General features: G+C 39.0%; 7 protein-coding genes across 11 annotated transcripts; 4 read left to right on the forward strand and 3 right to left on the reverse strand.

Moving 5' to 3' along the window:
• The first annotated feature begins 4,026 nt into the window (after nucleotides 1-4,026).
• Nucleotides 4,027-12,397, forward strand: LOC141782907 (low choriolytic enzyme-like). 2 transcript variants are annotated; one of them, XM_074659762.1, is made up of 10 exons: nucleotides 4,027-4,191; nucleotides 5,425-5,455; nucleotides 5,551-5,616; nucleotides 6,538-6,690; nucleotides 7,510-7,630; nucleotides 8,385-8,563; nucleotides 8,868-8,949; nucleotides 10,469-10,597; nucleotides 10,888-10,944; nucleotides 12,153-12,397. In XM_074659762.1, the coding sequence occupies exons 1-9, from the start codon at nucleotides 4,126-4,128 to the stop codon at nucleotides 10,934-10,936; spliced, it is 876 nt and encodes a 291-aa protein (XP_074515863.1). In that variant the 5' UTR covers nucleotides 4,027-4,125; the 3' UTR covers nucleotides 10,937-10,944; nucleotides 12,153-12,397. The 2 variants fall into 2 exon arrangements, with proteins under 2 accessions (XP_074515863.1, XP_074515858.1); XM_074659757.1 differs by having other exon boundaries at nucleotides 10,469-10,593; nucleotides 10,881-10,944.
• Nucleotides 12,398-14,529: 2,132 nt separating this feature from the next.
• LOC141782939 (hatching enzyme 1.2-like) lies at nucleotides 14,530-18,858 on the forward strand. Its single transcript, XM_074659791.1, has 8 exons — nucleotides 14,530-14,615; nucleotides 15,184-15,247; nucleotides 15,341-15,496; nucleotides 16,486-16,606; nucleotides 16,695-16,873; nucleotides 18,305-18,386; nucleotides 18,479-18,603; nucleotides 18,723-18,858. Coding segments are annotated over exons 1-8 (807 nt in total). The 5' UTR covers nucleotides 14,530-14,537; the 3' UTR covers nucleotides 18,725-18,858.
• A 4,205-nt stretch (nucleotides 18,859-23,063) lies between these two features.
• Nucleotides 23,064-28,843, forward strand: LOC141783031 (low choriolytic enzyme-like). Its single transcript, XM_074659941.1, has 10 exons — nucleotides 23,064-23,080; nucleotides 23,349-23,421; nucleotides 24,115-24,118; nucleotides 24,318-24,395; nucleotides 24,701-24,856; nucleotides 26,519-26,639; nucleotides 27,293-27,471; nucleotides 27,844-27,925; nucleotides 28,161-28,285; nucleotides 28,535-28,843. Coding segments are annotated over exons 2-10 (807 nt in total). The 5' UTR covers nucleotides 23,064-23,080; nucleotides 23,349-23,361; the 3' UTR covers nucleotides 28,537-28,843.
• On the reverse strand, nucleotides 27,943-31,894 carry LOC141782995 (FAS-associated death domain protein-like). 2 transcript variants are annotated; one of them, XM_074659891.1, is made up of 3 exons: nucleotides 31,685-31,894; nucleotides 31,326-31,652; nucleotides 27,943-29,723 (listed from the first exon to the last, which is right to left on the reverse strand). In XM_074659891.1, the coding sequence occupies exons 2-3, from the start codon at nucleotides 31,627-31,629 to the stop codon at nucleotides 29,452-29,454; spliced, it is 576 nt and encodes a 191-aa protein (XP_074515992.1). In that variant the 5' UTR covers nucleotides 31,630-31,652; nucleotides 31,685-31,894; the 3' UTR covers nucleotides 27,943-29,451. The 2 variants fall into 2 exon arrangements, with proteins under 2 accessions (XP_074515992.1, XP_074515983.1); XM_074659882.1 differs by having other exon boundaries at nucleotides 31,326-31,893.
• An 847-nt stretch (nucleotides 31,895-32,741) lies between these two features.
• Nucleotides 32,742-40,148, reverse strand: LOC141782968 (FAS-associated death domain protein-like). Its single transcript, XM_074659823.1, has 3 exons — nucleotides 40,015-40,148; nucleotides 34,931-35,205; nucleotides 32,742-34,236 (listed from the first exon to the last, which is right to left on the reverse strand). Exons 1-3 carry the CDS (start codon nucleotides 40,119-40,121, stop codon nucleotides 33,962-33,964), a joined length of 657 nt encoding a protein of 218 aa, XP_074515924.1. The 5' UTR covers nucleotides 40,122-40,148; the 3' UTR covers nucleotides 32,742-33,961.
• On the reverse strand, nucleotides 36,635-115,670 carry LOC141782756 (anoctamin-1-like). Of its 3 annotated transcripts, none has more exons than XM_074659453.1 (26): nucleotides 115,486-115,670; nucleotides 115,062-115,122; nucleotides 97,387-97,535; nucleotides 84,158-84,505; nucleotides 80,992-81,090; nucleotides 80,065-80,216; nucleotides 74,715-74,769; nucleotides 72,884-72,935; nucleotides 71,670-71,725; nucleotides 71,378-71,419; nucleotides 64,021-64,085; nucleotides 63,346-63,480; nucleotides 60,914-61,074; nucleotides 59,489-59,574; nucleotides 55,403-55,474; nucleotides 53,959-54,033; nucleotides 52,097-52,298; nucleotides 51,828-51,939; nucleotides 51,541-51,598; nucleotides 50,726-50,826; nucleotides 48,584-48,726; nucleotides 45,344-45,496; nucleotides 45,115-45,167; nucleotides 44,781-44,965; nucleotides 43,459-43,564; nucleotides 36,635-41,196 (listed from the first exon to the last, which is right to left on the reverse strand). In XM_074659453.1, the coding sequence occupies exons 1-26, from the start codon at nucleotides 115,528-115,530 to the stop codon at nucleotides 40,900-40,902; spliced, it is 3,063 nt and encodes a 1,020-aa protein (XP_074515554.1). In that variant the 5' UTR covers nucleotides 115,531-115,670; the 3' UTR covers nucleotides 36,635-40,899. The 3 variants fall into 3 exon arrangements, with proteins under 3 accessions (XP_074515554.1, XP_074515545.1, XP_074515564.1); XM_074659444.1 differs by having other exon boundaries at nucleotides 115,477-115,670; XM_074659463.1 differs by lacking the exons at nucleotides 115,062-115,122; nucleotides 115,486-115,670 and adding an exon at nucleotides 105,368-105,793.
• Nucleotides 115,671-127,556: 11,886 nt separating this feature from the next.
• On the forward strand, nucleotides 127,557-134,274 carry LOC141782974 (apoptosis regulator BAX). Its single transcript, XM_074659837.1, has 6 exons — nucleotides 127,557-127,911; nucleotides 129,196-129,244; nucleotides 130,335-130,496; nucleotides 131,768-131,900; nucleotides 132,884-132,988; nucleotides 133,113-134,274. Exons 1-6 carry the CDS (start codon nucleotides 127,830-127,832, stop codon nucleotides 133,209-133,211), a joined length of 630 nt encoding a protein of 209 aa, XP_074515938.1. The 5' UTR covers nucleotides 127,557-127,829; the 3' UTR covers nucleotides 133,212-134,274.
• The last annotated feature ends 5,184 nt before the right edge of the window (nucleotides 134,275-139,458 follow it).

Below are 139,458 nucleotides of genomic sequence, written 5' to 3' on the forward strand. Positions count from 1 at the left end.
ATGCTTTATCTTTTTTTAAAATGTATTCATTATTTTTCTTTCTTCTTTCTCTTTTATGGACCAGTCTTTGCAACGTTATTGTATCATTGTATTGTTGTTTGTATGTTTGTTAAAAGTCGTATGAAATAAAAAGTAAAAAAAAAAAAAAAAAAAAAATTATGTGCAAGGTTATTGGTGATGTCACAGCAATTAACTAAATCATACAACCAACCTAATTAATTTCTGTCCATGCAGCTATAACAGCATGTGTATTCGCAGGAATCCATCTCATCAAATAGGAATTGTCAAATAGAAATTATGTAAACGCATCGTAAACTACCAGAAAGAATTCAGCGAGTTAGCATACAGACACTTTTGACTGAAAAAAGGAACTTTGCTGATTTCCAGATGCCCATTTATAAGGATGCTAAATTTGAGGATGTTTCAACACTTTTTGAGTGACCTCATGGTGATTTATCAGCATCATTTAGGCTCTGATGCCTGGAGGTTGGCAAGTATGCTGATCAACCATACGCAGTGCTTGAAGTGGAAAAAAAATAAGTGCCGGTACTCTCTTATTCATATGTTGGTATGTGTGTCGGCTGGTATCAGCAATCTCTTGCGACTTATTCATTTATCCATTATTTCTTTAAGCATGTTATACCGTGTCAGTCACAATTAGCTGTGGTTTTATTGCTATTATTATATTTTGCCTACTATCTTCTATAATAGGCCTATAATAGTCCAATAATATTCATACTGAAACATTATAAGGTTAAGGTGGTGTGTTTGTATGTAGTGTTAATAGTTCAAGTGCTTTCCTGTCTTATTTGTAGTATTGCGCTATAATATATTATAGGATGAAAGTATTAAAAAAAGCTACAGTACAATATGTCATGAAAAAAGTGATAAAGTCATAGTATAGTATGTGAAAAAAGTTATAAAAAAGTCATAGTATAGTATGTGAAAAAAGACAGAATATAGTTTGTCAGAAAAATTGACTAATAAGTCATAGTATAGTATGTGAAAAAGTGACAAAAAAGTCATGGTATAATATGTCGAGAAAAAGGTCATTGTCTTTTTTCAATATATTGAAAAAAGTGATGATAAATTCATAGTATAATATGTCGAAAAAATTGATTAATAAGTCATAGTATGGAAAAAAAAGTAATAAATTAAAGCTGCAAGCAGCGTTGAACGGGCACCCCTCACCTGCTGCTGTGCATTTCCATGAAAGTCGGACACCATGCAACAGTTAGAGGGTATTTTCTGTGTGGAGCGCGTGGTGCTAAAGACATGTCAAGTTTGGGACTGATTGGACAATGTATAGTCAATTTTCAACAACTTCCTGTTTCCTGTAGGTGGCGCTATGACCTTCACTCATAATGGCACATATTGTGTCTTCAGGCCTGGACTCTTATCCAGCTTGTGAAATTTGGGGCAGATTGGACTATGTAAAGTCAAGTTATATCCTCCTGTGTCATGTTAAAACATTGAAATTCAAAAAAGTGATAAATAAGTCATAGTATAGTGTGTCAAAAAAAAGTAATAGTATATAGTATGTTGAAAAAAGTGATACAAAAGTCATAGTATAGTATGTCGAAAAAAAGTCATATTATTGTATGTTGAAAAAAGTGATAAAAAGTCATAGTATATTATGTCCAAAAAAGTTATAATTTAGTATTTCGAAAAAAGTTATACAAAAATTCATAGTATACTATGTCGTAAAAATTTATAAAAAAAAGTCATACTATTGTTAAGTCCCCTTTTGTGTAAATCGAAGTAAAGAGAGAACAACACGACAATTAAAAGAAGATGGGAGTCAAAGTTGAGGTGAAAAAGAACAAGGTTGATTTATTTACACAAAAAAGGTGGGGGAGGATGGGACAAGGTGGTTGTGCCAGATAAACAGAAATTAAGAAAACAAAACTAGGCCTAACTAATGGCTATCTCATAATACAAAACTGCAAAAAGAGCACCAAAGGTGACACCAAACAGTAGCCTAGTGTTTCTATACAAAAAACTAACATCTTTCTAACATCTTTAACACGTTTTTCAAGCTCAAACAATGCAGTACAACTCAGCAGAAAGGGCATGGCCAGAATTCTGAAGGCGGGCCCTTTTTATTGAAAACCCTCGATGCTGATTGACCAACTCCACGCCTGAAGGAACCTATGGGCTACATGACCAGACTGCACAGGTGGATTTCAATCATGTAGTTGGCACCTGGAGAGAAACACAAAGGAGGGGAGGAGAAAAAATGTCAAAAAAGTCATAGTTTAGTATTTCGAATAAAGTGATGAAAAAGTCATAGTTTAGTATGTTGAAGAAAGTGACGAAAAAGTCATTGTATAGTATGTCCAAAAAAGTCAGTATAGTATGTTGGAAAAAGTGGTAAAAAAGTCATAGTATAGTATGTCAAAAATTGATTACAAAGTGAAATATCGTATATCGATAAAAAGTGGTAAAAAAGTCAGATTACAGTATGTCGAAGAAAGTGGAAAAAAAAGTCATGGTATAGTATATAAAAAAAGTGGTAAAAAAGTCATAGTATTGTATGTCGAAAAAAGTGAAAAAAAAATCATAGTATAGTATGTCGAAAAAAGACAAAGTATAGTATGTTGGAAAAAGTGGTAAAAAGGTCATAGTATAGTATGTCGAAAAAAGTCATAGTATAGTATGTCAAAAAAATTGGTAAAAAGGTCATAGTATAGTATATGGAAAGAAGTCATAGTATAGTATGTTGAAAAAAAGTCATAGTATAGTTTATCAAAAAAAGTGGTAAAAATTGAATAAAAAGTCAGATTACAGTATGTCGAAAAAAATTTATAAAAAGTCAGATTACAGTATGTTGAAAAAAGTGATGAAAAAGTCAGAGTACAGTATGTCAAAAAACGTGGTAAAAAAGTCAGAGTATAGTATTTCGAACAAAGTCATATTATAGTATGTCGAAAAAATTGGTGAAAAAGTATGTTGAAGAAATTAATTACTAAATTACAAAACTTGATTTACAATATGCTGAAAAGTTATTATGGAATTTTTCCCTTATGATGCCAAAAACGTTCTGCCTACCCTCGGAGTGAGGAGTCAGCAGTCAATGACTGTATAAAACAGTCATTAAAATATGTTTTCAATAAAATATGTTTTCAGAAAGTGTGAATTACTGCAACCACGGGAAGTCCTTGAGCATGCAGTCATAAGCGAGCACAAAAAGAAATTAGGCTGATGATTCCAGTAGTATGTGAGATTAGACGTGGACAGACACATAGATGCACACAGACGCATGCACACACATCACCGAAGACATAATCTCCTGGTGAAGATAATAACTGTGAAGTGATGCATTAAAACGTAAAATCATTGGGACCTCTTTCCTTTCCAAGCAGAAGTACTTCAATTATCAAAATGTGTGTTGATTTAGAAGACATTGTGAGCTATTGTTTTTTATGTTTATATTTAAGTTTATGTTATCCTTAACTTCTACAGTCTTTTCAGTCATGCCAGACCCCATGACTCCATCACTACTATTGTATCTTTCAACAAGGTTTCAACCCAAAGAAGTTTCTTTATAATTTGAGAGGAGATCCAGACATATCTGCCTGAATTTTGGGAACTGTATAAAATGATGCACAAAACGTGTGGAATATTTTAACTTAATGTAATACTGCAGCCATAAAAACATGACATTTCCCTTTTGTGGAAGATTTTTTGTTTTTCAGTTTAAATCTGGGATATAAAAACTAAAGAAAAGAAGTCACTTAAGAAATAATAAAAACATGGCTTTCTGCCACTTGAGATTACTAAATGAAGTGTTTTTCATGTTGGAGTCTCAAATAAGATCATGTTTTTGGTAAATTAATTGATCAATTTGACCTTTTTCTTACATATCATTGACTGCTAAAATGTGTAATCTGCTCCTGCCTGGGGTCCAAAAGCAGAAAACAGAACCCACATCTTACACAAACCATAGTTCGTTTTGAGCAATAACTGCCACTTCCAGTTGAGCTGAATTTGCCAACAAGTCCTGGGTGAGCTGTATGCCATATTAGGATGAAGGTTAGTTGGCTTTCCCACCTATATAAGATGGAGCACACACTGTTCCCCCAGGCATAGTCTTGGTCTGCCCCTGCTGTGCTATAACCAGCCATGATGCTCCTCCAGACTGCTGTGCTCAGCGTCCTCTTCTGCTCTGTCTACAGCTTCACTATACCGGTAAGCATCAGCAGACACATTAATATGGACAGACGGACACTTATTTTCTCTATAATTAGATCATTTTCTATGACACAATTTGAAATTAAATGTGATGCATTGTCAAATATTACAGTCAAATTCATTTTTTCTTCAATAATATATTATGATCAGCAGTATATTGACTGACTATTTAACTATCAAGTCAAGTCAATTTGACTGACTGCTCAACATACAGTATAGGGGAACTTTTTGGTAACTCTTCATTTTACAGGTCCGCAAATTTCACGGTCATTAGGTGATAATTAGCAAGTAACCTATTTGAAATTTCTTTGGAATTACTGCCATATTACCCCAATATTTACCTAAAAAATCATCAAAAATTACTTTATTATAAACATTATTTAATAATGATATGCTAAAATAGCATATAATGGTTCAAATAGGGCCCTTAGGCTTGAGAAGCATCTGTGCGCTGCTCTTCATCAGAGGTGGAAAACTAAAAGAAGACACTTCTGATCAGGCACAAATCTCAGCACTGAGTGATTTATTGTCGACACAAATGTAACCTGGTAGCTAATATAATGATTCAGGGAGTTTTTTAAGAAATTTCAAACAAGTTATTTGATAATTATTATCTATTTATCAGCAGACATGGAAATAAAGCATATCCATTAACTTTGTTTTCTTTTCCTGGAAATGTATTAAATAAATTGCCAGCTATTGGGAAATAGCGGAATATAATTATTAAATAATGTTTATAATAAAGTCATTTTCAACTAATTTTGAGGTAAATATTGGGTTAATTTGGCAGTAAATAGGTTACTTGCTAATTATCACCTAATTACCATGAAATTGGTGTTAGTGAACTTTTTTTTATTAATTGTGGGGATATTGACATGGAAACTGTTTCTAAAAAAAGACAATTTGGTAAATAGCAAAAAGCGAAATGGCTTTATACTTTGTTGATTGCATTACATTCTAATCCAATGCAGGAATGCACACATTTTGCTTTCTCTACCTTGAAAGTTGTATGTTACAATTTTGAAAAAGGAATAGCTTTCAAAGTTTCCACCATGCCCCCTATGCTATTTCTATGGGACCTGCACCTCCTACAGTAGTCTCAAACTGAAGTCAAATCTCTGCTGGAACTAAACTCTATCTGAACTCAGAAGCAAATTTACACATATTTAATTCAGTGGCTGCATAACCATTCAACTGTTTTTAACCAACTTTTACTCTGACTAATTACAGGCTGGTTTTGAAAAGAGCGAGGAGCACTCTGGTAAGACATGGCTACTTTTCAGACAGTAACACTCTGTAAATATATAGTCGTACATAATATAACTGATGCATGAACAAATTGTTTCTATTCAACAGGCAACAACGTTGAGGAACGTGATATGGGTATCTCCGCGCTGTTGGAGAAAGCCAATATCAATGTTGGTATGTTCATCTCAAGTGCTTTAATTATCCCTTTGGTGAAATGATCATTTCAGCAGAAATGTACAGTAGTAATAATCTAACCTTAAATATAGAATAAAAGTATTTGTAACACTTCATTTTACAGGTCCGCAAATTTTATGGTAATTAGGTGATAATTTGCAAGTAACTTATCTGAAATTTCTTTGGAATTTCTGCCAAATTACCCCAATACTTACCTCAAAATGTACCGAAAATTACTTTATTATAAACATTATTTAATAATTATATTCCGCTATTTCCCAATAGCTGGTAATTTAGAAGCTTTATTTCCATGTCTGCTGGTAAATAGATAATAATTAGCAAATAACTTTTTTTAAATTCCTTAAAAAAACTCCATGAATCATGACATTAGCTACCAGGTTACATTTGTGTAGACAATAAGTCACACAATTGTGCGATTTTTGACTGATCAGAAGTGTCTTCTATTAGTTTTCCACCTCCGATGAAGAGCAGCCGCTTCTCAAGCCTAAGGGCCCTATTTTAACCATTATATGCTTTTTTAGCATATAATTATTAAATCATGTTTATAATAAAGTAATTTTCGATACAATTTGAGGTATATATTGGAGTAATTTGGCAGTAATTCCAAAGAAATTTCAAATAGGTTACTTGCTAATTATCACCTAATTACCATGAAATTTGCGGACCTCTAACATGAAATGTTACCAAAGTATTCATTAAAACATTAGCAATTATACATAATGCTGGTGTTGGAGTACTGAAAGTAGGTTATACAGCAGAGAGATACTGCTTTCTAAACAGAACCATCAGTTTGGACAGAGAGGTTGTCGGCCTGTCAGACCCAGATTTGACCTGCTGCCTTTAACACAGTAGCTAAATCAAGAAAATGAAATGCAGCATCATCCTCGTGTCATTTTGCAGGAAAGGACTTTGATGACCCTCTGGTGCTGGATGGAGACATAGCAGTGCCAACAGGTCTACAGAACGCTGATCCCTGCACAGCACGAGGGTGCCTGTGGCCCAAAGCCACCGATGGCACCGTCTACGTACCCTACCAGATCTCCAACCAGTACAGTAAGTAGCCTACTGAAGGCAGCGCTTTTATTTTGGTTCTGTAGGCTATTAGTGCTCATAAGTTACCAATATCACATGCACACTTTATATATGTATTTTAGTAGTAGCATTACTAAACTAGTAGTAGAAGCAGTAAATAGTAGTAGGCCTAGTAGCAGTAGGCCTATAGTGGTAGTAGTAGAAGTAAAAAGGCCAGAAATAAAGGTAATAGTAGCAATAGCAGTTGTAGATCTAGTGGTAGTAGTAGTAGCATTAGCAGCAGTGGTAGTAACAGTAGTAGTAGTAGTAGGCCCAGTAGTATTAGTCGTATGTATAGTAGCAGTAGCAATAGTATAGCAATAGCAGCAGTAGTAGTAGTCATAGTAGGCCAGGTAGTAGTAGTATGTAGGCTATAGTAGCAGTAGCAATAGTATAGCAATAGCAGCAGTAGTAGTAGTAGTAGGCATAGTAGTAGTAGTGTGGCTTAATAATATATGCACTTTCTTACAAAGTTTTTAACGGTGTTTTAAACAAGTAAAAACAGCAATTTATTTGTTTTAAGAGTATGTAGGCTATAGTAGTAGTAGTAATAGTATAGTAATTGCAGCAGCAGCAGTAGTAGCTATAGGCTCATAGTAGTAGCAGTAATAGGCCTACTAGTCACTTAATAGTAATAGTAGTATAGTAGTAGTATAATAGTATACTAGCAGAGTAATTGATTTAATATGATATATTGTATAATATTTAATATTTAATATGATGGCAGACTGATGTAGAAGATGACAGCAATAAAACCAACTAAACTGATAATAAATGTTTTTTTGTTTTTTTACTGTCAAGGCAGCCGTGAGAGACAGACCATCATCCAAGGTCTGAATTCATTTGCTCAGTCCACCTGCATCCGCTTCTTCCAACGCACCAATCGGCAGCGGGACTTTGTGGATATCCAGTCGCGCTCAGGGTATGGACCACACAATACATACCACATAATGGCAAGCTGTTTCAACATTTAATCAAACCACACACATTTTAGATATCCATGATAGCATTTCTCCCAGTCAACATTGTATTCTCAATTGACAATTGTGGAGAGGAAGAATGTCATTGTGGATAACTGGAATGTTCATCCCGGACGAGCCCCCAGTGTTACCTTTCCAGCTTCTCAGCTCCGAACCGTACTTGGGAGTTTTCCTGGACTTGGCTAACTAAATTTAGCCTAGCCTGGCTCGTAATTGGTAACAGATTTCTTGAGTCAATTCTGCTGTGATGACCAGCACTTTTATTCGAATAACGGACGTAACATAAATCAGCGTCAGAACATAAATGCACCTCCTCTCTGTAACACTGCAACGGTAACTGACTTCTATACTTCACTGTGGCTCTGGCTAACTAACGCACACTTCATCTCTCGTCTCTGTCCATCACAACAACACAGACCAGCACTTCCGCTCGACTACGTCACACACAGGTTACCCACAAGGCCACACCTTAAAGAGACAGGGCTTGACTCGTAACACTAGGAAGGACTGACTTACGGATATCTGCACTAAACTTAAAGACTCATAGACCCTATTGACACAAAGGGTCTTACACCGGAACTTGCAGGCTTTTCATCAAACACAAGTTACTCAGGTCGAGGGTGAACAATGTGAGATATTCTCATGGGGCTTCTTAAGCTGTTTTACCATTTGGTTTTATTTACTGTTCTCTTTCAGATGTTTCTCATATATTGGGCGTACTGGTCGAGGCCAGATAGTGTCTTTGAGTCGCCAGGGCTGTGTTTTTCGGCAGATCATCCAACATGAGCTGCTGCACGCCCTGGGCTTCAACCATGAACAGACCAGGTCCGACAGGGACAACAATGTTCGCATCCAGCTGCAGAACGTCATTCGCGGTGGGTTGTGTTATAGACTTTCATTATGACAAATATAGATGGAACTTTGGTAATGCTTTTGCAAAAGATATAAACAACCAAAATGAGGTGTTGATATGATGATGACCTTGATAACTTTTAAGCTCTCAAGTGAAAAATGTATGGTATTTTAGTAGCTAGGGATATGAATCATGTTTATACCTATAGAATGAGCAACCATATGTACAGAAATAGTGTAGTTTCCAGCAGATATAACTATTCACTTGCTGCACTTTTCAGCCATTTTCAGTGGCAAAATTTGATTGAACTTTGTGATCACCTGCAGGACAGGAGCGCAACTTCGACAAGGTCCAGACAAACAACCTTGGCACTCCCTATGACTACAACTCTGTCATGCAGTATGGAAGGTAGCATCTCCATTCACTCAATGAACTTGATAATATTCAACTACAACAGTATCATTATGCAATCATGTAGTATCTATATAACACTACTTCTGTATGCATTTTTAAAGGAAGGGTTCATATTTTTTCAAGTCTGTGTTAAAACAATACTCACATGCCCATATGTATGTTTAAAAGGTTACTTTTTCTTTCCCTGCTGGCAATGAAGAGATCCTGCACTAATTAGGGATGTTAATAATTAACCGTTAACAATAAGCATTTTGACCGATCAGTTAAACGGTTCTCCTAATGCAATTCCAATGAAAGAGACAAAATCTACATCCTCATTCTGTGCAAAAATATATTATAATGCTAAGCTGAAGCTAATAGGACATTTGAGCAGTCGGAGTTAGACAAATCGGGTTGGTAACTTCCAACGTTACACTCTTTTTACAAAAAAGAATCCCTCTTTTTGCTACTATCCCTCCACAGCAACTAAAGGCTGGCCCACAAACAGATTTTGAAAATGTGAGAGAGCCCACACATAACAACATTTTACGTTAAATATAACAGTTTTGTTCCTATAGTGTGTGGTGAGCAACGATTCAACCAAAACAGCAACCACACACTAACAGATTAATTCATGAACATGAGTCCAGACTCAAAAAAATTTAAATCTTGCGAAACATCTCGTGATCAAAAGTGATTTTAGTGGGAACAAACATTGCGGACGACGGGCATGTTAAATAAAGACACGTTAAATAAACACCGTCCTCCATTTCTGAGGTCCATCTCACTACTTTATGCTTCAAGTTTTGCATTAGCTCATGTATTAGCGGCGGCCGCCATGACGGCGGTGGTTGTCTTTCTGCTTCAGTCAGCTTAGTTCTCAATTGGCTATCGTTCTTTCCCACGTGACTGCGTCATCTGCCGTCCTCGGGGTTCCCCACACACAAAAAGATATCCGATCGTAAATATTGAACATGTTGACATGAATATCTGGAAAGATAATCTTTAGAACCATCAAGAAATTGGGGCTTCGCTGACGATCGTCGGGAGGAGGGAATCGGGCCCAATATTGGCTTGATTCTTGCGTAGTATGTACTCAGCATAAGCAAAGAAACACTGTCCATGAAAAAATAAAGAGGGATTTTTTTACGAAAAGGACTATAACTTTGGAGGAAACTCCTTTCAGACTGTTGAAGTCTCATATTAGCTTCAGATGAACTTTAGAATGTATTTTTACAAAGAACAAGCACTCTTGACTGTGCCCCATCGCTCACAATCTCTTTACGGCCAGTATGAACAGCAGGAACGATTACAGAGTCCGATAACTTTACAATTTTATTTCAGTGTACATATTGCCACGTGAATATTGTTTTAAGACAGACTTGAAATAATGTGAACTCGTCCTTTAAATTTTTTTTTTGCCAAATGGTGGACACAAACACAACTCCTGGATGTGTGAATAGATGATGGTGTAGAGTTAAGTGATAAATGTATAGTTTAAACCTGTCATCACTGCTGTGTATTTGCACCATAGGTTTGCATTCTCCAGGAACAGGCAGCCAACCATCGTGCCCATCCCCAACCCCAATGCAGTTATTGGTGAGGCCACCGAAATGAGTGCTAATGACATCCTTCGGGTGAACCGCCTTTATCGCTGCAGTAAGTACCTTTTTAAACATGTAGCCTATTATCTCACCAACTAAACTTCCTACTTGTTTCTAATATCTATTTCTTCTGAGCTACCTACATTCTCATCTGTCTTCCTACCTGGCTACCCATCTATAGTACTCTCTCATACTATCTTTCTACTGATTAAATGGACAGACTAGGTCAGATTGAACACAGACCTACAGTTTGTATTTCCATGTGCATTGAAGCAGCACCATAAAAAAATGTGCTGTTAAATTAATTTAATTAATTTTGCTTTCTTTTTGAATTCATGTCAGATAGAAGTGCTTCCACACTTGACCCGGAACCGGTGCAAAGAAAACATTTCCACTAGAAATGAAAGTAAGTTGTGGGTTTTGCATGTTTTATTTGAACTTGCTATGTACACGCTAACATCAGTGGGATGCAATGTTTAGTTTAACATAGCTGCACATTCTGTCTTCAGATGGAAGTTTCCCTCTCTTTACATTTTAGTAGCTTTTATTTAATAATTTTTATCATAAATTTTGTATTTCTTCTGGCATTTTGCCATCCTAAGATAGTGACTATGGAGGAGGGAACCTGCTGAAATAAAAAATAAATGAATAAATAAATGACTCGATAAATATATAAATATGTCATTAAATATAACAAAAATAATGATAACAAAATAATAATAAAAAATAAATGTAGCCATTAATTAATTAATAAAATGTGAAATAAATGTATATTTCTGTTTTAATTTGCTTCTTTATTTATTTATCTTTGTATTAATTCCCTTATTTATTTACTCTTCTGTTCTGTTAAATGACAGCCCCCCTAATTTGCATAATGAGGCAGAAATGCATAAAGAAATGTGTAAAGAAAAGAATACAGAGATAAATAAGTTTGGGCAAATAAATAAGAGGTGAAATGCAAAAGGAAAATCGTGCAGAAATAAATGCATAAATACATAAATAAATTCATACATCTAAAAATAAATATAAAATAATTAAAAAATGCACAAATAAATAAATACATGTAAAAATAAATAAATACATTGAAAAATGAATAGAAATGAATACATATATAAATAAAAGGGAAAGTTAAACAAATGAATAAATAAATAAGGGAATTAATACAAAGATTAATAAATAAAGAAGCAAATTAAAACAGATATCAATTTATGTCACATTTTATTAATTAGTTAATTGCTAAAATAGCTAATTGCTTTTTATTTTGGCAGGTTCCATCTTCCATAAATGACAGATAAAGACAGGAATCATGAATGTACATTTATGTGCATCCATGTTTCCTGTTAGACGGACATCAACCTATGATATACAGGTGGTGGAAGGTGTAATAATGAATAAAAACAATTATACAAATAAGTAACATAGGAAGCGAGAGAGGGGCTCGACATTGAACCAGGGATGTTATGGTCATGTGATAGTCATCTTAACCACTAGACCATCAGGATGGATTCAAGTGTCTTGTATTATGTGCATGCCCATGTGCGCGTGTTTGTGTGCACGTGTACGCATATTCATTCAATATTTTTTTTTACAAATTCCCTTTTTTTTCCCCAACAGGAAATCAAAAGGAAATGAAGCAAACTGATGCAGCGTTTTTTCTACAAGGAAAATCTGAAATGCATCTTGTGCTTAAATTAATGCGCTTTAATTCAATATTTGATGAAATTAGCTTGTGTGCTGCCCTAATGAGGAATGCAAAGTGTCCAGTGACACCATCACAAATGTGCACTTACAATAAAAACTGCTTGTACGCTTGATTGAATACTAAAAAAGAATAAAAACATTTTTTGCATATCTCATAACCTCAGCGTGTCTGTTTGCTTCATATTTTGACCTGAAAAGACAGAAGTGTTGTACCAGCATTCACCATAACAAAAGTTTTTAGCCAAAAACAAGCTGAACATTCATCTAGAAGCAGAACTCGCAGGTGATCAGCTATATTTCTCTGTCATTCTGACGTTGGTGGCCTTCATGAACAGGGCCCGGTGAAGCTGCTTGATAAAACACACACAGGTGTTCAAACGTAGCACATTCTCTACTGGAGTTGATAAGCCTTTTTTTCTGGCTCAGCACAAACAGTATTTCCCCTCTCACTGTTACGGAAATTGTGGTATTTAAAGGTTTACATGCATGTATCTGTATGAAATCTTAATATAGTCTTATTATTTTGTAATATTTAAGATACAGATGTTGTGAGCTTTAAGATGAAATACATTTACAACATTGCAGTATAATTTAGTATAACGTTTAGTTTAACCTAGCTGTACATTGTGTCTTCAGATGGAAGTTTCCCTCTCTTTACATTTTAGTAGCTTTTATTTAATATTTTTCATCATAAATGTTGATTCTTTTCTGGCATTTTGCCATCCTAAGATAGTTATTTTGGAGGATGGAATAAAAAACAAATGAATAAATAAATAAATGACTCGATAAATAAATGACTACGTCATTAAATATAGCAACAATAATGATAATAAAATAATAATAACAAATAAATGTAGCCATTAATTAATTCCTTAATAAAATGAGACATACTGTAAATTGATATTTCTGTTTTAATTTGCTTCCTTTAGTTATTTATCTTTGTATTAATTCCCTTATTTATTTACTCCTTTGTTCATGTTGAGTGACAGCACCCCTCATTTGCATAATGAGGCAGAAATGCATAAAAAATGTAAAAAGAAATGTATAAAGAAAGGAATACAGAAATAAATAAGTTTTGGGAAATAAATAAGGGGTGAAATGCAAAGGGAAAATCGTGCAGAAATAAATTAATAAATACATAAATAAATTCATACATTTAAAATAAATATTAAATAAATAAAAAATAAATGCATAAAACCAAATAAAAAAATATATATAAATATTTAACACAGAGATGTTGTGAGCTTTAAGATACAATACACTTACAACAGTACAGAGCATGGAAAAAGAGCATGTGTTAGAACGCTGATGCGACCGGGGTGTAGTTAGTTTATAGCCTAACGTTAGCTTTTTACTTCTGGCGATTGCATTTACGCTTCAAAAATCATAAAAGTGGTATTCATTTGTGGAGATTATCTTGCTGAACAAAACGTGTCAGTATCATAAGCGTGTGTTTGACACAGAACTTATTTTCTGCAATAATCCAAAACCAAATGGAACAATCCCATTGGCTTTTTATCGAGGGAACCAGGGCGATGCTAACTTCCTGGTTGGCCTACAAAAATACGTCATCCTTGCAGCACTCTATGGCCCCCCTACTTCCAGCGACCTTGCTCGGGCCACAGCCATTGTCAAACTAACCCTTTACATAGACACAATCAATACATTAAATGTTGTGACTATTTCACAAACTGCTGTGCGACTGGGCTATTTTATAATAGACTACCTTTGATTGTAAAGAGGTGGACAAAATGACAGAGAGAGCATTTCTTTACACTGCACAGGTGCTCCTTTTATTTTGTAGGCTACACTTCTGCATGTGTGACATGTCATTCTCCAGCTTCACCTTTGTAAACTAAGTATATGGTTTCATTTATAATTTACAAAAACAGCTGAGGTCAACTTAATTAATGTAACTGACAACTCATCACACTTGCTTTACACAGTAAATGCACCAAGTGTCCTTTTTCCCAACCGTAGTGGTATTGAGATGTTTCTGTCTGCTCATGTGTCTGAACCATATGTGACTGATAAGCCTGTGAGTTTAGCTGATTCATTGGCTTTCTTAGTACCCAGATAATCCATATTTGGGCTCACCGACGCAGTCGAACATGTATATAAACCTGGAGAGAAACCTCAGCTGCATAAATCCACACAGAGGATCCAAGGTGAGTTCAGTCTGCAGCACAATGTGTGCACTTTCTTTCGGTGTGTGAAGAGTTATTTGGTTCAAACTGTACCTTTCCTCTGAGTGGAAGCTGAAGCTGATTCCTGTCCGTGTCCTGCAGGTCTGCTGTTATGGCTCGCATGTCTGTTTTCAGGTTCTCCGCTCTGGCTCTGCTGCTGTTGTCTGCCTGCTGTTGGGCCGACAATGAGGTAGGATGGATCATAGTGTGAGAGGACCGCGCAGTCTGATATCTGCTCAGTTATTAAAATGCATGTTTAACCTCGACTGTCACAACCATGAAAGGACTCCTGTCTCTCATATGAAGCCGGTCATCTTCTGTTAATTTGAGCATTTATTTACACCTCAGTTGAGTTTTAAGCCCCATTTTTCACTGTTTCGGCTCTATGTTTTAGAAGTGTTTGCATCATTTCGCACAGATGATGACACAGTTTGGGTCATAAAATATCTACAAAGCTTTATGATGCTGAACGTCTGTCTCATAATCTCTTTGTACGTCTAACAGACTTAATGTGAACGTGCTACTTTAAGACAGTATTTGGTTATTTGGCTGATTAATGATTGTTAACTTTTAGCTGTAATTTTGTGTCTATTCCTAACGTGTTTGTTCTTTCTCCTCTAATCCCTCGCTGAACCTACAGGCAGGTATGTCATCTATTCTAATGATCAGACCTACTGTAGCCTACTGACATGCACAGTGTTGTGACTGGTGTATTTCTATACAAAGTGAAATAGTGTTGTTGTTGTTGACTTCGCTGTGCAGAGGAAGACTTGGGGGAGCTTTCTGTCTCGGAGCTTCTGGAGAGAGCCAACAGAAATCTGAGTGAGTGTGAAGCTGCTGCAGTCATATTTACATTTCCTTCTTCCATTAGTAGAAGTTCAGCAGGTTTCTGAGTTTCCGTGTGATGTGTTTCAGTCCGTTCCGACAGTGACCCCATTCTGACCGGAGGAGATATCGCCATCGACAGCGAGGCCGAGAAAAACGCCGACCCTTGCACCAGCAGAGGCTGCAAGTGGGGCAAGTTCACCGACGGGAAGGTCTACATTCCTTATTACATCACCAACCACTTCTGTAAGTGTTACACGGAGGCCTGGGAGGCCCACATATGCTCTGTCCATATACAGTAGGCTTTCACCTCTAATGCATCCTGTTGTAGCAGCAACTTTAACAAAAGGTTTGAGAGTGAAACTAACCAGAGAACCAACTGATCAACCAGAATCACACAGACTGTTTGCTGCTTACTGTTAATTGTAGGGCTGTCAAAGTTAATGCGATAATAACGTGTTAACGCAAAGTCATTTTAACGCCACTAATTTCTTTAACACATTAACGCAACTTGCGATTTTTAGGTCAAGCGAGAGTGAAGATACTGGTATCATATGAAACTAAAAAAACCTAATGAATCAATTCGTATCAACCATGTCATACTAGCTTGTCACGAAGGAGATTAAATAACATTACGAACTTGCGCTAAATTTTGGTGAGGAAAAACTGGCATGGCCATTTTCAAAGGGGTCCCTTGACCTCTGACCTCCAGATATGTGAATTGGTTCTATGGGTACCCACGAGTCTCCCCTTTACAGACATGCCCACTTTATGATAATCACATGCAGTTTGGGCAAGTCATAGTCAAGTCAGCACACTGACACACTGACAGCTGTTGTTGCCTGTCAGGCTGCAGTTTGCCATGTTATGATTTGAGCATATTTTTTATGCTAAATGCAGTACCTGTGAGGGTTTCTGGATCAATATCTGTCATTGTTTTGTGTTGTTAATTGATTTCCAATAAATAAATACATTTTGCATAAAGTAGCATATTTGCCCACTCCCATGATGATAAGAGTATGAAATACTTGACAAATCTCCCTTTAAGGTACATTTTGTACAGATAAAAAAAATTGTGAATAATTTGCGATTACATATTTTAATCGATTGATGGCCCTACCTTTTTCAAATGTAATTTCCAGAAAAGAAAAGCTGTGAAATATTAGGACCAGTATGGTCCTCTGTTGTTCTTGTGATGGTGAAAAGCTAAATGTAGTGTGTTGTGGTCCTGCAAGCCTCCCGTGAGAAGGCCATCATCACCCGTGGACTGGAGTCCTTCTCCTCCTTCTCCTGCATCCGCTTCAGGCCCACCAGAAGCAGCGACCGCGACTGGCTGAGCATCGAGTCCCAGAACGGGTAAGAAAGTGACGCTGAAGGGACAGTTTGTGTTGAGAGCTTCTCTCAGACTTCAGTGTTGTGTCAACTCATCTGTGATCCTGTCCAGCTGCTACTCCTACGTCGGCCGTCGTGATGGTAAGCAGGTGGTGTCTCTGGCCCGTCAGGGATGCCTTTACCACGGCACCGTCCAGCATGAGCTGCTCCACGCTCTGGGCTTCAACCATGAACAGACCCGCTCTGACAGGGACAACCACATCAGAGTCGTGCTGCAGAACGTCCAGTCCGGTAATGGAGATGATGATTATTCACATATTAGAGAGGAGAGCCAGCAAACTGCAGACAAGTACATTCACATTAGAGACACTGATATCATCTGTTCCCCCTAAAAAACATGCAGGCCTAATGTTTAATATTTCATGTGAACAAATAGACTGAAAATACGACCTCACAGATATTAGACAGTTCTGCTTTAGTTCAGCTCATCTGCTGTTTATTCTCATTAACCACATTCTGCCTCTCTTTATATCTCTCAGTGAGTTTAAAACACTCTGTAGCTAAAGAGCACTTATAAACAGAAAACAGGTTCAGTCTGTAAGTCCTATAATCTTTGTTTGTAGTCTTCTGCTTTAGAGTGGGAGTTCTACCTAACATGGCCCTGTAGCAGTCTGTGTGCTACATGGAAGACATGATTTTCCTAAAAGAAATACATATAAAAGTTTTTTTTTTAAATATGACTTTAGATGAGAAGAATTGCTCACTTCAAAGAAAAATTGAGTCTCTTCTCATGTTGTTTTCATTATAAGTATAGTGAGTCCCTGCTGCCCCCTAATGGGCAAAAAGAGCCTGAACATCACGCTGCCAGGGGGAACAAGAGTTTAACAAATCACTGATCCTACATGAAACAGCAGCTCAGTGTGTGACGTCAGTTTTCTGAATATATAAAACCATCAGGACCAAACCACGGAGCTCTGCAGCTTATTGGGATCTTTCTCCAGCAGCTGGACTTCTTTCTGTCCAGAGTCAAAGTGAATTCAAACCAAACAAACGTAACTTTAAAGGGGCTCTATGTGTAAGAATCACAAATTGCTTGTTAACAGTGACACCTGTGGCCGTCAAGTCAACGACAGTCAGCGTCCTGTTGCTCGCGCTACCTAGACACGAACGAGCATCGGTCGAAACAGCGAGGCGACACACACAAGACTGAACGTGATTGACAGCTAAAACCACAATATCACTATATATTACACGGCTTTGTTGAATATTATTACAATCTGTTATTTCTTTATAGCATACCGTTGCTATGTATAACATACCGTTGCTATGGGCACAGTTGTGATGTCGGACAGTTTTCGTGTCGAATTATTGATTTTTTAGTAGTAAGTAGATGAGTAATAAGGGGGATAATGTACAGCTAGCGGGTCATTGCTGTGAAATAAATGTCATCGAGGCAATAAGAGACCCCTCTGCTGAAAATAAAGGCACTTCCAAGCTTGCGTGACGTCACATCTGTTAGATTTTCCCGGTAAAAACAGGCCAGCATTCTTCACATTAAACGCAGTCTACAGGCTGATAGAGGAAACCCAGAAAGTCACGGAGGGTCTCATTCTTTAGGTTAGATTACAACCTGTTCACACATTTGCAATAAAAAAATATTAAAACATTTGTAAAAACTTACATACAGTCACTTAAATGTTAACTAATGTTTGTTTTTTCTAGGAATGGAGCACAACTTCAGGAAGATCGCCACCCTCAACCAGGGCACTCCCTACGACTACAACTCTGTCATGCAGTACCACAAGTGAGAAACAACATGGCTTCACTTCAGCCCTTGCTGTGTCTTCACAGGATGTGCTGTGGTTCGGTCTAACTGCTCTGTGTCCTCTCGTATAGGTACGCCTTCTCCAAGAACAACCAGCCCACCATGGTCCCCATCCCTAACTCCAACGTGTCCTTTGGCGACGCTAAGCAGATGAGTCGCAATGACATTGCCAGGCTCAACACACTCTACAAGTGCTGTGAGTGTCACACATGAGCACATTTATGATGATATATCTACACACACACCGCCTGTCTACAGTCTGTATTCAACACTCAGTCTGGACCTAATCCACCTCTGTGCTGTTCTCTGTTACAGAAGAAGCCCTTTCAGATGTGCTGACAGACGGATCGGAGGGAAGACTGTCTCCTCGTGAGAAGCTACAGACCTGAACTCATCAGCACAACAGTCAATAATATAAAGTTACTTTGATAGAAACACAGCACTTTCTTCTCATTCTTTCATCACATCCTTGTTTGTTTTGTTTGGAAGATTGCACTGGAGTAACTGATATTGCCCCTGGACTGTTTGAAAGCCTCTGTATGAGCAGCACTCAGCACTGTGTGTCAAGTTGTTCTAGTCATTAACCAGAAAGAAAATATGAATTAATGAATTAAGTAATTATATAAAATTGATTGTAAAAGTGTATAAGGGTTCAGAACATTATGATATAAGTATATGATGGTTATCCCCAAGCTTGATTATGTCTCATAAATTGATGCAGCAATTTTGGGGTTTATAACATCTGTTACACAGATTTGTTATAAAAAAATTTTTCCACTCAAATAATAATAACAATCCCTCTAAAATACCGCATTAAGACACCAAGACCTTGAGGAACACCATAGAAAAAGCCATGCTGTGATTTGTTATCAAAAGGTTTGCAAGAGTTGCATTTTTCGGCGATTGGATGGCGAGCACTTCTGTTGTGTAAACTGCTCAGAAACCCCCTTATTGCCAATCTAGCTAGGAAAGCCATCCATCCTCTGAATGCTCTAGGTCTCTAGTTTGTGGCTGTAAAGTTTCATGAGGCTGTGATTATCCTAGAGGTCACCACAGGTCATTTTATTCAGCGAGGTCAAATTTAAAAAAAAAATGATCTCACTACAATGAAATGTCTCCTATGGGGACTAACATCATCACACATGAATACAGTTGGGCTCATTGGATTCACAAGAGTCTCAGCTTTACAGTGATACCCAATTTATGTAAATCCAAGACTGTTTAGGGACCCCAGTATACAGAAATATTCAGATACATATTTTTAGAATAGGCGAAAATAACACATAACAATGCATGTTTTTGCACCAAACTGCATGTGATTATCATAAAGTGGGCATGTCTGAAAAGAGGACACTCGTGGGTACCCATAGAACCCATTTTCATTCACATATCTTGAGGTCAGAGGTCAAGGGACCCCTTTGAAATCAGTAAACAATTATACGAAACATTCACAGTGTGCAGGAGCCCTGAGAGACACCATACTATGTTTTTATTTTTTTTTTATTTCAAAATATAAGTAACAGCAGAAAACATTAAAAACATTTACATACAAAATAAGCATAGCGAAAACATAAACAAAGAGCTGTGTCAAACATAAAAGGACAACAGAAATGAAACAAAACAAACGTAAAATAATAAAACACACAATAAAAATAAATAAATAAATTAGTAGATAATAATAAAAAAGACCACGCGAGAGTATGACAATAATTTCACTTAAAAAAATTAAAGATATTGCATACATTCATTGTTCTCATTGCTTTTTTGTTTTGTGAGGAAGAAATTGTTGACAGATATAATTCCATTTCTTTCATAAATAAAAACAAATTGTTTTTTTTTTTGGTAAATTTACTTGTGAATGTGGAACTTCACAAGAATTAAAATTACATTTATAAGAAAAAATGCATTACTGTCTTTGTCACTGTAATTATAGCAACAAAATATAATATTTCTATAGTACAGTGCAAAATCTGAAAAAAAGTTAACAAGTATAAAATTATTGACATCTTTCCACAATTCACATGTAAATTTACAGGACCAGAATAAATGAGAGCAAGTTTCAAGATGTGATTCACAGAAGGAACAATTACATCTATGTCACTCTTTAACTTCGGTAAGAAATGTTTATTTCGAATCTTATTTAGAATCTGTGGATCAACCTAGATGACACCTCTCTGACCTGATTTGGAGACACCATACTATTGTCAGGCCCCGTTAGAGCCAAAATGGCGTCACAGCGCGGACACTTTGCCAGGACGGACTGAACTTATTTTAGTCTTTTAGGCATCAAAATCAAAACAAACATTTAGAGAAACATCTCGTTAATAAAGCCTGACTTTATACCATCAATAGTGATGGTTTATTTACAGTTAACCGGTCTGTATGGAGCAGGGAGAACAGGAGCAGTGAAGACACAGTGCGTCTTGTTTACTTCCAGTTTCTGAGGAAACACCGGAAGTAGGCGCTCTGTCACCGGAACCCCGGAGCAACTGAGGTGAACACGAACGTTCCGCCTCACTACTTCTGCTCCAAAACTCTATAATCACTCCATAATGCAAGGAAAATAAATTAATGTATAAACATAAATGCACAAAAATGACCCAAAATTATTAATCAAATTATTACTCACAATTTTATCATTTAAATGTGGTCACACTGTCTAAGGTTTATTTTGTTTGTTTATTTGTTTTGCACAATTTAAGACTATACGACATAACAAAAAAATAAATGAATAATATACAGTGCAGAATGAGGCAAAAAACCCACTGGGCTTATCTGAAGCCTCCACCTAGAGACAAGATTAATATAAAGAAATAATATGAATACATAATAGTGGTGCGCCACACCAGCATATGGATTGCCTGTGGCTGTTTATATATATATATATAATATATATTATATATATATATATATATTATATATATATATATTATATATATTATATATATATATATATTATATATATATATATATATATATATATTATATATATATTATATATATATATATATATATTATATATATATATATATTATATAAGCCTTGTCCCACTGTATATCCTCAAATAAGCAAGACCAAAAACATCCAGATGAAGGGACAGAAACATAACTGAGTGTCGTGTTTTGAGGGATTATTGATCATTTTGATCAATTCTTGAGTGGTAAATAATGGTTAAATTTAGCAACAAATGTGTAACAAATGGTGACAATCCAAAAATTGCTGCAACAACTTTATGTAATAAATAATGAGACATTATATACCAGACCATCATATACTTCTATCATAATGTTCTAAACCCTTATGCACTTTCACAATTCATTTAAATAATTCATTCATTCATTCATGTTTATTTCTGATGAGCTGCATCTCAAATTAATCTCCAGGTTCCCAACTTTCAGATGATGTACACCACTTCTATGTGACATCTACTGTTGACCTGCTATCTCCCCCTAAAGACCCCCCTGTACCCACCTGAAAAAGACAAAAACTGGTCTATTTTGGGTCTCAGAGGGTTCAAATCAGCATTTTGGAAAGTGGTTAATTCCTATCGAGTCATAATGAATAGAAAGCACAATATATATCAATGGAGATATTGAGATATGTGTTGATATATCAGGCATATGAGCTGTAGACTGAATGAACAGTGCACACACTACACTACATGTCTGCTACAGTATTTGTATGCCTGGCCTTGTCACAGTTTCCAGCTGTGGGTGGGTTCATATCTACAGCAGTGTGTTGAATGTCCCACACTGATAAGAGCAGGGGAGTGTGTTTTTGTGACAGATGTTTCAAACTGTGTCAGCTCTCCAACATAACATTTCAGTGTCGGGGGAGGATACGGTGAAAATGCTGATGAGGATATTATACGTGAATCAGGACAATAACAGAACTACTGATGTCACAAGTTCCCTAAAGGTCCCAAAAAACACAGAACTTTAACCCAGGAGTCTGGTGTTCGTGTCCCGTGTGAAACCACAAGTCAAAGTTGATTTATTTGTCACGTAACTTCTGTACTTAAGTTACGGCACTTACGGTGTTATTTAATCCAAAACACAATATATTCCTAAACCTAACTAAGTAGTTTGTTGCCTAAGTCTAACCAAGTCGATCTATTTCTAAACCTAACTAAGTCGTTTGTTGCCTAAGTCTAACCAAGTCGATCTATTTCTAAACCTAACTAAGTAGTTTGTTGCCTAAGTCTAACCAAGTCGATATATTCCTAAACCTAACTAAGTAGTTTGTTGCCTAAGTCTAACCAAGTCGATCTATTTCTAAACCTAACTAAGTCGTTTTATTTTGAAAAATACGTTGCTAAAAGTTGTGCTGAGCGTCACGGAAAAAAGGTAAGTCTATGTGCGTGTTTGAGTGTCTACGTGTTTTGTTGGCTTGTCCATGGCCTTTATTGAACTGTAGAACTATTTCTGTAGTTGCTGCACAGAGAAAGGCAGTACTGTCGCCAACTCCATGCACAAACCCACCGACACACCTGGGACAGACGCAACGTTTCACACAGGTGGCATGGACTCAAGAGTTTCCATTTAGTGATAAAGGTGTGCTGTTTTGTTTGCACATTTTGATACATCATGTTGTTTATTAGTTTTTGAGAACCTGGACAGGATAAAAACTCAGTGGGTAACAGCGAGACACTCATTCTCTCTTCAGGCTTTCAGGTAAGAACCCCGTCTTCCTTTACCACGACGTCCTTCATCGTTCATACTCACATTGTCAGTGGCTGAGGTGACGTTTAAAGCATCTGGCTTGTTACATTGGTATTTTGCATGCAGAGTAATATAACCTAGATATAATATATATTTATGATGATGTGCTTTTTAGAAAAAAAAAATGTTTGTATCTTCTTTTCTTTCTATTGAATTATGTTTTCTCTTCATCTCCCTCCTCCTCATCTTCTTCATTCTTTATTCTATCTGGTTATTACAGATCTGTTGCAGCCATGTTGGTTTTCTCTTGGTCTCTCGTGAGCCTGCTGCTTGTGTCCTCTTCCTGGGCTGAGGTAAAATATTCCAGAATTTTATTTATTTATTTTATTTTACCTTTATTTAACCAGTCAATTGAGAACCAATTCTCATTTACAATGACGACCTATATATATATATATATATATATATATATATATATATATATATGCAGTGGCATTTTTCCCAATGACACTTTATTTTTTTGTCATTTTTTTATGTCATAATGTCACTTTTTTATGTAATACTGGCACTTTTATGGTACTTTTTACGTCATAATGTCCCTTTGCATGTCTTGATGTCACTTTTATGGCACATTTTACGTGATGATGTCACTTTTTACGTCATAATATCACTTTTATGGCAGTTTTTACATTTAGCGAGCTAGAGAAGCTCATGACATAAAAGTGACATTATGACATAAAAAGTGACAACAAAATAAAGTGTCATTGTGGAAAATGCCATTATGAAATAAAAACATTTTATTTTACATTTTATAACAGTGAGTTGGGTTTAAATAATACATGCAATTATAATTTTTTACATCAATAGAATTATTTCCTTCTTTATACATATCAGGGATTCATAGAAATATTTTTATTTCTTCAAAAATCGTCAGCACCAAAAACATTTCATAAAGCTGGAGGTTTCACTACTTCATTCTGTCTTTGACTGAATGAGCTTCAATAACATTTTGCTCTTCTTTTCCATGTCACTGTGGGCGACTACAGGAAGGTAAGAACGAAGTTATAGCCCCTCGTTATCCAGCTTTAAATAAAAACTCACCAGTAGAATTACGTTCTATATTTTCTATACCTGCTTTATAATCTCCTTTTCGTGCATTTGTAGTGACAGTGAATCTGATCTAACTATAAGCTCTAATATTCAAATTGATGATTGCACAGTTCATACAGTGTAATATTGTGTTGTTCAGAGGTTGCTACCATTGAGGAGGTCACAGCCAAAGAGCTTTCTGTTGGTGAGCTGTTGGAGAGAGCCAACAGGGACCGCAGTAAGTAGAGCTTTTCTTATCAAACCTAACCTTAACCATGTTGTAGTGGCCATATTGTAGGATAAGTTAATAAAAAACTGAATGCAACATTTTGTGTTGCAAGCATGGGTTGCTACACCAAAAACACATTTTAATGTACGACTAAAATGTCACATACACAACAACAGTACAGTATGTAATGTCACCATTGACCTGTAAAACTGAGTCTGAAAAACTAGCATAATGCGGGAACGGTACAAAAAATCATTAATTTCAAACCTGCTGTGTGAATCAAACTCACTCCCACACCTGTGTTGGTCGTGCAGCCCCTGACTTTGACGAGCCCGCCCTGATCGGAGGAGACATCGCTGTCAGGTCTGATGCCGACAGAAACGCTGACCCCTGCACCTCCAGAGGCTGCCTGTGGCAGAAGTATTCTGATGGGAAGGTCTACATCCCCTACTACATCACCAACAACTACTGTGAGCACTGATTCTTTTATTTAGATGTATTCTCATAGGGACAAGATTCATTTTACTTTATAGTCACTTCCCTATGAGTGTTCAGATTTCTGTACAACCACATGAGACTGCTTCTTTGTTATTAGGCCTATTTAAAGGGCCAGTATGTTGGATGTCAGGAGATCTATTAGCAGAAATTAAATATTATATGTATACTATGTTTTCATTAGTGTATAGAGTGCTACCGGAAGGAGTTCTAAAACCCAGAAATGAGTTTTAGCACTCCCTTGCCTGGAAGTCAATGGGTTTTGAGTTAGATGCCTGAAATAAGGTCTGTGGTAACACTATCTTAAGAGATTTTAAAGTTTTGTTACATACAATACAGTATTGTATGTAATACAATACATCAATAAATATCCCAGTCAGTTACTCTTTCTGTGATACACATCCATTTCCATTCACTTTTATATTCCAAAAACATCTTTAGTACTTAGAATACTTTTTCCACCCACAGCATTCAACTAGTTTAAACAGTATTAACACTATTCTCATTTAGTGCAATTCAGAAGTGGTACACAATGCCCCTTTAAATATGCCACATTTGACACATTACGCTTCTGTAATAATTACAGGCCACAGAAATGTATTAAACAAGAAAATGCTGCGTTACAGGAACATGAACATACTTTGGAGTAACTAACAAACCTACATTCAATTTACAACTTTCAGTCAATATTAATAATGAGCATATGACTCAATAAACTCATCAGTAAACAATTACCCGAGACATTCATAGTGTGCAGGAGCCCTGAGAGACACCATACTATTGTCAGGCCACATTAGACCCAAAATTAACTTATTTTGTTTACAGTTTACCGACTTGTATGAAGCAGGTAGAACAGGAGCAATGAAGACACGGTGCATCTCGTTTACTTCCGTATTGTTGCTGAGGAAACAGCGGAAGTGAACACGAACGTTCCGCCTCACTACTTCTTCTCCAAAACCGTATAATCACTCCATAATGCAGATGAATGTACAACATAAATGCACAAAATGACCCGAAATGATAAGTCAAACTATTACTCTCAATTTGATCATTTAAATGTGTTCATACTGTCTAAGGTGCGCCACATTAGCTTTTTACTTCTGGCGATTGCAATAGAAATGCTCCCAATCTCACATGTAGCACCTTTAATTATAGTAGGCCTACATTTACTGATAATACCTATAAATCTAAGTCAGAATTTGGATGCAGGAACATTTTACTTTTATTTTAATTAAAGGATCTGAATACTTTCTGCACCAAGACAATAAAACACAATTTCACTCTCGGCTCACATCAGACACTCGACTCCACTATTGTACTGATTACGCCGTTAAAGTGACACTCACACCTGTCCTACAATAAAGAGCAGCGGATAGAGAAGAAACTAAAAGATGCACAAATACAGGAACTTAAATATGACGTATAAACAGTAATAATAATAAGGCTGTAAATGATAGTGAAGTAATACAAATTAAACTTAATGCGGCAACAGTCCAAAAATAACATAGTGGAATTGTTCCTACTAAAAATATAGAACCACAGTGTAGTCTATTAGCTCAATTACACAACATAAATTAATGTCAGGTTAAAGCTCCACTGCTACAGATATTCTCAACCTGCCATATCTGTCCTGCCAGCCTCCCGTGAGAGATCCATCATCACTCGTGGACTGGAGTCTTTCTCTTCAGTTTCCTGCATCCGCTTCAGACCCTACCAGAACGGAGATCATGAGTGGCTGAGCATCGAGTCCAGGAACGGGTAAGGGTCCGGCTGCAGGTTCACAACTCAACAGCAGGGGAAGTAGTGACTACTACTATCAATTGAAAAGCCGCTAAGAGGCTGAAGTACGCTCTTCACTGTGCATCTTGTTCCAGATGGTCCTGATGCGTTTAACTGTTTATTAAATTAAAGGATTTACAAACAATAAGGCTAACTGGAATAACTAAACGTGAAGTGACGGTCAACAGAAAATATCCAAGCCTCTCTCACCATCTTTGTCTGTAACTCCTGTGGTCCAAGTGGACAGGTAAAAATAGGTGAAACCACACATCTGTCCCAACTACCGGAAGTGATGATAACCAAAAGAAGGTGTGCAGTCTTGTGCCTCAGTCGTACATGGATAAAACCTCTATCTTGTTGCCTATTGCAGCTTTAAAGCATCTCAGTCCTCCCTTTCATTTAATGAAACACAGATTCATTTACGTAAAACTGCAGGAAGTGCATATTTTTAGATGATTATCTTTGCTAGACCTGTGACTTGTAGAATAAGTAGAAAATACAGAATATTCATGTTTGAATAGAAAGATCTGAATGCACTACAAATGAAAACACTGTTGCTCTACAAGGATCAGAGCATGTGGTGATATCTTGTATGATTTCTAAAAAACTGCTCTCTGATTATGTGTCGACAGCTGCTACTCCTATGTGGGCCGTGTGGGTGGAGGTCAGACGGTGTCTCTGGCCCGTCAGGGCTGCCTGTACCACAGCACCGTGCAGCACGAGCTGCTCCACGCCCTCGGCTTCAACCACGAACAGACTCGCTCTGACAGGGACAACCACATCAGGGTGCGCTGGGAAAACATCATCGATGGTTAGACAGTTTCACTATGACTTGTATTGTGTTTTTTAAAGTAGCCTTATAGGCAGTCTCATTGTTTGAGTTAAACCTGAATGAATCAAATATTTAAGAGAGGAGGGAGCTCTGAAGCTAACTGATAAGAAAATCAAGTGTTGGAAGTGTATGATTTGACTTTTTCTCATGGTCTGGTGTTAAAAGAGTTAACAAAAATAATCGGAATAAATCGCAATATCAAATTGCAGTACTTAAAAAAACGCAATACATATCAAATCGGCACCCAAGTGTCGTGATAGTATCGAATCGGGAGATAAGGTGTATCGTCCCAGCCTTATTTAAAACGGTGAATGTCTGTGATTTTACATATATTTTCTCTCTTCTCTGCAGGCATGGCGTACAACTTCGACAAAATTGCCACTCTGAACCAGGGAACTCCTTATGACTACAACTCCGTCATGCAATATGAGAGGTATGGATAACTTCGTGTTTGTGTCATTTCATTTATTTAAAACACAACAGCATACTTGCCAACAGTGATTGTGAAGATTTTCTGACTCTCCAGTGTTTCTTTGTGAGTTTCTGACTATAATCACAGAAGCAGCGTTTGAAACAGTATCACATAAAATCATCAGAAGTTATCAGGGATTGTTTCCTTCAAACTAAAGCTCAACCCGCTTTGCATTATGGTGTCTGTGATTCTCCAGGTACGCCTTCTCCAAGAACAACCGTCCCACCATGGAGCCCATTCCCAACAGCAACGTCTCCTTCGGCCAGGCCACCCAGATGAGCCAGAATGACATCGATAGGCTGAACAGGCTGTACAAGTGCTGTAAGTATACTGTGGCTTAGCTGGATGGAAGACAAATGTACAAAACCGTTGAAGACCACGGTAACACTTCATTTTATATGTCTGCAAATTTCATGGTAATTAGGTGATAATTAGCAAGAAACCTATTTGAAATATCTTTGGAATTACTGCTAAATTACCCCAATATTCAGCTCAATATTGATCAAAAATGACTATAATTATCCTTCCAAAAAGGTTCCTTTGATGACCCTTAATGCATTTCTCCTGCAGAAACTGCATGCAACCTTTGACCTGCCATCCTGATGACATCAGAGCATGACACCGATGGAGCAGATGAGGCTACCGATGGCAGTCTGGGCTGTCCTGTAACAATTAAACCCGCAAACTTCACAAGCATTGAACACTGATTGCTGTCTGACTGTTAAATGACAAAGAACACATTCTGGAGATGTTAGTGAGACACTTCACTTCAAATACCGTCTCATTTTATTCTCACATGAAAAGAAAATCCATAATCAATGTAAACAGTTTGATGGCTTCTGATTTGAAAATAAAGCAATTTCCCTCGTAGTATTACAATTCATTCCTATTTTTTTTTATTCTGAGTCAAAAAAACATCATCTTAAAAGGAATAGTTTGACATTTTAGATAACATGCTTATTCATTATCTGGCAGAAAGTTAGATGAGAAGATCAAATATCTGTAAAATATGAAGCGAAAGGGAAACAGCTGTACCTACCAGCACCACTAAAGCTCACTAAATAACATGTTGTGTCTTGTTTGTTTAATCAAAACCAATATGTAAAAACATGAATTTAATAATTTAACTAAAGTAACTCTCCACCAGAAACCAAACAAAGTGGATTTCCCAAAATGTCCAACTGTTCCTTTAAATCATCTGAAGTCATGAGAAGTGACCACGTCCTTGCTGCCCTTCACTGGTTACCTGTGAGGTTTAGAAGATTTTACTGCTCATTCATTTTTAAAGCCTTGAATGGTCAGACTCCTGCCTTTATCTGTGATCAACCTAAAACCCTTATTGCTGATTTATTTGATCAAAAAATGTTTTTTTGCATAATTTTATGTATGTATAACTTTCTTGATAGTTAATTTCTTTTCTTGAAGGTTAATCACAGCTCTTGATTTTATTCCCAGAGTTTATCTCAGTCTGTAAATCTCCGCCAGCATCAGGGGGTTTGGAGTCGTTCCTCCACTTTATCAGCCGTCAGGTTGAACTGACAGGCTCTCAGCGCTCCTATCAGGTCCTCCGCTCGGGCCTCGGCTTTTCGACTCTTCCTCCACTCTTTCAGCATCTCCCTCGTCGTTTCCTCCAGTTCGGTGGGATGCCTCTTGGAGATGGAGTCCAGCTTGACGTCGTTCAAACCCAGTTTGCGGCCCAGTTTACGCCAAGACCTTCCCAGATTTTCGGCGATCACGTCTGTGGCAATGTCCAGTTTATCTGACGGAGGAGGAGGAGACATTGATGATAATATTCTACCTACTTGTCTGGGGAAGGTGTTTGAATAGTTGCATTTTATGTTTTGCATAAAGATTTGTTTCCCAAATTATGACATCTAATTTTTAATGACATCAAAACTAAAACTGTTACATTTGCTCCCGGTCTCCCCTACCTCACACTACAGCCTCCAAAACTAGATTTAGGCTTCAGGACTGTTGTATAAGACTGCATGAGTTAGTTAGTAAGTAGTATTGTTTTAGTATGTAGTCTAGTAGTAGAGGTAGTAGGCCTAATAGTTGTAGTACACTAGTAGTGGTAGAAGTAACTTCCTAAACACACACAGCCTGTATTCAGAAATTGTGCGTTTGAAACAAGCCGTTAGGATTTCTGTCCATTTGTGATGTCACAAATATACAATATTTAGACCATTATACGGTTTTAAACGTAAACATTCTAAATGTGTCCCAGTTTATTTCCTGTAGCGGTGTATGTAAATAACATCAGCTGACAGGAAGTAAAAATGGACCCAAACAGTTGCCTAGCAATGCAATTCCATTGAAATGCACTAAAATGGAGCGTTTCAGACAGAGGGTGAATACAGGTATATTCAGACAGACAGTATGAGAAAAATTCTTATTATTTTTTTTTAACATTACAGCATGTAAACATGTTCTAGTAGAAACAAAAAATCAAAGTATGAACCTGAAAATGAGCACGACATGGGACCTTTAAAGGGACTGTTTGTAAGAATCAGAAATGGTTGTTAACAGCGACACCCGTGGCCGTTAAGTCAACGAAAGTGAGCGTCCTGTTGCTCGCGCTTGCTCGCTCTAAATAGACATGAACGTCAGCTAAAACCACAATATCACTCTATATTTCAGCTGCTTGTCAGTAATGTTAGCTGACCAGACGAAGGTCTCTCCATGAATCACTGCTGATCCTAGTGTTGACTTTTCCTGCCTCAGCCTCCGGGGCTGAAGCAAGAAGAGGAACCTTATCGTCTCCGACCGCAGCCGGAGGAAGACACCGGCACTCGGTCGGAGACGACAACGTTTCTCTCTGCGGAGCCCCGTCACTTCACAAGACACGGGAAACCTCTGTTGGTCTGGAGGAGCTGCAGCATTTATTTCTGCACAAACGTCCCCTGTACATTCACTACATATTATCAGAGCTAAACTAACTCTTCTGCAGTGTGGAGTGAGCGCGCATAAATGTAAGGTGGAGCGAGAACGCGCGCGTTGTGTGAGTGAAGGCAAGCAGGCAGAGGAGCAGAGACTCCGGACACACGCGAGCGCGCATGGGAAACCGACCCGGTAGATTTATACGTATAAAAAGTTACAAACAGTCCCTTTAAATAAAACAATATGAAATACACTGGAGGAGGGCTTTAATGACATCACAACTAAAACATGTTACATTTGCCCCTGGTCTCCCCTACGTCACACTACAGCCTCCAAAACTAGATTTAGGCTTCAGGACTGTTGTATAAGACTGCATGAGTTAGTTAGTGAGTTAGTGGTGTTGTTTTAGTATGTAGTCTAGTGGTAGTGGTAGAAGTAACTTGTTGCTCCACTGTGCTGTGTGTGTGTGTGTGCTTCCTACCTCTCTCCTCCTGCTCCGGTTGGTTGTTGTCGGTGGATCCAGACGGACTGTAACCGTTTAACTGGTCTGAGAGGTCTTGTCGTTTGATGTGTGAGAGGAGTCCGGTCAGAGTCTCGGTGTTGTCGGCTGTCAGAAGACGTCTCTCTGTGAGAACCTGGAACAGTTTGGTTCCGGTGTCGATGCTTTCCAGGGTTCTCTTACCGATCCCGAGGTCCTGACACAGAAACTTCAGGTCCGTCAGCTGTTCTTGTGTCAGCTCGTTAGAGATCTCCAGCAGGACGCTGTTAAACGTTTTACAGCTCATGGTTACTAAACTAAACTAAACACCTAAACACCGAGACAACGAGACAACGAGACACCGAGACAACGAGACACCGACCAGTCTGAACTAGGAAACACTTCACTTTTACTTTCACTTCCGCGTCTCTGTTAGTTTGCAGTTTAACTTCTTCACAGGTTCCGGTGAGATTCCTCCAGAAGGTCTGAGTCTCTCTGAGTCTCTGAGTCTCAGTGAGCTGAGACTGTAAACTGGTCACGTCTTGTTCGGTTCATACCTGCGTTCAGTCACAGCTGGATGACGTCACATTATTTATATACCTGCCAACCTTGAGTCATTAAAAATAGGGAGGGTTTCCTCTCATATTTGAGTTTCAGAGACTTTGTCTCCTTATTTTTTAAAATAATATTTTGTTAAGAAAAGTAGCCATTAATTAATTAATTAATCGATAAAATAGGACATAAATTGATTGATTTCTGTTTTAATTTGCTTTTTTTTTTGTTTTTGTTTTTTTGTATTAATTCCCTTATTTATTTACTCCTGTTGAATTTTCCCTTTTATTTATTTCAAAAATAGAATAAAAAAAATACATAAATAAATAAAGGGGAAATTAAACAAATTGATATATATATAAATTATATATATATATATTTATATATTAATATATATATATAATAATATATTATATATATATTATATATATATTATAAATATATATATTGTATATATAAACTAAACACCTGTGGCAGTAATCTATTACTTAATATCAACGCTAACCCTACTGACACAGATTTTGGTCAAAATAAAATGTGCAGTCTTTGCTCAAAAGAGCAAGTCACATCCCAGAAAGAAGTCTATTGTGATAAAAATGTCTTTGCGGTCTGTAGTGGAAGATGTTTTCCACATACAGCCAAATATAGGTCCATATTGACGGTATAAGTAATGAATTAAAATGAAGATAAACCGTCTCTAGTTGACAGATCAGTGGTCCCCTGTGAGCTGATAAAACCCTTTCAACACATTAAATGCACTTAGAAATGCATTTTCATGGAATTAGCAAAAATCATCTACAACATTTTGACCTAAAAGTGATTAAACATCTCTGAAAAATAAAGAATAATACATTCTCTCAGTCTGGGTTGAGGGGTTAAATCTGGGGTAGTTTAATATATGTACAGCAGGGGGCAGGATTTGACACGTCGATGAGTGTAGTAGACTGTACATGTGACTGCACATTTCAGTCCACAGCACATTTTTTCAAATTGGCATCCAGTCGCTCCCACATTTTGCAGTTTGACAAATACAAAACAAAATATTATTCAGTCTTTGTGCTTGAATAGTTAAAGGAGTTGCAGCTTTAGGGAAAATGCTGAATGAATTGATACGGTTAAAGGGACTATTTGTAAGAATAAGAAATTGCTTGTTAACAGCTGTGGCCGTTAAGTCAACGAAAGTCAGCATCCTGTTGCTCGCGCTTGTGCTCGCTAGACATGAACGAGCATCGCTCAAAACAGTGAGGCGACACACATCAGCTAAAAGCACAATATCACTCTATAATTCAGCTGCTTGGCAGTAATGTTAGCTGACCAGACGGAGGTCTCTCCATGAATCAATGCTGATCCTAGTGTTGGCTTTTCCTGCCTCAGCCTCCCGACCGCGGTCGGAGGGAACAGGGGAGACGCCGGAGTTTTGGTCGGAGACGATAACGTTTCTCTCTGCGGAGCCCCGTCACTTCACAAGACATGGGAAACCTCTGTTGGTCTGGAGGAGCTGCAGCATTTATTTCTGCACAAACGTCCACTAGATATTCTCAGAGCTAAACTAACTCTTCTGCAGTGTGTAGTGTGCGCGCATGCACGTGAGAGGTGGAGCGAGCTGAGCGAGAACGAGCGCGGTGTGTGAGTGAAGGCAGACAGGCAGAGGAGCAGAGTACAGCAGAGACTCCGGTCCTGGAGACCAAAGCTACGGTCTGCCCTGTGTCTTCTGACCACGGCCAACACTGTTTTGCAAGACGGGCTTCACTAGGTAGAACTTTGCGGTTTTGGTGCTTCCGTGAAGTTTGTGTTGGAGTCTTGTCTGACCCGCAATGATTTATACGTCTAAGAAGTTACAAACAGTCCCTTTAACTGAATTATCATTATTTGATGAATCAGAATGTCAATGAGATAATTTCTTTGTTTTCATCTTCAGATAAAAACAGGAAACATAAACAATACTAGCATGTTTTATGACACTCAGGAAGTGTCATAATTTTATGTATGTATAACTTTCTCGATAGTTAATTTCTTTCCTTGAAGGTTAATCACAGCTCTTGTTTTCATTCCCAGAGTTCATCTCAGTCTTTAAATCTCCGCCAACATCAGGGGGGTGGGAGTTTCTCCACCACTTTATCAGCCGTCAGGTTGAACTGGCAGGCTCTCAGGGCTTCTATCAGCTCCTCTGCTCGGGCCTCGGCTCCTCGACTCTTCTTCCACTCTTTCAGCATCTCCTTCGTCGTTTCATCCTGTTCGGTGGGATGCCTCTTGGAGATGGACTCCAGCTTGACATCGTTCAAACCCAGTTTGCGGCCCAGTTTACGCCAATCCCTTGTTCCCAGCCTCCCAGCGATCACGTCTGTGGCAATGTTCAGTTTGTCTGACAGAAAGGGAGGAGACATTGATGATAATATTCTACCTACTGGTCTGGGGAAGGTGTTGGAATATCTGCATTTTATGTTTTAAAAAAAGATTTGTTTCCCAAATTAGGAAATCTAGTCCAGTAGGTAGATTCAGCAGCTACTGGGACAATCAGGAACATTAAATTGGCTAATTTAGGCAAAAGGCCCGTCCAATGTCCAACAAATTTTGCTCTCAAAGTGCTCCAGATTGTAGCATTTCACTTTAAATTGTTTAACATTTTCTTCTGGGGGAGCATGACCCCGGACTAGAGGATCTGAGGTGCAACCACCAACCCCCCCACTTCAAAACCCATTCCAGCACCGCTGGTCCCAGCCCTAATAAAAACATCTGATGACTGATAACAAGTAGAACATAAATACAAGTTACCTACATAAAAAATGTATTTATAGCTCAGGAGGTTTTTGAGTAATGACATCAAAACTAAAACATGTTTCTCACACATTTGACCCCGGTCTCCCCTACCTCACACTTCAGCCTCCAAAACTAGATTAAGGCTTAAAGACTGTTGTATAAAACTGCATGAGTTAGTTAGTTACTAGTATTGTTTTAGTATGTAGTCTAGTGGTAGTGGTAGTAGGCCTAATAGGCTAGTAGTGGTAGAAGTAACTTCCTTAAACACTTAACACCGCCCCTGTGTGTGTGCTTCATACCTCTCTCCTCCTGGTCCGGTTGGTTGTTGTCTGTAAATCCAGACTGACTATAATCGTTTAACTTGTTGGAGAGGTCAAGTCGGTTGATCTCTGAGAGGAGTCCGGACAGATAGTCAATGTTGTCGGCTCCCAGATGGCTTCTCTCCGTCAGGACCTGGAACAGTCCTGTCCCGCTGGTGATGTCCTCCAGGATTTTCTTACCGAGGTCCCGACACAGAAACTTGAGGTCTTCCAGCTCCTTGGGTGACAGCTGGTTAGAAATCTCCAGCAGAACGCTGTTAAACAGTTTAGAGCTCATGTTTACTATACAAGTTCACACCGAGACAAACGGTCAGTCTGAACTAGGAAACCTTTCACTTTTACTTTCACTTCAGCGTCTCTGTTGAGTTTGCAGTTTAACTCCTTCACAGGTTCCGGGGAAATTCCTCAAGATGGGTCTGAGTGAGCTGATACTTTAAACTGGTCACGTCTTGTTCAGTTCCTACCTGCGTTCAGTCACACCTGGATGACGTACATATACCTGCCAACCTTGAGACCTTAAAAATAAGGAGGATTTCTAATTTCTATAAAAAGGGCATAGTTTACAAATATTTGACATTGAACATTTTCACCTTCTCCTACTTGCCCACTGCCTAGACAAAATAACGTATAAAAACATATCTACACAGGGAATGATGATTCAAAATTAAGTAGTAAAAAAATATATATATATAAAAAATAATGATAAAAAAGTAATAAAAAAGCCATCTAGCACAAAATTAATAACATAAAACATACATACAGATTAATTAACATTTTGCATAGGAAAATATGCAGTACATATACATGCTTTGAAATATAAACAAATTTGTACAATATATAAAAATACAATAAAAAAAATAATAAATAATTAATTAATTAATTAATAAAAAAATAAATCAATTAATATTGTTTCCTGAGAATTAACTGTAGGCATATTTATCATAAAAATGCTGTTGCAGTGTACTTAATAACTTTGTTAACTTTTTCTTTTTTAATAACTTTTTTTAATAACTAATAAAAACGTTGTTATTTTTATTCTTTAAAGTCACCAGAGTGCAAAGTCTCATCGAGCGCTCTACACACTAGAATATAGTGTTAATAACTTGTGGTAAATCCACATCCACAAATTTCTTTTTATTACAAAGCATATATTTGTAACTTTTCCTATGCAAAATATGAATTAATTAATCTTTATGTATGTTTTATGTTATTATTTTCATTTTTTGGGGCTTTTTTGGCTTTTTTTCTAGATTTATTTTAAAAAAGAACTTTATATATATATATATATGTTTAATTCAATTTGTTTGGTTTCCCCTTTATTTATTTATGTATTTTTTGTAATTAATTTTTGAAATAAATAAAAGGGAAAATTAAACAGAAGAGATAGATAGATAATAACTTTATAGATCCCGAGGGAAATTCAAGAAGAGTAAATAAATAAGGGAATTAATAAAAATAAATACTTAAATAAAAAAGCTAATTAAAACAGAAATCAATAAATTTATGTCCCATTTTATCAATCAATTAAATAATGGCTACATTTATTCTTAATATTATTTTTGCTGCATTTAATGACATTTATTTATTGAATCATTTATTTATTAATTATTTTTTTATTTAGGTTCCGTCCTCCATACAAATTTGCAATTAATAATTAAACCAAAATAAAGTAAAAAGCAGGGATTTTTTCAATAGCAGTTCATCTCTCATTTATTTGCAGTTAGTTTAAACAAAAACAAAATAAAGACTCAAAATATCAGAGACGGACAAACCGGTTATACATGCATATACACTCACACACAAAATGTGCTTTGACATACATTATTATAGATATTAGCATGTCACAACTTGTTTTATTGATGCTGTAAATACAACATGGCGACAGAAGGACATCTCATGAGGGACATTGGGGGGGGTCTTCACATGTGACATCACGTTATAACTAACACAGGCGGCTCCGCAGCCCTGTGGCAGTAATCTATTACTTAATATCAACGCTAACCCTACTGACACACAAAGTATTAGATTTTGGTCAAAATAAAATGTGCAGTCTTTGCTCAAAAGAGCAAGTCACATCCCCGAAAGAAGTCTATTGTGATAAAAATGTCTTTGCGGTCTGTAGTGGAAGATGTTTTCCACATACAGCCAAATATAGGTCCATATTGACTGTTTCTACATTAAGTAATGAATTAAAATGAAGATAAACCGTCTCTAGTTGACAGATCAGTGGTCCCCTGTGGGCTGATAAAACCCTTTTAACACATTAAATGCACTTAGAAATGCATTTTCATGGAATTAGCAAAAATCATCTACAACATTTTGACCTAAAAGTGATTAAACATCACTGAAAAATAAAGAATAATACATTCTCTCAGTCTGGGTTGAGGGGTTAAATCTGGGGTAGTTTAATATATGTACAGCAGGGGGCAGGATTTGACACGTCGATGAGTGTAGTAGACTGTACATGTGACTGCACATTTCAGTCAACAGCACATTTCTTCAAATTGGCATCCAGTCGCTCCCACATTTTGCAGTTTGACAAATACAAAACAAAATATTATTCAGTCTTTGTGCTTGGATAGTTAAAGGAGTTGCAGCTTTAGGGAAAATGCCGAATGAATTGATACGGTTAATATAAGGCAAGATAATAATATAGAAAGAGTGTTTCCTGGTTTCGACTGCATCCCCTTTGTATGAAAACTATTAAATAGTAGATCGTTTAGGGGATCCCTGGGGCAGCTGGGAGGATATAAGGCAGGGTAAGAGAGTCACTGTGGTGCCCTTGAGCAAGACGCTGGCGCTGCTTTTCAGGGTCGTCAAGAAGAAGCTGAAAACTCCCACTTTAAAAAAACAAAAACAAACGCAGAATCATTGCTATCCTTTTCTTCCAAGATTTCTGACATTGTATGCACATACTTATACCACTACACTTTAAACATGAGTACATTACGCTCCATTTTCAGTGCACAACCTTAAATCTATCAGCACACCTGTGGCGTACTCGACTCATCAAAACCCTCTAACGATATGCAAATGGATTTTACGGTTTTAATCAGTGAAACGAAACACATTTACTCGTCATCTTCTGGGCTCTTTAAAAGCTGCATTTAAGCCAACATTTCCCCATCGGTGGTTCAAAAGTGATGAATTTGGTCTGAAGGAACTCTGTAAGGTGACATCAGTAAACGTCAGTAAGCTTTATAGATGATCCACTAAATGAACAAGTGAGGCTAAAAGATTAAATGCTGGACTCTCTTCCTGTGAACAGAGTTTGTTTGCAGTTATTTAAACTTGCATTAACTGATTTATTGTGGACACTGGGGGGCAGCAGACACAAGCTGAGAACACAACATGGACATGTCAGCACTTTTTAAAGGGTAACTTCGGTATTTTTCAACCCATTTCACCATGTTTTTGTGTCTAACTGACTAATAGGGGCAACATTTTTTAAAATTGGTCCAGTATTGAGCAAAAACGCTGCAGATGGCAGCCGCTAAGTGAGCTGTAATGTAACCATATCGGGCAATTCTGCATGGTCGTCCACTAAAAGTGCTTGTTTTACCACTGACAGGCTCAGATTAATATAAGTGTCTGACAACATCTAAATATTTAACCATGACATTGAAAATCTTTTAGATAACACTAAGCTACGCTGTTTGTACTCCAACACAACAAAGTCTGACAACACCGGACCTCCTTTCTCCAACTCTCACTCATGTTTCCACAGTTGTCTTCCGATGACAAGTCACATGACACAATAACAAACAGACTGGATCAAGCGAAATAGAAAAAGGTTTATTTCTCTGTTCCATAATGTTGTCCGACACTTATAATAACAATCTGAGCCTGTCAGTGGCAAAAAAAAGCCAGCAGACACAGAGCAACATTCATTTGGAGTCCTGTTGATTATAGCAGCTAACTATTAAAAATATATTAATAACGATAGACCACATTACTATGTGTAGTGTAAAAGGTGTTGCTTGTAGTGACAAACCCACAGAGTCAGATTCTGCAGCTCTTCTCAGCTCTACGGGGCATTTTTTTAGCGTCCTGCAGCCCATTGTTTTGGTTTAACAGCCCGCAAACTTGTCGACTGCATCAACCTTGTTTCCAGCAGCAGGTCGATGATTTCTCTGATAAACCTACTGTACACGACCAAACAGCAGACAGATAAAGTTATCAGTTAGCTTAGAACAAGTTAATCAAAACCAGAGAAAATGTCAGTAAAAGGACAGTAAAAACTTGACTGGGTGGCAGAGACACTCAAAATGATTCCTAATGGTGCTCTGTGTTGGATGCATACTTGCCAACCCTCCCGATTGTGTCACAATTCTCCCGTTTTTCTACCAATTTTCACATCTTTTTTTTCTTTTTCGTTATCACAACTTGTTTCTGGCACTGTACAGAGCGTATAAGCTTTACTGTTTCCACCCAGACGACAATACAGCTACACCAAATGTCGTTTCCAGGCGGAAGAGAGCTGTTTGCTGCACGACAAGTTTGAACCAAAGTTGGGCTTTGCACGACGCAGCGAAAAGCCGTCGTGGCATGACGCAAGCCGCATTGGTGCCGTTGTCGCGTTGTGTCTTAAAGGACATTCAGTGAGTGAGAGATGGAGAGAGAAATGGAGAGAACTAAGAAAAAGAAATACTCAAGCAGGAGCAAAAACTAAATACAAAATGACGATTATTTTGGTATTTTCATTCTTTAAAAGTCACCAGAATATGCAGGAAACTCCTGCTTTCGTTTTGAAATCCTCCCTTTTTTAAGGTCTCATGGATGGCAAGTATGTGGATGTGTGAATAATAGTTTGCTAATGTTAGTTTTATATGTCAGTGTTGTGTTTTCAGCTTCTTCTGCTGCCCCCAAGTGGCCAAAAAAAAATATCAGCTTTAAGAAACACTTAATTATTTTCATTTTGACCTCATGTGTGTAAAACATTTCTCTCTTTACCAGAGTTTGGTCAGCGTTAACATGACATACAGGAAGTATCTACAGTTCAGCATCTCAGCGCGGCGAGACGGAGCATGACATCACTTTGTGTTTGTGCTGTAAAATCTTACCAAATTGCAGCTTTTTGGAAGTTCCAGTTCATTGGAATGGATAATAACTGTGACTTGTGCTTCCAGGAATAATAATGCCACCGAGCACTGTTAGGCAGTTTGTTCATATTCAAAAAGTTCAAAAACAAATGAGCAAAAATAATGCTCGAGAGAGAGAATAGTACAAATCAACAGGCCGCTTCACGCAGAAGGTCTTCCAAAAAACCTCGCTGCACATCCCCGACAACCAAAGCACATGTGCTTGACCATGTTGCATATTCAAAAAGTACATCAAGAAATTCCTGCAGTTGTATGAAATTGTGCAAAAAAAGAAGAAAAAAAGGCCTATTTGAGCTTTTATACATTGATGGCAGGAGGGAGGATCTCCGTTTGTACCGGTGAGAAATCAGGAGGAAATTCTTCTCAGCGGGACCATTTGGACGGAGGCAGTCTTCAATACAAAAAGCTGCATTCAAGTCCCGTGGGAGAGAGGGAGGCGGGTATGAACATACTGCTCAAAAATATGATTCATATTAGGTTGCAGGTGGAGTTTGGCACTGTTTTCTCAGACTCCCTGAATGATGACATCATCCCAGAGTCAAGTGAATCTAATGGCTTGTTCCCTTCAAAGACAGTACATCCAATAAATAATATTTTGTGATCCTGAATCCTGTGAGTGTTGTCTAACTAGTTGCTGGATTTATTGGTTAATGGACTGACAGTGTCTGTAAAATCTTAACATGGGAGAAGTGTTAAAAAGAGGCCCTAAGGTGAAGGAATTCTGATGTCTCGGTCCAACAACGTAACAACATGAACGCAGCAAAAAGCTTCGCTGATTATGAAGAAGTGATCATGTGTTAATGTGATAACTTTTAACAGCTCGCTTTAAGCAGCCGGTTAACTCCTTTACAGTTTGTATTCAGGCGCTGTGTTCCCTCGTTGCTGCTTGCGCTCATTTTCCCAGCCCACCGCGTGCGAGACGGACGACCGCGAGCGGGGCTGTCGCGGGCTCTGATTGGCCGACGACGGGGTGGTGCAGTTGTCCAGGTTGTGGTTGTCCCGTGCCGCGAGCCTTTTGCCCTGCTCCTCCTTCATGAAGAGCTCCACCATGAGGATCTTCTCCTTGTGCATCTGGAGGCTGATGTCCTTGGGGATGTCTGGGATCAGCCAGTCCACAAAGTCGCTCATCAGCATCACCACGTTCTGCACGGGACCGAGGGAACAGAGAAGCAGATTGAGAGCACCTCAGACATGAACATCTCATTGAAGGCATGAACCACAGATTTTATATCCTAGTAACATTAAAGCAAGACTATATAACTTTTAACCATAACCATGCTTGTTTTTATTTTGAGACTAAATTAGGGCAGTCAAAGTTAATGCATTCATTCGTCAGCTCATTCTAAGCTAACGAAAACAAAACAATTCTTAATTTCAGGTCATTTAAACACTAATGAAAACATACTTTTGAATATTATTTGGGCTGTCAAAGTTAACTCGATAACGCATTAATGCAAATTTGTTTAAACGCCACTAATTTCTTTAAAGCATTAACGCAACTTGCGATTTCTAGGTTGTAGCAGGCTTGTAAGAGGATGATTGTGTTGTTTCTTCTCAGACACTCCATTTCCAGCAACAAAACTAATTGATTATTGATTTATAACATTTTTAGGTTAGCAGCAAAAGCACTGAAAGCACTGGACTTGATAACGGTAGCTAGCCTAGCTTCCTGTTTTGAACTAGCTATCTATGTAAGGTAGTCAAGCTTCCAAATATATACTGTAAGTCAAGAATCAATAAAAAAAGGTATTATATTTACATTTTGACTATAGCTTTTTTTTTCATATTTACTGCGATTCTATGCAGTAAATAAATACTACGATGGCGTATTAGAGCCACTGTAGGTAAAAAAACAAAACAATTACAGAGCCGGGTGAGGGGAGTAATATTCCGAAAATTAAAGTTGTAAATTAATGAAAAAAACCTCAGATATTCTCTGAGATTAGAGGGGCACAATTATGAGAAAAAGCTCACAAATTTGCAATATTATAAAGTCCGAAATTTACAAAAAAAATAAATCAGAAAAATAGTGGAGTGTAAAACCGTGGTATTATGGCAACGATGGCCTCTAATACGTCGTAGTACAACCCATTCCTGTCAGAAAAATTAATGGATTAACTCCCAACAGACACAGTATGATTTAAGATTTCTGTTAATTATTTGGTATCCCATAATAATAAAAACACAATTAGTGTCTTATAATTATGACTTTAAATGCAATACTGTTTTTTACCTACAGAGCCAAACCGTTGAAATACAATTTCTTTTTCATTTTTATTTTTAAATTGTGATCAAGATATATACTGAGCAGGACATTTTACAGTGTAAAAATCAACTTGTCAGTGCTCTGTAGTGGACAAACTGTGAAAACGTTGCATGGCATTTCTGTACTGATTTATCGGTCTACTTCTAATTGTAATGATGATGTCATAATTTTTTCCTTACAATAGTCATGAGATTGATTTTTGTATTTAATTTAGGGCTGTCAATCGATTAAAATAGTTAATTGCAATTAATTGCAAACTTATCGGTCAATAATCTTATAAATTATTTTAATTGTATCTGTTCAAAATGTACCTTAAAGGGAGATTTTCTAAGTATTTAATACTCTTATCAACATGGGAGTGGACAAATATGCTACTTTATGTATATATTTATTATTGGGAATCAATGCACAACACAACATTTTGCGTAGGTTTGGAGCGTTATTTAACCTCCTTCTCGACTAGTATGGCATGGTTGATATCATAGATGGATTCCTTATGTTTTCTAGTTTCGCATGATGCCAGTATCTTCACTCTAGCTTTAAAACTGAGCCCGATACAAACCTCTAAAAGATTGATTATGTTAATACATTAAAGAAATTAGTGGCGTTAAATCGAATTTGCGCTAACGTGTTATCTTTGAATTCATTATAAAAAATGTATTCAATTATTCCTTTTCCTGGCAGGAATGGGCTTCCATACAACCTTTATACAATCAGTGAGGTACGTTTTTGCCTCCAGAGGAGCTCAGCATCAAAGTAGGCTTGTAGGGGTAATACTCAAATCTGTTAATAGGACTGATAAAAAAAATAAAAGCAGGTGGAAGATTTATTTGAATATCTTGTTTGGAGAATAATATGAAATCAATCAAATCAGGGAACTCATCGGAGCAGAAGCAGCCTGTTGTTCTCAAACACTTCATCACATACAAGTCAACAGAGACTCCTTCATTACAATGAATTACCTCCTATTTCCCCGAAGGGGCCATAGCACTCATCAAATATGAATGACTTGTTTGCACGTTTGCTTGCTTGCTTTGCCCACATAAAATATGAATGGCAAAAGTGAGCGACACGCCTTTTTGAAAGCATGTCGAGACATACGGTACGTGTGCTTCGAGATAATGTGTGTTGTTTCAAACCTGAAAGACGACAACGAAGGCGAGGCGGGCGGCCAGAACGGCCCAGAACTCCTTAGAGAGTTCATACGGCGTGTTGGATGAGGGAGGCTCTCTGTAGTCCTTATACCTGGAGACACAAAGACACGTTTTAAAAAGATTTCATTTGATGCTTTACAAATTGACATTTCATCAAGATCATCGATATTACAAAAGGTAAAAATACAGATACTGTAGAATACACGAGATATGACTCTATGACAGACGGTAATGTAATTGTTTGGAAGGTTTGGCGTTAGACTGATATATTTTAAATATATAAATTATTGTCCCAACACTGTTTGGAAAAGGACGGGCACTTTCCAGGAATACTTTGCCAGAAATACTTGGCAGGTGACTGGATGAACCATCTGTCGATCAAACTCTTGTCAAAGCCGGTTGGGAGGATAGTCACTTGAGTTCGGCTTCAAAAGAAGTCAATCCCTGTAGACCCCCTTGTGTTAAAATGCCCAACTTTACAGCAGAAATAAACATGTTTATTAACAACATATAATTAAGTAATTTTCAATAGATTTTGAGGTAAATATTAGGGTAATTTGGCAGTAATTCCAAAGAAATTTCAAATACGCTACTTGCTAATTATCACCTAATTACCATGAAATTTGCGAACCTGCCAAGCATTACCACTAATTTTATTGTGAGGAATGTGTGCCATACTCATGTGTGACTGTATTTTTATTGTATTTTATTTTCTTTCTTTTTTAAAAAAATATATTTTTATTGCAAACTACTTATGAATTATACAGCCACAAAATTTCCAATATATATTAGCAATTTTTTTGTATTTTATACACCCAGTGGTACAAACAGAACAGAACAGAAGGAATAAGAGAGATAAATGAATAAATCGATTTTATTTTTGCCACAAAATGGATTGTGTTTTATTTTATTTGTTTCTTTTTTCTTTCTTTTTTTCCAAAAAAACTAAACAAAAAATAAATAAATTGATAATTGAGAAAAAAATACAAGCACAATACACACATACACGTGTATGTGTATATTGTATTTTATTTTCACGTTTATTTTGTTTATGTCTAATTGTTGACTGCAAAATTTTGCCCCTTTAATCCTTTTTTTCAGTTATTTATTTTTATTTATTTATGTGGATTTCTTTTATTATTATTATTATTATTATTATTATTATTATTTTTTTTATTTTTTTTGTATTTATACAAGTTGTGTGTTGTTCTAATCAGGAATAGTTCTTACATGTATGCATAATGTGTTAAACGTATAAAATTAATAAACATATGTTTACAAACAAAAAAGAAGAAGTGAAGCCTCACCTGCATATGTGTACCGGGTAGCCCAGGACCATGGGATTGCGAGGGTCCGTGCCCTTCTGGAAGTCACTGACATTGAAGTAAGACAGAGTGTGGTTGACGAAGCCGTGCATGGAGCCGTCGGGGCTGTACATGTACTGGTAGACCAGCCGTGGGATGAAGTCAGAGGTGAAGGAGATGACGAAGGCCTGGGAGGACAGAGAACGGCTCATCTGCTTACTGTCGTCATGAAATCAAAAGACCAGGTTACGCTAGGACTCCTTCCTGGTTGCTTCATTTACAGAAGAAAAGAACTCAAGGACAACTTGTACAGCGGCTGTAAAGATATGAGACTTACATTAACAATGACTGCTACCTTGCTGAGGCCTCTCAAGAGGTTGTACCAGATACCTGCAGAAAGACAGAGGAACGGTCATTAAAACAATATTCACATGCCTGTATGTACGTTGAAACTTATCAGAGGTAGTTTAATTTATAATACCCACACAGACTGAGGTGGTTTTTCGATGTAGCTGAAAACATTTTAGAGAATATATTTATTTCAGTCGGGGTGGTTGGACACTCACCAATGTCTTTGGCTTTGGCCGCAATCGGCCTGCGCAGCTCCATAACAAACTTCTTGGCGTCCAGGCGAATCTCGATGATGTTATTCAGCAGAGCGAAGAGCGGAGCCAGAGGGAAGGAGGCCACGAAGAGAGTCACCATCCCAAACTGGATGACTAAAAGACACAGACGAGAGGAGAAATTAGCAGAAGTCACTGGATGGAAGAAGGGAAAACAGACCGTGGGCACTACTGGACACACACACAGTTCAGTAGTGGAATGCTAAGACTGTGATCCACCAAGTTTGGGTGAAATGTGTGATGCCATAAAGCTGCTTGAGTGCTCCATTAACCATCCGTTACAGCTTTTCTGTTGGAAAAGATGGATGGAGTATAGCTACTGTAGAGCTCCACTGAAGAGATGTGCAGCTTGGAGCTCTGAGAGCTGCAGCAGAGGAGGAAATCTCAGTTCAGTTAGAGCTGTATTCATTATTTCGTTTGGTCTCTCTTGAGCAACAGAACACACTAGAAAATACGACATCTGACAGTTTATCATCTCCAGCTGTTACGTTTGCAGTGACAGTTGCCTATTTACGCATCTGGCCGGCACAGAGCAACATTATGATTAGAAATCTCCAGCAGCCAGATATTTCTATCATAATGATGGTTTTATAGCTTATGAGGTTGTTCAGGCTCTGGAGAGGCAATCAAGAGAAAAAAAAATAGTTACTACAGAGAGAGGGAGAGTGATTTTGAATTAGTTATCTCGGCACGTTAATGGCCTCTGGCATCAATGAGGATTTCTCATTAAACTGTTATTAATGTAATCTTTCATCATTAAATGACTTTGTGTTGCCAGGTCCTACAACATTTGATAATTGGGCTTCATTATATTAGCTAACCTGTGCTTGGTTTTCCTGTTGAGTCGTCTGCAGAGTTGGTGATAATTATCTCCGCCAGGTGTGTTTGGTCGTGTGTGTGCATCTGTCTGTCTGTCCACGGCTAATCTCACATACTCCTGGAACAATCAGCCTAATCTCGTGGTTTGTATTCATTCAATCAAACATTACAACAGTGCTCGTTGCAGACACACCTGGCGGAGATCTGCAATCTACTGAATGCACTTTTCTAGTTGCCTGTGGGTTCGTCGCTATGAGCAATTCCTTTCACATTACACGCAGTCCTCTGATCCATGACATATTCAAATGCTGTACATACATGCATTTTGTTGCTGAAGTCAATCAATACTCATCAGTTTAAAAGGTTAAATGATAAATATGCTAGTGTACTATATGTCACACAGGCACCAAATAGTTTTTTACACCTGACTGACCTGAGCAACAATCACTACAATCAATGCTGAGAGAAGAGGGTGTAGGCATGGCTTTGTCATTGTTGATCCTGTCATTCATTTGTGTGGCTGGCCTACCTTACACACCTTACACTTCTTTGTGTAATGTACAGCGTGCACTGAAACTTACAGTTAAAAACATGAATGGGATTTATGCACTGCTGGTCACAGCTAAACATGGCATGTGAGGTAGAAACCTTTCTTTTAAATGGTGAATATTGAACTAGGACATGAAGAAATGGGAGTGTTGAGCTTGAAGCAGCTTTAATCCTCTCTCAATAGTATCAGTATAAGCTTCCGCCAGCCTTTATGTTCTCCTTCCCTCATGGGATGTAGCCTACGGCTTAAGAATATAGATCCAAAAAGAGCAATTACACAACCGCTATAGCCAGGAGCTCTGACCGGCCAAATGAAAAGCACTTTAATCTACTTATATCTTCATTTAACACACATATACAGGCAAGCAAGACATGAAGCATCATCTATCACAAGGTTTCCACATCACTGATTGACAGTCCGTGTGCTGTGAAATTGGATTTCTCTATTAAATTAAAGGTCAACGCGGTGTACCTCGACATGGACATTAGTTTGTATTTCTGCTCAGAGGAATAATGTTCGCCATAAGATAACAAATTGTGCTGAAAGTAGCTGACATTTGCAATGTCAAGCAAAAGGTGGCACATGAAGCAGGGGCAAAGACACAGGACGTGTTTGTCGGTACATAAAGCTGAGCATTAAAGTGATTGTTTTAAAGCGCTCGCAGCCATTATGCCCCGTTAGTTTTGACCTCCACATGACGTGCTCTGCAAAGGTTAGCGTGTTAAAAAGGCTGATATTAACACGGAGCACAGGCGTCTCTCAAGGATCCACTTTGAATTATGGTAGAAGACTCTGATAGAGGAGATAAAGATCTTTGCTGTAAGCAAATATCAGGCAAGCTGGAGAATGCATTACTGAGGAGGAAGAGCAGCATCAACAAGGATTAAGCAGTGACACTTCATTTTACAGGTCCACAAATCTCTTGGTAATTAGGTGATAATTAGCAAGTAACCTATTTGAAACTTTTTTGGGCATTACTGCCAAATTCCCCAAATATTTACCTCAAACTTGATCTAAAGTTACTTTATTATAAACATTATTCAATAATTATATGCTAGTTTTCATTGATTTGGCAACCTTTCCTTAGTCGTGTTGATTCCTTAGACTCAGATAACTTTGTGGCTGATTAAAGTTTGGTATATGTGTGATAGATACAGTATATGTTTGTATATATTTGACCAGGAATATTTCAAACGAAGCATTGGAAGGACCCCTAATTTTGTCTTTGTGTTCAACTCTTTGGCTTAACTCCTGTGCTTGTTTTATGTATGTTAGTGCCCTAGATGACAGGGTGTACTGTCCTAGACCTCTAACAATTTATTAACAATTTATCATTATTTATTTATGTTTATTTTTGTTATTTATTTATTTATGTTATTTATTTATTTATATATTTATATATTTATTTGTTTATTTATTTATTATTATTATTATTTTTTACTATGACTATTTTATTTTATTTGTATATTTGTGTGTATTTATTTATTTATTTATTTTGTACACTTGTTTTTTTTGAGTGCCCTCTGGGTATTGTCATGTGTGGGCGGGATATCTATCAGTCCAAACATGTTTGTGCAGTGGATTGTCAGAGTTGTATTAACAAAATTCTGAAATAAGCTCTATTTAAAAAAATAATAATGATATGCTAGTGCTCCCTGGAGCACTGTATTGTAGCCTATTTATAACATTGAATCTAATATGAAAAGCTGGGTCTCTGGAAACACTGATCTAAATGACATTCAACAATCTGTACAGAGACCAAAAGAGCAGCGGTGTGCATGTTGTGTATGTTTGTGCTTTGCGTTTAGACTCACTCATCTCCATGTACTCGGGGTTGAGGCCAGTGAACGGACCCAGGTTGTGGTCTCTCTCGTGGCGCTGCAGCGAGTTGTTCAGCTCCTCCTCTTGCTTTGAGTCCAAGGGAGACTTCCTCCTCCGTAGCAGTTTCTTCAGCTTCCTGTTTTTTAACATAAATGCACATTTTTGTTAAAGATCCCTCTAAATGACCTCGGTTGGTCCAGCTAGCTATAGCGAATGCAGTTTTGCGATAAATCCTCCCTTCATGAAGGTTACAATGTTCATTTTGAAGTTTGTATTGCTGTTGAACAGTACTGCATTATGGAGAGAGGTGTTTCTGTTATTTAGCCTACACTAAATGATATGAATGGGGTGGACAAAATAATAGAAGCACCTCTCTGTATAACTCAATACAGTTCAATTAATTTTTTTAACATTCGTTTTAACCATTTCCACTCCGACCCTTTTTACCATAGGCCCATTTTTGTGTTTTTTTAGGAGGGTACAGAAGGTCTTTATGGGGAGATAGCAGGTCAACAGTAGATGTTACATAGAAGTGGTGTACATCATCTGAAAGCTAGGAACCTGGAGATTAATATGAGATGCAGCTCAGCACTGTGTGTCAAGTTGTTCTAGTCATAAATCAGAAATAAAATATAATGAATCAATTAATTAATTAAAATGTATTTTGAAAGTGTATAAGGGTTTAGAACATTATGATCAAAGTATATGATTATCATCTCCATGCTCTATTATGTCTCATAAGTTGTTGCAGCAATTTTGGGGTTGGTACCATTTTGTTATACAGATTTGGTGCCAAATTGAACCATTTTTTTTCCAATCGAGAATTGATTAAAATTATCAATAATCCCTCCAGAATACCACATTAAGACACCAAGACCTTGAGGAACACCATAGAAGAAGCCATGCTGTGATTTGGTTTCAAAAACGTTTGACATTTGGAGAGTTCTGCAAGAATTGCATTTTTCGGTGATTAGATGGCGAGCACTTCTGTTCTGGAAACTGCTCAGAAACCCACTTATTGTCAATCTAGCTAGGAAAGCCATCCATCCTCTGAATGCTCTAGGACTCTAGTTTGTGGCTGTAAAGTTTCATGAGGCTGTGATTATCCTAGAGGTCACCACAGGGTCATTTCATAAAGTGAGGTTAAGTTTTAAAAAAATGGTGTCACTACAATGAAATGGCTCCTATGGGGACTAACATCACCACACATGAATACAGTTGGGCTCATTGGATCCACAAGAGTCTCAGCTTTACAGTGATACCCAATTTATGTAATTCAAGACTGTTTAGGGACCCCAGTATGCAGAAATATTCAAATACACCATTTTAGTATAGGCGAAAATAACACATTTATACTGCATGTGATTATCATAAAGTGGGCATGTCTGTAAAGGGGAGACTCGTGGGTACCCATAGAACCCATTTTCATTCACATATCTTGAGGTCAGAGGTCAAGGGACCCCTGTGAATATGGTCATGACAGTTCTTTCTCCAAATCTAGCCTAAATTTGGAGCATTAATGAGCCTCCTTCCTTCCTATTTAGCCTGCTACAGACTCTGAAAACAGTAAAGTCGGCCCTCAAGGAGTGGTAGAGGTTAAAATAAATTCTCACAGTGGTACTTTAGGGTGCTACAGTATGTATGATATTCTTTAAATGCTTCGATCCATCCTCATTTTAGTGAAACATGCCATGTGGATTAATTGGTGATACATTAATTTGGATATCTGTCATTATTGGACTTATATTGGGTCTGTGAGTTATACCCGTGATCACAGTTTATAAACTGGTGGAGCATGTGATAAAGAGGAGGAACAATAAAACGTACAAACTTCCATTACAGTGTACTGTAATGGGACGAAGCAAGACAGAGAAAATTGCAGGCTGACAGAGTTCGGCAAGGTGTTGTCTAGTTCCCAGGTAAGTGTGTCTGAATACCAGACAGGCATTTAAATGATTCATCTGAGGCACAAGTACAACTGAGTGGGTGTGCATAATTTGTTCTGAGGCTTGCTGAACCCACGTATTGTGATCCGTGGTGAACTGTTGTCCAGCTTGTGTGTTCTCTGTGTGTGTTAGCGTCATGGGAGTTCGTATGTATGTTTGAGCATGTTGTATGTTTGTGCAACAACTCACGGAATGCCGATCTCAAACAGGTTGTTCTGGATGAGCTGCTTGCCCAGCATAGTGATGCACAACTGGATGCACAGCTCCATGAGGCAGCCTGCATGGGCACACTGGAGGGGGGAGAGAAAGTGATTCAGAGAGTGACAAATTGAGGCAGTAGTTTAAAGAGTTGACAGTGGGGAGTGGGAAGTGCAAGTAAGAGAGAGAAACAGAGCACAGCCACTTCATGTAAGGATACGTAGGCAAAAGCTTCCTGCTTGTATAAGGCTCAAATTTGAATAATGTGTGTGCGTGATGTACTAGAAAATTAAAAGATCCTTTGAAAATAAAAAAAAAAATAGAAATGGACTTTGCTGTGTGTGCTCTCAAAATTACAAATTCATTCAAATTAGGGCTGTCAAAGTTAACACGATAATAATGTGTTAAAGCAACTTCGTTTTAACATCACATCAATTTCTTTAATGCATTAACGCAACTTTTTAGAGTGAATATACTGGTATCATATGAAACTAAAAAACCTAAGGAATCCATTGGTACCAACCATGTCATACTAGCTTATCGGGAAGGAGACTAAATAACGCTCCAAAAACTGTCATGACCATTTTCAAAAGTGGTCCCTTGGCCTCTGACCTCCAGATCAGTGAATGTAAATATTCTAATCGATTGACAGCCTTAATCCTAATATATATATATTTTTAAACTTTACGTCTTCAGTAGGAACCTATGTGCTTGGGGATGAGCGCTGAGTGGATTTGTTGACATAACAAAATATGGATTAACATCAGCTTTAACCTTTAGGTCGCACTGTGATTAGTGTGAATTACCTCTTCCATTCTGTACGATCCAACAACGTACAAGTAGTTTCCAGGCCGCCCAACAAGCCTGCGAAAACAAACACAAGCGCCGCATGTTGTACGTGAGATGAGGAAAGCGGGTAGTACACAATGATCGTGTACACAGTACAAACATACTACATGGTACGGTGTTTTGGATAAAAATGTCAGGTGAGAGCAGCAACAGATGCAAGTATTTGATTTACAAGTGAAGTTTGATGACAATTATTTAACATTAAAATGTACAAAACACGAGCAGTGAGAAGACGTTGTTTTACCTGCCCCTGAAAAAGGCCAAATAGACGATGGGTGTGAACGCATTGACAAACTTCAAAATAAAGGTTTTGACGATGAGGCGCTCTTCGAAGCTCTTGTCTGTCTTTGGAACCTCTGAAAAATAAGAAAACATGTGGCTTAATCATCTCATCAAACAAAGCTTTTCCCACAAACACATTATCTTATTATACAATGATCTCTAATCCAGTTGATCTGTAGTCAGAAACTAATGTTTGGATTGAGGATCAATCAACAGTCAAATGTGCCTCACCCAGCGTGGTGAGCCAGCGGGCGATGTTGCCGTAGATTTCATCTAAGACGATGATGACGATGAGGTTGATGATGGCGGCGGTGGTTTTCACCGTGGCTCTGATGTTGGACCGTGCTACAGGGTAGTCGCTTATGTGCAGCGCTGCCTTGATGCTGATCCGGTACAGGATGACCCCGAAGACTATGACGAATGTCACTGTGATCTAAAAGTACGGAGGAGGAGGAGGAGGACACCAAATCTGACAAGCTGCTGATAATTTGACAAACGATCAAGGTGAGGAAGAAGATCTGTAAAGACTCACTGCAGGTGACACACATTGAAAAGCCTATTGGGTGAACGCCCTATTTTTTGTTATTGCCTGAAAAAAATTATTGGAATCTGAACAATCAGCACAAACAAGCACAAAGGTCTAAAAGAAATGTATTGTAATTGTAATGTAACAAAGTCGAGCAGTAGAGAGAGCCGAAGTCAAGTAGACGCCTGTTGAAACATACCACACGTGTTTGCTGTATGAAATGAAAATAATACAGACTGCTGTTCTGGCATGCATCATCGCCCACCTGAGCCTGTATTTACTAAATGAATGTGTGCATAGCAACAACCTCTGCTACACAATAGCTTCCTGCTATCCAACCCAACCCCCCAACAAGTCCTGACACACCTGGGTTTGGGTCATGGATGTATGAAGAGAACTGGATACAGCTTTGGCAGGGCCCCCTCAGTGACGCATGAAGCAAAACAAACTTGACTACTGAGTATAAAACTACCCGGATCTTCCGGCGGTCTTCAGCATCCATTGGGCCCATACTGTAGAGCAGGCGCTGTATAGCGTTTCCTTTAACCCCGCTTATTGGTAGTCGCGGGTTGCGTTTTTTTGGGCTTGTTTCTAAAGTGTAGTTGCTTATTTGGGCTTGCTCCTGTCTCTCTCCTCTGTTGCAGGATCCGTATACAACCGCCAATCTAAATCTAGATCTAATCTTGTAAAATTACAAGCTAAAAATGGATGAAACGTTCAACTTTAAAGGGACTGTTTGTAAGAATCAGAAATTGCTTGTTAACAGCGACACCTGTGGCCGTTAAGTCAACTAAAGTCAGCGTCCTGTTGCTCTCGCTTGTGCTCGCTCTACATAGACATGAACGAGCACCGCACAAAACAGTGAGGCGACACACGTCAGCTAAAAGCACAATATCACTCTATATTTCAGCTGCTTGGCAGTAATGTTAGCTGACCAGACGAAGGTCTCTCCATGAATCACTGCTGATCCTAGTGTTGGCTTTTCCTGCCTCAGCCTCCTGACCGCGGCCGGAGGGAACAGGGCAGACACCGGAGCTTTGGTCGGAGACGATAACGTTTCTCTCTGTGTCACTTCACAAGACACGGGAAACCTCTGTTGGTCTGAAGGAGCTGCAGCAGTTATTTCTGCACAAACGTCCACTGTACATTCACTAGATATTCTCAGAGCTAAACTAACTCTTCTGCAGTGTGGAGTGTGCACTCATGCATGTGAGAGGTGGAGCGAAAGAACGAGAGCGGAGTGTGAGTGAAGGCAAGCAGGCTGAGGAGCAGAGTACAGCAGAGACTCCGGCCCTGGAGACCAAAGCTACGGTCTCCCCCGCATCCTCCGACCGCAGCCAACACTGTTTTGCAAGATGGGCTTCACTAGATATAACTTTGCGGTTTTGGTGCTTCCGTGTAGTTTGTGTTGGAGTTTTGCTGTCTACTTTTCCCTTGATGATTCAAACAGCTAGAACCCTGCTCTCCTTTACTGTCGGGTGATCAAAATCATTGCTTCAAATGTCACACAAGTTAGAAATACAAAGTATGGTGATGTAACGCTGCAGGGGAGGCTGCTGAGACTCACCATGAGGAGCATGACCGTCACGGTAATCAGGTAAGCTGGCATTCTGTTAGTACAGGTCAGCTTCACCTTCTCACCCTAAAAACACACAAACAGATTTATGTGAAGGACATAAAGTACATAGCGTTGTCTGAAACATTAACTGCATCCCCAGCTGTTTGGACCTGTGTGTCATGTCGCTCTGTCAGTAGCAGCTCTTAATGCCGTGGGCATGCAGATGCACACACACACCATAAACATACACACACAAACACTATGCGGCTGCAGTGGAGCACAGCTAATTCCGCCCCGAGCCATCATGTCATATTCAAGCCCACTGAGAATTGGGTCAGGAAGCTCCGGCGACTGAATGTGTATGTGTGTGTGTGTGTGTGTGTGTGTGTGTGTGTGTGTGTGTGTGTGTGTGTCGTCTTGTGTATTTGATGAAAAGAAAGACGTGACCTTGGTACAAGACAAAAGTCAAATCAAAATGAATTACTCAGAACATGTCATGTTACATGTGTCAGTGCTTTTTTACTACAGACAAACATGTTTCAGTGTTTCATCAGCACTTTCTCTTCAAAATGCTGATGAAGCTGCCGTTAGATTTTATTCCTACACTAGTTAGAGCTGATTGCATGTTTCCTGAGAGTTGTAAGCTGCTGATGGACAGTGTGACGTTACTTGACCGTTTCTGTGTGTGTGTGTGTGTGTGTGTGTGTGTATATCAGTGGAGGCTGGTCCATAGAGGCGGAGGAGGTTGCTCTTCTTCTATTTTTTGAGAAGCAAAAGGGAGATTAAAATATTAAAAAAGAGTAATTAGCTGAAATAAACCAAATCTCAGCATCATTTATAAAATATTTTCTCTCTTCTTTGAAAATTATTTAACCCTCTGAGACCCGCAGGATCGACTGACTTTACTGTCTTTCAGAGGCTCTAGTAGGTTCAATTTATTTTAAAGCTAGAGTGAAGCTATATATATATTATATGAAACTAGAAAACCTAAGGAATACATTGGTACCAATGTAAACCATGTCATGCTACAATGTCGGGAAGAAGGCTAATTAACGCTCCAAATTTGGGCTACATTTTATCGAGGAAAAACTGTCATGTCCATTTTCAAAGGGATCCCTTGACCTCTGGCCTCCAGATATGTGAATATAAATGGGTTCTATGGGTACCCACGAGTCTCCCCTTTACAGACATGCCCACTTTATGATAATCACATGCAGTTTGGGGCAAAAACCACGCAGTTTTCTGCATGCAGATATATTTATGCAGAGGATTCAGAGGATGTTTGATTTTGGGTTTCTGAGCAGTTTCCAGAACAGAAGTGCCAACGAGTGTAAAACAATATGACGCCGTAGGTTGGTTTTCCTCCTGTCCTCCCCAATTTTTTGAGTCATCAGCCGCCACTGATGTATATATAAATAAAGAAGCACATATTGGATTGGGAAATCGGTTTTACCTTCGGGGGTGGATGTTCCAGTTTCTCTGTCTTTTGCATGACCCGTAACTCGTACTCCGCTCGGTTATGGTCCTGGAAAAGAAATCAGTTTGGATGTTACAGTTACTGATACGTTGATACCTGATATGTTAGTGAGCAGTGAGCAGTGAGCAGTGAGCAGTAAGTGTACTGTACAAGACAATAAACAGTACTGTGGGATTTCAGAATGGAGACAGAAACAGCCTGTGCGCATGAAGTTTTGCAAAACGGTGTTTTTAAATGAGAGTACAGCATTCTGTGCAAGAAAAGAGAAAACAATGCATCGACCCACCATGACAGGATAAAGCGGCAGTGGCGCACCTTAAGGTGCAGGTGCGGAAAAAATTAAAAAGGGCACCAGCTGCAAGCGGTGGGGCACCAGAGCACGGAAAGTTTTCTAGCATGTTGGGCAGCCTTTATGGCACTGCATCAGGAACGGCACCTCGGAGGGCACTTTATCATGTTTTATCTACTATAGAAGCATCCAAGAGGGCACTTTTGCTGTGTTTTTGTTTTTTTCTGTTGTCAAATAATGCTTTCATGGTGAGGAATATAAGATTAACATTTTATGTCCATGTACTGTAATGTGCAGGCAGATGTGAGTGTATGTGTACCCGTGTAACAGTAACAGTCATACAGTCCTCAGCAAGCCAAGAGGAATGAAGAGGCGCTGCGTATACAGAGGAAACTGTATCAGTAAGAAAACAAAGCTGAGGGTTAGACAGTCATTTTTGGCCTGAAGATCCTCGTGTCATGTTAATGCACAGATGGATAGACAGAGTGAAGACAGACACAAAAAGACCCTAAAGCAGACAAAAGCTGCCTAGAGAGCAAACAAACAACAATCTTGACTTTGACAATTGCTCTATTATTTCATATTCAAAAGGAATAATATTTTTTTTTCAGAAACAGTCCTCGTCATTAATGCTACTTAACTTCAAGCTGCATTAATTGATATTTTTGGCCACTTTTTTAAGGAATATTTATCTATTTTGTGGTTTAATTATCACCTTAAGTTGACGCAGTCGGCAACTTCCGGTTCTGAAAAGTGAAGCCAGTGCTGAAGTGCCTTAAACTTGCATTCAGTCTCCACCAACTCCTGAGAATAATATGTGTCTCTTTAGCTATTAAATGTGTGATGCTGCTGAGAGCGGTGAGACCGAACCAAGACAGTAAAGCAGCAGGTTGTAAAAGCAAAACACTGAGCTGGAAGTAGAGCTGAGAGTACACCTGCACAGCCAGGTGATAACTCTGTGGTTTCATCACTACAAGCAACACAGTCATTACACCTCTGGTGGTAAAAAAATACCTTTTAGTTCAGCTTTAAATTTTTTTTTACAATTCAAAAGTACTTGATTCAACATTAAATAAGGGGCAAATCAGAACCGGCTACCCTGCATCTGTGATCTCTTTTGTACAACCTGTACAAGGTTGTGTGGATTTTGGAGAAGCATATTTTCAGGTATTTGTATTTCTGGGTTCGACATACCACTGTCTTCCCAGCCAACGCGTCCATGTGGACCCAATAAGGGCTAACAGTGAGCTGAGAGGGCTGGAACTGACTGTAAACTATGTGGGGCTCTACGGGTTCAATTCCACAGGCTCTACGTGGTTCTACACTACATGACTGTGCGGGCCTTTATTAGTTTCTCGTGGGCGAGGACAATGATATGCTACTTCTTTCATTGGGCCATTAATCAACAATATTGGAAACTTCAGCCTCCAGGGGCTGAAATAATCATACCAACCATGTAATTTGTTCGTAAAGTGCTCGAACATGCTCAAAATGAATTGCTCCTCAAAGGGCAGCCCAGTTTATTTCCTTTATTACGTTTAAAAAAAGGTGCTTAGCCCATCTTTTGCATTCTTTCTATTTAAAGGTATATTACTTCACTTTGGTGCTGTGTGTGCTTCTCGTCTTATGGGTACGGAGGGAACAGTTGTCTACGTTTAACGGAGACATATCGGTAACACATTATTTTACAGGTATGCAAATTTCATGGTAATTAGGTGATAATTGGCAAGTAACCTATTTGAAATTTCTTTGGAATTACCGCCAAATTACCCCAATATTAACTTAAAATGTATCGAACATTACTTTATTATTTAATAATTATATTCCGCTATTTCCCAATGGTTTGTAATTCATTTAATACATTTCCAGGAAAAGAATACAAAGTTAATTGATAAGCTTTATTTCCATGTCTGCTGGTAAATAGAAAATATTAAATAACTTCTTTGAAATGTGTTTAAAAACTCCCTGAATCATGACATTAGCTACCAGGTTACATTTGTGTAGACAATAAGTCACACATTGGTGAGATTTGTGCCTGATCAGAAGTGTCTTCTATTAGTTTTCCACCTCCGATGAAAAGCAGCGCACAGCATCAAGCCTAGGGGCCCTATTTTAACCATTATATGCTATTTTAGCATATAATTATTAAATCATGTTTATAATAAAGTAATTTTTGAGGTAAATATTGGGGGTTATTTGGCAGTAATTCCAAAGAAATTTCAAATAGGTTACTTGCTAATCATCACCTAATCACCATGAAATTTGTGAAATGAAGTGTTACCGAAATATCAAAAAAAAAAAAAAAAGGAGCAAATAAGAGGACTGAGGCAAGAAACTGTCTTGTCAACTCTGCTGCCATCACAAACAGCAGCAACAGTATTGTGTTGAGAGGCCACACTAACAAGAAGAGGCCACAGGGATGGCCAGCATCAGGATGAACCTCAGAGAGAAAGAGAAATCATTACACAGGAGCAAAGAGATGAAGAGCGTGTCGAGTGAAAAGACCTGAGCCAGCTTGAGGGAGAAAAGGTTTGCGTTAGCGGCCTGCAGAACGGATCTAAATCAGGAACGACGGTAAGTTAATCAAAGCAAAATAAAGCGAGTTAGAACCAAACCTTATGTTCCTCCTGTGAAATACAGAACACACATAAACACATAAGGGAAAGGTGTCAGTCAGCAGTCATTGTGAAGATTAAAACACTTCCAAATCTCCATTAGAGACATACAGAACAAAATATAAAAATCTTCCATAAAAGAAGGTAGCAGTGCACTGTTCATTGTGATTTTAAAATATACTGACGTCTGAGGCCGTGATGTTTGTGTGGGAACATTTTTGCTGAGGGCTGACTCACTACAGAGCGCACACAAAAGACAGACGAGGTACATGCAAACGCACATCCTGACCTTTATGTCATCGTTATTACCTTAGCACTCTTAAGTTAAGTGCTCTGAAAAACATCTGTATTCTTCATAAAAATGTTGTCAAGACTTGTTACTAGGAGTTGAAAATACAAATAGTTGGTTCAGTTTGCAAAATGAGATTTGGAGATGCTGGAGGTGAAGAGACTGACTCGCTGGTTCCAGAAGTGTTTGTTCTTAATTCTGTATTCCCATTTTAAAATTTTACTTTTAGTGATATCCTCAAACACAAGACTCTCCAGCGTATGTTCTGACAACATAGTCTCACGGCAGCTCGTGAAATAGTCACAGAATTTCATTTATTTCTGCTCCAGTCTTTTCAAAATAAAACTACTTAGTTAGGTTTAGGAATAGATCAACGGTCTTAGATAGCTTGAGGAAAATATCGCGGTTTGGGTTAAAATAACTCTGGAAGTGTTGTAACTTAAGTACGGAGGTTCTGTGACAAATAAAAATCATTTTGGATGAATGGCAGAGTGCTAAAAATACTACTCGTCGACAGGATATGTAGTTAATGGACTAAAGTCACCATGAATATGGCCCTTTTAAGAATAATATAATTAGTTTTTATGTTTGGTAACACAAGGAATTATAATTATAATACATTATGGCTCACACAAAGAAAGGATTAGCACAAAAGGGATTTGGTTGACTTTCAATTGAAGTTACAATCTTGAAGATCTCCGTTTCGTTCCCTTGTGCCGCACCTTTGGTGATAAGCGGTAACTGCAGGTGTGTTGGATGTCACTTCCGAAGTGAATAATTCCCAAAATGACCAACTATTGTTTTCAATACACTCGTGAATGTATATCTCTCAACGTATACAGAAGTGATTATTAGTAGCGTTATCTCACCTCCTCCTCCTCTCCGCAGCCCGTCAGGTCCCAGATATAGTTGAGTCGCATCTGTCGTCTCTTCCAGTGCTCCATGAAGAGAACCGCTACACAACCAAGCACACACAGCAGATTCATTGTTTTGTGTTGTTAATTGATTTCCAATAATAAATATATACATATGTTTGCATAGAGCAGCATATTTGCCCACTCCCATGTTGATAAGAGTATTAAATATTTGACCAATCTCCCTTTACGGTACATTTTGAACAGATAGAAAATGGGTGATTAATTTGCGATAATAAATATTTTATTGATTGACAGCCCTAGTTGTTACTAATCATCAGCCTGCACCTCTTTAACCTCACTATAAGCCCAGCTAGATGAGCATAGTGTTTGCAATTACACTGACAATCCTCCCAACAAATCCCATACTGCACCAGTAATGCATAATTCAATCCCTCACTACTTTCCTACTCTGTTTGAGGCTCTCACATCCAAAGCCGTTGGTTCCTAATAAAGATGTAAATCTTTAAAAGCTGGCCATGCCTCATTTTTATGAAAAGGCTCAGTAAATTTTGGATTAATTCACATTTGGTGCTGCAGTGAGTATTTGTGTGTGTGAGTCAAAATCAACTACAGTGTGTGTGTTCATGGTGATGAAGGAACATGTCACCCAGTGACACAGAGTGACTCATTGATGTGTTTTTGATAGTGTTTGGATGACATTGGAGCTCTGTGGCACAGAGGAAAAAGACGTATCAGGCTTTGATACACACACAATGAAGTGTTTTCCATTTGAATACATGCACACACATGTTGCTATTTCGCTACTGCAATGCTTTCCAACAGGGAGAAGTACATCAAGTTTCATGGTATTCTCCATCATCGGGTCTACAGGGCGTGAACCCAGATGGCCGGCGTGCTGCGACTCTGTCAGACACCAGCTTCATCTAAAGACACAACACCTCCCCGGTCTGAGGTCCTGCTGCTGCTAACAGATGGCAGCACGGTTTGGCAGGACATCAGACGAGGACCGACTCTGTGTTTACTCAGAGTCGCCTTTGAGGATTCCTATTGTAAATTCCATGTTCGCCTAAGGTGCAGTATTTATGTCTTTCTGCCAAAGCTGTACTGACTGGATTGAATGGCAGTGGTCTATTAAGTTGAACAGTTCTACCGATGCTTGAGGCTGGCCACATTGAGGGGAAAAAAATCAGAGATTTCCAGAATAAAGTCATAATATTACGAGAAAAAAAATTAGTAATATTATGAAAATAAAGTCATAACTTTACGAGAAAAAAGTCGTAATAATATGAGAATAAAGTCATAACTTTACAGGATCAAAATCGGCTTGATTCTCGTGTAGTGTGTACCCGGTATCAGCTGCACAGCCTGTCTTTGGTCTCTTTGGTTGCTGTTGATTGGATGTGAATGTGTCCTTACCCCAGAGGGCCATGAAGATGGAGAAGAAGACAGTGGCCGGGTTATCAAACAGGTGGCTGGCTCGGGCCGTACCGCACGCCGTCTCCAGCTTCCAGTAGCTGCAGGCGTGGTCACACAGCGGACACATGGAGATGTTGAACCTTGGATCACAAATCTCCATACTGACGTATGGATGGAAGAGATGAGTTATTATAAGGGGTGTGGAAGATGGCAGTTTAGATTCAGACTACATGGCAAAAAACAAAAAAAACATGCTGAGTGCTTCTGCTTGTCGTCTGTCTAAAGCAGTGCTTCCTAAAGGACTTTAGATTTTGTCACGGCACACCGAGCAACCCAGCGGCCACCATGCATAAGTACACAGATGCTTATCTGTTTTAACAGCTGACACTGGGCGAGAGACGGGGCGCCCCCGGGACAGGTTGCCAGTCAATCACAGGCGCTGACACATACAGACAGACGTTCACACTCACATTCACACCTACGAGCCAATTAACCTGACCTGCATATCTTTGGACTGTGGGAGAAAGCATGCAAACTCCACGCAGAAAGGCCCAGCCACCTTTTATGAATTATATTGTAGGGCTGTCAAAGTTAACGCCACTAATCTCTTTAACGCAACTTGCAATTTTTAGGTTGTGGCAGGCTCAGTTTTAAAGCTAGAGTGACGATACTGGTATCATATGAAACTAGAAAACCTAAGGAATCCGTGGTACCAAACATGTCATACTAAGGAGGTTAAATAACGCTCCAAACTTGTGCAAAATTTCGACGAGGAAAAACTGGCATGGCCATTTTCAAAGCGGTCCCTTGACCTCTGGGCGGTTGTTTGGTCCGCACCAGAGTTTGAGTCACAACTTTTGAGTTCACACCAACCCAAACTAACCGCACCAAGGGGGTAAACGCTCCAGGGTTGGGTTCAACCGGACTAAACAAGGCTGATGTGAACACACTCTTGGAGTTTAGCGCTTTAGACTGAATATACAGTCTATCTGGATCTGGATAAAATAATCTATCCCAGGACACAGGACTTTATAATGTGATATCAATATGGTTCGTGATATAGTATATTTTATATTTAAAATCAATTGAGGAATTTTAGATAAAATAACCACACAGGTTTTGGCTAAAGCACCAAATGAAATACCTGATTTATATATGATTTTTCATCACATTAAATCTCGTCCTGCTGATTGATTTGCAGCTCTGCCCGTTATGAGCTACCTCAGTATAAACGGTTTCTGTTGCCTCATGAAATACACCGTATCATCATATTGCCAAACACTAATTGACACGCTCAGTGCACGTAAAGTCCGTAATGACCGGGTGTCACAATAAACCTAAAGCTTTAGGTTGTGTTTGTGTGAACAGGTGGAGTCAGGGTGTGGTCTAAAGCCTGGTGTTTACACCTTCCAGCTTCATATCACGCTGCAACAGATCTCCATCTTAACCTGCCACTTGGTCTGCTGCTGATTTCCTCAACCAACTGGTTTTAAGAATTATCATAAATGAATTAACAGTCGGTACATATCACAAAACAAGATTAGATTCACATTAAATTCTTGTGACAATTTCATTTGTCCTGGAAACAGGCAAAACAACCTTGGTTAGATATTTTAAGAACATAAACTAGTTCAATAATAAGTGCAATGACTTGCTAAAATGGAAGTTGTTGGCAGCAGAGATTAGTTAGACATGCATCGGCAATCTGTCTGAAAGCTGTTACTAAATGTCTGATGTCTTGTTTACTTATTCTTTGATCAGACAGATCTTGATTTCAATCACCATTTTCTCAATTTTATCTAATGCATGTCATAAATCATTTCATTTAGGGCAATGTTCTTGTACGACTGTTTGTGTTTTAATCACATTTTGACATTTGAGAATTCTGGCTTCTTTTGTTAAATAAAAAAAAAAAGAGTTTTGAAGAGGAACATGTTTATAAATCTCAAAATAAGGTGTCGAAAAAACTGAGGAACATACAGTATAGAAAACTAAAACTAAAATTAAGGGCAGCTTCAGTAGGAAGAGACAGAAAAGATATTTTGAGAGAAGATTATTTCATAAGATATTCAATTAAATTAAGTTAGTAGATGAAAAACAAAAACATATGCATGGGGAAATAGTGTGTGTGTGTGTGTGTGTGTGTGTGTGTGTGTGCGGGCGTGTATTACTCATGTTGTGGGGACATAAATCTGTTTACACAGTCACATTGTGGGGACTCGCCTTCCTTCTGGGGACAAAATGCAAGTCCCCCTAACGTAAATCATTACATTTTAGGGTGAAGACTTGGTTTAAGGTTAGGGGAAAGGTTTAGGATTAGGCAAGTAGCAGTTATGGTTAGGGTAAGTCTCTAGGAAATGAATGTAAGTCAATGTAATGTGTGATGGAAGTGATGGAAACATAACGTGTGTGTGTGTGTGTGTGTTATGTACCTCGGTATGTTATCGTCGACAGTAGCACAGCCGTAGAGGAACACGATGACTCCAACGATGGCTGCAGGGATCAGCATCTGTGTGTAGACTCCTAACCAGGCAAAATATAGTCCGACCTTCTCCCCAAAATACTTCCTGTAGAGGGACATACCAAAGGTCAAAGGTGAATACATCACTGTCAAATTAATCCCTCAGAAGTCACGGTCGATATGATCAGATAGTGTTCAATATCAAATCAATATCAAAGCCACTGCTTTTTAGATTTGTCTCTTCCTGCTGTCTTTTGGATGTTATAAATACGTTTCCCATCAGCCTCTCACTTCCTCCCCCAAACTGCATAAACCCACTTTTTTCTGCAGCAATCTTGCAAACGAGATGAATTTTATGACACTAATGAAACCACTGAGCAGAGCGTGTTTTGATGAGGAACCGCGTCAGATTGAGCTCACATTCCCCCGGACTCTTCCTTGGATCACAGACAGCTCAGCATATGACTGTTGTTTCTGCAGAAGAGCTTCAGTGGAGCATCATCTGTATTTTCCTGCCTGCAGGCTGGTGGAGGCAGTTAATGCTGCTGCGAGAGCACCAGCCGTGGCAAACATATGAGGCCCTGCAAATGTGTCCGTACTGTAATTCCCTTGAGGGGTGTCACAAGAGCACTGCTACGGATCTGACCTGATGAGTCCGATCGGCTGGTACTTGTAGAAGACGCTGTAGCTGGCCCACTCCTCGTACAGCAGCTGTGAAGAGATGCGGGAGGAAATCATTAAATGCTCATATTATATACAAGTTTTACTGTTTTGTGAGTATCACATTTGAAGTCTGATGTTTGATGTTAAAGTTGTTTGTCTTGGTAAATTCAGTATAATGCAAATGCAGTATAATGTACAGTATATTTTCTAGGAGAAAAACAGTGTTTCTATTCTCTAATTACTTTTCAATTACTTTTTATCATTGTTAAAGCTACAGTTGGTAACTTTAATAAAAATAACTTTTCATCACATTTGCTCAAACTGTTCCTGACAGTAGTATATGAGACAGATAATCTGTGAAAACTTCAGGTTCCTCTGCCTCCTTTTAGTGCTCCTAATGGCAATTCATGATTCCCGGGCGCCCGCAGAAAACCAACCAATCAGAACCGAGGTGTAAAATGAAAACGTTTGTGACCCGGCCGCCATGTTGAAAACAGCCCACCGGCCGGAGTATATTTGGTTTGGGAACCACTGACGTACCTAGTGATTCTTTTCATTATCGATTATACTGATTATCATTTTTTTTTTTATGTTTGGTCTATAAAATGTCAGCGAATAGTGAAAAATGCCCATCACAAGTCCCCGTAGCCTACGCTTATGGCATCAAACGTCTTGTTTTAATCCGACCAACTGTCCAAAACACAAAGATATTGTGTTAACTATCATAGAAGTCTAACAAAAGCAGAAAATATAAACATTAAAGAGGCTGGAGCCAGTGAGCTTTTGCAATTTTGCTTTAAAGAATTACCTAAAGTTATGAAAATTGTTGCTGTTATTTATGCTTTGTTGTACTAGTTACTAATCAATCAATTGTTTCAGATCCAGTATTAAAGAGGACCTATTATGCTTTTGTGCTTTTTCTCTTTCCTTTAGTGTGTTATATAGTTTTTTTGTGCATGTAAAAGGTCTGTAAAAGTCCAACCCAAAGGGAGTCACCCCCCCACAGAAATGTCACCAAGTAACACATTTGCATAATACCTGCCTAGGACGCAGGAGCTCAAACAGAGTGTTTCAGACAAAGGGCCGGTGAAAAGAGGCGCTGCAGCAGTGACAAAAATAATGTGTTTCGTTTTTAACATTAAAGCATGTAAACATGTTCTGGTAGAAACCCGAAATTCAACTATGCAGCTGAAAATAAGCATAAAAGGTCCTCTTTAAGCTACTGACTATGAAACATCCTGCACGTATGTTTCACATTAAAAGCCTTCCAGCAGCAAAAAGGGCTTTTAATGTGAAACGTGCAGGAAGTATAAGAGTCATTAACATAAAGTTAACACCGATAGAAAGAACGGCAAAGTAGAATTGGGATTAAACAGAGAAACTCAGAGCAGCAGAGGCTCTGTTGTTGCAATCAGTGCTGTGGAAACATACATTATGCTGAATTTACTATGTGAGCTAATCGACCCAGCCTTTATTAGCCACAAGTCGTTACTTGTTTATGGTGGTCATCAGATATTATTCGACCACAGGCTTTTATTTGATGATTTATGGTGATGTGCATCACAGCCAGTTCTCTGATGCACTTAATGCAAATATATATGCAATTACATTTGCAAAATGTATTAAAAATCCACTGATGCAGCATTGTTCGCAGTAACATATGCTTTCTCAGGCAGCAGTGCCAAGCGTGTGGTGTACAAGTGCGACCACTACAGTTATGTGGTCACACACCCAAAGGAGGAGGCGCTGCTGGGGGACGAGAAATCAATGCAATCAGAAACGAACCTGCAGGCTGGACAACATCTACCCATTTATTTCACAGAGAGACCCGTGAACGTATTCAAGTCCAGCAGGGATTTATATCACGTCTTTAATGTGAAACAAACCATTGCTGTGGGCAAACACTCTATATAAAATATATTTGCTGCCTTATTCCCACCGGGCCTACAGTTTTCTGACAGCAGATATTTTACTTTTCATAGCAGGAAGGTGAAAGTAATGACTTAAATGATGGCTCAGTGAGCCTTGTACTGTATAGAGCCAGCGTGCAATACCAGCGTAAATGGAATGCAGTCTTTATTTGTATTATTAACTATGCCTGTGCTTTTCATGTTATGACAAGTCCAAATGGTTGCTGTACAAAACATCTATTACCTAGATACCCTCCCAGGTCTGTGTGTCAGGCAGGGTAGGGCAGGGTTTGGAAAGCACTGACAAAGCTTTAGTGCTTTAGCTCTTCAAAAGGGACTGAAAAATGAGACCTTCCGCAACTTTTCACGGTTTCCTCTATCCAGGGTATATCTGCAGGAATCAACGAGTCAAATTTAAGACTTTTTAAGACCATTATAAGACCATTATGAATGCAATTTAAGACCTACTTCACATCCATACTGGCAAGAAAGTACTAAGGATATGAAAGAAAATTGGAACCCCAGAATTACTTGCAAAGTAAATTAATTTATTCACTGAAATACATTTCTTCCAGCAGTTTTCCCAGTCTTTGTTCCAGGTTTTCACAGTTTTATAACCAAATAAATAAATAAAATGCTAACTATAAATCAATAAAATACAATGGAATTACTTAAAAACAGCAGACAAAAAGTACCGTATAAACCTAGACAAAAATGCACTGTTGCTGTTTTTAATTTCTGAACTAATATTTGTTTGCAACCCAAAATGAAAAAACGCACAGCTATATCCTTTTGGTTGAGTTTTATAGTTTTTTAACGGCGTGCCCAAAAAACGAAACATTTAAAAGCAAGATAATGCATTTCTTTTATAAAATGAAAGTAATGTTAATGAATTTTTAAGACATGCCAAAATTGTATTTAAGACATTTCATAAGATTTTAAGACATTTTAAGGCCTTAAATTCAGGTTATTGGATTTTAGACTTTTAAAGACCCCACAGGAACCCTGTCTATCAGCTAGTAGTCTGCTTTTAATGTGAAGAACCCAGCCCGTTTTTCTGGGAAAATCGAACGGATGCGACGTCATGCGTGCTCGCGAGTGCCTTTACTCTCTTCAGCTCCGCTACAGGGCTAACAGTGTGAAACCATAGCTAATGTTCGGCTGGAAATGGAGTCCGCTAACGCCAAAAAATGACCAGCCGCCACCACAACTCCAACACAAACTCTACTGAAGCACAGAAAACAAAGTTATATCTAGTGAAGCCCGTCTGGCAAAACAGGAATGTGACCGACGTTGGGGAAAAACTAGGAACCAACATCCGCCGAGCCTTCGATTCATGGAGGGACCTTCGTTTGGGAAGCTAACCTTACTGCCAAGCATGTAAAATAGACAGTAATATTGAGCTTTTAGCTGCCAATCAGGATCAGTCTCGTGTGTGTCGCCTCACTGTTTTGACCAATGCTCGCTCACAGGTACGTAGTGGAGAGTGTTGTGGAATTTCTGATACTCAGGTTAACTCAGTCAACAGGAAGGAAGAGGCCCCGGAGCTGTTGACGTCTTCCTCATTAAGATTATTGAAGCTTGATCAAGGAGCAATTGTCAGGGCCCTCCACATTTGGTGTTTGAAGGCCTCACAACTCTGCTCTTTCTCCCTCAGTGTTTTACCCTTATCATGTTTTGACTTGCGCGTTTCCTCTGGCATCTCTGACCCTGGTTGCCCCAGCGACTGGCTCTATGGTCCCTATACTACAGACACAGCTGTAAAGATAACGGTGGCGCCCCTAGACAGGAATCCCACCCAATAATGTCAACAACAGAGGGACACTCTGAGAGACACTCTGACCTCCCGACCAAGAGAGAGGAATTGATAGAAAATTGCATCCCAGCGAGCAACAGGACGCTTATTAAGTTAAGTCAAGCAATTTCTGATTCTTACATAGACTCGCTTTAAAAGTGCACTTTGTTGGAATTATTGTGTAAGTCACAGCAAAATGGCAATATGGGCTGTGCATTGGCAGTTTAAAACCTTATTCCCTTATGGATATGTTATAATCTGTCTTATATTAAGCTGATCTGCCTAAGAGCTTGTCTCTTCATGCCTCCTGTGAAATCCAGCCTCGCCAGCCAACGATGTCAGGAGCAACGTCACGGACTTCAGCCTTCAACTATTAATCCCCAACAGACAGAGACTCTCTAGACATGAGGTTAGGAATCTACAAACAAAACACTGTGTATTTAAGGACTGCCAAGGGTGGAAATATGTATACCTTAGGGATGTCAATCGATTAAAATAGTTAATCTTGATTAATCAAAAAAATGTGCATCTGTTTAAAATGTACCTTAAAAGGGACATTTGTCAAGTATTTAATACTCGTATCAACATGGGAGTGGACAAATATACTTGCTTTATGCAAACATATGTATATATTTATTATTGGATATCAATTAACAACACAAAACAATGACAGATATTGTCCAGAAACCCTCACAGGTACTGCTTTTGTGTGTCAGTGTGCTGATTTGACAATGACTTGCCCCAAACTGCATTTGATTATCATAAAGTGGGCATGTCTGTAAAGGGGAGACTCGTGGGTACCCAGAAAACCCATTTACATTCACATATCTTGAGGTCAGAGGTCAAGGGACCCCTTTGAAAATGGCAATGGCAGTTTTTCCTCAACAACATTTAGCGGACGTTTGGAGCGTTATTTAACCTCCTTTGGGTCAAGCTAGTATGACATGATTGGTACCAATGGATTCATTGGGTTTTATAGTTTCATATGATACCAGTATCTTCACCCTATCTTTAAGACTGAGCCCGCTACAACCTAAAAATTGCAAGTTGCGTTAATGCATTAAAGAAATTAGTGGCGTGTTAACGAGTCATCACGTTAACTTTGGCAGCCCTAGTATATAGTTTATTAATATCAGACTGTGCATTTGAGCAAATTATAATTGGTTGCGGTGTCGATTCCAGTCATGTATAATTTATGATGTTATGCGGTAAAACTGTGCATGTATGAGTGCGTTCTAAGAAGTCTGTCCGACACCGATACTACGTGCGTGTAATGTGATTTATATGCAAATCACTGCTATATGATACGGCCTTTACGATTATCCTCAAGCAGCTGCCTGTGTATGTGTCCTGTTCCTACTACTAGTAGGCAAAGAGCACATAAATCACTGCGAAATGCTTTTTTCACACACAATCGCACTCCATTCAGAGCAGCAGCAGCGAGGCAGCAAATCACAGGAGGCAGGCCCGGAGGAGCGTTCAGATGACAAATCGCACAAGATTGAGCTTCCAGACGCAACATCCTCATTCCTTCAGCCGAGGAAAAGCTATTTCCTAACCATACGTACATGGGATTGTGATATATATACATATGAAAGTATATGTTGCTGTGGAGGCACTCGAAAGCAGCGAGCTGAAGCTTCTCTGATGCTTGAGAACAACAGAGGGGGAATTATTAGGCTGTTGCCTTAGTGACACACAGCCTGCAGTGTAATTATGGAGAGTGTTAGCAGGGGAGGAGATGACTTCAGACTCAGCATGAGCTCTTATTTCTTTCCAATTGCCTGGTTAATTTTGTTCAGTAGGAGGCTCAAACGCTGTCATGTTAGCGTGGTAGTCTGTCATACTTGGTAAAAAAAAAAAAAATCCCTATGGTGTGACTCATTGAGTGGCATGTTTCAGTCGCTTATAGATATTGGATTGCTGTGTTGCGTTCAGGATGAAGAGGAGGATAAAACTAATTTAAGCTAACAGTCATCTTTATGTCTAAAGTTTAACAATTTGAGAGACATTGTTGGGGTGGGATAGAAACTGTAGAAGAAACATTTGGTCATTTTTATTGTGATGGCAAGGAGATCACATTATGTGACAATTTCAGTCTCACTGGTGTAAATTTATTTTTAAATTACGGCCGTCAGTCGATTTAAATAATCCTGATTAATCGCATGATTGGTCTCCACCGACCCCACCGTGTATATATATACATATATTTATTATTTTTTACTCCTATCAGGAGCTATAACCCCATAATTTATTATATCTCCAACTGTGCAATACTGATTTAACAGTGTAATAATTCAGCTGTGCAATAATCTGGTTTACTCCGGCATTAACAATACATTTATTTATACAGAACATTTAAACTAATATTCTTATTTTACACTATTCTTACATTTTTATAAATGCATGCATTTATATTATTTACATAGATCCTATTTTTCAGCACTACATATACATATTCGTTGCTCTTAAAATAAACTTAAAAAACTCTGCACCTTTATAGATGGGTTTTACTGTATTCTACAAACAATGTAAAGCTTTATTCTGCACTTAAGTCTATTTAAAAAAAAAACAACGTATTTACCTCAGTTCTTATCCTGCATTATATTCCACATTTAGCATTTCTTAATATCTATATCTCCTATATTTTATTATCCAGCACTGTATCACTTTCTGCACTATATTCTCATTTTTAATGGTCCCGTATCTCAGTTGTAACCCTGCACTATATTCATTTTTAACAGTTTCTTCATCTCCTGTTATTTTTTATATCTGGTATATTTTTTATACTCTGTATTACTTACTTGTGCCTTTTTACTAATATGTTTTGCACTATCGAACTGTGATGCTGGAAACTTGAATTTCCCTCGGGATCAATAAAGTTACTATCTATCTATCTATCTATCTATCTATCTATCTATCTATCTATCTATCTAAAATATGCCCTTTTTCATTTTATTTATTTATTTTCTAATTATTGTTATTTATTTTCTAATTATTTTTATTTATTTTCTAATTATTGTTATTTATTTTCTAATTATTTTTATTCTTTCTTTTTTATTAATAATTTGTCGTCGTTTGAAATTAAAAAATGTTAATGAAAAAAATAATTTCCCAATTTGAAAATGCCAAGGTGAAAATAAAAATGTTATCTTAACTGACAAACAACTTTCAGTGCGCCCTAAAGCATAACACAGCCGCCGTTGATGATGATGATAATAAAGTAGAAATCATTTTTGTGACTCCCTGGACAATACAGACAGTGGATGTGAAATGGACTTTTCATTTTCAAATTAAATGAATTAATGGAGATGAAATGCTCTTGTTATTGTCACTGTTGTAATAGCAGAGCTCTCAAAACCCCTGGACCGGATTGAACATCTGATTGGCTGAAACGCACCAATCAGAGGACGTCGTTCCACTGCTCTGGTTTCTAGCCCAGGTTGCCATGTCGGCTGCGTATAAATGAATATGGGCTGGTTTATTGGATATAAAAAGGTAAAGTAGTCTGGCTCCAGGTTGTCTGTTTTCTTCGGGCTGACTGATGAATGAGTATCTGTGAATCGACTCAAAGTGTTGGTGTGGTGGTGACCTCTGATTCGATGTATTGACTGGTGGACATTTGCTCTACTCACCTGCCTGTCGTTAGGTTCTGCATTCACCCCCTCGATTTCTCCCTGTAACAATGAACACACTTATTTCATCTTGCATATAATGAATAATTTAACACTAAATTGTGAATTATGAGAATTCTAGTCACAAATGAGATTAATTTACATAAATGATAGAGTACAAGCAGCAGATGCTATTTGGTGATTCTCGTATTAGAAACTCAGTGATTTGGAATCATTCTCTCTCAGTGTATAAACAGCAATTTATCAACTGTTCTGAGGCCAGCAGAGGATGAAGTGTGACGGTGATACTCACATCATGCAGAGGATAAGCAGCTGAATAGGAACCATTGGCTAGAAGACTGGTGATCCCTGTAAAAAAGGCATATTCCACAGGATTATAATCCACACGCAGCAGAGTAAAGACTCAGCAGAAGAGCTCTTTGGAGCTCAAACATAAGACGTCATGGTGAAGAATTACAGGTAACACTTCATATTACAGGTCCGCAAATTTCATGGTAATAAGGTGATAATTAGCAAGTAACCTATTTGAAATTTCTTTGGCTGCCAAATTACCCCAATATTTACCTCAACATTTATCGAAAATTACTTTATTATAAACATTATTTAATAATTATTTGCTAAAATAGCATATAATGGTTAAAATAGGGCCCTTAGGCTTGAGTAGCAGCTGCTCTTCATCTGAGGTGGAAAACTAATAGAAGACACTTCTGATGTATGTTGTGATGTCTACACAAATGTAACCTGGTAGCTAATGTAATGATTCAGGGAGTTTTTTAAGAAATTTCAAATAAGTTATTTGCTAATTATTATCTATTTATCAGCAGACATGGAAATAAAACATATCAATTAACTTTATATTCTTTTCCTGGAAATGTATTAAATAAATTACCAGCTATTAGGAAATAGCGTAATATAATTATTAAATATTATCTAACAATATTTAATAATTATTAAATATTATTTATTTATTTTCTAATTATTTTTATTTATTTTTTCATTTTATTCTTTATTTGTTTTGATCAATTTGTCGTTGTTTATCTGGGTGGGGGGGGTTATAAAAATGAACGACATGCACAACTATGTTGTTGATGAAAAAGGAAAATAATATATATATGCCCTTTTACATTCTTCCTATTTCTCAAAAACAAATCTGAACATCTTTATTCGATTCTTTTTTTTCAACCAACTTCAACTACATAAGAGGAACTAATGCGCTGGATAATTTGAGGCTTCTTTCTCTCAGGATCATGAATCTGCACCGCAAATGTTATAATGAGTTAAGAGTCAGGAGGAACTAATGGAGGATAACTCAGATGGTCGTCAAAATCAAGATTCAATCCATTTCAAGCCAATCCAACCATTGAGTTTTGTAGATTATTGGTCAAGGAAGACGACAGCACACCCTGCACTCTTCTGTGATGCAATTACACTATACTCTGATGAAAACAGCGCCCACATTAATGGCATATTGATTTATCTCTTGAGATGCAGACAGATCGGTCTTACCCATGTTGTATTTCGCCTTGGTGCATCTAGTCCTCTTCAGTACCTCATAGACCTGACGATACAACGAAACATTAAAAACTCATATTCAACTGAACGGGTTTTAAAATCAGGAGAAGGAATATTTACTTGTATAATAGCACAAGTGTAGTTGTTCGGCCCAGTCGCACAGCAGTTTGTGAAATAGTCAATTCGTATGTAATCCACGTAATTGTGAACCAGGAAGTATAGGAAGCGCCGAACGCCGCATAGGAAGGAGGTCAGGGTGGATGGGTGGGTCAAAAAACACCGGATTTTTGCCCAGGAAACCGGTGTTCGTGTACCGTATGAAACCACAAGTCAAAGTTGATTTATTTGTCACGTAACTTCTGTACTTTAGTTTTGCCATTTTCTGTGTTATTTTAACCCAAACCGCGATCTTTTCCTAAACCTAACCAAGTAGTTTTTGTCACGTAGCTTCCGTACTTCTGTTGCGCTATTCCAGTGTTATTTTAACCCAAACCGCAATCTTTTCTTAAACCTAATCTTTGCCTAAGCCTAACCAAGCCAGTCTTTTCCTAAACCTAACTAAGTAGTTTTATTTTGAAAATATTGGAGCAGAAATTGATACATGCGTCACATATTGCTGGATATTTGTAGAAAAACGCACAATTATACGTTGTTGAAAGTCGTGCTGAGCGTCACGATAAAAAAATGGAAATTTATGTCTATGCACACAAATCAAATAGATTACATTTCGTGACTATTTGACAAACTGCTGTGAGATTGTGTTGAGTTGTTAGAGCGAGAATGAAGACGTCAAATCAAACTGTTGAGTGTTGTATGTGTTGTCCTCATAGGGGCTGCTGATGAGCTCAGTGTAAAACACAGAGTCTTATTGATGAGAGCTGAGGCTCAGCTGGAAGCCAATGACGGCTGTGATTGAGGAGCTCCATCCAGTAATGACAAGTCAATCACATTACCCAGTCATTAGTCAAGCACTGCGAGGTGATGTGTAGGTGTATGTGTGTATGTCAATTTAACGTGTATGACGCAGGTTCGCAGAATGTATTCGTTTTTCATGGGAGTCACATAGAAGAAGCGAGGGCTCTCGTTGGAGGAGAGTGCACATTGTTTTTTTGTCGTTATGTTGAAAAACACATTTGTCTATACTAAAGGAGGGGACTTCACAACCGTTAATACAACATGTCATACACATGCTGTCACTGTGCTCAAGAGGCGCCTTCCAACCCAAACTATGGCGCTCTATGAGGCCAGGGTTACGGCGGGAGTAAAGGAGGACTTCATGTGAGGTAGTATGGGTCAAACAAAAAGAGGACTTTCACCCAGCAGACCGCTGTTTGTGTCCCGTGTGAAACAAAAGTCAACGTTGACTTATTTAAGTTACGAAACATTACGTAACGTTAATATACGTTGTGTAACATGTTACGTATGTTACGTAAGGTACTTGGCTTACGTCCCGCACGTAACGTGTTCGGTAACATACTTAACTAGCGCTGCATAACATGTTACGTACTTAACTTAGGCAGCGTAACGTAATACGTTACATACTTATTTTATGTTGCGTAATATGTTATATAATGTACTTAGCTTATGTTGTGTACGTAATGTGTTTGGTACCGTACTTAACTTACGTCGCGTAACAAGTTACGTAACATAATTAGCTTACATCACGTACATAACATGTTTGGTAACACATTTAACTTACACCACATAACGTCCGCACATTTTACGTTGTGTAACGTGTTACGTAAGGTACTTGGCTCATGTTGCGTACGCAATGTGTTCGGTAACATACTTAACTTAAAATTAAAAAAATAAAACCAATACTTACTATCGAGCTCCTGGTCTTGCTGTCGAAGAACTTGTCTCTGTCAGACAGATCGAATCTGGCAACAAAGAACACAACAGGTCTAGTTTTAGTTGCAGATCCAGAGGAGAGCAGACTGTTAGTAGCATATTATATAGTATATTATATAACATATATATATATATATATATATATATATATATAGTAGGAAAGAAAAAGAGAGGAGAGGTGAGATGAATTACATTCATACTATGGTGCAGACTAATATTGTTAACATAAAGCGAAAGTGGCTATCCTGTCCACCTCGCACACAATGAACTGAGAGTACATTTTTCATGTAAAAAGACCTCCACAAATAGGACCAAAAGCACAATAACAATGAAGTCATATGATGTATGTTCAATGAAATGGAGGCTATTTCATTATGTGTCAGTACATTCAGGCTGCAGGCTGCAATTTCACAACAAAAAGATAATGAAGGGAGGAGGTGCTAGAAAGCTCTATAAATCCTTGTTGGCTCAACCAGCCAACCCTGTCTCCTGCTAATCATGTTCAGATTGAAGCAAATAATATGCAACAGTGATTTGCATCAGTGGTGACATTTACTGCCAGTCCCGACGTACTGTACGTGTATGAGTGATGTTCATAAAGTGCAGGTGAGTTGTGGGAGTCGAGGAGGTGGATAAAGGTATAAATAAACCCAATTTGTGTCCTGTCTCATACTAGAGGTGTGTTGATGTTTGTAAAGATTGATTCGTTTTCTTTTCCCCAACCTCAATCAATTGGAATTAGTTTCCTAAATTACCTCCCTAAATCGGCATCAATTGATAGCTCCTGAAACGTGCTTACTGTGACCTTGTGACACACACTTTCTGTGAGGTCAATGACCTCTGTCCAGCCTCTCACTCCCTCCTGAGTACACTGTTTTAATCATCACTCTTCTCCGTATCTATTCTGTTATCCTCTCTGTGCTTAGACTTCATCATATTTCATGAAGCAGCGGGAAAATCTATACATTTTCATTACAGAAATTTGACATTAACGAGCAGTAACGTCAGAGTGTTTTGGCCACTGGCTTGTTAGTAGGCCCGCTGGCAGTGGTAGTGAAGACAACAACTAACTAAAATATTACCTCATATTTTATGTAAAATTACACTTAAAGTTTGTACAAATACATTAATTTGTCCATTAAAAAAAAAACATAATATTAATGCAACCTTGATTTATGGTTAATTACCTGTAATTTTTAAGGGGAAACCTTTAAAGTACTGCAAATATCTGTAAATCTACAGATATTCTACTGTTTTACGGAGAAAAAAAAGGAAAAAATCTGTAAACTAGAATTAGAGTTATGGCCAAAAACGTGTTTTGTGAGATCACAGTGATCTTTGACCTTTGACCACCAAATTCTGAATCAGCTCATTCTTGAGTCCAAGTGAACGTTTGTGCCAAATCTGAAGAAATTCCCTCCAGGCGTTCCTGAGATATCTCATACACAAGAATGGACGAAGGGACGCGAGGTCACAGTGACCTTGACCTTTGACCACCAAAATGATTACAATATCACATTGATGAGAATGGTATGGTTGGACAGACGTAAAGACGAATGTATGGACAGACGGACGGACGGACAACCCAAAAATATAATGCCTCCTACCACAGCTGTCGCCGGTGCAGAGGCATAAAAATACAGTTTTACATTTCCTGTAAAATTACAATTACGTCTTTGAAACAACGTTAGAGGGTAACCTGTTGTTGCTGCCTTATTAACGTGGGGTCCTAGTTTAGCTTATAGCCTATAGCTTAGCTTACTAACTTTGCTTCTTGCATCCATTTATGTGCAAGAGTTAAAAACACCAGTCAGACTCAAGTAGCAACATATGAACGTAAGGTAACACTTCATTTTACAGGTCTGCAAATTTCATGGTAATTAGGTAATAATTAGCAAGAAACCTATTTGAAATTACTTTGGAATTACCCCAATATTTACCTCAATTTATCGAAAGTTACTTTATTTTAAACATTATTTAATAATTATATTCCGCTATTTCCCAATAGCTGGTAATTTATTTAATATATTTGCAGGAAAAGAATACAAAGTTAATTGATATGTTTAATTTCCATGTCTGCTGATAACTAGATAATAATTAGCAAATAACTTATTTGAAATTTCTTTAGAAAACTCCCTGAATCATGACATCAGAAGTGTCTATTAGTTTTGGTTTTCAAATAAGTTACTTGCTAATTATCACCTAATTACCATGAAATTTGTGGACCTGTAAAATAAAGTGTTACCAAACGTAATTCTCAGAAGAATAAGCTCTTGGAAGTGTGTGCACTGAAAGCTTTTCATCAAAATGACTGAGTGGGCAACTCTCCTGTCAGTCACATAGTGCTGGAGTTGCTTGCTGTTGCTTGGTGGCCTGCACTGAAACAGTCCAAATGTGCCTCCACTGCCTCTAATTCGATTCCACACTAGTCTGAATGTAGAAGCATTAAAACACCATGTGGAGAAAGCCACAGAGATAATATGGTTTGGAAGCCACTTTACACTGTAGTCTATAACTATATAGTTTAATCTCAGGGAACAGGACCTGCAGTGCTTCCAGAAGTGATGAAGAAGAAGTGATGGAGAAGATGTGGAGGGAGATCTCCTGCTAGCTGTTAGTCAGAGCTGTAAATATAGCTGCCCGCTGCCCACTCTCTCCTCCATACATCCCAGCAGGCTGACGTTTATGCTAAGACGTTTCTTCTTCTCTGATCCTTTGAAAGTGCTTTTTACTTGTTGGGACTGAACAGGAAGCGACAGTGAAGGCCTGATTTCTGTCTAAAAAGTCCAAATGCTTTATTTTGCAATTTTCAAAATCCTCCAACATCGTGTTGAGAAAAATGTAAATCACTTTTTTCGGCTGGCTGTGTTTTATTTATTTCCTGAGGCGAGAGAAAGCTGAGGGATGGGAGCTTCAGCAGAGTGCAGCAGGAGAGCGTCACGCTTCAGCCTCCCTGTCATGCTGTTGGCTGAGTTTTTTTTTTTTTTCTAGTCCAATTTACACCTCAGTTGGTTGTTACCTCTCCGTGCTGTCTGTGTGGGTAACGCTGCTTTGCTTTTGCGCAGAGGTGAAACAACGTGAAACATGGAAATACATAGAAAATGCTAAAGTTTAAGAGTTTTAGATTTCAAATTCGCTGATTATCTAATTTGCATACAGAGAGAACACCATGATCTCTTGCTTCAGGATATTTTACTAACTTGAAATATTGTGAGATTATTGTGGTAGTTTTGGGGGATTTTCTTACATAAGCATGCTGCATTTTGAGTCACTTGTGACGTGGCAGCTTTGCTGTGTTCACTGATCTTGAACTCGATGATTTCTGCCTCTTCCCCTCAAATCCTCCGACTCTGAGCACACATAGTGCAACGTATGAGAATGTGTACATCCACGGAGGGATACTATTTCTCTAGCAACCTGGATAACATTGAATAATTTAGCCATCTATGTAGAAATTTCTATTGTGCGTTTCACCATTCACAGGCTCCTTTCTTTGATATCCACATTTCAAAGCTGAATTGACAGATTTTTTTTGCCACACGGGGCAGCGAACCCAGCTGAGAGTTGTTATGACCTGCTGTGTTAGCAACATTAGCAACAGGGCAACATTAGCATTCATGCCAAGTTGTGTTTCTGGCCACCTGAGGAAAGTAAGTCCAATATTCATTCTCCTTTTAGCTCCGTTTTGCTCTCCAACAACTCATGAGAAAAACTGTCTCTTCAGCTGCTAAATGCTCCACTAAGTTCACCAGCTAGTCTCTGACTCTGACTCGTGTCTTAGTCCCTTCCACGGGAGATGCGAGCGGGGGAGGCGAGGAAGAGACGCAAGGACAGAGGAGTCAAGGCAACAAGCATTTAACAAATGAGACATCTTTGCCTCGGAGCCGTCATTTGTGTGGCACAGCTCCATTTTATTCTACCGCTGTATTTTATGATCTCTGTGAGATGAGCATATTTACTATTACTAATTCAATTCACAACATGGCATAATGGGAGAACAATTGATCCTTACGCATTACTCTTTTGCCCGAAAAGGCTGAAACAGGGCCGAGGGGAACTGCTGAGCAATAATTCTCTGCGGGTTCATCACTACATCAACCCCTTTCACATTACTCATTGTCATTTGACCCATTGTTAACAGAAGAATATTGTTTAGAGCTGCTTTAAAAGGAGAGAGAAACAAAGAATTGGGACTTGGGCATGTACTGGGATGTAATGGTACATTGATCAATATGTCGATTGTGTCGATCCGGTGCACATGAGCGATCCATATTATTAAACTCTGCAGCATTTCTACTGGAATCTACAGCATCCATCATGAAACAGAAGAGTTACCCAAATGCATTATAATTAGCACTAGTTTAGGTTTACTGTTTACCTCAGTTAACTAAAGACTTAAATAGAAATGTAAAAATCTGTTTGCGTTTCAGAAAAGTCTTTGTTTTTCAACAATCATATCTGTTTGAATCACAGTAAATAGAGATGTGCTGAGCCGATCTGCAGGACTGATATCAGCAGTTTTTAATTGATCGTTTTTTAGTCTATTTATTTCTAGTTTGATCTTTATTGTAATACATACTAGCAAACGTTTTCATTGCCCTCTCCCAGTGTCCTCCCGAGGTCACAATTCTCCCGATTTATGACAATTTTTCACCCCTTTTTTTCCTTTTCGTTGATGAAAAGTGATGAATATTAGTTCATACCCAAAAATTCCATTGTAGTGTACTTATTATTTTGTTATTTTCGTTCTTTAAAAGTCACCAAATGCAGGAAACAAAGTCTCTGAAACTTACATTTTTCTAGTTTTCTGCTTTAGTTTTGAAATCCTCACTATTTTTGAGGTCTCAAGGTTGGCAAGTATGTTGTAATCTACCCATAACACTAGCTGTCAAAACACACTTCATCCCTAATAAATACATTAGAAATAGCTAATTATTGCCTTAAAAATATAAACTGTATGAAACTTGTGCCCATTTTTCAATAAACTGATGGATAGACAGATAACCAGGTTATATTTACTCTGATGATCCAATTAATAGCCAGCCATGTGACAACTACCAAAGTAAAATAAGTGCCTTAATTGGGATTATTATTATTATTATTATTATTATATAATTATTCCTGTCACTGTCCATGTAAACATCATTCCGTCTACAGATTTCAGAGGCCGAACGGCTCAGGCGTGCAAAATCTCTTTGGCATGTAGACTCTACTGTATGTACTGTACGTGGCAAAGCAAAGGTGCACAAAGCTACACGTGTGAGAAATGTCACAGTCAGTTTGACTCGCTGCCTTAGCACCTGAAAAGCAGAGGTTTTACTCACAGATGCTGCTTCTCTCTGGAGAAAGGGTGAGAGAGGGATTTGACGCTCTGCGGCCGGTTGGCATCTACTTTTGGGTGGAGAGGAGCTGTGACTTTGTGAATGAACAGTCGGATCTTCTCCACCACATTACTGCCTTGTTTCACCTCGTAGACCTGCAGAGGAGACAAAAGGAAACTACATTTAGCTGAAAATCAGAGGACTGCACGTCGTTCCTCTGCATCAGAATTTCATTTCCAAGAGTATAAGTCCTGTTTTTCTAGTAGAGTATTTACTGCATAAGGCTGAGAGCCCTGAAGGGTTGATATGTGGGCAGCAGGATTCTCCTCTGTGTTCTTGAAACTAGCCTAGTCTGTTTTGTCAGCATTTAAAACAAGCTTGTGTTGGATAAGAGTGATTTGAAATGCATTTAAAGCAGACCGTAGGTTTGCAGATTAAAAGAAGAAATATTGTTTATGTAGTGAACAGAAGAGGACCAAAACTAGACCCTTGCGGGACACCTTCAATATCATTAAGAGCACTTGGAACCACTAAAACTGCTTAAAATCGACCTGCCTTCAAACCATTTAATGAATTATGAGTCATTGTTTTGTGTTGTTAATTGATTTCTAATAATAAATATATACATACATTTTCATAAAGCAGCATATTTGCCCACTCCCATGTTGATACGAGACAAATCTCCCTTTAAGCTACATTTCGAACAGGTAAAAAATACGCCTATGCGCTGTCACCACAATCTGGCCTCATTGGGGTGTTATAATGCTATATGAATACAAAGGACAGAGGAACAGGAAACATTAATATTCACACTCAGCAGTGCAGCTCTGAGAGCCAATTCAATCAGCCTCAGAACATGAAAAAGCAAATATAAATATGTAATAAGTAAATGCATTTGACAAATGGACGACTTCCTGATGGGTGGAGTACCTTCTTTGTCGGCATCTTGAGCTTCATGAACTCAGCCTCTCGACACAGAACGTGCCACGGAGCGTGGACCTTCATGAAGCCGATTCCAGGGATCTTAGTCTGAAAAGGCATACAAGGTTTGGATATTTAAATACTACAATTCATGATTATAGGAACACATATTTCAGCTGTCAGAGCAGCTCATACATTTAAAATCTTTACTGTCTGGTATAGAGTCCAGATTCCATTTGAGCACAAACTCACATCTTTACTGCTGCATATCTCTGCAGCTTCTACTGTTATATAAAACCACTCGTACATTGCCAGACTCACTTCACACCCTCCAGCTCGGCACACTGACCTGTCTGGATACAGAAATACATAACAACCAATTCGAACTAGCTGACTAACTGTACACACATCACAGAGATTTAACATGCATTTGTTCTGTCTGCTGATAGTAAGCATTGGCTGATAAAGTTGTTGTGAAATAAAATTGCTGCTGCAGCAGGAATGATACAGCAAAGATGAATATACTGTTTACAAGTGCATATGAAAAGCAGTCATTATAGGTGCATGTCAATTACTCATCTCTTTAGGGGTTAAATATATTCATGATTAATTAAATGGACTTGCAAAATAATTGTGCTGGCTAATGAGAACTCCTGTTATTGATCTGCTCTGGTGCGGCTCTCAGTTTATTTTGGGGGAACAGTGGCCGTGTGTCTCTGAAACAGATGCTTCTGTAAATTAAAGTGTGGAAACTTAATGATGAAATAGGAATCAGGTTAAATAACTATTGTAATTAGGGCTGTCAAAGGTAACGCGATAATAACGCGTTAACGTAAATTCACTGACTCACTAATTTCTTTAATGCATTTATGCAATTTGCGATTTTTAGTTTTTAGTGGGCTCAGGTTTAAAGCTAGAGATACTGCTATCATACGAAACTAAAAAAAACTAAGGAATCCATTTCTACCTTTTCGAGAGGGAGGATAAATAACGCTCCAAACTTGCGCTAAATTTTGGCGAGAAAAAACTGTCATGACCATTTTCTAAGTGGTCCCTTGACCTCTGACCTCCAGATATGTGAATGAAAATGGGTTCTCTGGGTACCCACCAGACTCTTTACAGACATGGGTTTCTGGACAATATTTGTCATTGTTTATATTATAATATAATAATCCAAAATATTATTATATTTATGTATACATTCTTGTCCACTCCCATGTTGATAAGAGTATTAAATACATGACAAATCTCCCTTTAAGGTATTATATCCCTTTAAGTATTGTATTGAGTTCAATACGGAAAATGATGCATAATTTTGAAATGTTGTTGAATAACGACTGATCTATAGAGAATATCTGACCTGGTAATGACAGCATGATTTAAACTACACTGGTCCACTTGGTTACTAGTCGTAGAAGTACCAGACCCAGCACCTGAGCCAGGCCAAAATGTCAGTCTAATCGGGTCAGGTTGGTTCCTGTTTGTCCTGTTGGGTCAGATTTGGCTCGGTTTTCCATCATATTCTCTCATCTTTTTAGAGATGAAATTATTGTTTCTGTTTACTCATAGTTAAAATATCTCCTTAGTTCCTCTATTTGTCTTTGATAAATCATTATGCTGACCAGCGCACACACACACACTCACACACACACACAGGCTCGTAACGCACCTTCTGTCACTGGCTGTGCACAGCATCACACACTGAGACCTATCCATCTTCAAGCTGAGCCCATATGTACAACATAATGAACTATTCTCACTGTCTTTCATGCAGCTTAACCCCCATTACTCAACAGACATATTGATTCAGACCATGTAGGTATAATAACAATAGAACGGTACATTCAATGCTCGATCAATGGTTGACACTCTTGTCTGACTTTGATCCGAAATGTACCTGAAGCATGAGCTCATTAAAAGAGGAGAAAGGCTATTGGATAGCAAGTATAGCCCTTCTCTTCTGTAGTGCACGATAATCAAGAAAACTCATTACACTGTTAATAGCAGGGCTATGTATTGATCTGTTCAACCGCTGAAGTTAAAAGGGTTAAAGGGTTAAAGGGTTTAACTCAAAAGATCAAATGGAAATGGGATTCAAATCTATCTCTCTCACACATTCAAATTCCCAGGAGATCCAGTCCTGTAACCCCTGCTACTCACTGCTACTCTAAGTAAGCACATCTACAAGCCAAGTATGCCTTTAGACCTATAAGGTAAAAATACTTAATTATACTTTTCTTAAGTATATCTCAATCAAAAGATTGAGTACAAGTAGGCCTTTTAGCCAAGTATACTTGGACCTATGTTGCCTGGGACCTGCAGCCGTTTAGCAAGAAGCCATTGTTTTAAAGGGACTGTTTGTAAGAATCAGAAATTGCTTGTTAACAGTGACACCTGTGGCTGTTAAGTCAACAGAAGTCAGCGTCCTGTTGCTCATGCTTGTGCTCGCTCTACATAGACATGAACGAGAATCGCTCAAAACAGTGAGGCGACACACGTCAGCTAAAACCACAATATCACTCTATATTTCAGCTGCTTGGCAGTAATGTTAGCTGACCAGACGGAGGTCTCTCCATGAATCAATGCTGATCCTAGTGTTGGCTTTTCCTGCCTCAGCCTCCCGACCGCAGCGGGAGGGAACAGGGCAGACACCGGAGTTTTGGTCGGAGACGATAACGTTTCTCTCTGCGGAGCCCCGTCACTTCACAAGACACGGGAAACCTCTGTTGGTCTGGAGGAGCTGCAGCAGTTATTTCTGCATAAACGTCCACTGTACATTCACTAGATATTCTCAGAGCTAAACTAACTCTTCTGCAGTGTGTAGTGTGCGGGCATGCACGTGAGAGTGGAGCGAAAGAGCGAGAATGAGTGCGGTGTGTGAGTGATGGCAAGCAGACAGGCAGAGGAGCAGAGTACAGCAGAGACTCCGGCCCTGGAGACCAAAGCTACGGTCTCCCCCGCGTCCTCCGACCGCGGCCAACACTGTTTAACAGACGGGCTTCATTAGATAGAACTTTGCGGTTTTGGTGCTTCCGTGTAGTTTGTGTTGGAGTCTTAGTCTGAACAGCGTAGCCACACGCGAGCGCGCATGGGACACTGATCTGCAATGATTTATATGTGTAAGAAGTTACAAACAGTCCCTTTAAAAAGGACTAAAAACACATTCAGCTCTCACCCCTTCATCCCTCTCCAGCTCCAGCCCCGTCTCCAGGAGGTTTTCCTCAAAATCCTCCCGCCTGAAGCGCTTGTCATCCTCCTGGTGGTCACCCCGATAGTTCTGGGCGGCGATCTCGGGGTCTTCCTTCGGCTGCAGCGGGGCGCGGCTGCTTCTCATGCTCATGCTGCGCCGAAGCCGCCGGATGAAGTTGGCCTCGCCAAACTTGGTGGAATGGGGCCGGACGCTGTTGGGCTTTTGGATCTGGTATGCCAGCACGTAATCCACCCTACGCCGCCCATCAGAGAAGTATGGGTATAGATGTGTATTCAGAGGCGAGCCGTCGTCCGCATAAAGATTTTTCATTGGCTGGAAGCAAGAAAAAATATCATAGATTAGCCAACTGTATATGTATAGAAACATCTCTTAAAGCTGCAGTGGGTAGAAATGGAGCAAATATTATTGACAATATAAAACATATATATATAAAACATATGATTGGCTCGAGCGGGAACGCCCACTTTTTCTTCTGCTGTACTTGGTGTCCTTTTTGTCCATCTATTGAGACATCTAATGCATTTCTGTGCAAAAAATAAATAAATTGTGCACAAGATAATTTAAATAATATTTTTAGGATTTTCGAAACTTGACAATTATCGTAATCAAAATTTGTTTTCACATTTTATAAATATGAAAAAAATTCGAGAAATATCTAAGATTAATGTTTACATGAGACAGGAGTTAATTTAATATTTGGACTTTAATTAGAAATCTTGATTGGTGGGGAACATACATTATACACACACACACATGTTGGAGCACCTCTCCCACCTGGTCTGGGAGCACCTGGGATCTTGTTGAATCAAACGCATCATAAAGTGTGCTACATATTAAAAGCAACTTTTTACAGTGTTTAACAGCTACAGTACAATGTACAATATTTCCATATTTTTCTGTATATTTAAAACAGTATTCCGTTAATTTATTATTATTATTATTATTATTATTATTATTATTATTACTACTTTTTTTCTCTTTTATTATTTTTATAAATTTAATTTTTTTTATTTTATTCTATTAATTTTTTTCAAATTTATTTAAATTTTGAATGCTGATGTTGTTTTCTCTCTAGTGTACTTATTGTCTTTGTTTCTAAGCTCAACTACTTAAAAATTGGTTTATAAACTATTGTAATTACGAACTGTAAATTACATTTACGAAAACAACCTTGAAAAAAAGGGGAAAAAATAAAGTATATTAAAAAAAAGAATAATAATAATAATAAAAAAACAGTATTCCTGGTTATTTTTGATGCGGAAATTCAATGCCACTTCTCTGGGCCAATATTGACTCTTTCTCGCTCTATTTCTATCCCCCTCTTTCTCTTAATCTGTGTGACTGTTGAAGCCGTGGCGGACAAACAGAGACAGCAAACCACAGGACAATACAGACAATACAGCAGTCAATAAAGTTTGGGCAAAAAAGGGCGCGTTCCTGTTCTGCGTAAACCAATGATCCTTGTGGCCGTGAATGCTGCAATCAGACCAAAAACGTTCTGCCTACTGAGGCTTTAATTCTTAAAAATAAGGTTAATGTTGACAAAATACTACAAGCTAAACAATCTCTCCAGTATTTTTACTGGATGTGGTGAGATGGGTCCGTTTTATTCAGATTTTGCAGATAGGGACTTTTCTGTCAAATGCAATCATTCTTGGCGATCACTATGCCAGCACTCACCCTCAAAGGAATGCACTTTGAGAGCAATCCTGCATCTCGCAAGTATAACTTTCTTGAACTCTCACACACACACACACACACACACACACACACATACAATGTGAAGCAGGAAACGTTATTACTTTTTAGGCAGTTGTGTGGGAACTTTATCTTGGGAAACATTGTCTGGAAACCTGTTGGTGACCTGCTCCCTTCAGATGTATTACGATTATGACAGAACCATTGTTGTTCACTGGGAAAACCCCAAAACACACAGACATATTTAGAACTTGGTAAAGTCATCTGAACACCTTTTGATGCCACTGGGCTTCCATATAGGTTAAAGCAGATGCATAAAGCAACCCAAAACCATTTAATTTACTGAAGGAAACACTGGCATATTTGCCAACCCTCCCGATTTTCCCAGGAGACTCCCGTTTTTCATTGCCCACTCCCAGTTTCCTCCCGGGGTCCCAATTCTCCCGTATTTCTCCCCCGATTTATGGCCAATTTTAACACTTTTTTCCCCCTTTTCGTTATCTTAGTCTGTTTCTGGAACTGAACAGTGTGTATAATCCCTACTGTTTCCACCCGGACGACAATAGAGCTACACCAACTGTCATTTCCCGGCGGCAGAGAGCAGTCTATGCTCAGTTTGAGCTCATGTTTAAGCTTTGCTCGCCACAGCGTGCAGCGCCCAAAGTTGTGCTTTGCTCGATGCAGTGAAAAGCCGTCCAGGCACAAGCCACTGGAAATAATAGGTTTCAAAGCGCAGTGGTCGTTGTGTCTGGAAAAGGACCTTCAGTGAGTGAGAGAAGGAGAAAGAAATGGAGAGAACTAAAAGAAAGAAATACTCAAGCAGGAGCAAAAATAAATAAAACCTGATTAATATTAGTTCATACCAGAGATTCACACGCCAAGTTCACACCAGAGGGGCGAATTATTCAGTTTAACCTGGGAGTTATAGGTAAAATCAACAGTTAACATAAAAATGCTGTTGCAGTGTACTTATCATTTTGGTATTTTCACTCTTTTAAAGTCACCAGAATGCAGGAAACAAAGTCTCTGAAACTCAAATTTGTCTGTGGGAGGACACCCAGACCGACCACTTTGGTTTTCAAATCCTTCCTTTGTTTAATGTTTCAGGGTTGGCAAGTATGAACACTGGGTTGGACCAAAATCAAGAAGAAGAGAACCAAGAATGTCTAAAAAACAAATATGATGATAAAGTGGCCAGTAGTTGTGGAAATATCTGGGGAAAAAAAGAGTAAGAGCACTGCGTAGAGAGGGGGGAAGTAGATCACATAATTGATGGTTGCAACAGGACTTCATGCTATTCACTCTCTGCAGTATATTTACCTTATGGTTCACTGGACGAATGCACTCCTGGGCACCGTACGCTTTCACACTTCAATGTAGCACCATTTACTGTCCCCAGAGATATTCAGCAGAGACAACATAGTGCCCAAGACCTTGTTCGACATGCAACAAACATGTGCTTCTTCAGCTGAATCATGAAATATTTAACTTACAAGCAGTGTCTGCAGAGTGATATGCAGCTTGTGGTGTCTATTTATGTTTTGCAATTCCCAACTGCATTAAATGAAAGGTCTTGTTTTCCTCATACCACACTGTGGATTAGAAAGCCCTACAATATGTTGACAGGCAGTAACCCTGCACGAATGTCACCTCATAATTTAATACACATCTTTTGCATTTTACTCGGTAATGCATGTTGCGCCTAGAGACTAAGAAACCATAAGCCAGGTAGTTGAAGATTTAATCTTGCAGTATACCCACGTCTTCATCCTATGTCTACAGTTATGCCGGGCACACACTACACGAGAATCAAACCGACAGTCGTCAGCAAAGCTTCGATTTTTGATGGTTCTAAAGATTATCTCTCCAGATGTTCCTGTGGTGCGAGGTATGCTAAGAGTTTTTTACATCCCCCGATCGGCTCGGAAGTCCATCCTGGCCGCACAGATCTCAAATCGTAAATATTAAACATGTTCAATATTTACGATCGGATCTACTGTTGTGTGTGGGAACCCCCGAGGACAGACGATGACGCAGTCACATAGGAAAGAACGATAGCCAAAGAAGCTGACTGAAGAAGGAAGGACAACCGCTGAAGTCATGGTGGCCGTGGCTAATGCATGAGCTAATGCAAAACGTGAAGCATAAAGTAGTAATAAGGTGGAGCTCAGAAATGGAGGACCAACTTGTTGGCTTGTGGCAACAACACGAGTGTTTATTCAACGTGTCTCCATGACTTCATCCATCTGTCCTTCGTGAATTTTCGGTACAAAGTAGTGCAAAAACGATCTCTAGTTCTTCTAAAGTCACGTTTGATCACGAGAGTTGTTCATGAATGAATCTTTTAGTGGGTGGCGTACTGTTTTGGCCAAATTGTTGCTCTCCACACACTTTAGGAACAAAACTGTTAAATTTGACGTAACGTGTCGTTATGTGTGGGCTCTCACATTTTCAAAATCTGTTAAGAATTGAAAAATCGTTTAGTGTGGGCCAGCTTCTTCCTTTGTGCCAGAGAGCTTAAAATGCATCAATGAGCCACACTGTGCATGACATGCTCCTTCATTACCACAAATGCATACAATGTAGTTTATTTTGACTCAATCCCACACACACCGCCCTGCTGCCACAAATACTCACTACAGCACCAAATGTGGATTAATCCGCCGCGGAAAACAGTCCCCAATAAATGAACTATTCATTCCTGTTTGAGTTAAGTTTGTGTGACGCCTGCACCACGGCCACACCAGCCTACAAACACTCGGTGATGTCACTTCCATTCACGGTCACTGTCACTTTAATTTGACCTTTTTGCTAAATTAGGTTTATGTTCAGTTGCAGGCAAATTTCACACAATTAAACCACCAACACAGTTTGATGTTTCATTGAGGCTTAGTGTTTATTTGTAGTTCATATATTGTGTTTTGTCCACCCCTCGTGTCTCTTAATGGTTTGCAGCCAGAATATATTTTCCCCTCGTGTCATTAATTACATCAGTTTTGTCTTTGTTGAGGACAATTAAATCACTCCGTTCAGATCAGTTTGCTGTAGTTTGAGTTCAGTTCTGTTTCTTTGACATCTTTTAGGGTCATTTTTATTTCATAATCATTTTTGCTGAGCCTTTTCTCATAAATAAAAACCCACCTTTTCATTTACTTGTAAGCTGTTTTTTTAAAGGGGACCTATTATGCTTATTTTTAGGTGCATACTTGTATTTTTGTACATGTTTACATCCCGTTTTTCATCGCCCTCTCCCGGTTTCCTCCCGGGGTCACAATTCTCCCGTATTTCTCCTGATTTTTGGCAGATTTTCACACTTCCTTTCCTTTCCTTTTGGTGGCTGGTGTACTGAATGTGGCGTTATAGACGTTATGTCAAGAACAGGCTCAACAAGCACAGAGCGTTACACTGAAAACAGCTGCAGCAGGATGTCGACTATGAGACCACGACACCCTAACAAAACATCACTGTAGAAAATGACCTGAAATACGGATATTCGACTACATTCATTATTCTCAGTTCACTACTACAACACACTGGAGCACAACCAGCAATGATGTATTTTTATTTTCCAGATTTATTTTCTGGTGTGATCTAGTGTCATTCTAAAAAAAAAAAAAAAGCAACCTCTGTCTGTCTGACCTTGTCGAGTCTTATCCATCTGATTAAAGCTGAGTAGTATCCTGCCACTTGATGAACTAAACTCCAGGCTATTTGTGCTTGTAATCCTGCACATGTGTGTGTGTGTGCATGCTGGCTGAGGTTATGGTAACTTCTGCAGGCCCATCTGACAGAACCACGAGGCACACATCGGTCAAACACACACACAGCATCCTCAGCTGCTTCCAACTGACCCCCCGGCAAGTTGACATGCAACACAAAAGGCTAGCTGTTTATCACACTGTATAAACTCGAACGGATAAATCTCTGTTTTGATTACATTACATGAGATTTTACGATGCTTTTGGGGGAAATTATGTCACTGTGGCACCAAAACATAGAAGGACACAACAAGGGGAAAAAATAGAGCACAGACATAAAAATAGAGTATAAACAGTTGTGGCCTTATCTAAACCCATAAATCTAAAAATGAAACTTGAGCTACATATAGCCTACAATATAATTTTGTGTCTAAACAAAATTAAACAAGAGTTTACAGCCATGCTAGTAGGTCCATTTGGAAAGTAAACCAAATTGAAAGACGGGTACAAGTTGAGGTCTAAAGTTTGTTTGTTTGTTTGAGCAGTTATGAGGAAGTAAATGTAGAAATAGATATGATGTTTTGGAGGTCATTTGGAGAACATGTTCACTATCTTAGTTCAGCATGTTGCATCTTAGATACAGTCTGTGGGTTCTGCAACATATAATAAAGCCGCCATGTGCTGTGTATGTGGTGAGTACTTAAAACTGCTTTAAATGACTGCATGTAATGTAAAAGGAGTCTGTTGTTAGTGAAGATGTAGCATCTTTAAGCTCATTGTTTTGGTTTTAAAAGCTGAAACGTCACTGCTTTGCTTCTGTTTTATTGCTCTCAGATGCCTGTTTTCAGCCACAGCTGTCAGTGTGTCAGTGTGCTGACTTGACTATGACTTGCCCCAAACTGCATGTGATTATCATAAAGTGGGCATGTCTGTAAAGGGGAGACTTGTGGGTACCCAGAGAACCCATTTTTATTCACATATCTTGAGGTCAGAGGTCAAGGGACCCTTCTGAAAATGGCCATGCCAGTTTTTCCTCGCTAAAATTTGGAGAAAGGTTTGGAGCGTTATTTATCCTCCTTCGTGACAAGCTACTATGACATAGTTGGTACCAATGACTTCCTTAGTTTTTCTAGTTTCATATGATACACGTATCTTCACTTTAGCTTTAAAACTGAGCCCGCTACAACCTAAAAATCGCAAGTTGTGTCAAATTAGTGGCGTTAAAACATGCGTTAACGCGTTATTATCGCGTTAACTTTGACAGCCAGATTAAAACCCTAATGTACACTGCCTGCCTGCCCAGCACCAAACAGCGGACAGACAAAGTTAATATCTAGCTAGTGAACGTAATGGAGTATTTAGCAGCAAAAGAGCCAGATCTCTTTTCTCAGGAGTTGGTGGAGACCAAAAACGGAGCTAAAAGACGAGTGAATATTGGATTTGCATTCATCAGGTGGACACAAACACCATTTTTTCAGTGATATCAATCTGTTTACAGTTTGTTCTGCTGCCCCCAAGTGGACAAAAAACTATTAATAATCTATTAAAGGAATCGAATATCTGTCATAAATCAACACGTATCTAATAAATGTGTCCAATGAGAGTATAAGCAGTATGTAACATTGAGAGAGATATGGAAGTCGGAAGAAAGCACATGCTGTATGGGAATTTGTGATAGTTTTAAAAGCAGCTAATATCCAACACTGATGTTTACATAGTGATAGAGAGACAATTCCATGGCAATAGATGTTGATGATAAGACAGTCGGCTGTCATTAAAAGAGTCATAAACGCGGGCTGAATGAAGGTGAATTGCTTTTATGGTCGTAGATCAACAGTGAAACAGAAAACTAATATTTACACACTGCGCTGATATGACTGCAGCTTTTCCTCTTTACAGCAACCAACACACTGGACAGAACAGTGTGTGCTCCTATGTGTGAATATGTGTGTAGGCTATACTGTATATAGAGCCTAAACCCCACCACACACACACACATCTTCAGCTCTCTCTCAACAGGACGTAGTCATAGCTGCAAAGGTCGGAGGTCTCTTCTCAGAGGGCGCATGAGGATGTGGTGGTGTATGCATCATTCACCAATAGGAACTCTTTTCTCACTAAGCCACCGGGAAATGAGGCTCTCCTCTCCTCTGGGCTTCCACATGCACGCAGCCACCCACCCACCCACACAAACACACACACGCACGCGCACATCTCTGAGCCATAATAAGCTCAGCGCTGAGACAACCCAGCAGTTTTCAAGTCAATAATGTTTTTCACAGCAGCAGCAGTAAGCTGCATGTAGAAGCAGGAACACTCAGTTTTTGCATATTCAAATCACAATTTTAACTTCAGCAAACTGCCAAGCCCAGATATACAAAACACAATGGTTACTTAAAGGGTCGGTTCACCAAAATTACAGAAAAAACAACACACTTTCTTATTAACCTCTAATGGTGTCAACACATGCAGATAATTTTGGTTTAATTTGTCCAGGTTTTGGGATATCTGTACACTACAGCACAATGGTGGTGCTCACAAGATGAAAGGTGCTAAGTGCGAGATTGTGGGCATTTCTATTGCCTCCACACGGCTCTCAACATGGCAACGGCTGAACCAGCGGCTCGTAGCCATGGATGTATAAAGAGAACTGGATACAGCGTTGGAGGCGGGGCCCCGTTCATTCCTATGAAAGTTGCTTAGCGGAGCATGAAGCCAAATTGGTCGACTTCCCAGTGGATGAGTACCCGGATCTTCCGGCAATTTTCTGCATCCATTGGGCCCATGGAGCAGGCGCAGTAGCGTCCGCTCGGTCACATGGGGGGTCACAACCATCACGGTGTTGTCACGGCTTGCTAACTCCGCCTCCCAGCCGTCGCTCCAGTCTTTGTCACGTGACGGACATGGAAGTTGTAGTAGCGCCGTTTGGCCACTACGAAAATTGGGATCAACGACCGGCACTCTTCCTGGGGGCTTGCACGTAGCTAACAGTGCTAACAGTGTTAGCCTGGGGGGGAACTGGAGGTTGGGCGCTACGCTTCCGCAACAACGCCGTCATTTGGGACGGCGTTATCAGCTGTAACCGCCATATGAGAGAAGTACAGAGCGGCGGACGTGAGCTAGCCAGCAGGGCACACTCACATGCACTAAAAGGTGTCAACAAAGCACAGAGAAGCTTTACATAACAAATAATTGTTGCTACTATATTAATGCTCTGGATATCGTACGGGAGAACCTTTAAAAACCACTAAATTTAATGGAACAGCTGCCCATAAACAGTGTCATTATTACTCTGGATAATCCACAGACTTCAATGTGCATAGTTTTCATAGTGACTATTTCTTCAGTTGAAAGTATTTCCAAAGCTAAATAAGTGAGAAACCGACCCCTTAAAATACTTCATCCCACTAGAGGAAAAGACAAAGCAGCTTTCATTTTGCTGCAAAGCAGAAGTACATTTGGGACCAAAACTTCCTCTGAGCCTAATCCCTACAACATAATTAGTGTCTTGCACCAGTGACCAAATGTGTTAATCAATTATGCAAATGACCTCTGAAGCCCTATTTCATATGCACTGAAATGATCATGATTTAATTACCTTGTTATTTCCAGATAAAATACAGTTTTCTTACTGGTTAATCTGAATTATCTTATTTTCTCAAGACACCAAATTATGCATTGCTGTGCTCATATTTAAGTTCTAAAAGATAATCACACTTCAGTTAAGACCTCATTATGTCGAGACAACGCAATTTAATTTTTCTGCCCTCAAGGCCAAGAATACTGATCAAACAGACTTGAAGACAAACATGAAGAACAGGAGACGAGATAATGAGTCGATGTTGACACATTTTGGTTGCAATTAACCCATTTGTGCCAGCAGGGGAAATTTCAAATTTCTTTTGGTGGAAGTTTTCTCTGGGCTTACCAAAGCAAACCAATGTGAGGACATTTTCAAAATCGGTCCAACCGTTTGGCTGGAAAGTGAATTTTTCTTATCATACTATATTTATCTTTGGACACATTGAACTACTGTTTTAAAGCTCTAAAACCACCCCCCACACGTATACTGTGAGGTGTAATGAACAGTCTCATTCCATTTAGACATTTTTTCTCCAGTATGAAATAATTCTCTGGTGTTGTGACAATGGAAATGGTGCCTGATTAAAGAGAGGTGCTGAGCTGGAGGAATATCCTTCAGCTCGAGTGGCACTTTAAGTGCCGCTCTCCTCACAGACTGCTCACTGCTGCTCAAGCTCCGTATTCAAGGGCTGCTGTTGCATTTTTAGTAATTTAACATGCAAAACAAATAATTTCCTGTTCCCCTTGACACTGGGTGATTGTAAAAGCAAATGCAAAAGCTAGAGAGTTGGCTACAGCCCAGATCGCTGCTGTTATTATACAGAGCAGAATACTGTCCATACATACAGACAAACATTGAGTCAACACATTAATTTTATGAATGCAATAAAGATATAACTAACAAGGCAGGAGAATTGGAATTATTGATGGCTGTTTGTTGGCTCTTTGAAACGATTTGTGCACCCATGGATGGATAACTGAACGGGCCTACCGGGCACAGGTCCAGGGACACAAAGTGCCTTCACCTACAAAATGTCACTCAAAGAGACACGTACCAACCAGGAAGAGATGCAAAATGACCACAAAGAAACATAAAATGACCACAAAGAGACCAACACAACTACATAGAGATGCAAAACAGCTGCAAAGATGCAAAATGACTATCAAAAAAACGGGCAAAACAACTACAAAGAGTCACTAAAGTACTACAAATACTAAAATGACCACAAAATGGGCAAAACAACTACAAATAGATGCAAAACAGCTGCAAAGGGACACAAAGAGATGCAGAACAACTACAAAAAGGGGCAAAACAACTACAAATAGATGCAAAACAGCTGCAAAGAGACGCAAAATGACTACAAAAAGGGGCTAAACAACTACAAGGAGACTACAACTACTACAAAAAGTGCCAAAACAATCATAGACAAAAAATAACAGCAAAAAGACCAAAACAACACAGAGAGATGCGTAATGACCACAAAGAGACACAAAACTACAACAAAAAGAGGCTGAACAACTATAAAGGGCGTGTCTTGGTCCTACAGCATGTAGGAGAGGGTGTGGGGCCTTTGGCATGTCTGTGCCCAGGGGCCCATTCTCTCATACCACATTACTTTGAGTACTTCACACCGGTCGTTGTGTCTATGAACAACATTTACCAGCAATCTCACATGCAGAACTGAATTGTGCACAACATACATGAGCCACAGAGCAACCCTTATTTCCTAACTGTGTGGAACCCGATCATAAAACATACTCACAACTCACAGGGGACATTGGTAGAGCCTGTATGTTGGCCATGTGCTCAATTGCTGTCAATGGGAGTTTTCTTCAGTTTCATCATTCAGTTGTTATTGTTTGCCGCATTGCTGTGTAAGCAGGTACACAGTTTGTTGTGTGTAAATGTTGCATCAGCACACTGAGTATTTGTCCACATGATTTTAATGAAGACTTCTCCCTCACAGACACTAGATTTAAATTAAAATGTGTCTTAACAGCCTCCGTTGGACACTAACCACTTCTTACAAGACCACCAGTCCGAGCAGGGAAATTAATTTATTTCTCATGGTAGGAGCTTTAACGCCTACTGCTCTACACACGGGACCCAATTATTACTGTATAGAACCTTCATGAGCTGCTAATACTATGAAAAGCTACATACATAGAAGCACATTTCGGTGAACCATTTTCGTGATATAAGAGTAGGAAGTTTCCGAACGAGCCGCCATACTGTTTCCGGTTTGAAAGCCGGGAGCAGCAGCCCACGAGGGAAAGCGTTCGTCCAATCTGAGTGGCTTGTGTCTAGTGGTAGCTCATCAAGCGTCCAAAGCTGGAAAGCGAGGCGATCCCTCGCAATAAAAAACACCCCCGTGGACACGTGCCATCAGAACTACAGCTCTGAACCATGGCTGGGAGACCCAATGTCTAACGTACAGTAGCTGCCAGTGTTTCCTGTGGAGCGAGAGGGTTGTGAGTTGCCGTGGAGGCAATGTTGGAAGGGTCATGCAGACTCCAATCATTGAGGAATGTTTTCAAGTGTCCCACTGAATCCAGACAGAAGTTATGAACTACACTGACTGAACTAGCTTCTCCTCCTAACAGGGATTAACAGAGTGGCGGCTGAGTTATATGAACAGGTCCAAAGTGGGTTGAATGTTCATATACGTCTGGTGTATGAAATGTCTGTCCCCTCAATGCGCTGCATTTTCATAAACTATGATAATCTGGTCATCAGTCACATCTCTGGCCCATGTCCAGGCGCCGTCTAACTCCCTCTTCCTCTTCCTCTTCCTCTCCTCTCGTACTCATAGAACTGAAGTTATATCCAGTTGATTTTTTTTGTGGTGGCGGTAAGGATTTTGCCGTGCGGGCGGCCCGCCACAACAGAACATTAACAGCAGAAATCCTTCCATTAACAAGCCTTCTTGAGAGAAACTCTCTAAAAGGGGCATAATGGACATGAATAATGATATTTCACTTTGAACTAGGGCTGTCAAAGTTAACGCAATAATAACGTCTTAATGCAAAATCGTTTTAACGCCACATAAATTGTGATTTTAAGGTTGTAGCTGGCTCAGTTTTAAAGCTAGAGTGAAGATACTGGCATCATATGAAACTAGAAAAACCTAAGGAATCCATTGACCTCTGACCTCAAGATATGTGAATGTAAATGGGTTCTATTGGTACCCACGAGTCTCCCCTTTACAGACATGCCCACTTTATGATAATCACATGCAGTTTTGGGGCAAGTCATAGTCAAGTCAGCACACTGACACACTGACAGCTGTTGTTGCCTGTTGGGCTGCAGTTTGCCATGTTATGATTTGACAAACTTGACAAATCTCCCTTTAAGGTACGATTTGCTTAACTATTTTAATTGATTGACAGCCCTAGTCCAAACAAATCAGTAAGTCTAAACATCTCAGATGTTCGCATCGATGTTCAGAAGACAGTTCAGAGAGTTTGGATTGGTTTCTGTTCATTTCAGTAAGTGGTCTAAATCAACTTGCAGGCATTGCTGCAAATATACAATCCATCACATCGATTCTTTGTAATGAAATGAACTGAAACCACCGACTGTCTGAAGGTAAAAAGTCTGTCTATACCACAATGGTACGGCAATAATGTAAAGTATAAGCAATTTAGTTAATGGGCTCAAATACACAAAACCACCATTGTGGTCCTTTAAAGCAGCACTAGACAGCTCCATGTCAGTGGTTGTTAATGTCGGAGTGATCTGATGAAGACTGTCAGAATCTCAATAATATGCTACATATATATGATAATCACATGCAGTTTGGGGCAAGTCAGCACACTGACACACTGACAGCTGTTGATGCCTGTTGGGCTGCAGTTTGACGTGTTATGATTCGAGCATATTTCTGCACAATATCTGTCATTGTTTTGTGTTGTTAATTGATTTCCAATAATAAATATATACATACATTTGCATAAAGCAGCATATTTGTCCACTCCCATGTTGATAAGACTATTAAATACTTGACAAATCTCCCTTTAAGGTACATTTTGAACAGATAAAAAATGTGATTAATTTGTGATTAATCACGATTAACTATGGGCAATCTCGTGATTAATTGCGATTATGTTTTAATCGATTGGTAAAACCTCTCACTGCCCTCAGTCATTGCTTTACACCACACACTCACTATAACCCAGCAGCACTGAAATGATATCACGGATGGAGTGTCTTACTATGGACTCCTTGGGCTTGGTGTCGACATAGTCCCCATCCAGGTTCTTCTCTTCGCCAGAGACTGGCAGGTAGTTGTCGTAGCTCCTCATCGTGGCTGGCGACTCCTGCTGTAGGCTGCCTGAGTGCTCACCAGCTAGGGCAGGAGAACCTGGGAGAGGAACATAGAGATGGAGTTGTTATTGTAAAGATGACACTGCCCATGCTGGATGCTCGGTGTGATGATCCTCAGTTGAGGGTTTGAAGTGAATATTAGCAGCTCATAAAGGGAAAATGTTACTACCGACCATCTGCTATTATACTCCGTAAAGCAGCAGCACCTCCACATGCACTGCACAAACTGCCAACATCAGTATCATAATGAACCTTTTAGAATAATACTTTGAGATGGGTAATAAGTTTCGTTTCCATGGAAACAATTTGGTTCTTAAATCTAATCTCATAACGCATTTTATCCCCTCGGAGCCCAGCGCCTTCGCCGACTTCACTTGACAGGATGGCAGTGAACACATCACGGTGCACTGCTGTGGAAGGCTCTCTGTCTTCTGACAGATAAACGGCGGGATGCACTCACTCGCCACTCTCCACCATTTACAGGAAACAGCTGTCGCCATGGATACTGATAGACGCCTTGCTTGCTCAACTGTTATATTACAAGCTGTTCCTCTGTAATGATGCACTGATACAGTTGGATTAGGTATCGGTGACAATGGGGTGGATCTATTCAATTCTATGTTTATATTCTATATACATTATATACTGTAATTTAAATTCCTGTTAAAGTTTTGACCAATTTGTTGCTGCATTGAAAAGGTTTACACTTGACTTTACACATTTTTTTTACCAAGTTACTTGTGTATGATTTATTATTTTAATAATAAATAACAATTCAGTAAATGTATATCTATGTATTTATTTGTTACACTTTGTTTTACGCAGTTAGGAAAGCGATGTTTAAGTCAAGCCTGATGTTTTCTCACACATAAAAGAATGATCCCATTCACTTCCACACAGTGAGGCATTCAGCTTATTAATTAAACACTATACTCTGTGTCGGGCAATACCCAAAGCCCGGTTATCGCTATCGGTATCGGGACTGAAAAAGTGGAATTGGTGCATCCTGAACCAAAAATGAGCAAGTTCTCAGAAAAAGTTTATGAGCTAGTAGTTCTTATTCTCCTTAGGCAGCACAAATAGCAAATACATTTCAACAGGAACGCCGTCCTCAGTGTGTTCAATAAAGCTCTGACCAAAGAGGAAACTTATCACAGCAATAAGCAGAAAACACACAGCCAGGTAATCATCCAAGTCTATACTTCAACCTGCTCCTCCGTGGGCCTCAGTCTAATAATCACAACATTTCCTGATGGATATTGTTAATTAATAAAAGCTCAGGAGGCACCATCATAAAGAAAACAGTTTACTGGGTGTTTGTAGTGAGTATCAGTATCACTTGATAACTGCTTCGGTCGTCCCTCCTCTTCAGCATTCAACACAAAAGGCCTGTTTCCACCACAGGAACTTTACCCCAGAACCTTTTGAGGAACTCATTGTATTTCAACCACAGGGACCAGGGTCTAAATTAAGTTCTGGAGGCATTTTATGGGGCTCTTTTACCACTGAAAAGGCCCTGGTCAGGCGGGTAGTACTTTCTGAAAGTACCAGAACTTTCGGGATGACCGTAACTGATTGGTAAAACACTCACACAGCGTCTTCAACTCATGCACCTCTTCATTCATAAACAGGGAAGTACTCTAGTATCGATTTAGGACAAGGGGAGAGCATTTCTCTTTGTTTGACAACAAGTAAAGTTAGGCTCTGCTCTCGGCATCCAGACTCAATAAAAAAAAGAGAGAGAGAGAGAGAGCATCCTTGGAGCTGCTGAACGCTTATCATTTGCCAATAAGTATGAAAAAACTGCTGTTTGTTTGGAATGGTGATTGCAAAAAACAAAGTCATCTTGAGAGTATGGAAGATGGACTCTGTACCCACCTATGGCTTGTGGTTGGGAGAAATGACAACACTTTACATCTGGAGAGACTGAGATTTTATAATGAAGACAGAGGACATGTGTTTGATAAGATCTGGGACCCTTTACTGACATTTCTTCATGGTAAGGATTAATGTTGGATTTGTGATGTAAACAATTTTGCTGCATATATCTACCCTTTGTTTTTTACCAGTTTTTTCATCTATACCTTTTAATGACAAAACGTTTTTTACCTAGTTAAAGTGTGGATGTGGCTGCTATTATCAGTGATCAAGAATGTGCTGTTTTTTTTGTTTGTTCTGTTTGTTTTAGTTTCTTTGGGGGGAGAGTGGGTAGATGGGTAAAAAAAAAAGACAGAGAGATCCTGAGGGCGAGCGGTAACATTAGAAGCAGGAGACATAGAAGTGGTGCTGTGAATGAGAGAAAGAAATTATTTTCTCATTGTTTCATGGCGTTAACGTTCTAAAGCACAAATAAATAACCATCAAACACTCAACAGATGATTTACTGTGCAGACGGACGCTCGAAGTTTCATTTTCCTCCACTGCATTTCATTCATTACATCCAAAGTGCATCAGTAAATATACGCAGCAGTAAATGTCGTCGCAGTGAGATAAAACCTTTAAAATGTTTATTTCCTTCAACGTGTTTTTAGATGAAACAGGCGGACACACTGAACTGCAGGCTGCAGAGTGTGTTTACCGCTGTGACCACAAGCAGCACTCGTCACAAGTCATGTTGCTTCTTCACACATCAACAGATTTACCTAATCGTCGCGGGGTCAGGAAAACAACCCGTCTCTCTACATCAGTGAGTCGAAAAGAGATTACTATTGACTTCAGGCTATTCGATCTTTCGGAGGTTGTAGCAGGATGAAGATACTGGCATCATATATAACTAGAAAACCTAAGGAATCCATCGGTGCCAACCATGTCACACTAGCTTGTTGTGAAGGAGGTTAAATAACGTTCCAAATTTATGCTAAATTTTGGTGAGGAAAAACTGGCATGGTCATTTTCAAAGGGGTCCTTTGACCTCTGACCTCAAGATATGTGAATGAAAATGGGTTCTATGGGTAGAAGAAATGTTGGAATTGAATTGTAAAATAAGCCTTTTGCTGATAAAAAGAAATATTTATTAAATAAATGTTAAAGAAGTGATGTCTATTTACTGCACACAACACTGACATTATAGATGCTAAAGTGTGCACCTGTTGTCCCCTCACTACAGCAGCATGTTGTTTGGATTGTATCTTCTTTACTGTCATTATCAAAGAGCAAAAACTGGGAAACATTAATACAAGAAGGATAGTTAAGATAATTAAAAATGGTTCTTTTTCTTGAACCTGAGGGTACCAAACATGTTAAATGCCTAAATGTCAATTTTAAATGCCCACTTTCCTCTGAACTGAAGTCCTAACTCTGCTGTTGGCCAGTGGGAGTTGCTGGTGCTGTGAGACGAGATCCCTCGTTGGTTTAATAACACATGACCAAGCATAAGTATTGTTGCTGTGGCTAGCCACAATTTAATATACCTTCCACAATCATTTTGTGTTAATTGCTGAATTTACGACATGATACGATACGATACACTTTATTGTCCCCTTGGGGAAATCTGTTTTGGACTCAGTGCTGAACACCATCAGCTGCCTCCACAGCAGCATCAATGAATAGAAACAAACAACAATCCACATGTAAACAGAGAAATGTAAACCTCAAACAACATATATTGCACATTACTCATGTTGCACAAGAACTATCTAAAAACAGAATAAATAAAAGATAAAAATAAGAATAAGAAGAACACCGTGACGCTATTGCACAACTCTCAGCCTCAAGAAATATTTAAAATTTCGATCGAGGTGGGAACAAACGAGGTCTTAAAACGGTTCAGTTTGCATCGAGGGACTCTGTATCGTCTGCTAGATGGTAAGAGCTCATGCTCAGAGTGGAGGATGTGAGATGGGTCCGACAATACTCTCTGTGCTTGCAGAACAGACTGCTCATATTTATAGAGTCTAGACCTGCTCTATACGAAAAGCATCTCGAGATAACTTCGGTTATGATTTCACGCTCTATAAAAATAAATTGAATTGGATTTTGAATGTGTCCTGTTACACAGCCAAGCAGAAAGAGCTTCATCGAGACCGGCATAGTAGGTTGAGTCCCGTCTCTTTGATAAAGCTGGCTACTGTACATTAGACCATAGCTGATATACAGTATTTGCAGCCTTTAATGGCTTCTACAGCGTCTTACAGCGGGTACCAGTGGCTGGGTTGCCTTTTAGAGTGGTGGGTGAAGCGAAAGCCTTCACTTAAACCAAAAGAGACACAAGAAAAAGGACTGCACCAGTTGTTCCTTCAGACACTTAAGTGACCTGTGATTGTGTCTTCCTGACAACAAGCATTTTGTGGTGCTGCACATAATGACGGTCCTCCCTCAGAAGCGAAGGCAGAAGTAGCGCGGTGCTGTTAGACTGCCGCCGCAGAACCTCTTAGGGAGGAGGTTGAGGTGGATGGTTGGTAGGGATGCACCGATACGACTTTTTCAGTCCGGATACAGTCGGTACCAACCATGTAATAGTAGCTAAATAACGCTTCCGCTAAATTTTGGCGAGGAAAAACTGTCATGGACATTTTCAAAGGGGTCCCTTGACCTCTGACCTCAAGATATGTAAATGAAAATGGGTTCTATGGGTACCCACGAGTCTCCCCTTTAGAGACATGCCCACATTATGATAATCACATGCAGTTTGGGGGCAAGTCATAGTCAAGTCAGCACACTGACAGATAAAAAACGTGTGATTAATCGTAACTAACTATGGACAATCAATCAATCAATCAAAAAGCCAAAAATGTCCCTAGTGATGCACAAGGGTTAAGAAGCACTAAGACAATATTAGCCCATATTTCTTTACGGCAACTAGACCTGAATCCCTGACACTTCCAGTATATGAGTCCTTGACCTCAGAGCAGTAAGGTACAGTAATACTGGCTCAGACAGGACGGTGCCTCAGGGTGCAACGTAACAACAACAGAACAGGCGTGTTTGTTTCTGCAGATTTAAATACCTGAAGTGAACTTAATGTTACACGTCTGGCGTGGCAAGTTTGACTCTGTACAGTAAGCTACGTCAGCATTCTGGCACTGTTTACCTCAGATAAACCCAAACATGCATCCTTCACCAAACGTCTGCTCTATGTCTGGTTATTTTATATCATATATTCTGTATATTACATTGCATGATTAAAGCATTTGGTCTGATGTAGTTGCTTGGTACGGCAAGTTTCCACACATATCTGTAATAAGAATACATGTTTTAAGTAATGTACAATCATATAAAATAGATCACATTTTGGGGATTTATTTCATGTAGTTACAGGTATTCCATGACAACACAACCCTGCCCAAGACTTGATAGAATCTGCCAAAAGTCTTGGCAGGAAGCCTAGACAGGCGGCACCCAGCGTGGGTCTTGGATTTGTTTTCGCAACATGGGATGTTTTTACTTTAAATCAACATTTACCACCATGATTAATCCACCTGTCTGAAAGCTGAATACGACTCTGCACGCACGAGGTTGTCTTTTTTATTATTCATGTCTGGATTTAATATGCAAAAGCGGTGTGTTAGCGTGGTTAACAGGTTAGGAAAAACATGTTTCCGCATGTCGTTCAAGCTAATTAGACAGAGACAATATCTCCAGAAAAAAAAAAAATGGAATAATCACTTGCGTGTTTCCTTGAGAACTGTTGCTGGGAACACACAAGGATGTTTGGTAAGCCCGGAATCTCAATACCTGCTGAAAGAGGGCCATTGTCACCGTTTACACTTAATGAAATAACGATCTATCTACCAGGATGTAGTGAGATCTGTTGATTCTGATGGGTGATGTGAACTGACAGTGTGTTTGCACTGCAGCTATCAACACCAATTTGTACATATCAACCACAAATATTCACATCACATGTGACAAAAAATGCTGCCTCTTTGTTTCACAGGAAAGAGAAGCATGCCGCATAATCCGATGAATCGTTGTTTCAGCACACGTTGCCTTTCTCCAAGAGGAAATATATAGGCGTGACATATATAGAATTAATAGAGCAGGTGAGCCAAACCAAGCTCCCAAGGTAGTGCATTGGTACCAACCATGTCATATTATTTTGTCATGAAGGAGGCTAAATAACGCTCCAAATTTACGCAAAATTTTGGCGAGGAAAAACTGGCATGGCCATATTCAAAGAGGTCCCTTGACCTCTGACCTCAAGATGTGTGAATGTAAATGGGTTCTATGGGTACCCACGAGTCTCCCCTTTACAGACATGCCCACTTTATGATAATCACATGCAGTTTTGGGCAAGTCATAGTCAAGTCAGCACACTGACACACTGACAGCTGTTGTTGCCTGTTGGGCTGCAGTTTGCCATGTTATGATTTGAGCATATCTTTTCTGCTAAATGCAGTACCTGTGAGGGTTTCTGGACAATACTTGTCATTGTTTTGTGTTGTTAATTGATTTCCAATAATAAATATATACACACATTTGCATAAAGCAGCATATTTGCCCACTCCCATGTTGATAAGAGGATTAAATACTTGACAAATCTCCCTTTAAGGTACATTTTGAACAGATTCAAATGTGCGAATAAATATTCTAATGACAGCCGCAGTTTAAAGCTGCACTAACAAATATGTTTATAGTGCTGTCCTCGACCAAAGAACTTCCTAGTCGACTCACACTCATACAATTTTGTCGACTAATCAATTAGTTGATTTAATCGACAGATCTGTAAAACTGAGTTTCTCCACAAAGCATCACACAAAAGCACCACTTTAAATCTGGTGTTTACCAGAGATGTGCAAATTAGTTTCTTGGAAAGAAGTCATTCAGCATGAAAAAGCATAAAAAAATTACTAAATAAATCTTAGTCAACTGAGACCAAAATTACTTATTAGTCGACTAAAGGTACGTGTCCACATGTCCACGTCTTTCCACGCTTCCCATTCATTGTCTATGTAAGCAGCCGCGCAATGCATTCTGGTAGCGTGGCGGTGCGATTGGAGAGACGGACCTTCACGTCGCCCGCTCCTTATTCGCATAAAGTTGAGGTCTAGGCTACTTTATGCAAATCACGGGTGTCCGATGCGACTCGCCGCTTCTGGAAACTCCCAAGAAACTTTTAAACTAAACGTTGTCGATCCAAAATGAAGACAGGTTCAGCAACTGCACGGTTTATTTCTCGCATAAAATGTTTTCAGAAACACATTTCGTTGAACTATTTTCGTGATATAAGAGAAGAAAGTTTCCAAACTAGCCGCAATATTTTTTCTGGTTTGAAAGCTGGGAGCAGCAGCCCACGGAGGGGAAGCGTTCGTACAATCAGGTGTCTAGTGGCAGCCCATCAAGCGTCCAATGCTGGGAAGCAAAGCGATCCATAAGATACCATCAGAGTGGGCAGCCCTAGTTTACATTAACAATGGATCAAATGACTATGCAGTGTGGTGAACCCACAAAGATTTACCTAACTATACAGCTCCCCTTATGGAGCCTTTTAGCGATTGTTTTGGTTTTTAGGAGCCACAGCTTCACTGTTTTGGTTCACCGCTCTCATATGTCATGTTTCCAGCAGCAGCAGCTGGATTTTGCATGTGGCCAGGTTGAACCCAGAGGAGCTACAGTGTGAATATCTATGGCAACTGTCTGCAAAAATTTGAAGTATCACTTTATGATTAAGGTTCAGACAAGTTAAAGCAATAAAGAAAATCATTGCATGCATGTTATAAAATGACCATCATGTCCACAGCAGTCACAAATCAGCAGCATCTTACTGTAATGTGAAGGACTCCAAGTATCAGAGCACCCACATGTGCATCATCAAATTGAGTGCAAACAGATGCCTTTTTATTATCTCAAGCCAGTGCGCACAAATCATCATCATCATCATATTCCTGCATTTCTTGCAAAAATGTGAGGCATTTAAAGCTCTCCTCTTACCAGGATCCTCTGCACTACCATGGTGATTTACGCTCCCAACCTGCTCGTCGTATCCGTCATCTGGTCGCTCCATCTGAGTCTAAAAAACGCGCTCCTGGTCCAGGTCTGGGTCCAGGTCTGGGTCCAGGTCTGTACTGTTACAGCATCTATCCCTCCGTGTGCTGTTGCATGGAAACGCTGCACGGAGAGCTACCACTTGTTCATTTCTTTAGGAAAGCTGATAGTCAAACTGTCCAAAAATAAACTATTTATCCAAATGAAGCGACTAATATCTATTTATTCTAATGAGATGATTAGAGAAGGTGTAGATAAATGACATAACTATCTGTCAGAATGAGACTATTCTGTACTAGAAGCACATCTCGTCTGTGTGTGAGGACGCTCTGTCTAACTGAGATGATCCACTAACTCACACAGAGACACACAGACAGACAGTAGAGTGATAAAGACGCAGGAGTGAAAATCGTGCCAAACGGTTTAGAATGATGGTGCATTCAAGTCCCATAGGAAAAAACAGGGAAATGTGTGTTTCTTGCCTCACCTGGCCACAGCTCATCTCAGGTTTCAGGTTTCCACTAGTTATTCCTACAAGGAGTGCATCATGATTTATTTTTTTTGAAGATCGAGTTTGCAATTTTAGTTAACCCTTTCCTATACAACTTGCTTTATTTCATCTTGTGGTTCAGATCATATGATATCATATGAAAAGTGTTTTATATACTGCTTCAATCAATGTTTATATCTGTCTACTTTAACATTTATTTGTTTTAGAAAGATTAAAGCTTCAGTAGGCAAAATATTTTTGGCATCATTGGGGAAAAAATTCCATAATAACCTTTCAGCTCATCTCAGTTCAGGTTTCCACTAGTTATTCCTACAAGGAGTGCATCATGATTTGTTTTGACGATCGAGTTTACATTTTTAGTTGACCCTTCTAATGCAATTCCATGGTAGGGAAGTATAACTTGCTTTATTTCCCCTTGTGGTTCAGATCATATGATATCATATGAAAAGCACAAGTGTTTTATATACTTCTTCAATCAATGTTTATATGTGTCTACTTTAACATTTATTTGTTTTAGAAAGATTAAAGCTTCAGTAGGCAAAATATTTTTGGCATCATTGGGGAAAAAATTCCATAATAACCTTTCAGCATATTGTAATTTAAGTGTTCTGAGAGAAAACTAGACTTCCGCACCTCCTCATGGCTCTATTTTCAGGCTTTAAAAAATCGACTTTGACCAATCACAGGTAATTTCATTGAGAGAGAGCGTTCCTATTGGCTGTGGTCCGGCTGGTGGGCGGTGCTTGGTATTTCCTCAACTTGATCTCAACATGGCTGCCGGGTCACAAACTTTCTAATTTTTACAGCTAAACCGTGCACTACAAGATGATTCTGAAGACATTTGAGGAGAGAAATAGGCATTACAATAACAGAATATTCATTCGTATTTAATCAGCACTGCCTAGTTTGACCGTTTGGTCGGAGATTGCGAGTGGGAATAACTGACATCCCTTCACATCAGCAGTGTTAAAGGGATTGTTTGTAACTTTTTACACGTATAAATGTACCGGGTCGGGATCCCATGCGCGCTCGCATATGCGCGCTCGAATGTGGCCGGAGTCTCTGCTCCTCTGCCTGCTTGCCTTCACTCACACACCACGCACGTTCTCGCTCCACCTCTACACGTGCATGCGCACTCACTATACACTGCAGAAGAGTTAGTAGCTCTGAGAATATCTAGTGAATGTACAGTGGACGTTTGTGCAGAAATAACTGCTGCAGCTCCTCCAGACCAACAGAGGTTTCCCGTGTCTTATGAAGTGACGGAGGTCCGCAGCGAGTAACATTATCTTCTCCGACCGGGTGCCGGTGTCTCCCTGTGGGCGCAGTCGGGAGACGATAACGTTTATTTTCCTGCGTCAGCCCCGGAAAGCCAACACTAGGATCAGCATTGATTCATGGAGACCTTCGTCTGGTCAGCTAACATTACTGCAAAGCAGCTGAAATATAGAGTGATATTGTGGTTTAAGCTGACGTGTGTCGCCTCACTGTTTGGAGAGATGCTCGTTCATGTCTATGTAGAGCGAGCAAGCGCGAGCAACAGGACGCTGACTTTCATTTACTTAACAGCCACAGGTGTCGCTGTTAACAAGCAATTCTGATTCTTACAAACAGTCCCTTTAAGTGTTAGAAATGGGTTGAATTATGGGAGGAGGGAACATGCAGTTGCTTTAACTACAGTATGAGGCATGTGAGTAGTGATATTTCCCATGGCTGTGAATGCATCTTTGTTCTCGAGCATCACTGCACCAGCTGGTGTCGCCCACACGCGCTGGGGTCCTCCAGTAGGCGCGAGGTGATCAGAGGAGCGCACGAGCGAAATACTGTAAAGGTGGTGGTCTAGCGTAAAACCGGATAATAATAAAAAAAGAGAGAATAAAAGACAAACAGAGAGAGAGATATACCTCCTGATATGTTATTTTAACAGCTTCACACACTAGCAGCACCAAATGATCAATATGAAACTATTCAATGTGTGGAGGCAGCTTATTGCTCTAAACCGTCCTCGTCACTTCTAGCAGGATGTAAAGGTTTCTGACTCAGGTAGACTACCATGTCCGACTTCCACCTTCTGCAGACACTCACTCCTTGATCTGCTTCAAAGACGAGGCTCATATAGTGAGTGAAAAGTTTATTCCAGGAAAATTAAAACAAAAATATATCCACATGACAAATCTTGGACTATCAAAGACAAAACACACATTGAGTCTATATAGATCAAAGCCCATTCTATTACATGACCAACTCACCTAAATTATAATGTATGTCAAACATTTTTGATGGCATAACACTATGTACTTTTTAAATGATAATCAAATGCAAAAACTGTAAATAGTACAATATGGCTCTTACACAATGAATGAATTCATTCATTGTGTAAGCTGCTTCAGAGGACATGTCTGCATGGAGACTATAGACATAGAATGTCCTAAATACCTGCAGTCATTGCATGTCCCAGCAAGAATGACAAGGAAGAAATGTCTCAGTTTCTCTTATCTCCTCAACTATGTGATACTGATCTGCTGCCTGTCAGTGGAGAGGACGCGCTCCTTGCTCCTTGGAGAGATACAGACAGTATACGGAGATTCATTCATACCATAAACCAGCTTTCCCTGAGCATCAACTGAACACTGATCATTAAAAATCCACTCAATACCTACACTATTAGCCTATCCATAAACCATCCACCAACATGACAGTAAAGCAAACACATCACGGTTCAAGCTGCGCCTCAGGACACTGAGCGTCAATCTGGGTAACCCGAGTGTGTAAAGGAAACTCCCTTATTCTTATACTGGAGCTAAAAGAAAAAAACTCTCCAATCAGGCTCCTGTGTCAGCATTAGTTAAGGTTCAGCAGAATTATAATGAAACGTGCACATCATAGATAAAGAACTCTACCTAGGTGCCATTTACACGCAGAGCGAATGAATGAAAGAAGAGCAAACAAGCTCAGGTTTCGGAGCTAATTTGAATTTTAAAGGAGCAGCAAATGAAGTGAATATTTACCTTTATTTCCAGAGTTAAAGTGAAGCCGTTTGCCGGGTAGAAGAAGGCAGACAGACAGGAATAATTCGACCAGGTAACACTTCCCACTCACCTGTGTGCAGATGGGGCGGAGGAGGAAATGCGTCTGGCCTCCTCAGGTATAACAACTCTCCTCCCACTCAGCAGCTCAGGGAGAACATGAAGTCATTGGTGGCCCATGCAACGTGACAGAGTGAAAACGTGGGACGCACTACTGATTGGCCCGGAGCCAAAACACACAAACTTATTCTACAAATAAACCTACAACACTTACATCCTGTCCATGTGTCTTTTATTTTGTGATCAGATATTATGTCTTATCTTTGTGTCAACAATATTTCAGTCAAGCCTTACAGGGGAGTCTCCTCAGGTGAGATGGACATTCCCATGCAGGCGTGTGTGGACTTGCAGTATCAGACTGCCTGGAAAGCTTTCACACGCCCCCACCTCTGAACCCACAAGGTGGTACAAAGAGACACAGAATTGACAACAAAGCAATCTTTTTGACGAACAGATAAGAGGTCAAATGTGGGGAATAATTATGTTGTCTGCAAAGCGTCTTACACCGAGTACACCAGCAAACCAAACTACTATAAAGGCCTCCTGGTGTGTTTTCCTACCAAATGTTTTGACAACATTTACATATTCAAAGTGAGGCTCTGTCTGCATGCTGTCACCGGAGGACAAAATGGGACGTTTACACATCCACCTGTTCCCTTATTTACTGTATGGAAGCGTGGAAATGAAGTGAAGTGACCGTGCTGGTCTGGGAACAGTGATCCAGATCCCTCAGGCATCAGTAATACTGGATCAGCATTCTTACTGGGGAACTAAAATGTGATTATGATGACTAATATAAGTATTGGTTTGGATAGTACTGCTAGTATTACTGGGATGTGTAGCAGTGGCAATAGTATTAGTAAGCCTACTTGCATTAGTTGCAGTAGTAGTAAAGTATGTAGGAGCCATGAACAATTTCAGAAAGGAGTAATGTTTGATGTTAATTAGGTTTGTAATGGTTTATATTTTTGGTATTTGTTAGTGTTTGTGATAGTCATTTATTATATTATTATATTATATAGCTATTTTCTAGCGATTTTGCGCACGTTATGAATAAGTTGATCATTTTCATTAAACCAGATTTTGTTCAACATATTTTTTTAATTTCAGTGCATCATTTTGGTAGCGCGTCGAACAAGCGAACCGGGCCGACCTCAGCCTGTCAGCGGCTTTCCTGAAGTCGCTACAGTATAGCTTTAGAAGTAGCAGCAGCAGTAGTAGTGGAAATTGCAATCTCAGCAGTATCAGTTGTACTATTACTAACTAACTACTACTACTGCTAATACTACTGTTTCCACTTCTACAGCTGTTACTGCTACTGGTACTACTATTGTGGTAGCACAGCCCAGTCACCAGGAAATTTGGTATTGTACATTTCTGCAAATCATGAATGCGCAGAGCAAGTGACACAGTATATCGAACAGCTGTATAGTATAACTTACGCTAGCTACGTTGTTACGCTTTTACATTGCTACGCTTTTACGTTGCTACGTGTTTACGTTGCTACGCTGCATTGGTACATTGCGTTGTTACGCTGCGTTGTTACGCTGCGTTATTATTTGCGCACGAACATGATCTTTTTTCTAACCTTAACCTAGTAGTTTTATTGCCTAATCCTAACCAAACGTTTCACAACATTAACCACGTATCATTGTGCGTTTCTGTAAGCGTGACACGAGGCTGACATGAAACATATTTATGAAGCATATTTTTGGTTCAGAAACGTTGTCATTCAACGTATCCTTCAGTTTGCAGAAACATAAAATACCAACATCTTTTTCTGGGTTGGGCAGCGCAATAGAAGCTGATAGAGGTTGACCTGTCCTCATGCAGTACAGTACATACTGTAGGTGCACAAGCCACAAGAATTTTCTGTTGTCAGGACATGAAAGACATCTTCAGTTGGAACCACAGTTGGGATCTGGTGTGGAATTTAACATGAACTTACAGACAAATAATAATTAAAACTCTGTGTAGGTGATGGTGTCCCTGTAGGGGTTTGAATAGGTGTGTCTTGCTGCTTGCACGCCTGCACTCAGGCAGACATGCAGAGTCATCCATACATTCTTAGTCAATCCATAATTCAACACAGAATAAGTACATTTCAGAAAGTAACCAAACCTGACCGACACCACCAGCGTGGTTTGAATCAATAGTGAGAAAAGTCTGCTGAGAGACAGCAGCTTCAGAGTGTTTCATTACCTGCTCTGCTTGCGTCTTCACACGGGGTGGCAAATCAAGACCAGGGAGTTTGCAAAATATTTCCCAAATGGGTGTCAGTGTGGACACTGGGGGGGGAGACTGAAATTCAAGCCTCCCCGGTGCTGCAGGTAAGGAGCCAGAGCAGAACATGGTCTGAGGGGAGGGAATTGTGCATTTGCATGAGCTTAGTCCACCTATTGTGTTTCTCTCTACTAATACCAAGACTTCCATAGCCCTGGGTGTTGTTTTACACACCACACCCAAGCCTTGCAGAAGACTCACCATGCAGATCACATCAGAGGGCTGCTGAAATACCACATTTTGGCAAAATGGCCAAAGCACTTCTCTGCGTAGCTCTATACACAAACATAAAAAACAGTTATTAAAGCAGTTTATTTTATTTAAGAATGCACCTCAGCTTTACAGAAACAAAGAAGATGCAAGAAAAGTTGAAGTAAAAGATCATAAATCTACTTCTCTGTAGAGTATAGGGTTGCTAATAGCACACTTGGAAGATGTCAAAGCTCTGCACTGCTCTTCACCTCACATAAGCCCTCAGGTTTACCTGCGAGTGTCGTCCCACACATGCGTATTTCCAGGAAAGTTTGGTGCCGTCATTACTACAGGTACGTAGAGTATATTCCACCCTATGAGTCATAGCTGTTAACATGGTAACTAAAGAGTCACAGCTGGAACTGTGTCAACAGTTGTAGTATTCAAACCAGTACTGGTGGAAGAACGAGGAAACGGTTGGTACTGTGATTATTAAAGCACAGAACTGATCACTGTTGCCAGCATTATCATGATTCCACAGAAAAGTGTTTGCCTTTCCGCTGAACAGCAGCCACTTTGTAATGTAGACCAATAGACTTGTTAAGCCGGCTGGGAAACAGGAAGTGATCTGTCTTTGTTCCCATGTAAAGAAACCATGCAAATACATGTTTGAAATCAGAATTGCACTGTGAATACGCGCTCTTACTTTGTAAATGGCAACTTCCGGTCGCAGAATATGAAAGAAACGGCCGTTTTTTTTCGTTTCTGTCTTCTAGTGATTTTATTTTTAGAAATAGAAAGTGAAAATCAACCATTTTTTTATAGTTTAGTTCATCCCTTTTTGACCCTGATAAAGAAAAACGGCCTTGTATTTCAATTTCAATTTTTGTATTTTAAAACGAAAATCAAATAACCATTCATTTGTTTTTTAATATTTGTGAAAGGAAAATCAAATGACCAAAAGATACACTAACCTTTTCAACAACAATCTGTTTATTTTTTATTATTTTTTTTGGTTTGGTTATTCATATCCACACCAGCCAATTAGAATCAGGAATTGTCTGTGACAGATATATATGTAAACAGCACGAGGAGGCTATGAAACGTAAATGCTAACCAGCTAGCCCCGGCCCGTCCCGTCTTTTAGTACCACTTGTACCTCGAGAGACGATAGCGAGTCACTGTAGCGTCCCCGGTTAATGCCACGGTAAACACGAGATTATAAGATAGCAGTGTTACTTTGACCGGCTCTCAGAGTTTCAGCAGTTTGGTTTAATTTTGCGTATTCTTACCCTGCTGCTATCTAGTAGTTGGCTTTTTTTTACTGCAATTTTAGATTGTATGGACCCAGTAGTACAGTTGAAATGCTGCCCCCTATTTGTTTGGAGCAGTTGGCTGCATGTACACATTGCACTTGGGGCGGCAGTAGCTCATTGGGTAGAGTGGTCGTCCTTTAACCACAAGGTTGGCGGTCCGATCCCGGCTCCTGCTGTCTGCATGTTGAAGTGCCCTTGAGCGAGACACTGAACCACAAGTTTTACCCCGGGGGCTTTACAGCAGCCCGCTGCTCCTAACTGCTTAGGATGGGTTAAATGCAGAGGTCAAATTTCATGTATACTGGTTGTAATTAAGTTAGTTTTTTTTCTCTGAGACTGCCCTCACCAGAAAAACAACAGCATCAGTCATTTGTTAAAAAAACAAAAACAACCCACATTTAGGAGAGCGACCTCCTGCAGTCCTGTGAATAATGAAAAAGCAAAGAGCAGAAGTGAAAGTGCCACAAAACCTCTTAGGATTGAGGTGAGGTTGGGTGGTTGTGCATGCAAAGAGTCTGGAGGCCGCAGATTGTTTCCCGTTTCCTCTCCACACTCAACGTTTCTTTTAACCATGACTGCAGGTTATATAGTACCATAGTGGTTATGCATGTCAAGTGTTTTCATCCATTATTGTTTTCATATAACTGAAAAACATGTGGAAAAGTTAACAATGAAGTGACATCCTTGGAATAACATTTTTCCCACCAAACCTGCATCCAATTGCCAAAAACCTGAATCCCTAAGTACGGTAGCATCTTGTAACACAGGAGGGAGCGTACTGCACACACACCTACTTGAAGAGTTGGCAGACTCTCAGACTGACGGTGTGAATGTCTCTCACCTCTGTGTGCTCACGTCTTCTCACCACAGAACAAACAGTGCTCTGGACCTTTGGTGGAAATGTGAAGAGGAATATCTGGACCAGTAACACAGCAATATTGTGCTTCTGACCTCAACACAATGTGTGTGCTGTGATCCCGCGAGAGACTTCTGAACCTCAGATGCACCGTTTCAGTGCTTTTATTCAATGTGTCTTTGAGTGGAGTGCATTCATTTTTTTTACTACTAATGACTTCAGAGGTTCGGAGAGTCCCAGCCGTCACCCTCTGCAACATAAGATCATTGTTTGTGCTGGTTCTTAACATTGTGAAAAGACACATGGACACTGATACTGCCAGGAATGTTGAAATCTTTAGGGTGAAGCAGCATGTTCAATATTTCAAGAGTTCTACCTCTGAATCAAGATCTGGCTTTCCCTACTGCATAGCAAGTGATTTATTCTTCTTATTCTACTGTACTCTGTCAAAAGTTTGGCTTTGGGCTTTCTGCACACCATTGTCTTTGTGTGGCTGGAAAATCCAGTTTTGTTCAAAAGGAACCTGAAGTGGAGCTGCAGTTGGATGAGCAAGCCTCGTCAGATTCAGAGAAACACTTATGTTGGACTACTCTGCCAAACCCAAGATTACATTCAGCGAGGTGGGTTTTTTTGACATAAAGATGCTTTGTACAATATTTAAACTATGGTATGGGAAGTATTAATGCTAATAAAACATTTGGTTAAGGTTAGGGAAAGATCGCGGTTACAGTTAAACCTGCAGTAGGCAGTATATATTTTTGGCATCATTTGGCAACAATTCCATAATAACCTTTCAGCATATTGTAATTCAAGTGTTCTGAGAGAAAACTAGACTTCTGCACTTCCTCATGGCTCTGTTTTCAGGCTTTAAAAAAAATCTAGCCCGTGACGGAAGACTTTGACCAATCACAGGTCATTTCATTGAGAGAGCGTTCCTATTGGCTGTTCATTCAACGGAGGCAGCTGTCAATCACTCGCAAACTCCGATCAAACTAGGCAGCGCTAGTGAAATATGAATCAATATTCTGTTACTGTAATGACTATTTCTTGCCTCAAATGTTTTCAGAAACATCTCGTAATGTACTGTTTAGCTGTAAAATGAGAAAAGTTTGCTCCTGCTGGTGGGCGGTGCTTGATATTCCCGCAACTGATCTCAACATGGCAGCCAGGTCACACTTTTTCTGTAAAATGGTTCTTTATTCCAACAATATCTAAAAAGGCCAAATATGAAATTTAAAATACAATGTGACCTTAAAATATTAGAGCTGCCAATCCAAAATTAAACTAAACAAAACTAAGCTGAGGCAACTGTTGGAGAGGCAGACTACACTGAGGAGGGTGCAGGGGTGTTACCGCTTACTCACCTTGGGTGCAACTTAACTCACTCTTAACTCACATGCAATAGGTGGAGGTACCTCACCATGGGTGCCTCGCCTTCCAACAAAGTGACTCAGCTTCTGAAAGAAAAATACAGCAAGAATTAAACAACCAAACAGAATAAATACAAAAAACCCAGTTAGTTAAAAGGCAAAATAACTCAAGCCAACTAATAAACAAAATGGTCAAAGCTAATACCCAAATAAATCAACAAAGCAGTATAAACAAACAGTTACTCAAACCAAACTAGTGAACTAGGGCAAAAAGAACAAAACAATTACTCAAACTAATCAAAACAAAAGTATTTTAATGGGACAAAACAATGAGTATAAATGGGGCAAAAGCAGCAGCAGTGTTACTTTAGGTCAGCCTAAAATGAAACAAATATTAACAAGGATAATACTACAACTTAATATTATTTAATACTGAGTCACCTTACTCACCACCATGGGGCATGGGGAATTGTTCAGAGGAAGGAGTTGAACCATGTTCCAGGGTAAGGGAACTGTCACACGGTAAAAGCTAAAACCAAAGATCTCACTAAAAACATGATTTAAAAGACAAACTATAGTTTTAAACAGCAGTTTCACAAACCTGCAGCAACACCAACTCTACAACAGCTTGCCAACAGGCCCCAGGTGCCGCATATAACCTAGTCTGATTAGTGGGTTGGTGGAGGAGGAGTCAGGTAGAGGGGCTGCGTTCAAAACCTGCAGACATTATTAGGGGAACCAAAAAAATGCACCTTAACCACATTTGCACTGGAAATGTTATTTTGTTTTCTAGATAAGGCAGAGCTTATTTGTCTAGCTTTATTGAGTATCTGAGGAGTCCGACCTGCTCTGCGTCATCTTTACTATCAACAAACTCTACTGGCAACACAGAGGAGGAAATATGAAGCAGCGCAAATGGGCCACAACCTCTGCTGATGTGTTTGTGTTATGTGGCCTCACTGGTTACTGGAGTCTGATTAAGTTATCTAATAGCATTCCTGTTTTGTGACAGTTTTGCTCAGCAAAGGTCACCGTGTGATGCAGATCAGAGCTGTGTTCACTGAAGCGCAGACCAACGTGGAGGTTTTTATACCTGATTCGAAGGGACAATGGCAGCATAAACAATGGCACATATCAAATTTTCTGGAGCTAAAGCCAAAGCTACAGGTGTGCCTGTACAATGTAATGCTATTAAATACAAGACCTTCTACTACTGTATGTTACCGTTTTACTGTTATGTTCTCCTGTATATATCGCTGGAGACTTGATTAGAGATGAAACAAGGTTGATTATTTGATTATTTGATCACCAAAAAAACAACCATTTTGATAATTATTCATTTAAGCAAAAACAACAAAGATTTTCTGGTTCCAGCTTCTCAGTTGTGAGGATGTACTGATTTTCTTATGTGAAAGTAAACTGAATATTTTAGGGGTTTTAGACTGTTGGTCGAACAAAACAAGCAATATGAAAACACCATGTTGAAAATGTGATTTTACATTGTTTTCTGATATTTTATAGACAGATAATAATAGATTTTTAGAGAGGTAAATTGCCAGATTGATCAATAATGAAAATAATTAATGTTGTGTGATTTTATTTTATTTTATTTTATCCATTTATTTATTATTATTATAATTATTATAATTATAATTATAATTATAATTATTATTATTACTATTATTATTATTTTGAATTTTTAAATCATTGTATATGTTTATATATATATTTGAAATTCTTATTTAGTTTCTTTTTTTTAATTACTATTACTACATTTCCCTTGTTTTTGAATACTTTGTTTTAAAAATATTAATATATTATGAATTTGAAAAACCATCAATTGATGGAAAAAAAAAATTATAGTGCTGCATGTAGTAGTGATTTGCATCTGTTCATCTGCAGCCTTCTGAGTTCAAATGAGTGTGTAAATCAGTGTGAAGCAGATGTGCGTGAACACGCTCAGCATAAACACATAAATAAACATGTATCGGGCTCGCTCTCTCAGAGGTTCCTGTAAGGTTCAAGGATGACATTTGCACCGGGGAATTACATGAATATGCATGTTCCCACTGCAGGCCGGCAGAGTCTCAGCAGCTTCGGTGTTGTTAATGCTGTTTGAGAACCAAACTGCCTCCTGACATCTTCAGTTCAACAATATCACTCTCCTATGTGTGCACTGTGGACCCTCCTCCCACTGGTTTCATAACGATCTTTGACTATGAATGAAACCCAGAAATCTGTGACCTAAATGGAAGATGCATATTAAAGAATGCTAAAAGAATCTGATGGCAGGGATGATAAAAGTTATGATAACTTCATATAAAGTTATAACATGAAAATGTAATGATCCCTTTCATTGTGCTGCTACTGGCTGCTGATGGAGAAGGGTTTCCGAGTGAAACCAGATCATCTGAGGTTTATGTGTGTGTGTGTGTGTGTGTGTGTGTGAGTGTGTGTGTGTGAGTGTGTGTGAGTGTGTGTGTGTGTGTGTGTGTGTGTGTGTGTGTGTGATGACACACAGATGACACACGCTGAGAGGCAGCGTGAGGGGGTGGGAGAGAGAGGGGACCCCTAACCCCGCTTCTGATGATCTATAACTACTATTTCCTGTTGTGACTCCCAAAAGCAAACTGTCTTAAAGCTGCAATATTGAAACAACAAACTAACTCAATAACTAAGTCTGAGATCCTGTACGTTCATGCCCTAAATCCCCTGTTTGCATCAAACTGGATTTTCCAGTGATGTTGCAATGTTGTGTGGGAACATATATCACTTCTATAGGTGTGGTGTAAGAGTTGGGCCATGCATGTGAGGTAAGGAGAGATCATTCCAGGGCACACTGATCTCTATCATTGTTGTTTTCTTGTTGTCTTTTCTGACATGTGTTTACCAAGAGTGCTTCTACCTGATGAATGTAAAGTCCAGTATTCTCTCTCTTTCAGCTCTGATTTTGGTCTCCACCACCTCCCGAGGCAGCTCTCTATATTTGCTCACATTTACAGTGTTGTTGAATATTAATAATACCACATATATACCTTTTAAACAGAGCCTGATGTTATTCAAATTACATTTGAACTCAACTTGACAGCATTTGTAGCCTACATTTCAAGTAATTGAGCTTTCAGGAAATGAAGGGTAGCAAGACATAGTGCTATAACTAGAAGTGCACTCGGAGAGCGCAGACCTCCTCCAAGGCAGGTTTCATGTACATCGCCATCATCCACATGTGTTTTTGTTTATGTTGAGATGAGCGGTACATAAAACTCACCTAAAGCGTCGTTGTCACTCTTTGCAACAGTCACTAAGTGTGCCTTGGTTGAAGTAAACTGTAATGTTAAAGTGTTTGATGAGGAAAGCTGGCAGAAGGAAAGCTGGGTGACGCGTCATCATTTACACTGCCCACGTCTTAAAGCCTGTGGTGTTAATGCACAGGCTGAGCGGAGTTATTAAAAAAAATTCTCGAAGCCGGATCATGATCCAGATCGCCACCAAAATCTAATAGATTGTTCATTGTGCCAAACCCAACCCCTCCAAACAATTTAATTCAAATCCACTGCGGACTTTAGGAGTAATCCTCCAAACAGACAAACCAACAAACCAACAAACCAACAAACCAACAAACCAACAAACCAACAAACCAACAAACCAACAAACCAACGCTGGTGAAAACATAACCTCCTTCCTAGGCCTTCGGCCTTGGCAGAGGTAATAAATCCAGACATTTAAACATACCAGTCTAAAGCTGACTTTCAGTTAGTGCTTCAACTTGGAATTATCTGCCATTACATTTTTTTAACATTTCTCTTCAGCATTTTAAAAGATCCCTGAAATCACTTCCTTTAACCAACCAGTATTTTCCATATGGACCGCCTATATAAACTGGGTCCAACCAATATTTTCCTTTGCCATACATGTTTTAAGGACTAATATGATTATCGCTTGATTTTCTTTTTCATTATTTGTGCTTCTTTTCTCTCTATTTTCCTTTTACCTTTCTTGACTTATGGGATGTTTTGCATTCTTGTCAAGTACTAAATTATGTCTCTGGTTTTTATTATGTTTTACAATGTCTAAAATTATGGATAGATACATACTAATCGTGTATATTACATTACTGTAATTATTTCATGTAACATGCTGCTTTGAGAATGCCACTCTTCAAACCCCAATTCTCCTTCATATCCCCTTGCAAATTATATATCGTATCATTGCAATTTTTTTTATATGTGTAAATAAAGAAAGAAAGAAACAAACAAAATTATATAACTTATTGTGTCTCAATCATATCAGAATTTCTATTGGCCCAATGGACACAATATGCTTGTGTTATTGGCCCAAATTGTCCCCAACTTTATAATGATACAGCATCATTTTATAATTTACAGCAAATTATTTCACGGACAGAGTGCCACAGATCCTACTTTGAGAATGACTGGCTTAGCTTATAACAATGCATTATATTTTATAAACATATCATATATTTTGTATGTAAAATCTAAATTTATAAAGTAATGTTGTAATTCCATAAATATATTGTCAATACTTTCAGATAAATATAGTGGAGTAAAACGTGCAATGTTTTTTATTGAATTTCTGAATTAGCGTAAAGTGGCATGAAATGGAAATACTCAAGTAAAGTAAAAGTACCTCAAAGTTATACTTTGTACGCTACTAAATGACATGTTCTTAGTTACACCTCAACACTGATGCCTGCTTAGACTGAAATCAGCTTTTTTCACCAGATAGAAGATATGAAAATTACAGTGAGGGAGAGACAAACTCTGCCGTAGAGCCATGTCCATCTCACTCCTCTGTTAGATAAAAATGATTTTCATAAACAAGCGGAAGAGGAAGAAAAGCTCTTTTCATGTCTGTACTGCAATACTTCTGTTCAGCCGTGCAAAACACACATGAACATATCAGTTCCAGTCTTCCTTGTTTTTGACATCGATAACAAACTACAGTGACTACAGTTTCCCCTTTGGCTTTCTGTGCATTGTGTAGACTTAAGCACAAATACTGAAAGAGGAAAGAAAAAAATTAAGATGGAGTAGTTCTTCTGCATTTTTCTGATCAATCCCAGTTCCTGTAACCTGATTTAATCATATTGTTGCATGAAGGTCAGTCATAGAAACGTGTGTGTAATAGTGTAAGTGGCCTCTGTATGTAAGTGAAATCATATTTGTTATATCACTCTTATTCAATGTCTTATTTTTACTACATATTTGTGTCTTTATCTCTAACTGAACTATGAACATCCAGTGACAGATGACTGCTAACACTAATATTAGTCCTGGTTGCCATATTTAGCATCAGTGTGAACAGGACCGAGGTCAAGCAGCCCTCCTCACACCAGTGTCCCCAGCAAAAATAACTCCATTAACTGTTTCCCATGCACCATCCTCTCCGCTTCCTGTTGTCCCCCCCACACGCCTCCAAACACACACTCTCTAGCGCGCACACACACACACACACATGTACACACACACACACACACTTCCTGTCATGACAAGGCTGAAATTAAAACAGGCTGTTAGTTCGGACCCCTCCGCAGCCGACAGTGAGATTAGGGGCATTTTCTCACAGTCTTAATAGACAGACAGCGGCGGTCTGGAGTGATGGGACACAACTCGGCAACTTTGTGAGTGTGTTTGTGTTTATTTCCAGACTGTTCTCATACAGCTATATACAGTATGTAGCTATATACCTACGAAAAGTAATACACTTTAATTCATATATATCCCACGAATCAAATTTGGATGTGATCCATGTGATCGTGAACCAGAAAGTATAAAGAGCGACAAACATTTCGTAGGGAGGAGGTCAGGGTTCAGGAGACGATCTTTTCCTAAACCTAACTAAGTAGTTTTGTTACTTATAACCAAGTTGTTTCCTGTAAAGACGGAAGTTTATTTTGAAAAGACTAGAGTGGAAATTGAGGACTAACTTTACATAAGATATCATACGAACCGTTGTATGAGAATATGTTTGGGTTTTTTACACGCAACAATAAATCTGATTGGGATCAAGATAGAATTACTTTGAAATAGGGCTGTCAAAGTAACGCAATAATTACCCGTTAACGCAATTTCCTTTTAACGGCACTATTTTCTGTAACGCATTAACGTAACTTGCGATTATTAGGTCGTAGAGTAAGGATACTGGTATCATATGAAACTAGAAAACCTAATGAATCCATTGGTACCAACCATGTTATACTGGCTTGTCGAGAAGGAGGCTAAATAATGCTCCAAATTTACACTAAATGTTGGCGAGGAAAAACTGACATGGTCATTTTCAAAGGGGTCCCTTGACCTCTGACCTCCAGATATGTGAATGAAAATGGGTTCTATGGGTACCCACGATTCTCCCCTTTACAGACATGCCCACTTTATGATCATCACATGCAGTTTGGGGGCAAGTCATAGTCAAGTCAGCACACTGACACACTGACAGCTGTTGTTGCCTGTTGGGCTGCAGTTTGCTATGTTATGATTTGAGCATATTTTTATGCTAAATGCAGTACCTGTGAGGGTTTCTGGACAATATTTGTCATTGTTTTGTGTTGATTTCCAATAATAAATATATACATACATTTGTATAAAACAGCATATTTGTCCACTCCTATGTTGATAAGAGTATTAAATACTTGACAAAATCCCCCTTTAAGGTACATTTTGAACAGATACAAAATGTGCGATTAATCGTGATTAACTATGAACAATCATGTGATTAATCGCAATTATTAATATTTGAATCAATTGACAGCCCTACTTTAAAGCCAACTCTTGACGCAGCTTCTGCTTCCCTAAAGTTAAAGCTAAAAATAAAAACAAATCCAGACAGACAGGTTATAATGAAGTGACTGTTTGTTTTATCACACGTGCACCTTTTAAATCACGCCCTGAAGGTAAAGTTACTCTAAGCAAATAAAACAAATACTTGTGTGTCTGTGTGTCTGTGTGTGTGTGGGTGGGTGGGTGTGTAAAGACGGTGCCATCAATCATCAGTCAGGGTTCACAGGAGATCTTGTCAGCAGTGGTAGCATGTTAAGACCTGACAGTGGTAAGACAATGGGGGGGAAATGGTGCCCTATTAGTTAACAACAGGCTTCTGTAGCTGACATTATATTGAAATTTCCTTTGCAGTCTCAAGGCGATGTACAAACACAACGCATTCACTGAGTAAACATTTTCATTTCATTCACAATATAGGAATTAGCCTATAGGTTTAAAACTACAGTCATCAATATGTTTATATTAAAGCTGGTGTTGGTAATCTTTAGAAACCAGCAAGACTACGCTAGATTTAAAAAGATTATCCAACCTAAAAACCCAACCCAGTAGTATATAATAATAGTTTCTGTTTCATTACCACTAAGCAGGTGAACGGGTCACAGAGTGAGGCTAGAGAGAATGTCATTTCGCTTCACACATGACTTTAACAGCTTCAGATGTAGTAGAGGATAACAAGTACTGTTAAAACAGATGGAAAACATTAAGACAGACAACATTCGTACTTTGGAAATCTTCAGTTAAGACTGCAGCTCAACACCTGCTTCATCAGAGTGGGATCGTCTTTCTGGATCCTTCTCAAAGGTTTCAAGTTTCAGAGTTTTGTCGTTGCCAGGCTGTTTAAGTGCTCTCTTGTTTGAGTTTGGTTTCACAACATAAAGCTGACTGACCTCATCCCACCTAAGAGAACAGAAAGTTATCTCAGAAGTAAGGTTAAAAAACATGTACTGCATTTGACCTGTAATGATATTTTATTGAATGTACTGTACTTAGAGTGAGGGAGTTTACTTGACAATCCAGTACATGTATGTAAAAAATGACTAGAGACCATCTTACGCTCCGGTGCCCTTGCTCGGATCACACCCATCCTCGGACTCAGCCTTAGTTTTGATCTCAGCTACACACCTGTAAAGTTGTTGTCATGCGACAAAACAGAAATATAAACACCTGGCAAAGAACTCAAAACCGCTGAGTATGGCTGTTAATTATGTTAATTTTTACGAGCCACGCCAGCGGAACTACAACAAAACACAAAAGAAGATTTTGAGTTCTTTGCCAGGTGTTTATATGTCTGTCAAGATGTTGTCATGACACTTTACAGGTGTGTGGTTGTGATTTAAACGAAGGTTGAGTTCGAAGATGGGCGTGGTCAAAGCAAGGGGGGCGTCACGGCTGGTGTGATCCCATCGTAAGATGGTTTACTTTAAGTAAGTACAATGACCCAGTGAGGACTAACTCTGCCCCTATTTTTCCGAGCTCATCGGGACAGAACCTCTCCACTTTTTATCTGCAACCTTTAAGGCACAATCAGTGGTTAAAGGAACAGTTCATCATTTTGGGAAATGCGCTTAGTTACTTTCTATACGAGAGATGAGGACATTGATATCAACTACGGCTGTCAAAATTAATGCAATAATAACGCAAATTCGTTTTAACGCCACTAATTTCTTCAACACATTAACGCAACTTGCCATTTTTAGTGGTCCCTTGACCTTTGACCTTAAGATATGTGAATGAAAATGGGTTTTATGGGTACCCACGAGTCTCCCCTTTACAGACATGCCCACTTTATGATAATCACATGCAGTTCGGGGCAAATCATAGGAAACAAAGTCTCTGAATCTCAAATTTTTGTGGTGAGGACCCCCAGACCACCTGCTTTGGTTTTGAAATCCTCCCTATTTTTGAGATCTCAAACACATTTTAAGCAAATTAATGTTGCCCTTTTAGAATCACTGTGAAATTATATTGTCAATGACCGAAAGGTTTTGAAATGGGCACTTGTTTGTTGGTATACTAAAGTCTTATACATGACTGGTACCTGCAGCCATTATTTACATATACATGTAGGAGTCATTGTGACTCTGGCAGCTTGTTTTGGTATCAGTGTGTCCGTGGAAAACTACCTGCCTGTCAGGACCACACACTTCTTCATTCAGTCCATTCACTGGGACGTGGCTGAACAGAAACCTGACAGGCAGGTTTTAGTTGTGTGGTGCAGGTGGAGGTGTTGGTGACAGGGATCATCAAAACACCACATTACACTGCTCCACCTATTACTCACCCACTGGCTATTCAATTCCTCAAAACAAAGTCTGCTGGGTACAGAGGGTTATATACGTGGTTCATCGTCGCCACCATGTGGTGGATTGTAAAATAGATGTTAAATATAAACCCACTAAATCTGGTTTATTTTACTCTGGTGTTAATGAACTGTAGTAATCAGAAAAAAATCACAGTTATATGGGAAAAGCAGCTCGGTTGAATTATATATACCCAAGTGTTGTTATTGTGGCCTGTGCATTTTCTAAGGTAGGTAATTGTCTTCACCTCAGATCAACAAGTCTTTCTAGTTAGATCAGCTGAACCAACATGGTATTATATTATATTTTGTGTTGGGGCAGGAAGGAGGATGTTATTGTGGTTTAGGGGGGGGGGGGGGGGGGAATACTCCATAAATAAATAAATATCAGTCCAACAGAAAAACACTACGATTTAAAGGGGAACACCAGCTACATGTAGAATTATTATACTGTATAATAAAGTATATACAAATATTAGGGCTGTCAAAGTTAACGCAGTAATAACGTGTTACCACAAATTCGTTTTAACGCCACTAATTTCTTTAACACATTAAAGCAACTTGCAATTTTTAGGTTGTAGCGGATTCAGTTTTAAAGCAAGAGTGAATATACTGGTGTCATATGAATCTAGAAAACCTAATGAATCCATTGGTACCAACCATGTCATACTAAATAACTAAATAATGCTCCAAAGTTATGATAAATTTTGGCGAGGAAAAAACATGCCCACTTTATGATAATCTCATGCAGTTTGGGGCAAGTCATAGTCAAGTCAGCACACTGACACACTGACAGCTGTTGTTGTCTGTTGGGCTGCAGTTTGCCATGTTATGATTGGAGCATATTTTCTATGCTAAATGCAGTACCTGTGAGGGTTTCTGGACAATATTTGTCATTGTTTTGTGTTGGTAATTGATTTCTAATAATAAATATATACATACATTTGCATAAAGCAGCATATTTGTCCACTCCCATGTTGATAAGAGGATCAAATACTTGAATATATACAGCTTATCCATTTGAAATACTGCTATTTTAATTTTAAAATGTAAATTATGCTTTCACTTGTGTGATTTTCCTTTTCTATATATACATTTTTAATGAGCATTGTGGAAGGGTACCTGAGACCCAAGGTTTTCATGACCAACAACTGCTTGCTGCAATTGTTCTGCATATGACAAATAAACAAACTTGAAACTTGAAGCAGCTTCATCCAGCACTGCAGAGCAGCTGCAGCCAGTGGCTGTATACTGTCAGAGCTTTCTGAAAGGAAGAATGAGCAATAAATAAATCATGTAAAGTCTCTGTGGGATCTGCAGAGAGTTTCCTTGTCAAAGTATTATACCTAGGCTGGACCAACACACCGACTGTTCCTATGGATCAGTAAGGGTGACAGAACACACAGTCTTCAGGGGCTCTGTACGAGGTAAAGCTGCAGTAATCAATATCATTATATTAATAATGCATCAAATGTGTAATGTGAAAGGTGTCAGTCATAGTGATGAACCCACAGAGAATCATCACTGACTCTCCAGCCATCTACTTTCCTGTCTAGCTGGTGAACAAAGATTGATCTCCTCTTCCTGATTTCCCTCAGGAGCTGCTGGAGAGCACAACAGAGCTGAAAGGAGAGCAAGTATCGGACCTATAGTCATCAACCATGACTCCAAATCAAGGCTAATGTTTCTCCATTGGTTCCTTATAGGCCCCATGCATGTTTGCTCATGCATATTATTCATAGGGCCAAGGTGGATAAACAAGGAGGGCCTGCTGAAGCAATCATCCTCATGTCCCTCATAGGCCCTTTTACATGAATTGACAATGTGCCTACTGGGTTGAAGAATGTATAGTGAGAGTGAACCAGACAAGCACAAGAGACATAAAATGTCTCTGTCGGCGTGCCTCCACAAATTAATGCACAGAGCATGGGTGTGTGCAGACCGGTGGTGGATGGTGAAAAGCTTGAATCTCAACACCATATATATTTTTTTATTTTTTAATATATATATATATATTATTTATTTTAAATTTAATTTTTTTAATGTTTTCTTTTTTTATTGAATTTCTTTTTTTTTTTTTTATTATTTTAATTTTTTAATTTTTTAATTTTTCAAACTTTTTTTTCTTTATTTTTTTTCTTTATATATTGTTTTCTTTTTAAAATTTAAAAAAAAAATTTTTAATAAGATACATATACATTTTAAATTTTTTAAATTTAAAAAAAAAAATGTTTTTTTTTTTATTTCAAAAAAAAAATTTTTAAATATATTTTTACTTTTTAAATTAAATTTCTTTGAATTATTTTTTCTTTTAAATTTAAATTTTTTTTATTGAATTTAAATTTTAATTTAATTTTTCTTTTTTTTATTTCTTTTTTTCCAACACTACATTTTCGATCGCAGCCGGAGTTCACTTCTTTTAAATTGTGTTTTTTATTTTTATTTAATTTTTTAAAAAAATTTAATTTTAATTTGAATTTTCCTTAATTTTTCTAACTTTAAAAAAAAAAAAAAAAATTATTATTATTATTTTAAATTTTTTATTTTTAAATTTTTTATCATTTTTTTAATTCTCTCTATTTTTTTTTTTCCAACACTTTATTTCAAAAGTTCAATACAATGTCCATCCATGGTTAGGAACGTGGCCAAGCAAAAAAAGACTTTTCGACCACAGCCGGAGTTGTTTTCTTCTTTTCTTTTTAAAATTTCAAAAACAATTTTTTAACAATTTTTCAATTTATATATTAAACTTGTTTTTTTTAAATAATATATCTTTTTTATTTAAAAAAAAATATTTTTTTTAAATATATTTTTATTTTTTAAATTTTCAGTTTTGAATTTTTTTTTTTTTTTTAACACTTTTAAACACTTTATTTCAAAAGTTCAATACAAAGTCCATCCATGATTAGGAACCTCGCTTAGCAAAAAAATACTTTTCGACTTTTTTTTTTATTTAAAAAACACATTTTTAATCATATATATATATATATATATATATATATATATACAAAAATTTTTGTACACTTTTTTTAAAAAAATAATATTTTTTAAAATATATTTTTACTTTTTAAATTAAATTTCCTTGAATTATTTTTTCTTTTTTCTATTAAATTTTTTTTTATTGAATTTTTCTTTTTTTTCTTAATTTTTTCTAACTTTTTTTAAATTTGTATTCATAGATTTTTTTTTTTTATTTTTTTTTATTATTAAATTTATTTATTATTTTTTTATTTTTAAATTTTCAGTTTTTAATTTTAGTAATTTTTGTAATTCTGTATTTTATTTCTTTTATTTCTTTTACATTTTTTAACACTTTTAAACATTTTATTTCAAAAGTTCAATACAAAATCCATCCAAGATTAGGAACCTTGCTTAGCAAAAAAAGACTTTCCACAGCAGCCGGAGTTCACTCCACCACAGACCAGGAGGACTAGGAGGGTGTAGCGGCCGGATTGGATCTCGGCCTTCGGGGTAAAACGAGGCGCGCCACCCGGCGGCCACAGAGCGCGCTTCCTTCCGTGTCACTTCCTTGTTCTTCTTTGCTTGGAAGGAGAAAACTTTTTCACGGAGCCGACTCGTCGTCCGGACTTGTGTGACTTTATTTCAACCGAACTAACATTAAATATTGAACCTCAAACATCTCATCCACCTCATCCATCGCTCGCTCCTCCGGGCGGACAGTTCAAGTTCTAGTTATTATGTCGGACCGCCGGGAAGAGGAGCGAGAAGCCGGAGACACGGAGCCGCAGGAGGAGCTGCAGGGCGCCGTCGGAGGGGAAGGTAAGAGGAGCCATGTCAGGTGTACTGTACTCTTTATCACTATTTAAATAAAAGTGGTGAAATGATCTTATTGTAATATATGCCGAATTAATGTGTGCACCTTAAAGAACAGTACAGGCCTTGCGTCTGCTCTGCCAGGTAACCTGAGTTCACATGGTGGTAAATAAGGTCATAAAACAGGTAGATTTTGACCTGAGTCCGGTTAGGGTGAGTCAGAGTGGGTTGCCAGGTCTGCTGATGGCTGTAAAGAAGCTGGACGAGGTTTTTCAGACTTTATTTGATGTATTGAAAAAAAAAGTTATGTTAAGTTATGAGACCACGACGAGCTGACGTTAAGTGGCTCTCAAAAACAATGAATTAAGACAATTAAAAGGGGTTAAAAACAGCACTAAAGATGACATAATGACGGAATTCCCACTGGAATCATAGGGATGATGACGTCAGACGCAGACGTACGTAAAAGATAAACACTGAAACCAAGAATATAAGACCGAAACTAACTTTTCAAAGCCACTTTTGATATAGTTGTGAAGTTTCACTTTCACTGATAAAGAACATTGAAGATATTTTGTTAAAAACGTGTTAAAAAGATAACTTCCCCATGATAACACGTTTTTTAAGGTGTTATAACAAGAAAGTTATTTTTTATTTAGAATATGAAAGAAATATGTGACACATCTTTTCTATACATTTAAACAAACAGTGTCAGTGTCAATGCTAGAAATGATTATTATCTGTATGTGTATTAAAGGTCCCATATTGTAAAAAGTGAGATATGCAGGTCTTTTACATTATAAAGCAGGTTTAAGTGCTTTATAAATACTGTTAAACAATTAAAACGCTCAATATACAGAGAAATACACACATGCCGTATTCAGAAATTGCACGTTTGAAACAAGCCGTTAGGATTTCTGTCCATTTGTGATGTCACAAATATACAATATTTAGACCATTACACGGTTTTAAACGTAAACATTCTAAATGTGTCCCAGTTTATTTCCTTTTGCAGTGTATGTAAATAACATCAGCTGACAGGAAGTAAACATGGACCCAAACTGTTGCCTAGCAACGCAATTCTGTTGCAATTCCATTGAAAAGCACTAAAACGGAGCGTTTCCGACAGAGGGTAAATGCAGGTATATTCAGGCAGACAGTGTGAGGAAAATAAAGTGTTTTTTGAGCATTACAGCATGTTAACATGTTCTAGTAGAAACACAAAATACATGTATGAACCTGAAAATGAGCACGATATGGGACCTTTAATCAATCTTCTCATTCTTCCAGATGTGATTGATGATCCCATCCTGGAGCAAGGAGCAGTGGTCCTCAGAGCGTAAGTCTCATTACATTACAACTTGAATAATAATAATAAACTTGATTATTGCCCGTTGAGCTGTATACTGTGCCCTACCTTCTTACTTATTTTGATCTTGATAAAGGACTCTCCAATCAGGTTTTTCAGTCCAATACAGTTCACCAGTGTCATTGTCACTTGATCTGCTACTGACTACTACGGCTGAGATGATTCACCTATCTCTCGACTCGATACTATCACGATACTAGGGAGCTGATTCTTCAAGTATTGCGATTCGATATTACTTTTTATTGCGATTTTTGTTAACTTTTGTTATATGAGGCTTTAACAGTCTGAATGACATAAATCAAGTGGTTAGGGATGCACCGATACCACTTTTTTTCAGACCGAGTACGAGTACAAGTACTTACATTTGGGTACTCGCCGATACCGAGTACCAATACGAGTACTTCTCTGTGCCAAAAGACCCTCGTTAACAGCCAGCTGGAGGGTGTGAGCGACACACGACAGGCTGGGGAGTCGGCTTGGAAAGGCTCGGGGCGAAGGTGGCTTGCGGCCGCAGCTTTACAGCGCTCCCCGCCCGGACCTCGCCGCACCGTGAGGGGACTCCCTGCTCCCGGTGCAACTGTCGACCGGGGCGGGCTGTCCTCAGTGCGCCCCAGCCGCGTCGTGCAGCGGCCCACGTAAAAGGCGCCAGGGGTCTGTGACGTTGTCGGCAACCCACCCGACCCGTCATGAAACATGGACCAAGGATCCTAACGCACGTGCGAGTCAGAGGGTGCAAGCAAAACCCTGTGGCGCAATGAAAGTCAGTGCCAGCGCGCATCTGCTCAGGTTGGATCCCGGCCCAGCGGGGTCGGGCGCATCACCGGCCCGTCTCACCTGCACCATCGGGGAGGTGGAGCGTGAGGACCCGAAAGATGGTGATGAGAGGTTAACGTGCGCTGCTGTAAAGCGGTATCGGAGCCGTTTTGCGAGTACATGAGCACAGTATCGGACCCGATACTGGTATCGGTATCGGTTCATCCCTACAAGTGGTTATCTTTCAAAGTCTTTCTTGTATGAAATTCCCGCTTCAATATGTGATGTTTTCTCTGTCCTACTGTAGGTACGTGATAGAACGTATAAACACAGAGGAGCCCGACCGACACGTGTCCTCTGAGCATCTGGGAGGACGGCCTAACGAACAACGGGACCCACATGTCAAAGAAGTGGTGAAACAGCTGCTCAAGATTGCAGATGAGATGAACAGGAACACTGAGCTCCAACGGTAAGCTGCACATCATGACCAAACACAACTGGAGGGCCGCATCAGTCAGCAGATCCGTTGGTTATTGGTTAAAGGCACAATGAGTAGGATTCTTCTAAAAAAAAAAAAACAATACACTCAAACAAAACTAATCCCTCTCAATCATCAAACTTCTGACCCACAACAAGTGTGTCTGTATCTGCAGAGACCCTGCCTTCACCCTTACCATTACTAAATGATGGTAGTAATGGTAACAGGGTCTAAAATTAGCACCCGCCAAATGCGTGTAAATTGTTGGCAGTGGAGGATAAAATCGTCAGGTCATCCGCCACTTTGGCAGGCAGGGAAAACGCTAGTGATGGGAATAGAGAACCGGTTCTCGTTGGTTCCTAGTTGTCCGATTCCTTGGTATCTCATGCCTCCGTGACTATAGATTCCTCTGTATTGATGCCTTTCCCACAGTTACGCTGCACAATGACGCATACGTACGCCGTATCATCTTTCAGTTTGTTTGGCAGAGAGAGAAAAAAACGCTCAATAGGCAACATGGCGCTACTAAACCTGAGGGGACGCACCCTGTTTTTTCCCTGATAATGCAACACTGTGAACAAACCTGTGTTGAAATCAGCAGGATGAGTGTTGGTAACGTTACCTGCCGGTGGGCAGCACAGTCCTGCTTGGTTAAATATGATTAAATATGTGCCATTGAGTTACAGTTATGAGACGTTTAAGCTCTGCTCAGTAAAAATGACCATTGGACGAAGGTAAATTACAAAGTTATCATGATGTGTTCAAATGTAATCTCATAAAGTCAAGTTTTTGGTGAGAAACTTGAATAAATCCAGTTGTTTGAAGGAGATGTTTTCACAGCAATATAAAATAGATATTAGAGAGAGAATTATGACCTTTTTTTTAATCAAAGCAAATATTAAAATAATCATAATAATTTGAATTGTGAGTTTTTATGCAAATAATCAATATAGATGACAATAGTACAGTACAGTACAGTACTGTATAGGCTACAGTACCCTCCCACCCAGGAAAAATAGGGCTCCCCCTGAAGCTATGGTGTAATTTGAACACTGTAATTTACCATGTATATAATGCTTTTTATGTAAAATATATCGAACATTGAATGACATCAGATCTAAAATGTTATTCCTTCATTTAGCGCATAGATTTCAAAAGTGGCAGAAAAAAAAAACACTTGTCTGCCACAGTGGCAGGAAGTGAAAAAGGTTCATTTCAGACCCTGGTTGTCACTTTTGAATCTTTTCATTTCTTCCTATCAGACTGATCAACCAGGTTCAGGCCAACTGTGCTCAGGACATCTTCATGAAGGTGGCCAGGAGCATCTTCGCTGATGGCATCAACTGGGGTCGAGTGGTGGCTCTCTTCCATCTAGCCTACAGGCTCATACACAAGGTAACACACAGAAACACGTATCCCACAGGGCAGTGCTTCTCAACAGGCCTGCAATTGTTCTAGATTTGTAAGTGGTTTGCCTAACGGGATTCGACTGGTGATCTTCACTGCGTGTTTTCATAAACGGAACTATTTTTAACCATTTATTCCCTGCGCCCCGTGGCCAAAACCATGCTTCCCCCTCCTCTCATGAGCTCTAGGAGTTACGCCCTGCAGTCAAAAAGTGAACAGAATTTTTTTGTTCATAGAAAAATATCTCACTGTAGTGCCTCTTAGCTCTGGGCTATCAGGCCTCAATATAAAGTCTTGACTTTTATGCTTCCACAGCGGCGAGAGACGTGGCCAAGAGGCATTACGCTTTTGGGTCGTCCGTCCATCCGACCCATTCTTGTAAACACAATATCTCAGGAATGTCTTGGGGGGGGATTTCTTAAAATTTGGCATAAACATCCACTTGGATTCAAGAATGAACTGATTAGAATTTGATTGTGAAAGTGATATCTCAGATGACAATAGCAAAGTACAGTACAGTGTACAACATAGGGCTCCCCTGGAAGCCACGGTGTAATTTGAACACCTTAATTTACCATGCGTATAATGTTTTTATGTAAAATATATCGTACATTAAATGACATCAGATCTAAAATGTTATTCCTTCATTTAGCGCAGAGATTTCAGATACAATTTCCGAGTGGCAGACAAAACAAAAATACTTACCTGCCACAGTGGCAGGCAGTGAAAGAGGTTAATTTCAGACCCCGCTCACACCACAAACAAACCGCGACAGAATCCGCTGGGAACCGATTGTTCGGTACCGCACCAGAGCTCACTTGACAGCTTTCACTTGACAGCTTTCACACCAGCCTTAACGAACCGAACTAACCAGGCAAACGGACCAGAGTTCGTTTTAAGCGAACCAAACGGGTTACAGTCAAAGTCTTGCCCACCCTCGGTGTCTTCTGATTTGTGTTTGTTTTTAAAAGGCACTGACTACCAACCATCTAGAGAACATCAGAACAGTGATCAGCTGGGTTCTCCAGGTCATCAGAGAGCAACTGTACACCTGGCTCGTTCAGCAGGGAGGCTGGGTGAGTGTCCTTTTTAAAGATCTGTCAGTCGTGTGTTACTGTGCTTGAAGGCTTAATGGTTTCATTGTATGGACTTGGTCAGTGGGATCCAGAGCTCTTAATCTTGCTTTCTTGATCTTTCCAGGAGGGGGTGATCAGAGGTTTTCCTCGGTGGAGAACAGTCGCCATCGTAGCATCCGTAGCACTGGTAGCAGCTTTCGTTTACTACAGGAAGACCCGCTGAGAGCATCAGACCTCTCAACCTCACAACCAGGGCTGCAGTCCCATCTCCTGGATAAAAGCAGCTTGTTAATAAAGACAATTTTACAATTTCAACCACTCCTCAAGCTCCACCTCATTAACTAGTGGTGGTCAAATACTGTATTTAGAGGGGGCAAGGGACCTCCTCTCTTCTCAGGATTCCAAGAACAAAAAAAAGTGCTTTTGCATCCACTGGGCATCTCCATCATCCTTCACCAGCAACTGTATGGAAGTACAAGAGCTGCTGCGACACAACCCTCTAGCAGCCATAGTGGAGGCTCTCAGCAGATGATGGCGTTTGTGAACATGGGACGTAGCTGTAGATGTCCTCAAACAGACCAGAGGACCCGACTGAACCAGGTCTCAGGGATACATCGGTTCTGGGTGGGGTCCAACGTAAACTTCTTCGCTATATGTACGTATATATGTATGTATATATATATCTGAGAAAAAATTTAACTAGAGAGTGAGAGGACGTAAAAATACTTGAAAGGGAGTCTGATGACAACATCAAGAAGAAGAAGAAGATATGCCATATGCTGCACCTTAAGTCAGCCAACCAAAAATCAAAGGCAACAGAAGAAATGACCAACGGAGTAACAAACCTACAGTAGCCGTTTGTCAAAATGTTGTTCAGTCACATTTCTGAATCAAGAGAAGGAAGAAGACGTCTTTCTTTTCCATTTGTCTTTCACTGTGAATGGTAATACTTTAGAGAACAATTAGAAAAAGTGGATGAAAACACACGTAAGCTAACAGTGTTTTCAAATGTACCAACATCATTGTAGCCTGAGCGGACTCCTCAGATTGAGACGGTTAACTGTGTTTACATTTGGAGACATACAGTACAGCGGGTAAGCTCATTGTAAGTGTTGCTTTTACTTGCAATTAGGGCTGTCAAAGTTAACGCTATAATAACACCTTAATGCAAATTACTTTTAACGCCACTAATTTCTTGTGAAGATACTGTCATCTAATGAAACTATGAAAACAATCATGTCAAACTAGCTTGTCGCGAAGGAGGCTAAATAATGCTCCAAACTTACGTTCATTTTGGCGAGAAAAAACTGTCATGGCCATTTTCAAAGGGGTCCCTTGACCTCTGACCTCCAGATATGTGAATGAAAATGGGTTCTATGGGTACCCACGAGTCTCCCCTTTACAGACATGCCCACTTTGATAATCACATGTAGTTTGGGGCAAGTCATGTGATGATATGAGTAGGGATGGGTCAAGATTTAGAATTTTTCGAATAGTCATTAAAATCCTAAAAAAAAATCAACTAGTTTATGTGACTATCTGCATCCTGTCTTAAAAAATGTATATTTTCCCTTCTTTTAACAGTTGCAGGCGCTGGTAGTGTAATGTTACTACCGGTAAAACGTGTGTGGCACGGTGCGGTGATTTTCGGAAATATTTTAATTATCGAATAGTATTTTTGCTTTGAATGCACATCCCTAGATTTGAGCATATTTCTTTGTGCTAAATGCAGAACAGGGACAATATCTGTCATTGTTTTGTGTTGTTAATTGATTTCCATTAATAAATATATACATTTATTTGCATAAAGCAGCATATTTGCCCACTCCCATGTGGAGTATTAAATGCTGGACAAATCTCCCTTTTAAGCTACATTTTGAACAGATAAAAAAATGTAGGATTAATTTGCGATTAACTTTGGACAATCATGGGATTAATCACGATTAAATATTTTAATCGATTGACAGCCCTACTTGCAATATTATAGAAAAGGCCAACATCACAGTCTAGTTATCATTTTCCAGCCTTGTTGCTCTGTGCAGTATTTCAACTTCTTCAATAGATTTTTATAATGAACAGATAGATTTTAAAACCTTTAAAACCTCTGCGACTGTCCTTTTAGTTTCTAAATCTGTAATCATCTTTATTTAGATTCTAGAGGTTAAACACATGAGGAGAAAGGCCAGACTTTTAGTGTACAAAAAAACGTTCTCTGTGGTTCGTAATTATTTAAACTAATGCTTTTTGGTTATTGCAACGTGTAAGGGACGAGTCAGATGATTTGATGGATGATTTCTATGTGAACAGTCGGAGGCTCTATGATCTAGAGCCATATGAGGTGTTTCTGCTGCCAAATTGATCGTGCACTTTTGAGAGGGATATCACACTATTTATCTGCTTGTTCTATGGTGTTTTTTTTTTTTAAATGTGATCTGATGATTATTTTATTGTTAGGAAAATGATGTCATTGGACTTTATTTGCGTGAATAAATGGAAAAATGAGTTATACCACTCATCGCTCGCTGTTTGAATGTTCTGAGTCAGCTCGGACATCATGGGATGTCCAGTCAGTCATAAGTAGCTGGACTTCAACTTAAAGGAACAGTGTGTAGCGTTAAGGGAGATCTAGAGAGTGCTCCAGGGATGAGGTATTTTTGTAGGCCAACCAGGAAGTTAGCATCACCCTGGTTCCCTCGACATAAAGCCAATGGGATTTCTCATTTGGTTTTGGATTATTGCAGAAAATAAGCTCTGTGGCAAACACACATTTATGATACCTACACAAATGAACACTACTTTATGATTTTTGAAGTGTGAATGCAATCGCCGGAAGTAAAAAGCTAACGTTAGGCTATAAACGAACTACACTACGGTCGCCTGAGCGCAAAATTCATGAGTGGTGTATTTATTGATGTATTTTATATCATAACTACACCATGACTTTCGTACCCCTTTTTTTTCTGCATTACTATACTATGAATTTTTTTTATCACTTTTTTTACATAATATAATATGACTTTTTTTCCTAATTTTTTCAACATATTATATAATGAATTATTTATCACTTTTTTCGACATACTATATGACTTTATTTTGACATACTACACTAAAAATAATACGACCATTGAAGACATCTTACGACCTTCAATATTGAACAACAGTTTAACATACCATAAGACATTTTAGGTATCTGCGGACACCCTGGGGTGGGACATGGATCCAATTTACATGAGCAAATACCACAAAAAAAACCTAATCTATTAATGGCAAGGTTAATTAAAAAGGTACAAGAGGACTCATTTGGGAAAAAATAGAGAGTTTATGTTGACTGATGTGATTTGTTATGTGCAGTGAAGGTACTCTACTCTATGGCGAGAAAGTCCACTGTGGATCACATCCCATTCCACATAACTGACACTCGGAACAACATTACATTATTATTTTATCCTAACTGGTTTAAGATGCATTTGGGGGAAAAAAGACAATATGGAACCACTTTGAACATAGTTTTAAAGTTAGAAAAACATTTTTACAAACTGTCTGAAACACTTTATTGAAGTTCTGGGATGTTATCGCTGAGATATTTAAACACCAAGAACAACCCAAGGCAACCATGTGAAGCATCCTAGACTTGTAGGGTCAGTAGTGCTGCCACAAGAGGGCAGCGAAGATCCATCTGAGCAGCAGCCATCTTGTATGGGATAAATTAAAACGTCATTGCATGTCTGCCTTTGCACTGTCAACTGTTCAATAAAGGCGAAAATGCCGCAAAAATAATCTTAAAAAATTGAAAAAATTATATAATCCAGTCCTGTAAAACAAAATACACTCGGACACATTCAGGACTGATGCTGAGGTAATATTTTGGTGCCATATAGGTTCTAGTAATATCCACTCAGTCACTGATTAACTCCATTTATAGTATTCTATAGGCATCAGTCAGAGCCTCAGTGGACTTGAGCAGGTTTGGGAGTTTTTGCTGGTATGTGTGACTGAGGTCAGGAATGTTCTGTCTGAGGCCGAGGTTTCTGAGGTTGCTGCTCTGGAACCGCTGTGATTAAAGTGGATGAAAGCTTGAAGCTCCCTGAGGGGGGGAAACGGGCTCGTTGCCAGTACAGCTTACCTCCACAACCAGTACCCACCGGTTACTGTTGTTCTTCTTGCTTCGTAATGGTGTCACAGCCAGCCTTTTTACTGCAGATGCCCTAACGGCAAGATCAGAGAGGTCAGATATTGTGCATCAAACACCAACAGGTTGCCCGGTGAAGTCTGGCTAACGACTTTATACACGAAAAGTGCTCTTTAACTCCTTGAGGCGACCTCAGCCGACTTTCAGAGGCTGTACCATGCTCAGTTATATTCAAAGGGGTCCCTTGACCTCTGACCTCAAGATATGTGAATGGGTTCTATGGGTACCCACGAGTCTCCCCTTTACAGACATGCCCACTTTATGATAATCACAGTTTTTTTTAATGCGGTATAAATGTGTTATTTTCGCCTATTCTAAAATGAATATTTCTGCATACTGGGGTCCCTAAACAGTCTTGGAATTGCATACATTGGGTATCACTGTAAAGTTGAGACTCTTGTAGATCCAATGAGCCCAACTGTATTCATGTGTGATGATGTTAGTCCCCATAGTAACCATTTCATTGTAGTGAGACCATTTAAAAAAAAAAACTTGACCTCACTGTATAAAATGACCTGTGGTGACCTCTAGGATAATCACAGCCTCATGAAACTTTACAGCCACAAACTAGAGACCTAGAGCATTCAGAGGATGGATGGCTTTACTAGCTAGATTGACAATAAGGGGGTTTCTGAGCAGTTTACACAACAGAAGTGCTCGCCATCCAATCGCCAATTCTATGGTGTTCCTCAAGGTCTTGGTGACTTAATGTGGTATTTTGGAGCGATTTTTATCAATTCTCGAGTGGTAAAAAAAAAAAGGGTTTAATTTAGCACCAAATCTGTGTAACAAATGGTATTCAATTCAATTCATTTTATTTTTATATAGCGTCACATCATAACAGAAGTTATGTCGAGACGCTTTTTATATAGAGCAGGTCTAGACCGTACTATACCATATCATTTAGAGACCCAACAAAAGATCCCCCATGAGCTTTGCATTGTTATGCGACAGTGGAAAGAAGAAACTCCCCTTTAAGAAAGAGAGAGAGAGAGTTATAGTTATTTATGTTGACCTGCTATCTCCCCCTAAAGACGCCCTGTACCCCCCTAAAAAAAGACAAAAACGGGTCTATGGTAAACAGAGGTGGAGTGGAAGAGGCTAATCTAGAACAACAATTATTTTATAAACTGAACATGTGTTTTCTTTGTAAAATCTGCAAAGTTCAAACTGTAACTGACACATAAATGCAGTGGAGTAAAAAGTACAAATGCACAGAAAGTATACAGTCTTGAGGTACTTGTATATTTCTGTCCACCGCTGTGAAAAAACGGCCCAGTCAGCAGCTCCCAAATTTAACAAAGCTGCTATAAGTGAGCTTAAATCAGCCGATTATTAACAATGCTAATATTTACTATGATCATTATAATGTTCATAGCTCCATGCACACTCAATTAAAGCAGCAGTAATTGATTTTTTGGCCACTTTGTGGGGGCGGATCAAGCTGTAAACATGATAGATTACAGCCTTGTGAGCACAGAGTGTAACAACAGCATAGGACTACAAAAATGGAGTTCAAGGGACACAGTTTATAAAAGAAAGAAACACATTAAAACAACTGCACGCCCTGAAATCTGATTGGAAGAGAATGGATGTAAAAGTCCAGCAGCATATTGGAGATCTTTTCGCCTTATAGAACTCTTATAGTCGCTCACTTTGTTTCAGGGAAGTGGTTGGTCTTTGTTGAAGCCCCTCTCTTCAGTTTTTCCCACAGCAGATCCCGGCCTTTTTTTCCTGAGCCCCTCCCTTCCTCCATCTGCTAGATAAGAGCTGTAGAGCTGCTGCTACTCTGCAGTTTCCTCCGTCAGGTCTGGAGGTTACGGCGCTCTCCCCCACACGTCCTGCAGAGAAATCCCCTCCCTGGCTCGTATATGGGCCTCTCAGCAGGCATTACTGTGAGGCTCCTTCTTTTCATCAAATGTTGTTTGACTGGATTGATTATATAGGGCAGAGTAGGAGTATCTCATTTATTTCTTAAACACACTATTTTCTCTAACCTTATTCCACTCTATTCCACTGCAAATACAGTATATATTTCAAGGTCATGATTGAGCTCATCGTGATCACAAGATACAATATAGTGAAGACAGGCTAATAACCTGCATTTAGTGCTTTAGTGGTATTTCTGCACAGCTCTCAAATGGTAAACAAACAGTTGTTTGGCCCATAATGTGATGTTTGGTGAAGTGTGGTTGAAGCTCCTTTCTTAGACTATACCATGGTGGCCCCTCATGCTGTCTTCTCAGTTGAATGAACAGCCAATAGGAGAGTCATGAGGAGG

This window comes from Sebastes fasciatus, chromosome 2 (genome assembly GCF_043250625.1).
Source record: "Sebastes fasciatus isolate fSebFas1 chromosome 2, fSebFas1.pri, whole genome shotgun sequence".
Lineage (NCBI taxonomy): Eukaryota > Metazoa > Chordata > Actinopteri > Perciformes > Sebastidae > Sebastes > Sebastes fasciatus.

Coding starts and splice junctions, on each gene's coding strand:
- LOC141782907 (XM_074659757.1), top strand. CDS start 4,126: ATGATGCTCCTCCAGACTGCTGTGCTCAGCGTCCTCTTCTGCTCTGTC. Junction 5,456..5,550: donor AAAGAGCGAGGAGCACTCTG/GTAAGACATGGC, acceptor TCTATTCAACAG/GCAACAACGTTGAGGAACGT. Junction 6,691..7,509: donor CCAGATCTCCAACCAGTACA/GTAAGTAGCCTA, acceptor TTTACTGTCAAG/GCAGCCGTGAGAGACAGACC.
- LOC141782939 (XM_074659791.1), top strand. CDS start 14,538: ATGGCTCGCATGTCTGTTTTCAGGTTCTCCGCTCTGGCTCTGCTGCTG. Junction 16,607..16,694: donor AGCATCGAGTCCCAGAACGG/GTAAGAAAGTGA, acceptor GATCCTGTCCAG/CTGCTACTCCTACGTCGGCC. Junction 16,874..18,304: donor GCTGCAGAACGTCCAGTCCG/GTAATGGAGATG, acceptor TGTTTTTTCTAG/GAATGGAGCACAACTTCAGG.
- LOC141783031 (XM_074659941.1), top strand. CDS start 23,362: ATGTTGGTTTTCTCTTGGTCTCTCGTGAGCCTGCTGCTTGTGTCCTCT. Junction 27,472..27,843: donor CTGGGAAAACATCATCGATG/GTTAGACAGTTT, acceptor TCTTCTCTGCAG/GCATGGCGTACAACTTCGAC. Junction 27,926..28,160: donor TCCGTCATGCAATATGAGAG/GTATGGATAACT, acceptor GTGATTCTCCAG/GTACGCCTTCTCCAAGAACA.
- LOC141782995 (XM_074659891.1), bottom strand. CDS start 31,629: ATGAGCTGTAAAACGTTTAACAGCGTCCTGCTGGAGATCTCTAACGAG. Junction 29,724..31,325: donor ACCGGAGCAGGAGGAGAGAG/GTAGGAAGCACA, acceptor CTCCTCCGTCAG/ATAAACTGGACATTGCCACA.
- LOC141782968 (XM_074659823.1), bottom strand. CDS start 40,121: ATGAACAAACTGCCTAACAGTGCTCGGTGGCATTATTATTCCTGGAAG. Junction 35,206..40,014: donor TTCCAAAAAGCTGCAATTTG/GTAAGATTTTAC, acceptor ACTGTTTAACAG/CGTTCTGCTGGAGATTTCTA. Junction 34,237..34,930: donor ACCGGACCAGGAGGAGAGAG/GTATGAAGCACA, acceptor CCTTTCTGTCAG/ACAAACTGAACATTGCCACA.
- LOC141782756 (XM_074659444.1), bottom strand. CDS start 115,530: ATGGTTCAACTCCTTCCTCTGAACAATTCCCCATGCCCCATGGTGGTG. Junction 72,936..74,714: donor GCAAGACCAGGAGCTCGATA/GTAAGTATTGGT, acceptor TTGTATCGTCAG/GTCTATGAGGTACTGAAGAG. Junction 71,726..72,883: donor CAAGGCGAAATACAACATGG/GTAAGACCGATC, acceptor CCTTTTTTACAG/GGATCACCAGTCTTCTAGCC.
- LOC141782974 (XM_074659837.1), top strand. CDS start 127,830: ATGTCGGACCGCCGGGAAGAGGAGCGAGAAGCCGGAGACACGGAGCCG. Junction 127,912..129,195: donor GGGCGCCGTCGGAGGGGAAG/GTAAGAGGAGCC, acceptor TCATTCTTCCAG/ATGTGATTGATGATCCCATC. Junction 131,901..132,883: donor CCTACAGGCTCATACACAAG/GTAACACACAGA, acceptor TGTTTTTAAAAG/GCACTGACTACCAACCATCT.